This window comes from Rhipicephalus sanguineus, chromosome 1, assembly GCF_013339695.2.
Source record: "Rhipicephalus sanguineus isolate Rsan-2018 chromosome 1, BIME_Rsan_1.4, whole genome shotgun sequence".
Lineage (NCBI taxonomy): Eukaryota > Metazoa > Arthropoda > Arachnida > Ixodida > Ixodidae > Rhipicephalus > Rhipicephalus sanguineus.
The window spans coordinates 147,140,921-147,285,099 of NC_051176.1; the positions used below are offsets into that span (position 1 = coordinate 147,140,921).

At 45.7% G+C, this 144,179-nt stretch overlaps 2 protein-coding genes and 1 long non-coding RNA gene across 5 annotated transcripts; 2 read left to right on the forward strand and 1 right to left on the reverse strand.

Annotated features, from left to right (window-relative positions):
• The first annotated feature begins 2,026 nt into the window (after positions 1 to 2,026).
• LOC119399858 (uncharacterized) lies at positions 2,027 to 8,501 on the forward strand. 2 transcript variants are annotated; one of them, XR_007416597.1, is made up of 3 exons: positions 2,027 to 2,156; positions 5,639 to 6,404; positions 6,596 to 8,501. It is a non-coding gene; the product is annotated as an uncharacterized LOC119399858 (long non-coding RNA). The 2 variants fall into 2 exon arrangements; XR_007416595.1 differs by lacking the exon at positions 2,027 to 2,156 and adding an exon at positions 2,290 to 3,627.
• Positions 8,286 to 77,910, reverse strand: LOC119399847 (general vesicular transport factor p115). 2 transcript variants are annotated; one of them, XM_037666715.1, is made up of 20 exons: positions 77,804 to 77,910; positions 77,212 to 77,298; positions 76,980 to 77,118; positions 76,455 to 76,558; positions 75,295 to 75,453; positions 72,183 to 72,303; positions 68,819 to 69,183; positions 59,803 to 59,891; positions 53,159 to 53,313; positions 49,245 to 49,450; positions 39,403 to 39,513; positions 38,124 to 38,245; positions 36,363 to 36,544; positions 29,982 to 30,100; positions 22,963 to 23,101; positions 20,878 to 20,990; positions 18,088 to 18,270; positions 15,939 to 16,070; positions 14,602 to 14,616; positions 8,286 to 8,651 (listed from the first exon to the last, which is right to left on the reverse strand). In XM_037666715.1, exons 1-20 carry the CDS (start codon positions 77,879 to 77,881, stop codon positions 8,556 to 8,558), a joined length of 2,715 nt encoding a protein of 904 aa, XP_037522643.1. In that variant the 5' UTR covers positions 77,882 to 77,910; the 3' UTR covers positions 8,286 to 8,555. The 2 variants fall into 2 exon arrangements, with proteins under 2 accessions (XP_037522643.1, XP_037522653.1); XM_037666725.1 differs by lacking the exon at positions 14,602 to 14,616.
• Positions 77,911 to 78,266: 356 nt separating this feature from the next.
• LOC119399865 (palmitoyl-protein thioesterase 1) lies at positions 78,267 to 79,274 on the forward strand. Its single transcript, XM_037666742.2, has one exon. It carries the CDS (start codon positions 78,303 to 78,305, stop codon positions 79,245 to 79,247), a length of 945 nt encoding a protein of 314 aa, XP_037522670.1. The 5' UTR covers positions 78,267 to 78,302; the 3' UTR covers positions 79,248 to 79,274.
• Positions 79,275 to 144,179: the final 64,905 nt, after the last annotated feature.

The window sequence follows — 144,179 nt, forward strand, 5'->3', positions numbered from 1 at the left end:
GTGACTACAGTATTCAAGTTGACACTTTGTGAGCTTTTAAATAAAAGTGATATATAAATATTAAACAACATTCATGAGTCAACATTAACACGATGAAGATAGTGGATTGATCACTGTCCCTTCAGCGACACTGGAGGTTTAAGGAAAAATGCTTTCATTCTGTGATCAATATAGCATCGATATAGCCCCATAAAACCTTGGGCTGCATGCATTTAGGTAACTCGTTGATTAAAATAAGAACTGTTACCTCTCTCCGTTTCAACGTTTAGTTCCTTTGAGGTTTCTTCATCGGTGCAATTATTTAAAAAATTATGAGAAAAATATTCGGACCTTTCTAATATGTATATACTATTTGATTAGAGTACCGAATCGAATAGAACGCTATATTCAATTCTTTATTCGAAATTTCGGAATATTCGCACACCCCTACTGGCGATATGTATTATATAGTGACATATCAGTGAAAAAAAGACAGCCTGCAAGGAACAAAGGAGAAAATGAATTTTGGAAGAGCACCGTGTGCTTTTATTCATGCATGCACTTTCCAACCTTAAATTTGTCCTTCTCTCACTTAGGATACTAAGTGAATGCAGTCAAAATATTTCAGGCTGCAGAAATGATGCTATTTCTGCAGCCTTGAAAATTCTCACTTTTCCTAAAAGTCCACACATGGAGGCTGTCAGGGGCCGTAGCCAGAAATTTTTTCGGGGGGGGGGGGGGGTTCAACCATACTTTATGTATGTTCGTGCGTGTGTATGTATGTGTGCGTGCCTATATACGCAAGCAAAACTGAAAAATTTCGGGGTGGTTTAAACCTCCCCCCCCCCCCCCCCCCCCCCCCCCCTTGGCTACGCCCCTGGAGGCTGTGCACGTTTTAGAGGTCAAGACAAGCATGTTTAGGAAGTGAGTGCACAAAGCACCATGATCGCCAAGGGCAAAGGTCGAGGCTTGAAAATCCCAGATATCTGGCACAGAAACTAAACTGACGCATCAAACACACACACACACACACACACAGACACACACACACGCTCGTCAGTAGCCTGTGCAATCAGCAGAACAATTGCAGCTAGAAGTACTACGTGTACTACTTCACAGTGCCGCGCGTGAAAAATGTATGACGAAGAGGCTATATTGTACAGCTTTCATTTTATTTTTGTTAACGTAAGTTCGCGTGTACTTCTTGCATAGAACATGTTTTCATTGCGCGGTGAAACAAACTTCACCATGGACTCGCTGGCTTCGAGCTTCATTAGAGACGCACACAACCACTTCCGATTGTTAGCGTTACCATCATTACAGAAATAACTATTCATTTGTGGCATATCAGCATATATCCCCAAGAACCTATGCAAATGTGCCATATATGGCCAGATTCAAACCACATGTGCATGGTACCACCCACATGAGGTTTATAGAGGTTTTAAACGTTTTAAAGACGTTTCATAGATGTTTTGTGTTTCATGGGCAGGTTACTAAAACGGTGCTGAGGTGCTTTTAGCACCACAGAAAGTGAGTGAAAATCACTGCATGGTGAAACTTTTTTTAATACATTCCAACGTTTCCATGTCGTTTCGCGTATCGAAAACAGCGCTGGATCACGAACCAGCGTTTTACACCGGCTAAATTAACCTAGTGAAGGTGCTCCTAGATAACATTCTACACGAGCCCGCTTTTTTTTTTTTTTTCCAACATGCGATTGATTGAGGTGCATTGATCATCAGGCTACATCACCTAAGTTGGCACGTGGCGCATTTGAGGACTGATTAGAGTGTAGCACTGATTAACACTTCGCAAAATTTACGCCAAACTCTGGGAACATGCGCCGGTCACGCGTGCGTATTCGGCCTAGGGGAATCCGCGCCCAACAACAGGGAAAGGAAGGGATATTTTTCTGTGGGCCTCAACAGCAAAGGGACCGGCGGTGACTGGGTTTTCCGATGAAGCCGCTACTGGGGACACTTTCTCGTTGGCAAGGGCGAAATGGTCGCTTGCTGCCACAAGCTGAGGTTTGTCGGAAGTGTCTGTGGTACAATGGAAGCAGAGAAACATCTGCAACGGACTTTTAATGCTACGTATTTATCAACATCATCCCATTTCCCGAAGACTGTTCGGGCGCATTTCTCGTAACTGCAGGCACTTGCTCATCTTCGAAGGTCAGGAGTACAGTGATTTTCTCGCATTTTTCATTTACTCTGTGGTGTTGTCTCACTTGTACCCCCCGATACCCTGGGACGCATGACGCGAGTTCATGGTAGCTCGAGCGCTCGATTTGTTGCAAATGTCACGATATATTTGGCAACCTTCAGAAATGTAGCGCCAACCGAGCGGCTTTCGAAGAATGTTGCTGCGTGTATCCAAGCTTCGTTGCCTAAATATGTAAGAACTTTCAAGCAGCATTGTAAAACATATTGGTTTTGAATGTAGCGGGAATGCTTGCAAAAGCGGATATTAGCCCAGTTTAGGCAACGTTAAATAGGACGGAACATATTATGGCAACAATGCATGATACTAGGTGACAAAACATCTTTTAGCGTGAACAAAACGCCGAACGAAGTCGATTGGTTGGCGTGTACGATATACATGTCTACGCCAATAAGTGATAATGCGATAATCTTGTCATGTACTTTCAGTGAAATGAATGCCCAAAGTTCACGAATGGTGCTGTAAGTATGTAACAAGAACTGCGTTAAAGCGTGGCTAAGATCGTGGGGACGACGGCAAACGGATGTAAAAAAAAATGAAAGAAAATTCTCAGCGCAGTGTTAATCTTCGTTTCTGTCATCCTGTGCGCTTTGCACTGCTGGCTTGTGTACGTTTCAAATTTGGTTTTTGCATTATCCATTTGGTCTGGAATCGACGTATGTGCATGTTGTATGTAATTCAATGTGGTGTCTGTAGTGAGGCATGTTGCGAGGCAACATTTACGTTGGCGCGAATGGCTAGCGTAAATGTTGCTGGGCAACGCAGCACCACGACGACACACCGTGCATGGAATTATTTGTTTCATCAAACTTGATATGCAATCGATGTCCATATTACTGAAGTTTATAGCAATGTATTTAGTCCTCAAATACCTAGGGAATTTGTGAAATATTGAAGAAATTATAGACGTGAACGAAAATTTGGCAACATTGATATACACCAAAATCTGCCAACTTGTCTTTATCTAGGGAAAAAATGGCGTTAAATTTAGGCAACCTTGATAAAACGCAAAAATCTGCTAACTTTGGGACCGCATATATCATTGTTTCTAGATGAAAAGTTTGGAAACGCTAATGTTTTTGTAACGTTTTACAGATATAAACTAACAACTAAGAGGCACCCGGAAAATTTTTTGAAGTTTTTTTCTGCATCTGTGAGTGAAAAAAAATTAGTGTTTATATAATTTTGTGCTAGTTTTGTGTTCTGCTATATTGTTATCAAGTACCAAGCGAAAGTCTGCAATTTAGACATTTTCATTCGAAACATTTGCTTTTGTTCACAAACGCCAAGAAGCTGAAGCGTTTTCCAGCTAACCATTACGTGGTAACACCAATCTTCGTAATGGAGATTTGGTTTCACTTTTGATGCTTGTGAAGAAACATGTGGAAGAACGTGTGTTCGAAATGGAGGTTTCCACTCGCGGTGGGTATTGCGGCTACTTTGCGGGTGTTCTGTGGCAACACTTGTATTAACCAGATGCGCTTGGTTACAGCAAGATGAGTGTGATTGGCGTGTTGAGTGATGTACAGCAATCTGTTATAAGAGTGCAGCAGGAATTGCTAAGATGAAGGGCAATGCCAGAATTAAAGCCCCTCCATCGCGTCTACTAGCCGGCGGAAAACGCATGGAGGGGCTTTAGCCAGAATAACGTGCTACGAAGTTTATTGTAGTGGTGCTACTGCGTGAATCCGAGACGAAGTAAAACCAGTAAAACTTTGTCATGTATCGTGAAGTATTGTTAAAGTGAGCTCACTTTAGTATTGTAGTCTGTGTGGTAACGAAGGAAAACCTCCTTGGTTGTAATACGTGTTCGCAGTCGCCGTAAACGCTGAAAAACAAGCGCCGCTTTTTCCACGTACGTTCGTTCGTCAGGCATTCGTATCTTAATTCTTGAAATTGCAAACAATTCCTTAAAGTGAGATACTTGGTGCACACTTGAAGGAACTGCATCTGGATGCATCTTACTTGTAAGAGCGCTTTCATGTGGTATGTAATGATATTGTACCGTCTGGGATATTGGGGAAAAGTGCGTGCTAAAAGTTTTTCTGCTGTGTCCACTTGGTAAGGACCTAAAAGGACAAGACCTAAATGAGCGCAGCTAAGTTCTAGGGAATTATACTAGTAGTTTACTTCAATTGAGCAGAACAGAACCAATGCACTTTGTAGCAAGGCAAAATAATTGCCTAATAAATTCAGGTGATCCATTTTTTGTTTTGTTGCTGCACTGTGGACCATTCCATTCTCCAGGAATTGCTAGCTTGCTTCTTTATTCTTCACATACACACAACTTTTAGTTGTTACCAGATACACATTGCACCCGTGCATACTGTTCCCTGATGTCCTTGTAAAAAGGAGGGAAAAAAACGATGCAAAAGGGCTGCTGAATATCTGGAAACATTCAAAAGTATTTTTTAAAAAGCAGAAACCATATCTAGGATCTTTATAAATCTTTTAACTGGCATCCTTGTGCAGTTCAATGTTCTTGTTTACTTGTCCAAGTGAATGTTGTACGTTGCTTCCATTGCTTTTGTTAAGCCGAAGTTCGATATTGATAAATGCAGTTTGGTGCAAGTGCTGTGCTGATTAGTGAGCCTTGCATAGAAAAAGTTAAGCTAGTTGTGAACAGCTAGGTATATGCCAATCTGTGTTATTAAATGGTGTAAAAATTGGCTGCTTAAGTGTCCAGCTTATCATCCTTATTTAGATCTGTTGTTACCATAAGTGAACCTCCAGAAAAACTGAGCGCTATAATCACGTGTGCTTTGCTGTGGTAGAGGTGCAAAGTGTATCCACTATAAAATGTTACAAGTTTGCAACATAGTAGCCTTTCACATGCATTAAACATTGCATTGCCAATAGTGAAGCCAATCATTTCAGTGTTGACAGGGAGAAACCCAGTGGACAGTGTATTCCTGCATGCCTTTGTAAATATTGAAAATGCCTGAGAGCCATCAATGACATAATCGTTGAGGATAGCAGAACATCAGGCAAAAGTATTGCTACATACCTGGGAATATTGTGTGAGAGTTTGTGGAATTAGCCACAATGACTTGAAAATGATGATTGCAGCAAAGTTTTGACAGCTAAAAAGGCAGCTTGTGGAGATAAAATATTTTTTTTACACAGTGAGTCAGATTTTCAGAACTAGTATTTATGCGACAAGGATTTAGTGTTACAGTCCCACGACAAAAACGAATTCTTTGGAATGTGGGCACAGACTCAGACTAAAGGAGTTGTGTGTGCTAAAAGCAAATGACAAGTTTTTTTTTTTTTTTTTTTTGATAAGAAGGGAGTTCTGTTGGTGAATTTCCCCAAGAAGCTGCAACAATCTATTGAGAATATTACTGTGCTTTGTTGCTGATATCCCATTCATTAATTGATGGAAGGGCTTGCATGCCACTCCTAGAAACTAACTATAGTGCACTGACTGCAGGGCCAACCTTGTTAAAGGGCCGCACCAAACGAGACATCCCGACTGCATGCAGCAGAGTACTCCATACTGGTACCGGGTCCAGATGAGCAACATTGGTCAAACTGGTATTCAGATGCAGGTGTTGCTCTTGCAGCTGTGACATCACGAGGGAGAAAGTAGGCAAAGTACTCCCTTACTCTTTTCATGGAAAACATCACGAGTATAAACAAAGTAAAGAGAGCTGTGTTGCTGAAGGATGAGGCACCCATTTCTCAAGGCAACTAACCTGCAACTGGGGAAGTGCTCGGAGCTGTAGCAAGTAGGAATATTTACTTGACCACTCCAAGCTCGGGGTACATCCTAGGAAAATTGAAATTTCTAAACACTCTCATAATTCTAGAAAACTTGTACACGGGACAGGAAAGCTAATGTTAGACAAACATTGGCAGTGCAGATTCGCTTGAGGGTCAGAAAGTGTCGGGGCAGGGTTGTATTCTTTCGAAGGAATTCTTTCACGGGAAAGGTAAATTCTTTCATTTGGTCAAAAGGATCAATGTCGCGGTTGTAAGCAAACAAATCTTGAATTTATTCCAAATGTCCTGGAGCTAAAACTTCATTTCGGTCATGTCATGCGTGCTGCCTATTATTGTTCAGGCCACAGGGAAATGTCGGGGCAGGGTTGTATTCTTTCGAAGGAATTCTTTCACGGGCAGGGTAAATTCTTTCATTTGGTCAAAAGGATCAATGTCGCGGTTGTAAGCAAACAAATCTTGAATTTATTTCAAATGTCCTGGAGCTAAAACTTCATTTCGGTCATGTCATGCGTGCTGCCTATTATTGTTCAGGCCACAGGGAAATGTCAGGGCAGGGTTGTATTCTTTCGAAGGAATTCTTTCACGGGCAGGGTAAATTCTTTCATTTGGACAAAAGTATCAATGTCGCGGTTGTAAGCAAACAAATCTTGAATTTATTTCAAAGGTCCTGGAGCTAAAACTTCACTTCGGTCATGTCATGCGTGCTGCCTATTATTGTTCAGGCCACAGGGAAATGTCGGGGCAGGGTTGTATTCTTTCGAAGGAATTCTTTCAAGGGCAGGGTAAATTCTTTCATTTGGTCAAAAGGATCAATGTCGCGGTTGTAAGCAAACAAATCTTGAATTTATTTCAAAGGTCCTGGAGCTAAAACTTAATTTCGGTCATGTCATGCGTGCCGCCCATTATTGTTCAGGCTACAGGGAAATGTCGGGGTGCTCTTTAGACTTCTATGAAATAGGTCTCGCTGCAATAACGCACATTGTCGTGCTAGTTATCATATGATTGGGAATCTGGCTGGTGTTCATACACTCATCACCAAGAGTCAACAGTGAACCTTGATTGGGCAAGTTGGTTCATCTTGACATGTGGCATAAACAGCACTGGAAAAAAGGAGGAAAGGAATACAACAGAAGGGACACTAGTCCTGTGATGTGTGTGTTACATTTGTCCCAATTTTCAGCACTGCTTTTAGTACACTGTCAACAGTGACTCGACAGTACTTAACATTGCTGAAGTACAAGTGTGTGTGTGCACGCAAGAATGAGCCCAGATTGTCACAATGGGTCGGAACAACACAAGCGGTGGGATTGTGCAATGTTAATCCACAGAAAGAGCAGGTATCTAAGTTTACTTCTTAATAAGCTGCACAGCTGGGCTTTTTTTTTTTTTTCGCCGTAAAATATGCACACAAAAACTATAACTCGCGACAACTTTTCTTGGCAGCACTGTGGTAGCTACAGAACTATTTCCTGGCACGCGCAGGCAATAGTACATATTTTTATTTTCCAATCTTCAGAGTTTCCTAGCTCAAATAAATAAAGCTTTCTTCATTATAAAAATAAAACAAGTGTGGGAAGCCGTTGGTGAAAAGATTATTGTACACTTTAGGTTGTTGTTATTTTTTTCATTTCTTTGACACCACTACGTTTCCGCGCGCCTGTTCTCATAGTAAACATAGCATCCCCAATGCCGGCTGGACCATGTGTGGCTGCGAACTCACAGTTTCATTCTCCGAGAAAGATATACTTGAAATGTGACAGAAAGTGGCTGTAAAAACAGACCAAGCAAGTTATCTGCAACGTCTGTGCTGGGGCAAGGTGCCTAAATTGTCGACGAACGCTGCGAGCAAGCAAAACCGAAACTGGAACTGAAATCTGCTGTGAGCTGTCGAACTACTTGCGTAGTAACCCACATATGTGGATGCCCCGCCTCCATAGTCTTCGCTCCACTGCCAAGATAAGTTGTCGCTGAGTATAGCTTGTATAACATGTGGGATGCCTTGGATGTACAAGGAAGTTTCATAGCTATGAGCTAATGCTCCAGTATGCTTAGCATTCATTGCCACCCTTGCTGAAAAGCTGCAGCAGCTCTCTAAGACACCACAGCCAATGAAAAAAACCTCACAGGGTCCTTTCCCACGAAACACGAAACCTCTATAAAATGTTTTATAAAATGTGTTATAGAGCTTTATATAGAGGTTTTGCGTTTCATGGGTTATGCATTTGACGTTATCGTGTGATGATTTTTTGCATCACTTGTGTTGACGCCGCTGACGGTCAATTTTTGCATTTGATGAGACGTCTAAGGCTTTCGCCTTAAAATATTGTACTCTTGTATGAAGCTACAGACCAATGCAACATGTACAAATATTTCTTTATTAACCAAGAAGACCTTGTCGCTCATAGCTCAGGGCCATCACCACAAGCATTTGATGTAGCAGCAGGTCAGTCTTGCAAAATGTGGAAAAAAAAAAAACTTATTATAATGTGTATCTATTTCCTCACAGCCCAACCTCCCACCCTTTTTTCAGTGAAGAGAAAAAAGTAAATAAAGCAATTTTGTACAAGCAACAGCTGTTTTGTTTACAGTCTATGCAACTTTCAGTGCCATTACTGGTGCAGTAGTCACACTTCCTCATTTGGCTCGCCAACCACAACAAGATCCTCTGCCTCTCCAAGGTCGCTGCCCAAATCTTCGTCACTTTCACCAAGATCGGGAACCTGCAAAGGTTGCATGCAAAATGGGACAAGTGCAAGAGCACTCCAAGGACTGCTTCGGTGTATTCAGGAACGAACAGCAATGCCTTTCCACTTACCTCAATTTCCAGATCATTACCTTAGACACTGCACTAATCCTCACCCCACCTTATTAAACAAAAACCAGAGGAAAAGTGCAATCTGTAATATCACGAACACACATAACTTTTCAGGTATGGCAGTGCAGTTGGATATGGCCCCATTAATCTGTCTAATGATACACTGCCCAATATGTGCCATCTACTATATTTTTGTGTTATGCTAGTAATAACCTTCTTCACTAGGCATGCGTACACTAACACAAAGGGCTGTCTTGAGTGCCTATGCAGAGGATGAACACTATCGACAGCAAAGTGGCTGTCCTCAAATTTTGGGTGTACAAAGCAAACAGATGTGCCCCAAGGAAGCCAGCAGGCCTCTCCCACAGTGATCACAAAATAAAGCAGTTGAACCAGCATTAAATTTTAAAAATCCATTCGCATTTAAGAGGTGCCGAAGCACCCTGCTTCAAGACTTTAGAAACACTGAAGTGAGTGCAGTGCTTTTAGAAAACTATAAATGTGAACAAAAGTGCAATGTATTTCTTCCATTCCTCGTCAGCACATCCTTATTGTCAGCACATCCACTAGCAGCAATACTCCACCTGTTGAGCTTAGCTGACTTTTTCATATTTCTTCATGCCATGCTTATTACAATCTTTACTTAATGGCATCACAAGCGACACCAACAGTAACCTAGAGGTGATATACATCCTGTTGTCACTGTCGCCCACACATTTCTAAAGAATTGAAAAGATCATGCCTGGAACCCTCCACTGAGAATTGACAAGCACATTTTGAGATGGCTGCACTAAAAAGCTGCCCAAATGCAACAAAGAAGCAGTGACTTTGATGGACAAGATGTTTTGACTACTATTTCGCCATTTCTGAGGAATTCCTAATAGTTATGAGAGGGCACACACACACACACACACACACATGCAAAATTATGTGCACAGGTAATTCATGGTCAGAATGGTGGATCAATGGCTGGTATATGATCTGGTGTTGCCTGATGTCTGCCAGTAGCGCCACAGCTGGCAAAGCCCTCTGAATAGAGGAGCAGCAGTGCCCTTTCTGTGTCAGTGGGGTGCGGCCACGTGTCCAGTGTGCCAACCCCTGGCTATGCACTTGGGAATTCCACACTTTGCAAACAAGAAACTTGACTGAGGTGCTATACTTGCACACCTATTGCAGGGCTGTGCGAAAAGAACACGGACAAACAAATGCAAGTGCACAGGACGGGCACAAACTTCAACTGTAATTCAGAAAGCCACAGCACCCCAATATGAATACACATCATCTTGACACGTGCCTTTAAAAAAGATACAGTATCAAAAGGCTTACAAGAATTGTCAGAGACACTGCCATGATAAGCTTTATTATTATTATTATTTTATTTTTTTGCCTACCAGCCAAATGACTGAAAAGGCAAGCACAGGAAACCCTCCAGATCGAAAGCCAAACGACAATCTTTACGATAGGGTTATACGGAACAAGAATAATGGGCATCTGTAAAATACCAAACCTAACTCGGCATTGGCATGCACAGATACTGGAAGCTGATAAAATGCGTTGTCAAACAGGAGCACTTGGCGCGATTATACAAAACGACTTAAACATTGCAGCTCCTTGGGAAGCGAAGTCAGAGAAGGCATGCTTATGTGCTGTTTGTCCTGTGGCAAACAGCACGTTGATCCCTCCATCTAGTGTGTAACAGGTGTGGTGTACAAAATACCCCTGTCCTGTGGCGGCTGCTACATAGGACAGGCAGGACACTGCTTCAATGAGATGCTTCAATGAGAGGGCGTAAGAGCATAGACTAGCTGTTCCTTCCAACACGGGTGGCCACCTAGATGTACACTGCAGGCGATGCGGGTGTCAGTCGAATTTTAAGGAGACAGTCATCTTGTACAGATCTAAGGACAGACTTCAAAGGGTATTTAGAAGCCTTCTTCATTGCTAGCACTAACAAATGCGTAAGCATGCCTTCTCTGACTTTGTTTCCTAAGGAGCTGCAGTTTTCAGACGGTTCTGTATAATCACACCCAGTGTTCCTGCTTGACAGCGCGTTTTACAGGCTTTCAGTATCTGCACATGCCAATGCCAAGTTAGGTATGTAAAAAAGCACATTATTGTTCTTCCATATATCCCAATCGTAAAGGTTGTTGTTTGGCTTTCGATCTGGAGTGTTTCCAGCGCTTGCCTTTTCTATCATGCAACTGTAAGGCAAAAAAAAAAAATAATAATAATGTTTATCATGGCAGTATGACAATTCTCGTAAATGCTTTGATAATGTATCTTTTTTATAAGCACGTGTCGAGAGGATGGGTATTCATATTGGGCTGCTTTGGATTTCTCAATTGCAGTTGAAGTTTGCACCCGTCCTGTGCACTTGGCTTTCTTTGTCCATATTTTTTTCACGAAGCCCTGCTATATGTGTTCAAGACTGCATCAGCTAAACCAAACAAGAGCTTTGGTGCTTTACTTGCAGAAAGCTTTTGCTCACCTAACTGAAGTGGTGGTTCAGGGCTGTTTTAAAAAGTGCTTGACCACGTTAGCGTGCTAAGCAAGGCATAGCTGTCAAGTGTGCTACAGATGGCAAGCCCAGTTTCGAGAAAGAGGACTGCACTTATGAAAGCAGCATACTATTGCAGGCAAACATTTTTAAATCAGCTTATATCATTTGATGATATAACTTAACATTCTTGAAAAAGTATGACAAACAAGCCATCATATATCAAGCCCTTCCTTACCACAGAAATAGAATTGCTGCTGCTCAGCTGTTATAGAACCAAAAAGTTCTTTTAACTGTTAGCATTTAGTTGGTATTTTGAATTAGGGACTGCAGAAATAGTCCATCACGTATTTCCAACTTATTTGCAAAGTTTGAAACAAAAAGCTGAATCGGGTACTGATTAGATAAGTCTCCCAATACTAGTAGTCCTAAAAAAATGAACAGCTATACTTTACATATCGTTGTAGTACAGCATTCTTTTACATTTGTTCTGCACTTGTGCTTATGATGCTATGACTATGACAGACAAAACATGCACACACTTTTCTTGTGACTGCAGATATGCAGTGTGTAGATTCTGATATGCCTAGCGGTATGATTTTTCCAGGTAGATAATTCTTATGCAAGGAAAAAATGCAACCACCCCCTCGCCTTCCAGGTCCATTCCTTGTGCTCATGCTGCGGGTACATGTTGCACATGCACATAAACCAAGCATATATGTACAGGAACATGCTGCTGGAGCTGTGTTGTGTCATCATGAATTAGTTTGTCGTATTCATGGCCTGCCACTGTCTTCCACTAATCTATAGACAAAAAGCAGCTAGGCTTTACTCATAATGGGCCGGGCTGAAGAGGGCTTTCCCTGGTGACAATATACCATATGTATTGCATGTAATGTTTGTTTACAAGACTGTAAATGGGGACCACAAATTACAGCAGCACTCAATGCCTGTAAAACAAGAGCCATAACAATGCTCAAACAAATACCAAAATCCAAGGAATTGGAAAGAAAGCATATGGGATTAGTACCCAGATACCTCCGGATACAGTGAACTGTGTCTTTGCTGTTGGAGAAAATCGGCAGCTAAATTACTAAAGAGTGCAATTTGCAACCTTGGGATTTGCAAAGGAGATGAATACTTGTGGTGGTTTTGTGATGGAACTTCAGTATATACAAACAAGAAAAAAAAGATTGTAATGAAATAATGAGCATAATAAATGAAAGAAAATCTCCCTTGGAAACTTATATAAATACCCGTGTTAGCTACCTATTTGTACAATGCAGTACTGCCATATTAAAAGATATGATGAATTAAAAAATATGAAAACAAAAAATAACCAGCCTCCGTGTTCTGTGCAAACACCATGCACTTGCTTCACTATTGTATTGGCATTTAATGCGCACTTTTCTTAATAGGCATATCACCCAGTCCCATTGAAACCCTTGTTTGCACAAAGGGTTCCACCTAGGGTCTGTTTCACAGAAATAACTTTTACATAGGGTTTTGTACTATTGCAGATTGAAACAAAGTGAATGCTACGACACCATGGTATGAGGCTACTTTCCCAATGCAGAGTCTCTCTCCCATGGTCTTTACCACAAGCAATGTCACAGTGCTGTCTTACATGTAGGAGCTAAGGGCTAGCAGATTGTTTCCTTCACATCCCTTATTTCCTTTTCTTTTTTCCCGTTTCCCTCCTTGCCGAGTGCTACATTTCCACTGGTGGCTTTACATGTCCAGCATTCGAAGGAATTTCCTATTTTTTCACATTCCTGATATGTGCACTGCTGGTAGTATGTGTGATGCACAGGTGACAGCTGTGGACAGCCTGGTGGCAGGGAGAGTGGCTCTTCCAAGAAGGAACACACTGACTTTTCATTCATTTTCAGCTGTTTTCAGCTGTTGTGGTATCTATAAATGATGCTTATTTATTCTCAATGCCCAGATCTGGTAAAAGGCCTTTAAGGTTCTGTAATATTTGGCAGAAGTGCCACAAATCTGTCAACTTATCATTGCACACAAGATGCTGCAGTGCACAGAGCACATAGTTAACATCCCTAATCTGTACAAGGCACTAGTTATTAACATGTACGTGCTACTTGCATTGATTGCTGCACAGTGCATGTTGTCCTGCTGGCTGATAGTGGACCTCTGACAACATGACAACAGTCTAACAGTGCTACCACAGGGTGAGTGAATGTAGCAGACATGGTGACGACAAAACAGGATTAATGACAATTTTCACTGGAACGCTTCAAGTGTGTGACAAAGAAAGAGCCAAAGGCTGCAAAACACTATGTGCATTCATGTTGAACATGCCAGTGTGACTGCAAGGCCTGAGCCGTCAGTCAACCCCTGCACTAGCTTGGAGCACAAAAATTTAAGTGACAGTTTTAAGAAAGTGGCAGCAACAGAGAATGTTCTTTTTTGGTTTGCAAAATGCATAAGAGGGTACTGTTGATATGTTGTAACAAGAGCCAACACAAACACTGCTATTAATTATGTTCTCATGTTACAGAAGGAATTTTCTTTTGCCTTTGTATTTCGCTCTGAGCACAGAGTCAATGAACAGATATTCGAAAAAGTGCCTTGACCTACCAAAGCAAAGTAACCAAAACTTAAAATATGTACATGCTCCTATAGCTACACAATGCACACAGTGTGTCTTGTTCAATGGCACTGATAATGTATGACAGCACGCCGAAGAATACTGGTAGAATTGATTTCCTGTGCTTTGTAAGGAAATAGCTGCCTGCTACACACACAAGATGCATGTTTTGTAATAAGCCTTAATAAATTTAGCAAAAGGTCCCTCTTAACGAGAAGCAAGGACAGAAGGTGCAACCAACCAGCAACAGCGCAAATTAATTCTTTGTCTTTCACTACACCTGCCTGCACATTGAATTGTAGCACAGCCATTTATGTGAGTTATGTAGGTGAGAGATCATGGCTTAAAAAATGTGAATGAGGATGACGGATAGCAACACTCATCAAGCCATCGTTACGACACAAACAAAGAAGACCTCGCATTGCAGTTTTACCACAAAGAGAGCCACACAATGGACTGAAAGAGACTAACAACAAATTTGTTACTCCACCATCTTGTACGAATCCACCACAGATGTGTGCTACAAGAAGAGTGCTTTCATAAAAGAACTGTAGCAGTGCAAAGTTTGCTAAACATTAGAACTATTTCACCAATACACTTCTGCAGAAACATGGTAGCTTTGAAGACATTTTTTTGCTGCCACCCTCTTGTCTAAGAGAAAAAGCAGCTCACTGCACCACATGCCTCCCTACATCATGCCTTCCCTTCACCACTGTTACCATCTTGTTAAACAAGCACAGCACTCACCGCATCTGGTTCTGCCTGAAAATTTCAAGAAGCAGGAAACAAAGGGTCATTGCAAAATGAGGCAGTAAATGTAGCATGCTGTTCAGAAATTTGCAACAAGCTCCCAATTTAACAGCAACACAGAATAAATGCAGATATTACAAAATAAAATGCCTAAGCAGCTAAGCATGTCATGCCACTAATGATGCTATTATGAGGCAAGCTTGTATACCCAACCTTAGCCTAAAAGCAGTGCACAAGTGTAAATTCAGCAGCAAAGGTTATTTCCTAACAAAAGAAGACATGCCAAGGAAAAGAAAGAAAAAAGAATTCTGTAATGAAAGTCGTAAAGTCTGTCGCTACTAAAACTAGTAAATGTTATGGACAAATTGAAAATGAATATACAAAACTAAACTAGTATTGCAAAAAATTACAACTACAACTATGGCACATGGGCAATGAAAGCGAATTAAAATAAAGAGGGGGACAAGGAATGAAGGTTCAAGGTAGCCTATTTTGTCCCATTAAATGCTCCACTTAAATTATTCTAAAAAGGGCTGATGAAATGTGCAACCAAGAAAAACCTTAAAAATGTTCATGCGCATCAATTTCAGTCCTTTTCTTAACACTTTGCTAACAAAAAGTTTTTTTGCTAGCACATAGACATTCATAGTGAGCACTGTTCCAGTGCATGTTCAATTAATAACTGCAAAAAAGCTAGACGCATACACAAACCTCTTATTCCCCATTCAATCTTCATCAGTGGCGTACGTAGCCAGGTGCTGGGAGGGTTCAAAACATCCCCCCCTCTCCCCAAAAATTTTGAAATTTTTGCATTGGTATATATAGGTACATGCATAGATACAAATGCACACACAAACATACATAAAGTGTGGTTGAACCCCCCACCCGCCAAAAAAAATTTCTGGCTATGTTACTGTTCTTCATACATAAATATGCAACAATTTGATGGAAGGTAAGAAAAAGTGAACATATTACTGCAGCCACGCTGTGCCAGAAGCTGTATTAGCACATTAAAGCCCAAATTAACCCATCCACAATTGCCAAGTACTTGGTTGTTTCTGTGTTATTGCATCAGGTACAATATAGCAGTGTGAGCTGTTGCATAAATGTCAGGCACAAAATCAAGATTCTGCCACAGCCACCATGCAACCAACACATGACACAAGACAAAGGAAGCAGTATATTTGGTAGGGAAGAAAACAAGGAACAAACAAACAGTTAGTTGCAACAGAGGAAGGATGCAGAAGAATGTGCAAAGCAGAGGTCTTGAAGTGAGGTTTATGCATCAAGTTCCACGTCACTATAGCAATCTATGTAGGAAGAGTCCAGTGTACCTCCACCCCGAGCTCTTTGAACTTGGATTTGAGTTTGACGATTTTTGTGTCCTGCTCCGTGAGCATCACAAGAAGATCCTCTTGCTCTTTCCGCAGAGTCTGCAGCTCTTCCTCTGACACCTCCTTCTCTTTCTGCACGGCGCACACACACACACACACACACACACACACATATTACAAACCACTAATACATACACCAATATATCATGGCTAAATCTTGTGCATGCAAACATCTCCGTAAACTTTTCCATTAGGTTAACAGACGTTTCATGGGAATATAATGCACACATGCTGTTGCTGTACATATGACTTTGAGCAGGTGCTCACTAGGATTTGCAACAGTAGAGGAGGCACTCTAGTCCAGAGAGCTTCTTTTAGAAAGGCCCGTGGGGCCTTTGCCTTTAAGTCAACTTTTCTTCCAAGGCACATTTACTACTATGCTGAACGAAGTCAAAAAAAAAGAAAAAGCTGTGGAACACTGCACTTATGGTATGAGTAAGCTGTGCAACTGGTTCCCACATGCAACTGGCAAGGAACAGCGTGCTCGCCGCTGCCCTGCTGCCCTTGACCAGTGAAGCCTCAACCCCAAAGACAAAGGTGTACGTTTCCAATCATTTGTCACGGGAAGGGGGCTAACTAATTGTGCACGGTGCATCGAGAGTGATGTACACAAAATAAATAGTAAATCTGTTATCATCATTCTCTGTTTATTTCACACTCCTTGTTCTGGGCCCGTGTTAATTACTACAAAAGACAAGTGCTCTTTGGATTAACAGGTATTGGGACTTGTGATCAAAATTTGCATGTTTGTTAGTCAAAAGTTCATTACAGCATTTTAATGCATGTCTACAACAAAAAACGGCTGTTAATTAGGGTTGTATAAGGGGGCATGACACAGAAATTAGCATCCTTCCTAACCTTAAACCACCTCTATCTGCTATATATAGGGTTCTGTGGATATGTAGCAAGGGTCTACAAGCTGGCAGCTCGTAAAGTTCCGATACGATGTGATGCCACTGGGCAAAAAAGAATCTTCCACACTTGTCACCGTGGCCATGAGAGGTGTTGGCCAACAGTCCCAGGGTTACACATACAGAAATAGCCAACAAAGTGGAATAGGGCACAGCTACTACTGTAGTACAATTGCTACTGCACCACACGTGCATGCTATGCAAAACTTGTGGGTTCATATCCCACCGACAACAAGTTGCTTTAGTGTCCACTTTAATTTACCTTTATCTTACAATTACTACATTTTGATTAAAAACTAGACAGAATACTTTCCTTGGCTTCATTATCTGTGTGCTTTATTGGGCTATGTCTGCCAAAGGCTGCCCTAACGTAGACATGCCCCCTTGTTGAAACATTGGCTACAGCAACATTCCCTATTAGACTCTAAACCTCCACATAACTCTGCACTTCTGTCTTGTATGGATTTTATTTGCTTTCCCAAACTAAGGTAAAGAACTAAGAAACTATTAAAGTAACTTTGTTAATTACACATTAAACTGTACAAATTACTACAGGCTGCCAATCTGGGCACTCAAATGGTGACATTCATGACAGAATGTTTTACATAGTAGTAATATTTCTTTAATGTGCTACAGGCAAAAAGAAAAAAGAAAGAAAGAGTATGTGTTTTACGGCAGTACTGTTTCATGGCACATTCAGCCAAAGGTTGTTACATATATTACAACAAAAAGTTCTAACCTAGCATCTTAGAATTAAGGTGAGGGGTAGGTAAAACTGAGCAAAATTGGCTTACCAAGAAGTTACAGGAAGAACAAGCACTACCAAACCAGCTAGAGCAAGATTTGCAATGCCGACTGCGGCCGTAAGATTCCTGTTTACAACAGCAGCCTCAAGATGACACAAGCAAGCAGTCCACAATGAATCATTCTTTTTTCACTATAATATCCTCATATAATATCCTCATTTGTATAAGTGACCTGCTCAATTGTGCCAATTATATCAAGTACAGAAAGAGCAAAAAAATGGGGAAACAGAGACTGCAATGTGTCTGTCTACCTTTGCACTGTACTTGGCACTGTTTCATTCTTACCAATAAGTGCTAGCCCGACAGCGAACTCTCCAGAAAGGCTGCAAATATTTAACTAAATTAAGCACGCTTACAAAAAAAAGGGCCCACCTTGAGAAGTTCACTAGCCTCACGAAGTGAAGACACCTCTGATTCGAGAGCTGCAATTCGCTCCTTGGCAGAATCAAGCTCGGCCTTCAGTGATGGGTCAGCTGCAGTAGCCGCAACTGCTTCGGAAGATGGTGCGCTGGCAGCCTCCTTTGCCTGGCTCACCTTTTCTGCCTTCAAGGTTTCCTGCAATGTGGAGTGGGATTAGCACACTCAAGGCATATAATATGAAGGAGGGCAGTGTTAAATGTTAAGTGTTAAATGTTAAAGGTAAGAGGTTAAGAAATAGCCAGAGGTTAAGAGAGTCAAGAGACCAATAGTAGAGGAAAAAGTTCCAGTTAAAGGGATCCTGAAGGACCCCTCGGGCTTGGTGAATAAACACATTCTATCAACAGCAAACACTGCTATGAACAGCTCAGCCAAATTTTTGTAGTCATGTGCGGCATGTAGAGTTTACAAGCGGAATGCGAAGCTGCCACTTTCTCAAGTGCCCTCTCTTCATACAGAGTCCTGTCCTCACTCTCTTCAAAGCTAGCAGCTGCTGCTATATCCCCTTCAGGCGCAACGTCCACATATGTGGACGCTACTTGTTTTTGCCAGTTTTTTGGACTAGTCGGGAAGAAAGGGCAAGATACATTGCGCATAGCATCAAGTGAACCTTCTGCATAGTCAACGTGTCTTGACTTAACCTCAATGTGCTAAGTATGACCGTAACTGATCATTTTGGTGAAGGCACTAACGTGATCAATGAGTCGCTCAACATGCCACGTTCCAGGACCAACGTCATAAGTATTACTTTTCTCCACACGAAATGAACACAACCAAAAACCAATTGCGCATGCATTTTGAGCCAACAATTTCCTTATTCTTATATAAAAATGGAACATCACTGACTGCAGAGTAATTAAATACATATTCAGTTATCCTCTAATTAACATTAATTAGCAAAACTCACACACAACAGCATACTGCTTTTTACTTTCTTTCTTGGAATGTAATATTGCGTGCCTTAGAATTACGTTGTGCAAATTTGTGACATTTGCAAACAGTGCATCATAATTCGTGCCTGAAGGGGATAGTATTTTGTCATTTAGCAGATTTCTGCTAAATGGCCAAGAGCTGACATAAATCAAGAGCAGTGCCTGGAACAGATAGGCTGGTTGCTATTATCATAGTTTATAATATATAGTTGTTGTAGTTACTTAAATACACAGGCTGAAGTTGATGCACTTCCAGAAACTGCTGTCTGCTGAACTCAGGTGTGCACGTTCGAGTGCATATTCCGCCTTTGTGCCTCGCTTGTATCGATTAGTGTGCAATGCCAACCTGTGTGCAATGCCAAGTTCCAACACCGCAGATCTTGTGCAAACTAGGCCCATGCCGTTTCAAACACTTCATGCCTCAGTTGGTCACTCGTCTTGCACTACGGCCGCTAAAGCAATACTCACCAATGTATATTGTTCTTTCCAAAACCACCGGTACGCATGCTTTGTCTCTTTTACGTACATGCCTCACAAGCAAGATATCTTCCCAGATATCACTTGGTGTACAGCTCATTGGATTCGCTTGACAATGCACTATCTAGATTTGGCTACTATCGCCCGGTGAAGCTGATGCAGGACAATGCCAGTGTGCACCGTGTGCTCGCAGAGCCCAGCCAATATCGCACGATCAAGCATTCTTGTGCTGCATAATTACCGCAGTCACCACAGAGTGCCACCACATTCTGGCGCAGCGCTCTATAGTATGCTAATTTACACAGTGGCAATACTAGTGTGCAACGCAATTCCACCAAAAGTGAGCGAACACCTTTACAGAAAAAAAAGAAGAGAAGAGCAAGTTCATGACACGTGCCGACATAACGTCTTGCCCCTTCACCATCCCCACCTACATAGCTTCCGGCATGCTTATAGGGACAAAAGAAGAGACAAAGCGCTCTAAGCATGCGACAAATCCCTGTAACGCACCCGTATTTCGACGGATTAAAAAAGCTTTTGTGGTTATCCATTTGTGAGGCAATAAACTCTGATACTGAGGTCATTTGATGATTACTTAGAAAACTGGAAAAGTGTTTCAGGAGCAGACTTTGAAATAAATGTACAGAAAGCAATAATAATAATAATAATAATAATAATAATAATAATAATAATAATAATAATAATAATAATAATAATAATAATAATAATAATAATAATAATAATAAAACATACTCATAACATATGGCATGGCAAGTTTTGTTAGTTTAGAAAGTGCTTGAAGAAAAAAAGAAGCCCAGAAGGGTACTGTATTAAGCAAAAGCCAGCAGCACAGATGCCACGAAATTATGGTGCTAAACAAAAACCCAGTTGAAAATTTGAGAATTACTAAAACTCTGCTTATCTACCTTGTCAATGAATAAAATGGCATGAGAGGCCATGATATGGCCAACCTTTGGACATTACGAAGCGTTTAAAATGACTTCGTATTATACTGAAAACATTTCATGGCTTGAATTGAAGGTTGTAAAATTTAGTTAGCCTTTGTTATGACAACATATGTGGACTGCATTTATTAGAAAGCTGCAAGAACATTACTCAGTGCAGGTTCACCACATAAAGTTAAAGCTAACTACACAACTTTAAGGCATGTAGACAAATGCAGGACATTTTTTCAAAGGGACTTTTGCTTATGCACTTTGCCTCCGTAGTTTACCTTTAGTGCCACAGAAAGTTGTCCTCAAATGTAACAATTTCCGAGGGAGAGTGTCACAGATTATATCAGATACTAAATCGCTAGGAGACATAAAAGCCTCACCAGTTCCTGCAACACCCGCTCGTGCTGTTTTCGAAGGTCTTCAAGCTCTCTCTTGGTCTGGTCTAGTTCAGGACTGGGGCTCTTGCTATCCCCTTGGCCACCACCAGCCGCCACTGAAAAAAATGTTTAAATCTTGAGGCCTCAACTTGAGCTGCCTAGCCAGCTCGTCCATATCATTATTAAACTTCATGGCCATATTAGCAGCAGCATCTTGTTTGGTCGATAACAGTGGCTTACGATTAAATAATAAACATGCACGCAAGCTATCCACCATTACCAGAAGAGCGCGCCTCCAGAATATAACCAAATGCTGTAGCAATGATTTAGAATTGGTGGAAATGCATCAAACTGAAACCTGCTGCAAACCTTACTGCTTTACACAACTCTTCTTGATTGAACATTGACAAAAGTAGCTGTGTTAACACCTTATGAGCACTTTTTTTTTAACCAATGGTGAAATATATTGGCTGAAATTTTTTTTACGATGCAAATTGTTTTAATAACTTAGAGTAGCACTGACAAAAAATTGTGCATCTTATTATTTCTATTGCATCAATTAACCAATGACCCACTTATCATGGCTCAAGTCCTCGTTTGCTCAAGCAAACAATGATTAATTATTATGAGACTTTTCTAGCACCCAGTCGTAGTTTGGGTTTCAGAGAGCACGGAGAAAGGCGGTACCAGGGAGGTTTTACTGTAAACAGAGCTGGCCATGTCATCACATAACACAGTGACACACATATGCCGCACACACAGCAGAGAGCACACACAGTGATCATGGCAGCCAATACAAATTCTTAACGTAAGCTGTTGTAGGTAGTTCACATTAAATTTAAGCTAGCCATGCTGCGAGGTGCTTCATCTTGTGCTCAGTTGCTCAAGTATTAGTTATTAGTGTTGTCCTTTAGGCAGATGCCCACGAAATAAAAAAATACCACGTGATATGCCCGCTTGCGCGCCGTGTATGCAGTGTTCCCTAACTTTCCACGTGCAAACGATATGCTTCCCTCGCGGTGGTTCATGACAGTGATAAGCAGACACAGCAGTTATCGCTTGTGCTGCTGCAAGCAACATGTTCGTCATCGCACAGCCACCACCATCGTCACTGTCCTGCCGCCTTTAAGCGGCAGCGCATTCAGCCAAATACTACGGTCGTTTGCACACGAAACATTAGGGAGAACTGCAACCATGGCATGCAAGTGGGCATGTCGCATGGTGTTTTTTTTGTATTTTGCGGGGATCTGCAGGAAGCAGAAAAACACTAATACCTAATAGATGGAAAGTTAGAAACTGTCTAATCACTAATTGGATGTTATGCAAACCTATCTTAAACTTTCTAATGGGAATTTCTTGCCCAGCTTCTTTGCTTCAGAAGTTGGTTAATTAAGCTTGCATATAAAGTGATAAAGCTGAACACAATAAATAAATAGTGCGACTTATTCTTTGTAATAGTCAGCAAAATGCAATTGTTCGCATTGTGATAAAGTGCATCGGCATATTTTAAACCCTGGCTATAGTTAGCTGAGGTACCCGGTATATATTAATAATGTAAGAAATTATCTTATGCCTGCAGCGAATGGCTAGTGCAAGGCAACAAGAGAGTAACTAGGGAAGAGACAGACAGAGCACCAGCACCCTGTGCATCCAGGATATATTATGAGTGCATAACTGCCTCAATGGTACCATCGCAGAGCCGCACCTATCAACATATATGGCAACATTACCAAATGGGGGCCTGTTCCAAATACTTATGTTACATGAATGTACTCGTTTCAGCTGCTTTTGGCAGCTGAAAACTCTGTGCTGGTATGCAATGTGAATTAGCCAAGAGCCACAGTTGAACTACTAAGTGGTTTCAAAATTGAAACCATGAAGCCAGTCACCACAATTTTTAGACTGGTAGCTGAGAAGTGCTTACCAACTCTAATACACATATGCTGTTCGCTCATTTTAACTTGGTAGTTTTAATAGTGCAAAGGGTACAGCATCCATAGAATCAATCAGCTCAATGGTTGCTAAAAGTACAGTATGTGTCCACTCCAAACCATAGATGAACAACATGGCGGCTATGTGCGCCCTAACCTCTTTGTGCTTTGAGGAGAGCGTTTTGGTCCTTCAGTTGTTGCACTGTTTCCACCATTTCCCTGAGCTCACGTGTACTTTCCTGATGATCCCGCCGCAGCGTCTCCAGCTCTGAGGTCATGGATTTGATTCTTTCATCCTGAAAACAACATGGCCATGGTGAATGATGTAGGAAAAATAGCACGCAACTATTGCGCATTAAAGTGAGGGGGTAAAAAGCATTTAATAAGCAGATTTCATGTGGTCACGTGACTGAACAGCTCATGTGACCCAGCAGACGTGTCAGATTCGGAAGGAAGGATTGACAAACGTACGTCTTGAGTATTTGGCACAAGGGCCAGATATGGCCGAACAGTGCCATGATATTTGGCAATGAGTTTTCAACGAACCGTTTTTCTAATGGGAAAGAAGATTCCAAATAGTGGACGTAAACATGACACTGTACAATGGTCTAATATATATGCTGTAAATGGCATAATATGCATACAGTGAAACCCCACTATATTGAACTGGGGTAAATCGAATTATCCTTTATATCGAATTATTTTTTATTACGGCAATGCTTTAACGTCAATGCATAGGGCAATCTGCAGCCACATTGAACAAAAATAGCAGGAGCACTTGATATATTGAACATTGGGTAGCGGGAATCACCCGAAGAAGTTCGCTTTCTCTCACAAACATTTAGCATTTTCTCATGGAAGGGGACTTTCGCACATTCACTTGGGAGACTGAGCGTTGTGATTAGGAAGACGCTGCGCGGAGCGAGCAGAAACTACCGTATGTCACCACATGCTTTCACCCATGATTCCTCATCATTGGGTACCCGGCCCACCGTACGGGTACGGGGTCACCGTTCACTTGTCCGCTCCCTTTGTTAACACGATGGATGCTGTAAATGAGGAGAATCTGCTGTTTTTCGCAAAGCTGGTGATAATCAACACAGTCAAACTTGGGGAAAAGAAGCCTTATGTTGCCGCTGCATACAGAATCCCAAGAAGCACGCTTAGTATGATACTGAAAAACAAGGCCAACATTAGGGCTAACGCAGACTTGACGCTTCCGGAGCCCGACGAGTACGCACCTCTGCATATGAAGATTTTGAGGAGCAATTTATATTGATACCGTATTTTCTCACGTACAACCGTGCTCTTGCATATAACCCCACATCTCCAACTAGAAACCACGGAAAAATACAAAATTTCAAGAATAACAACTGTGTATTGCCTTGAAAATGTCTTCCTTACATTATCATGAGGCAGTGCCGTGAAGCCAACTTATGCCCCGAAATTTGCATTGTATGTACAATAATTTTCTTAAAAGTTGCATATCGAATTATCCGGTATATTGAACTAATTCCAGTCTTTTTTTGTGAGTTCGATATATGCGGTTTTGATTGTATAAATATATGATTCTGCCTGTGTCACAGCCTCCTAGTAGCAATGGAAATGAAACACCTTCAGGTTCATACCCAGCAGTACTAGTCATGTCACAATACGATTTCAAACAAATTTTGTGACTGTCGACTATATTACTCTGTTCAAGGAAAATTAAGGAAGCCACTGTCTCAAGCATGCAACAAGCTGAATATGTAGTTGTGGCACCTCCTTCATGAAAATAAAGCAGGGTTCGTACAGGTTTCCAAAGGAAAAATTCAAGGACTTTCCAGGACCTCTCACAAGTTTTTCAAGGACTCAAAGCGGCATGCAAAGTTACAATTTTTGTACTGGAAAATTTCCAAAATCAAAAATTTTATTGCACTTACAATAAATAAATGCGTATCACAAGAACAACAAAAATGCCTAGTCCTGATAACTTCTCAAGATCACGACATGCAATGGACGCTTACAATGTAAAAGAGGTCGAGGTTTTTGCAGTATAATCTTCAAGTTCACCAGACATACTCAAAATGTCCAGTGTAGCATTATTTCACTGATATAAAGATAAATAAATGTATGTTATAATGGTGCTAATAATGACTAACCTGCATTGCTTGGAAAGCCCAGAAGAATAAAAAGAACAGTTCACAATACACAACGAGCACTACCAACGGCCGCACTGACCTGAACAGTGTTATCTAAGCTTGTTTACCAACATCTCCAAACCATTCAGCTTAGTCTTGCTGCACTTCCGTTAAATTAATGTATGTAGGAATTGTGTAAAACATGTTTAATCCTGATCACTTCTCAAGTACAAGATGATAAAGTTCCCACAATGAACACATAACAGCTGCAGAGACTACGTCAGTATTCGCTGGATTGGTTGACCAAGCATTTCCAAATCATTTAGCACAGTGTTATTGCACTTATACCATATTATAATAAACAAAGTTATACCACAAATATATTTAAAATGTCCAGTCATCATCACTTGTCAAGTCCACAACACTGAAAACTTCACACCACACACAGAAAAGTCTAGAACAGCTGCTGACAGTTTTGTACTACATGTATTAACTGGGTAATATTCATTAAGCATCTCATAAACACTCTTCCCAGTTTGATTGCACTCAGTTACCCATAAAATGTACATCACAACTACATTATAACACTGCTTGATCACTTGTCAGGTTCAAAATATTGAGAAACAAAGTTTATGACTAATGTTCACAACTTCTGCAAGGACTTGTATAAGCTCAGTATTGTGCACCAATAATTTCCAGCTCGGAACACTTCTGCAGTCACAACAAAATACAAATGTTCACAACAAACTATAGCAGGTTCACAACAGCTGCTGGGACTTCTCTTGTATTAGCTGTATGATCTTTTCAGCTCTTCCGCTTTAGTTTTTGCAGTCCTGCGCAAGCTGTTGGACTTCACTACAAAGGTAATATCATTTGACTGTTCTGCTTTTTCTGAATAGCGATCAGCTGAACCAGTCAAATCCGCTACGACAGCTTCCAGTTCCTTTTTTTTCTTCTTCATGCTGTCGATCTCATCATTGATCAGACGCCTTTTTGAGTGCCTAGCGTCATCAAGTTTCTCCTGCTTTTGAGCCTCTGTGTGCAATGTACCGATTCCTTGCTGCTGATACTGACATCCGTAGTTCCTTCGTGATGGGGACACTTGAAATACCACCAGCTTTCTCTGCAGCGCCGCATATGATGCGTTGTGACACATAGGACAAGTCTGTGAGGTTCTCTACAACAACTTGACGGTTTATGCTAAACCCACGCTCAACTGTTGCTTGGCCATGGCTGAGAACAAGTAGCAATTTGACAACATTCCAAAGCTCACCATATGAGAAATTTAGGCCGATCAGCTCATGGAAAAATTCATCTAGCCTATTTGAGCCTTTCTGAAAGAGTCGAAGCTGATTCTTTTCCTGTTGCAACAACTCCGTGTATTCAGCTAAAACAGAATCTCGTTGCTTTTCGTCAAATCTGTGAGCTGCGGCGAGAGCATCAACCACTTTCCTTAGGCTTGAAAGACATTCATCTGGCTTGCAGCACATAAGCTGTGGGTCCAGGCAGGACAGGCCTCTGACAAGGGTCAACTTCAAAGGGCTTTTGTCGAGAATTTTTTTTTGTCATGGCCAGGGGCGTAGCCAGAAATTTTTTTCGGGGGGGGGGGGGTTCAACCATACTTTGTATGTTCGTGCGTGCATTTGTATGTGTGCATGCCTATATACGCAAGCAAAACTGAAAAATTTGGGGGGGGGGGGGGGTTGAACCCCCCAACCCCCCCCTTGGCTACGCCCCTGGTCATGGCTATCAGAAACTTTTTGCATTCCATTTTGAACTGGAACACATCTTTTGCACTTGCTTTGCAGTCCTTTATAATCTGCTGGCATGTGTGGCCGACGTCCACTTTTTCCAGCGAAACATGTTTGCTCAAATCTTCAATGTCTAGCCTCAAAAGGCCACTGATCCCCGTTGCAGACAAAATTGAGCATTTCATGAACTTCATGAGCAGCTTTCTTACAACTGTCTTGAGGTATCTTGCCAAAAAGAAAACCATAGGTTTGTCTACTTGTTATTCAACCAAGAAGGATCTGACAGCTGAAGCAACAATTAGGGCAAAGTTCAGCTTTGCCAACACAAGAGGGTCACGGAAGAACAGACACAAGTTCTCAAAAGAAGCGCACTTTGGTAGGGCGACATTCTTGTTCCTTGCTGCTTCTATGTATTTTCTGATGTCGCTCCAGAGAAGCAGGGCCCTTTCTATTACCCTGACGTTCTCCACCCAGCGATGCGCTACATACTTCAGTGGAAATGTGCTCTGCCCAGTTATGGCTGTAAAATCTTCTCTTCGTGCCGGGGAGTTGTCAAAGAGCATGCTCAGACTTGACAGTAGGACATCAAGTCCCCATATAAGGCGGGTGTCCCCCACGACACCCGCCTTATAGGCATTGTGGACTACGTGCAGGCCACATGTGCCGACATCAATGCACTGCATGGTAGTTTTCATGCAAGTCTGCTTGCAGGGACCTGAATAATTTCAAGTTAACATTGGGTCCATCCATAGAAATTTGGGCAATATTTCTAAGTGGTAAAGGTTAGAGGGCCTTCAACAACTTTTCCTGGATGTCGTCAGCAGTCGTATGCCCCATGAAGATAGATTTGGGATATTTTGTTGTCACGTTATGCGAGGAGTTCCAGTATCTCACGTGTACATCCATTTGTTTCTGGCGAATAAATTCATTAGTAGATTCATCAAAAAGGACGACGTAGCAGTCTGAGTTTTCAACCTCCCTCTGCAAAGCTGATTGAAAAAAAGGTCTAAGCCCGTGGCACGCTATATAGGAGCATTTTTTTCTCTCCACAGGAAAAACCTTTCGCAAGATCGTTATCAGGGAACATGCGCCTAAAGAGATCGGCAGCTTGTGAGGAAGACGTGTAAGAATAATGGCTAGTGACCACCTTCATGGTCCACAAAATTTCAGCGTCTGTGACCATGTCATGGGTCTGACAAGCACGATCTAAATTCATAGCCTGCGATGACACAGCGCGGGTGGGTCCTTCACTTGCACTAGCGCACTGTTCTGTCCTCGGGACGAGGTAGTTGAGTACTGCGCTTGCTCCCGCCGCCTTCATTGCACTAATGTGCTTGGCACTCTTCATATGGCTCTTCAGAGCCGACTCACCCATCGTCGCAATGTCGAAAGTTTTCCGGCATCGTTTACACGAGGCTAGGTGAGTGTGTCGGGTCCGGCGAAATCCATTTGTTATAGTAGTCGTGGCTAAGCCACCCGCTTTGAAACTTGCACTTTCCCGGCATAATTCCAGAGTTTCACAATTGATGCCGCTCACATTAAAAGATGGAAGCTGACCATGAAACTCCCGTTCTATGCGAGCGTTGATCACAACACAACGCACGTGCACCACAAATCAGATATCACACACAAAGCGCCATGCATGATGCGATGAAGCATAGTGTAGAGACTAGTTTAGACACGCACAGCACAAACACCTCGCGCTGAAATACTGTTTCCGAAAAGGGGAGTTTGTCAGGTCGGAGCCAATCTACCCCATTACGGAGGTCGCATTGCTCAGGAAATTCAAGTACTTTCAAGGACCGGAAAAAATTCCAGGTCTTTCAAGGGCCTTCAAAACGGATTTTTCAAATTCAAGGGTTTTCAAGGATTTCAAGGACCCGTACGCACCCTGTAAAGGAGCAGAGCATGCTCGAAACAAAACTTATGTAATCTAGGCTCATAAGTCAGGGGAAAAGACATGATTAGCAACTTGCGCACATGCCATGATTAGCCATCTTGATTGTACACAGTTTGGAGCTCACAGGTGATTGCTGCTAGACAGTCGACAGCCAGTACCGATTTAGTGTTCATTCACATACTAGTAGTATTAAAAAGAAAAGGGGACAGTAGAGAGAAGAGAAAAACAGGTGTGGCTGCAGGCACCATACCTGCCTCACTGTTCTGTAGGGACTCAAACAAGGTTACAGTGAAGCATGAGAAATCAAGAACAAATCACATTCAACACGAGTGGTAATGTGCCAGCTGCAGCCAAGCAACACTCTCAAGGAAGAAGCGGGGAGGGTTTGACCATTTCAGTTATGCACATACCCCCGGATCTCTGTTTGCTTTCTTTGCGAAGTGATAAAGCAATCGTCATTTCATGCAACATCATGGCACACCACTGTCCGTAGCTTTGTAAAGATTCTCAGTTTTAACAGCGAAGCTGTTCTTAATTGAAGCTTCCCCATCCGTTGGTGTAGCGGTGATCACATGGCCTCACAGTGTGGCAAGAGTGAGGCTCGGTAGGAAGGGGAGGGCTGCGCTGTGCTACGAGAGGCGAGGGCGAGGGTGAGGGCAGATGATGTCGAGGCTTGGAGGAGGGGCGAACCTTCGAGAAACGTGCCAAGATGGGGTGAGGGTGAGACTCAGTGGAGTATAAAAGAGCGTGTCAGTGCCAGTGCTCAGAAGTTTGCGCTTTCAAAATGGTGAACAATTCTCATTCTCTGGATGAAGAAGCCGCCCGACATGAGCGTCAGCGAGAGCTGACACAAGAATGGGCATGTCGTTGACGAGCCAACCGCGATGCTCGCACAAGAAAGGCTGAAGCTAAGCGTCAACGAAGGGAAGACTTGAAAAACATAGAAGTGCGATATAGCCTGATGAAGGAGGGGCATCAGCTTCGCTGTTTCAACAGTGTTCGCAAAGTGGAGCGGGCTGGATTTTTCCCTCTGTTTTCTTTTATCTTTTTTTAATCCAGCGAGAGCTGCTAGGCAGCACAGAGTATTATTGCTACATAAAGAAAACAAGAGAATTGAAAGCAGAGGGTACGTGCACTTCTCAAATGGCAGAACCCTCATCACTTTGTTGTTAATAGCATTGCACCAGCTAATGTGCACATGCGGCAGCTCACAGTGAGCGCAACAGTGCACATTTGAAGTGAATAACAATATGGGTCAAGTAGTGGAAGGGGTGAGGTTACATGCTAAAAGAAGAATGCCAAGAAATGAGATGGAAGAGAAAGTTGTGCACGGGCCCGATGGCCCCTTTACAAGCCAGACTCCGCGTGCAGTCACACACAAGCTTAAGTTCCCGTCTCGGCTTACCTGATCTCTGATAACTGTCTTGTATTGCAGCAGCAATGAATGCTGCTGTGCTGTCATGTTGGACTCGGGCCCATTCTGCAAATCTTTTGGCCTCGGTTGCACTGCCTTTATAATTGTTCCTGAAATGGAAAGAGATTTTTATTCCTTATCTTACAGTCTGCATTGCTGCACCAACAGTTATAGAAGTATGGCTGCATGAGTCAGCCACTGTAAAAATAGCCACTTCAAATGGAACTGAATTACTGTCACAGAAACCTTGCACTGAATGCCACTGAGTGCAAGTTGCCATTCTAGAAACCTTTTTGAATTCATCTCCATGAGCTTTAAAAATACATTCCTGTATTGAATATAAGGTACGCTGGCAATTAGAATAATTTAAAATTTAACATTACATTGTCAGCAATTAATGACAATTTGCAAAATTTTACTAGCAGTGCAACTGCAGCATAAGCAGGTGACACTCCACTTTGTGTGGCAAGAATGCAGAATTACCAAGATGATGTCAGTGTGAATGAACACATATTAAGTGACATAAATCCATAACAATTTATGTTAACCATCAGTCAGTACATCTGAAAAGTAACAATCCCCTTAAATATTATCCTTCAGTTAATCGGCTTCTGGACAAGTCATTCATTGAACTAACAGAAGTCTTTCCGTAAGGGCACATTTTAAAAAGGCCCTGCAGCACTTTCTGAACATAATCAGAAAACGTTGCCAGTCTCTTGTGAAGGCTACTACGAACATGCAAACCAGATATTATTGCATTTACAATTTCGTGTCAAAAGCAGCCAAAAATCGCTTGCTCTTTACTTCGCTATGTTGTCCAAACTACAAGGGCGGTCCGATAAGTACTTAGCCTCACCGCGACAGCGCGACGCTGTCGCATAAAACATATACTGACATTGAGTACTCTCTCTTAGAAGGACACATGGAAAGGTCCAGTCGAATTGGGCTCGCGGTTTACTTTTGGCCGCTTGAGGAAGCAGGTGATGTTCGTGTGTCCGTTAAAAATGGAAAAAGAGCAATATCGGTCGGTGATTCGATTCTTGTTTTTGGAAGGGAAATCGTGCAGCGAAATCAAAGAGCGACTGGATGCCATCTACGTGAGTCTTCTCCTTCGATAGCAACCGTAAAAAATTGGTTCAACGAGTTTAAACATGGTCGCACGTCGGTTTTTGATGAGCCTCGCCCAGGGGCCCCGCAAATGGTTACCACGACCGATAACGTGACAAAAATCCACGACCTCCTATTGGCAGACCGCCGACTGAAGGTGCGCGAGATAGCTGAGACAGTAAGCATCTGAAAAGACCGCGTGGGTCATATCCTGCATGAAATTTTGGGCATGAGAAAGCTGTCGGCGCAATGGGTGCCGCGTTTGCTCACTCCGGACAACAAGCGCATCCGTGAGACCATTTCAGAGCAGTGTTTGAAGCTGTTTAAGCGTAATCCGAAGGAGTTCCTGCGTCGTTTTGTGACCATCGACGAAAAATGGATCCACTGGTACACACCAGAGACCAAAGAACAGTCGAAACAGTGGACTGCACCCGGAGAACCTGCTCCGAAGAAGGCAAAGACTGTCGCATCAGCCGGAAAGGTGATGGCCACCATTTTCTGGGATTCTCAAGGTGTGATCGTCGACTACCTTGACAAGGGCAAAACGGTGACAGGACCCTACTACGCTGAATTACTGGGCCGATTCGACGCCGAATTGCAAAAAAAAAAAAACGGCCACATTTGGTGAAGAAAAAGGTGCTCTTCCACCATGACAACACGCCAGCTCACACCTGCACTGTCGCCACGGCCAAGTTGGTCGAACTGGGCTACGAAGTGGTGCCCCATTCACCCTATTCTCCAGACTTGGCTCCGAGTGATTCCGTATTGTTTCCCAACATGAAAAAGTCACTCGCCGGACAAAAATTTGAGTCGAATGAAAAAGTTATCGCCGCCACAGAAGCCTACTTTGCAGCTCAGGCGAAAACACATTTTTCTGACTGGATCAAGACGTTGGAGGATCGCTGGGTCAAGTGTATAGAGTTGAAAGGGGACTATGTTGAGAAATAAATTGACCCCATTCCAAAATTCTCGTTTTTCTTTTGAAGGCTAAGTACTTATCGGACCGCCCTCGTATGCAGCAAGCAGGCACATGCTGACGGATTTTCTCAGAGGCCACATGCCACGGCCACCCACAGGGTGCCGCTGTGTCCCGGCGCCTCACATGTCTGAACCATAAGTAGTGGCCAATGTGGTCAAAAGAAAAAAAATTGACTGGCACTTCACTTATCCAAGCTGACATGATTGCTCAGCAAAGGTGTTGAACACCATGGCAGATAGCATCACAAAATCAACTGAGCATCATGGCGGCCTTGACTCTAGTGCTCTCCTTCCTGGGCAACGACAGCTGGATCTTGCCCGGCCTGACACTTGCACTTGGCTTCCTGGACACAAACTGCTGGGCTCTGCCTAGTTTGGCATATGCGCTCGACTTCCCGGCTGAATGCGACTAATCCAAGATATGGATACTGTAATGGTCAAGGCAGCAAAAGGAGAGAGAAAGCGCATGGCTTGTGCGATAACTTCGCTCATACTTGATAAATTTTTGCAGCAGAAGATTCGTAAGGCAGCACAGTCCAATAATAAGGCCATGCTATGAATAATTTACAAAGGTGTTGCAGGGCCCCTTTAAGCTTAAAATCAAAGTTTAATGAATTACGGATCCAAAAACTGCTGCCAGTTTCAATACATTCGTTACAAGAATGTGCTGCAATATACATTTTGCTCAATGTAGTACAGGAAAAATTATTTCAGCTATTGCTAATTTGAAAATACAGATTTGGTCACATGAAATGACAGCGTCAAACATATATAAAAGTGTATAGGAATGTCAAATAGTTTTGTATGTCAACTTTATACTCATCAGTTAATACAAGAGGCTTATTCATGGTGTATGCCACCACTAGAATGCTTAAAGGGACACTAAAGGCAAATAACAATTTATGTCAGAGTGAAAGCTCAATGTATGACAACTTCTAAAACGGCAATATTATCAACAGCAGTGCCCCACTTACCGAGAAATTAAGCTAAATGTATCACATGATGAGCGCCACGAGTGGGACATTTTCGAAGTGATCCCGATGACGTATGAGAGTCTGCCTACAATTAATCGCTAGTAATCAAACTAGCTGCAATAAAAAAAAGAACCTTCTGTGCATCAAAAGACGTAATAAAATGCTGTTTGTTCGTTTCCGTTTGAGTCATGGAAAAAGGAACCTCTGTGGCGTTGCCATGGGGAACGGCGCGCGTGGTTCAAAGGTTCCGGTTTCGCCGAACTGCGCTTCTCCCGGCGCCCTGCTTCGCTCACGCGGTCGCGTCTCAGTGGTAGTTTCGGGATCGCGTACTGCCACGTGTGTTTTGCGCGCTCGGGAAAGTCGCTCTGATAGAAAGTTCGACAAAATGCCGCATGCAGCGACGCCGGCACTACGATCCCTCAGCAGCATACCGCGTTCATCGGGGCTCAAGTCGCTGAATTGGAGCCCAGCGTCGCGAGCCAATGTCTCATTGTCAAGTTCTCCGTCCACATCCATTGCGGCGATTGCGGCAAGCTTCGATGGCTTCGATGGCCGTTGTTGCTGCTGTGGGTCCCGCTACTTTCGCTCTGCTGCTACTAGTGTCGGCAGCCGCGCAGTAAAGGTGGGCAACGTTGGGCACGGCAGCAGTGACGTATGAAAGTCGGATTTCAGGCGGGTGATTTGAAGTGCGCTAACGCGATGCGGACCACTAGAACGTGATTTTATTTCAAAATAAGCACTTCCTTGGCATAAAAGTAGCACTACGAGTTTTCTGTACCGCTATTTCAACAATCAACGTCGACTTAATATTTGCCTTTAGTGTCCCTTTAAGTGCACCAGAGATAAGAGCACAGGAGGGATGCAAAGTACGCATTGATAAAGTGGTTGGAATAGCTTACACTGATATATGTAGTTCAATCTAAACAAAAAGCTCTAACTTCTGCATGCATTTTCCATATGCTTCTAGCAGGCTTGCAATCTGGCCCTATGCAGGTCCCATAAGGGACAAACTGATGGGTCTTTAGTATGCTTGTGCGAATAGTAAACTTTAGGCTCAAAGCAAATTCGAAGAGAATAGTGATTTGGTCAAATAATTTCGAAGCAAATTCAAATAGTATATATCACATATTATAAAGAAAAAAATTTGCATATTTGTAATGACCCAACTAACCTGCACAATATTCTTTTTAATTGAAACAAGGCACGTGCGAATGTCATTCTTTTTGGTTCAAAGGGAAGCGGAAGCAACTTTGAATAGAAGCAGGATTTGACTTTCGGTAGAATGCAAGTGATAACCTGTAAAATACGTTAAGTATTAAAATTTGCTATACTTAGAGCATATAAGCCGGTATAGCAAGCTTTTAAACTTAAAGAATGATGAATCGATGCAAGGGTACTGATTTGTTCATTTAACCTTGAAGTGGGGCTTCGCGGCAGTGCGGATTTCCCCTGGAAAGGTGTATTCACCGTATAGCACCTCTCCACTGCAGTGAAACTACCTTTACAGGGAGTTAAATGCAGGTTATACACGTGACGTGCAGCTTGCACGTGACGTCACAGACAGGTTCTCTGCGCTGGTTCACAAACATGGCAGCCACCATGACCTTTTTATCTCATTAGAGTGTGATTTCAGCGGAGGACACCCAGTGGTTCCCTCCCCGCGCATTCTTTTGTGCTCTCCCCGCTTTCTTCTGTTCGCCATCTGCACCAAGGGGGAACACAAAGGATTGGAGGGGGCACCGGAACTAATCTGATGTCACCCTTTCTTGCTACGCGCATTCGAGCAAGAGTTCACCCTGCGTCTCAACCAGTTGGTTCGCAAACATGGTGGCCACAATGACGTCAATGCAAGCTATGTATATATGTCTATTCGTTGATTTCGAATACTTCGAAATTTAAAATAATTTAAATTCGTTTCGAAGCGAATTCAAATACTGTAATATTCGTTTGAATATTCAAACTGCTCAAATATTCGCACAAGCCTAGTCGTTAGCATAGGTTGGCAAAAAAACTGGAGCTCACTCAGACTCAATCAAGAAATATATTTTGCTCTGAGGGCTCACTCGGACTCAGATTCCTCAAAAATTTCCTCAACTGGACCCACTCGGACTCAGGTTCACTAAATGTTTTCTCAACCGGACTCACTCGGACTCAAACTCACCACCATATTACTCAGCCAAACTCGCTCACACTCAAACTCACGGCTTGACCCGAGTCTTGGAAAGCCTGAGTGAGTCGACTCATGAGTACGTTGGCGTAAAATTAGCTATTTCGATCATGGTGCCAATGCTCTTTAATGAGAATATCACACATAATTGGTGCTCTACAATACGCCTTTTGATCTTGTACCTTCAAATACGAGTTATCAATGGTTTCAATCCAGTAAGGACCTTTTTATGAAATATGCAACTCACACAAGATATTTTATCAAGACCTTCCTGTGAAATAGTTCGCGGGGGAGGTCAAGGCACCCCCCCCCCTAAATCATGCCTCTGATCAATAAATATTGAGGTGGCGCGTGAACGCTAGTGCGTTGAGATATGCGTGAATAGAGCTTAGTATAAACGTAAGCTGATATAAAGCTGATAGTAATGCTGAAGATGAGTAGGTAGGACCATAGGTCGGCTACAATAGGTGGAACTCACTCAGACTACTTATGAAATGTATTTTGCGCTTGGGGCTCACTCGGACTCAGGCTCACCAATATTTTCCTCAACCAGACTCACTTGGACTCAGACTCACTAAAATTTTCGTCAACCGGACTCACTCGAACTCAAACTCACCAAGATATTACTCACTCGGACTCACTCACACTCAGACTTGCGGACCTATCCGAGTCGGAATGAGTCGACTCATGAGTAAGTTTGCCGACCTATGGTCTTTACTGCATAATACTAAATAAATATTTTTGTCATACATTGTGAAACATTTCAGAAACACTTAAATCAAGACTGGCTATGTTCATTGTATTCCATAGAAGTGGGCACAGTTTGAAGACTGGACAGCTTCAATTGTAAAATCTGCCAATAGACACCAACTAAAACTTAGCATAACTGCTTTAACTAGGCTCTCACTGTACATAAATATGTACCTACTCTTGACCATGTGGTGCTAAGAAGAAAATTCTTTGCCCTTTTACACCTTCATATTGACCAAAATGGGCAGCATAGTATACGAAGTTTCAGCAGATATACAAGCAATGGACAGATGGAACCAGTGTGTTTGCGTGTGCTCTTTCTTTACCACCCCCCGCATTTTTTGTTGTCCCTGAGGCAATATCTCCACACCTTCTAAAAAAGCACTGTTCCATTACCTTCAAGAGATTTGAAGAGGCGACAAAACTCATAGTCAAAAAACACTTCTGAAGGGTGCTTGTATTTGAGCTGCGGCTTCTGGGCTGCTTGACTGTAGCACTCCTGCTTTGGTATGGCCGCCAGCTTATCCACGAATGTGTCCAAGCCCACACGCTTCATCAGCAGCTGGCAGAGGGACTCCCTGTACACCAGCAAGAAATACACGAATGAACAAAATGCTACAGCCAAGATGAAAGGCACCTGATCAGCCTGTAACAGTATCAAAGAAGCGGTCTAAAAGTGAGCATTTATGACAGTCAGTAATAGATATGGTATTTCTGGAGTCCTCAAGATCACTGCTTTTAAAGAGACCCTACATCAAAATTGATAATTGATAACACAACAAAATTTAATGTCCTCTAATGAATGCATTCTGTAAAAATGTTTTTAAAAGGACATAAAAATAACGAAGATGTAACGGGCACAACGCTTACTTTCCCCATTCCTCCCCAACATGTTTCCTCACAGTGGGTGTAATGCCAATAGCAATGCTCTACATACTGCTCCCTGCACGCTTTTTTTCTTTTGGCTGTGTACTTATGCTAAGCACTCAGAGATGGAGTTCCAACAAAGGTGACGGAGAACAGTTGGAGTTTCAACAAAGCTGCCGGAGAACAACACAACAGCAAGGACAGGCAAGTGTGACGCATTAACCACAGCTTCCCTCATCTGCTAGACAGGTGTTCTTGTAAGCAAAGGCTTTCACTTGAGAGTAAATCAGAGTCAAACAATTGCCCAATATTTGTGTTGAGCTGCCGTGCCAGTCTATCATGTCATAAGTAAGACATAGTAATAGAGAGAGCCTCTAAAGCCAAAGGAGAGAGAGAGAGGGCAACCTCTTACCCGAGTTTTTTCTGCTGAGCACTCCATCACAACAGGAGAAATGCTCACAAGCATGCAAGGAGTTCATTAAATAGGACCTTTGTTCCGTGACTCCTTATTCCTGCGCTCAATCGACCCTTACCTGGTTAGGATATCCCTTTAGCAATAGGCATACATACTTCTATCTGTCTTGTGGTGAGCCTCTGCCCACAAGCCATGACTGTCACAATGTGTTGCACCCCAGGTTAGCAAACACACAGTTGTTCCATAATAATAATAATTTTTTGGGGGGGGGAGGGTGGAAAGGTAAATGTGCCAAAACCTCGATATTATGAGGGACGCCGTCATCGTGGGCTCCAGAAATTTTTATCACCTGGGGTTCTTTAATGTGCACCTAAATCTAAGTACACGGGCCTCTAGCATTTTTGCCTCTATCGAAATTGCAGCCGCCGCGGCCAGGATTCGATCCTACGACCTTCACCGTTGTTCCAAGATATGTATGTGGTGCCTTTTCTGCACCATGTCAAAAAGTTGTCAAACCCAGCCTTAGTGCCCTTTGTGTTTCGCAGAGTGGAGGAATCTATCACACACATGAACAGCTCTTCCATATCTTTTTTTTTTTTTCTTTAAGTAGCAACAAAAAATTTTAAAAAATTAAACTAAGGATAAACTTGTTAACTTTCAGTCTTGTATGATGACCACAGCCTCAATGATGTCGGTGTAATGTCACAGAATTCAAGGTCCTTTCACTGTGCTACAATGTCAAATTTCACAACATTTCCACCGTGAAATGGATAGAAAAGTCACTGTGTTTTTGCTCATATTTCCAAATGTTGAACTTTTGGCTACAGCTAGTATATATGTGTCCACAAGAATCATCAATCATTACATGTACTCACCTTGTAAAGCTTGGTACAGAATCATCGTTGAATTCTATGCAAATTCCTAGAAGAAATGCGCACAGGCCTTGAACTAAATCTTCATGCTCATCGCCTTCTGCAAGGCCAACTTGTGAAGTAAGCTGTGAAAAATATAAGGAAAATATACAATCCCATTCTTCACCCCAATTTTTCCACATCTATCCTTCCAATGTTGTGGCACACTTCCAAGCAATATGGTGCATGGTATCACCTAGTGATAGATACATCTTTCCATTTCTGGTTACAAATCCTTTTGAATGCATGGCTTATGAGTTGAGCAGGTATAAGCCTCAGTGAATAAAGGAATATGCTAGTGAGCAGTTTGTGACTGGCATGGCAAGGTAAAATCTTGTTTTTAAATGTGATAATTCTTCAATCAGGCACATATAACTTGGCAGATGGGCAAGTCATTATTAATTCATACTCGGGAAGACCTGGGTACGCTCCAAAGTGCACTAAGGTTGATCTCTTTATTTCTCTTAAAGCATTTTTTACTGCCAGGATTTGGTGCAAACTGGTGCAAATAACAGCTGTTCTTATATCTGTGGTTTCAATATTTATGCAGCCTTCAAAGCTTCGAAAACAATAGCGATGCATAACAAAAATTTGTTTCACATAGTTATGGATGTGAGGTATTGTAAAATTGTTTCAATGTGTGTAGAAGCTGGCACCTTACATCACTTGCAAAGAATACTGCAGTCTGTTTTCCCTGTTAATGAGCAGCAAAGTTTACCACAATGTAGAGACTATAGTGATCAGTACGAGTTTAAAAAGGGCTCACATATTATGAGCATGATAGCACACATGAAAGTGGGAAGTTGAAGTTATGAACAGTACTTCAAACAAGGGTTGTCTTGCTGTGCGTCTTTAAATGAGGGGACTTGTTTTCATTAGGCAAACAGTTCCTTTGTTGTGAAAACTGTTGTCGTCCTGCAAATACAAGTAACCTAGTCAAAATGTTGAGTACAGAGAGATTAAAAAGCAGTTATTTCTTCGACAAATACAAGTAGCCTTGTTCAAGTATTAGTTCCAGAGATACTCAAAAGCAGTTGCCGCATTGACTAAGACAAGTTGCCTTATATTGGATCCAAAGACTTCCAAAAGCAGTTGTAGCCTTAACGAAGACATGTCCAAATGTTGGATCTAAAGGCATCCTTTGTTTAACAGCTGCTGATTGACACGCAGATTCGGATACAGAAGTTCTCTTGGATGCCATCATCAAGGTTTAAGCGCTTATTTTCTGAAAACAAAAGGATACATAGGGGATGTTTGTTGGGATGTTGAGAAAACTTGTCACAGCAAGTGTGCAGTTGGCCAGCCATGTACTCATAAGCATCAGCAGACCCAACCGTGTTTGCAGTTTTCCACCCTGCAAGGAAAAATAGGATGAAATGGAGACATTTAGCATTTCCAATATGCCCAAGACATGCAAGAAGGAAACAAACAAGAAAAAATGAAATCGGCCATCCACCCAGAAAAAATAAAGAGTAGCTCCAGCAACACAGTTTTATCACCGACAACACGACACTATCATAATGTGATGGCTGCTCTCTTAGCTATAGGTTACTTATTTCCTTCACTTTCATTTCACTGTAGCACACCATAAACCTACCACACTTGTTTAACTGTTACGTGCAGTGCAATCTTTTAGCATATGCATGTAACGGTGTACCAATGTCTACTGCACTGGGGCAGGGGTCAACACTTGTGCACTTTTTTCTTTTTTATTCAGCTGCAGTGTGCCTCAACTATTGCGAACTTATCACATATCTGGCACACTGCACAAAAGAGAAATTTCAATTAGCTACATGACAGCATAACCATTTGACTGCATTCTGAAGAGCAGAAAGTACAAATGTTGCTGTACTTATACTCTATCTCAGTAGTTCCTTGTGGCAATGTGGAAGCTGCAGGACTCTTTAGCTAATAGAAAGGTGGAAGGCTCCTCCCCAAAATTTGTTCATCCGCGCCACGTTATCTGCTCAGCATCTGCTCACCATCTTGTCGATACACTTCCCTGGTGGATTAATGCAACAACTTCTTTGGCACCGTAGCCATAAGCTACATTTATACGACTGTGACGACATGGCCGGCAAGTCTGTACGGGTGCCATCACATTACAATGTAAGCATGGTTACTGGCGGTAACCACTAAGATATTTCACAGTATACAATGTGTATGCACAAAGCACATAATGCATCACGCATCGTTGTCATGTATAAGGTACCAAGCAAAGCTAAAGCTCTCTAATCTTGCCAATAAATCAACAGGCAAATCTGAGTTATATTGTACTGCACAAGGATACTGCCTATGTAAACCTCTCCACTTCAGTAGTGCTGCAAGTTGTGGAGATAGGTTTAGCGCAAAGCTTACCCTACGAGGCGACTGTGAAGAGACGCGACGTTCTCCACTGCCGCAGCGAACAAAGACGCTACGGCCGGGTTCGTCGATTCTCCGGCACGGCGCAGAAAAGGCACTCGAGGCAGGAGGTCAACAAACAACACGGGTTTATTAACCCAATATGCAGCACAGTACGACAGTCACGGCTTGCAGGCCGTAAAGGGAACTCCGCAAGACCGATCGAGTACGCTTGCCAGCGGTGCTACGACTATCACACAAAGGGCAGCAGTCGAGCACACGAACGAGAAGCCGCCTGCTAGAGCAGCGCGTCAACCTCTCATGCTAGCCTGGGAGCATCTGACGCGGGCAAGCCCGCGCCAGACAGAAGCGAGCTAATGGGGAAAGGGGGTTGTCACTACGGCCAATGAGGACAGGCGTTGCGCAGTGACGTAAGCTAGCCTGGTGACTTGTCCAGACATGTCCGGACGCGTGCCCGCGCGCCGGGAATCCGATACGTGGCTCGCGCCAGACAAAGAGGCCTGGCACCGCCGCCGTTGTTGCCGTACTGCCAATTAACGGCTGTTCCCGGCGCTCGAGCCGCGCGGGGCCAACACACGCGCTATGTGGGAACGAATCGCTAAAAGGGAGGGCGTGCTCGATTCCCTCATTCCCCCCTTCTAAAGACCGAGGCCAGCCTGAGAAAGAGGCTGCCTGAGAACAAGTGGCAAGGTCAGCTCAGCTGCAAGGGTGCTGGCCAATGGGGCAATGTCCAAAAGGGCGGTGTCGTCTTCTCGAAGATACGAGTCCATAGGTCGGCCATGGTCACACCAACGTCCCACCAAAACTTTCACCACCAGGGAGAGTTGACTGCCGGGAGAAGGTCCGCAGCCCAGGAGGAACAGGGAAGACTGCACAAGGGCGGACAGCCAGCCCGCTTGAAGTTCGCCGGTCGGGAGAGGTTGGCAGTCTGGAACGTACGAGGGGTGGCTGCAAGTTACGTGGGGCAGCCAACCGCCGAAAGTCGCTGGGACGGGGGCCACACAGAAACGGCAGGCCGGAAGAGCAGGCAGCCAGGGACGGAAGCCGGAGCGACCACGCTCGGGCCTAGGCCAAAGCTTGAGTGGGCGGACCAGCCGCCGACACCGCCAGGTGGGTAAGGCAGGGTGAATGTGGCTGCAGGGCAGAAGGTAGGAACCAGGGAAGGGCAGGTCACAGGTTCAGCCACAGGCTGGCGGCACGGTACAACCAGGTGCAGGGAGACGAATGGGCAATACAGAAATAGGCAGGAGTGTCCCCGGCATAGCCGGCTTGCCAAAAGTGGTGCCTGTCTGGACAGTGCTGCCCAACAAAGGGGGCGCTTGCCAGGTTATGGCTTGGACAACACGTCAGAGGGTATTTTCGGCCAAGAGGGCCTTCTACTACTTCTGGACGTGTGCCGCCGCAACTTAGCGGTTATTCTCCATTCACTGTCATGGTATGGAATAAAGTCCAGCTACCTGTCAGTGGGAGAAAGGTTGCTTAAGTGCGCTTCCGCAGGTTGTACCGATAGCGTGGCTTGGAGCCAGCCTTCTCACGGTTTTCCTGCGGTTGCGTGACCGCTTCCCCCTCTCCCAAATCGCTGCTGCGGGCAGCGAAAGGGTTTGGGGGCGGCTGCGTGAGCCCGGGGGACTTGCCCGCACGAGACTTCACGCCTTGCCACACGGGGAGTGAAGAGCGTCACGTTTAATGCCTGGCCGGGTAGCAGAGCGGCACAACTTTTAGAAAGTCTTACGGCCCCTCGCATGTCCGGCCAACCGCGAGTCGTGGAAATAGCCGAGGGTGGCTTTCCTTAGACTGCGGGGTACCCCCACCTTAAAAGACTCCTTGGGAGCTTCCTCTGGTGGGATGTGGAGCGCAGGAGAACTCCGCCGGCGACAAACAGATGCGAATCCAACGTGCCCGCAGCAATACCAGACTGCGTAAACGGCACACGGCGCCGACAGCAATACCAGACTGTCAATACGCGCCCGCTCCTTGGGAGCACGGCTCTTGGAGCCCACAACGGATCGCACTGCTGTGCCTTTGGTAGCTCTTCTCTGCTTAAGAGGATACCGGCTGAAGTGACGTGCTCACCCGAGGCGATCGACTCGAAAGTCAAGTCGCCGCCGGGGTTCGCTCCTTTCGACGCATTGGAGCCAGAGGTCCCGCCGTCTACTCGATGCGATTGCTCTCGGGAGTGGCGAACACAAGTGTCACACCGAAACGGGGGCACGCAGCAAGGCTTGAGCCACGACGTTTGAACTCCCTTTCCGGTAGCGCACAACGAAGTTGTACCGCTGCAAAGTCAACGCCCAGTGCGCGAGGCGGCCCGAGGGCTCGCGCAAGCGCTTAAGCCAGACTAGCGCCATGGGCTTCGTTTCCTCCACCAATGGCACTCCATCGACATTGCAGACAAGCTTCCGGCGAGCGAAATCTCGAGTGGCGTCACGAACTTAAAAGGCAGCTGTAGCCACTACGAGGGTTGCAAGCGGTTGTAGGGCGCCGAAAGGGACGACCCCGTAGCCACCGCTTGGGAAGTCATTCACGATACCCGTGCGCGCGAGAAAGACGCGACCGAGAATCACGGGCCGCGAAAGACAGGGAGATGCACAAAGCGCTGTCGGCGCGCGCGATTCTCCCAGTGCACAACCAACCGCGAAGCACCGCACGAAACAACGGTGCTGCTCTCGAGATGGAAGGCAATGTTTTGCCTGGAGCCGTGCCGCAGTTGTGTACAGCGGCTCCGAGGCAGGCGCCGCCGTTGTAGGGTCGTGCGCCTGTTCTCCGCCATGCACGCCAGGCCCAAGGGGTCAATAAACGGCACAGCGAAGAGTAGGGTTTCCGCACCGACGGATGCATGATGCCTCATGCGACAGGCAAACAAATCGACAACGGAGCACGGTGGCTCACATTTGCCGAAGGCGTCGCCAAGGCGCGCATGAGGAAAATGATCGTCGGAAAACGCGGACGACAGTGTCGCCTATGCGAGCTGGCTCGCGGACGACACTGTCAACCCTTCACGCTCGTGACAACGATGGGCCAGCGAGCGTGTGAATGCCAGCACCATGTGGCCTAGGAAGGGACGCTCCGGTGCGGCGGTTTGGTCACTCAGCTGCGCTGCTAATAAAGGAAGGCCAGCGAGCGGAGACAACGCGTTGGAGGGGCCCGAAAGCAGGTGCTCCGCGTGTGTCTCGACCAGCTGAGAAAACCCGAAACTGGCTAGGCTAGGGCTGCAGTCCACATTCGAGCGGTCATCACCAAAGGAGGCCCAAAACGGTATCTCTCCCGGTGGCCGAAAGCCGAGGGCCGCTAAGGCGAGCTTACCTCGTGCTGCCGGCGTCGTCCGCATCGAACGAGATCAAGTCCGTCGCCAAGGGATCGAGCAGGAACGAGCGCCTCGAGGGGGACTGCTCTGATGCCATGCCGAAACCAAGTTGGGCGCCAGTTATGTGGAGATAGGTTTAGCGCAAAGCTTACCCTACGAGGCGACTGTGAAGAGACGCGACGTTCTCCACTGCCGCAGCGAACAAAGACGCTACGGCCGGGTTCGTCGATTCTCCGGCACGGCGCAGAAAAGGCACTCGAGGCAGGAGGTCAACAAACAACACGGGTTTATTAACCCAATATGCAGCACAGTACGACAGTCACGGCTTGCAGGCCGTAAAGGGAACTCCGCAAGACCGATCGAGTACGCTTGCCAGCGGTGCTACGACTATCACACAAAGGGCAGCAGTCGAGCACACGAACGAGAAGCCGCCTGCTAGAGCAGCGCGTCAACCTCTCATGCTAGCCTGGGAGCATCTGACGCGGGCAAGCCCGCGCCAGACAGAAGCGAGCTAATGGGGAAAGGGGGTTGTCACTACGGCCAATGAGGACAGGCGTTGCGCAGTGACGTAAGCTAGCCTGGTGACTTGTCCAGACATGTCCGGACGCGTGCCCGCGCGCCGGGAATCGATACGTGGCTCGCGCCAGACAAAGAGGCCTGGCACCGCCGCCGTTGTTGCCGTACTGCCAATTAACGGCTGTTCCAGGCGCTCGAGCCGCGCGGGGCCAACACACGCGCTATGTGGGAACGAATCGCTAAAAGGGAGGGCGTGCTCGATTCCCTCAAAGTTACTTGCCTGATAAAATAAAAATTTACACTAAATAAACACTGGTGCAGTCAATCAAGAACCCCCTGCTATGGCATCTTTCATAGACGTGGAATTGCTCCAAGTAATAATAGGTGTGCACACTAGAGCCCCCCCCCCTGGTAATAATGGTTTGGAAAGGTAGTGAGGGGAGATGCAAACATGCCACAATGCAGGATGTACCATAGGTGGACAGTTTTCATTTTTCCAGAGTTCAGGGACAAGGGGGAAGATGGGGGTGCTGAGGTTTGGAGAAAGGCCTGGCAAACTTGCCTCTCTCACTTTTTCGGAATAACTCCTAAGAGAGTGCGCACTGCATGCAGTCAATGAATAAAGCATCATGCACACACAATAAAGAGTTATTTGGAAGGTGCAGAAGTCAACTGCTTCAACAACAGAAATAAATTGCACTACTTTTAGTACAACTGTAAATAATAGAAGTGGAAGCATTGAAGAAAAGAATACAGAAGCTCCATGTGCTGCTAATGATTAGGTTAGAAGGGCACTACAGATGAAATACTGACAATGCGGAAAAGTACTCGTAAACCTGCTAACACTATTTCTAATGCCTCAAGACCAGTGTAAGAAAAAAAAAAGCAATCCAAATCCATACAAAATGAAACACCAATGAATTGAAGAATTACATGCCCACTGTCTTGCTTTCGGTACTGTGCAAAGTATTTGCCAATCTAATTTAATTTCGAGTGAGTCGGTACAATGATTGGATTCAGTCAACCCAGGTCCCAGAGAACGCGGTGGCTCCCCCCAGGAAGGGGTATTCTATAAATGATAACCAATGGTCTATTCGAGTTACAGAATGGGTGTCAAGAGAGAGCAAGCAGCACACTACAAGGAAATAGATGTGATGAAATCAGGAAATTGGCACTAGATGGAGTCTAGATGCCCCAAGATGCTCCTCACATTAGTGCCCAATATGGTTCTTATCAACTGAATAGTATGTTATGTCAAATTTAGGTCAAACTTGTATGAAAAGGAAGACCGATTTCAGGGTACTGGTGCCAGTCGAAAAAAAGGTGCACAACAGGTCCACACTGTTTCTTTTGATAAAGACATATGTTACAAAGTTCATGAAAGATTAGGCATGAGTTAGAAAGAGAGCAAATCCTTTTGAATCAAACACTGCATACATGAGAGGTGCAAGGCAGCTGTATATGACAAATCTACACACTTTTCACATATTATTAAGATAGCTCAAAACAGATTAAAGCATCATGACAATACACTTCAAATTGTCCTCTTGCCGATGGCACTTACTGTGGGAGTTAAGGCATGAAAACAAGTACTTCTCCGAAAATTTGAATTTCTCTGTCCCAATCATTCAGAGGACATTGCTGCAGAACTCGCTGCAGTGGCTTAGCGAATGCGGTGCTTCACTGCTGAGCACAAGCTTGCAAGACCAAATCCCAGCAAGATTTAATGCTACCAGAGCAACTCCTCTGAGGTAAACACAAGGAGAGTAAGCACAAGGAGAGAAAGACAGTGAAGCATAACATGCTTGTCAAGTCACAACCATCATCTCCCTTGTCACCTTGTTTGCATAAAAAAGTGAGCCAAGCTGAGCCTGAGTCCAAGTGACTGTCACCTGGCAAGTCCATGAGAGCTTGACTAAGTCTTAGTTTGTGTACCTGAAAGTTCAAGTCAGCCCTGCTTAGTCCAATGTTGGTCAGCACAATCCTGAGTTAGTTCGGCCGACATTTCAACAAACAACAGTCTGTAGGCAATTCTGTCGAAATTTCCGGACTAATGGCTTTGTTACAACACAGACAGGCTTGCTTCAGATATTAATGGCTCCCTTCTTAGTAGTCTAGATCTGAGGCCTGATGGCAGTTCCAAAAGTGGTGCATATTGTTGAAGCATTCATGAAATCCTTTTTTTATTCACATTGTTTTATAGCTGTCTCTGACTCTGCTTGCCTGTTTGAGAAGATGTGTGCCAACGTCTCAAATCTTTGCCTTTATAGCTTCGTTCTCAGTTTGATAGATGCGAAGAAAATAAAAAGGGCAGAGAAGACATGGCAACAAATTGTGTTACTGAAGGAAAAAAATCACCCAATCATGAAGGTTTTACTAACTGGTGCTCTGTCACATTTAAGCAGCAATTTCTTTTTCTAACACTAACAAGGTAACTTCCACCTGACTTCTTATAACTTCAATGAAGAATAAGGCATAAATAAAGCATACTTGAACACCTGCGTTGCTTCTTGCCTTTCTTTGATTGATGAAAGCTTGGACTTTCAGTGACTAAATTTCCTTTTGTTTACCAGGTCATAGGTGTGAACTCAGATTTACCAGCCAATTTTGACATTTCAAAGAAAGCTTCAGTAATTACCAGCCACACTTTGGTATCTCAAGAATATTAAGTTGCTGCTGCTCTTTCTGTCAGCACTCGGGGGTCTCAAGCCCAAGAAATGTTGATGCAGCTCACCTATCCTCTAAATCCCATGCTAAAATGTAGTGAAAGCACACACGATTAAACCCTACTAGAATTCTTACAGCATAGGTGGTGTGATTGCAGCCCTTGGAGATAGTGACACATTTCCGCAATCATTTCAGTGCTGAACTAGTTCTTTGTCAACCAGAGCACTTGTAAAGATTCATCACATTTATATCTTAATGAAATAAACCGAGTAAACAGCTCAAAAGTTTGGCGACAATCCATAGCTTCTTTGCCAAAGTGAAAAGTTGGAGCTATTCCACTCCGTGAAGGTGGTGACAGGGGCACTCCCATCTCTACTCCCATCTCGCTCTCGTCAGCATTCTTCATAACCACGCTGCTCCTCGGGCCACACACGACCACACCAATAATAATAATAATATCTGGGGTTTAACGTCCCAAAACCAAGATATGATTATGAGAGACGCCATAGTGGAGGGCTCCGGAAATTTCGACCACCTGGGGTTCTTTAACGTGCACCTAAATCTAAGTACACGGGCCTCAAACATTTTCGCCTCCATCGAATACGCAGCCGCCGCGGGCGGGATTTGATCCTGCGACCTTCGGATCAGCAGTCGAGCGCCATAACCACTAGACCACCGTGGCGGGGACCACACCGATGCAGTGCCTAGACTTGAGTAACATGGCGAAACACAAAAGAAAGGCGTACCGCTCCAGTGAAGCTTTCTGCACCTCATGTGGTGTTTCACTGCTTCCGCGATTGGCCCACCTTTGACGAATTGATGATGTCCTGATGACGTGATGATGATTGCTGGAGTATTACACGCCAAAACCACGATATGATTATGAGGCACGCTATATTGGGGCACTCTGGTTAACTTTGAGAACCTGGGGTTCTTTTACGTGCACCTAAATCTAACCACACGGGTGTTCCTTGCATTTCGCCCACATCGAAATGCAGCTGCCGTGACCAAGAATCGAACCTGTGCGCTCTACTTTAGTGACACAACACATTCTGATGGTGTCACAAATTTTAGTGATCTGTGACGTTATGATGATGTCATTATGTGACATCATCGCTCGCTCAGAGGAAGTCACGTGGTTTCTCAATTTGAGGATAGACGCGGACAGACGTCACAAAATCGAGCAAGAGTGCCATTTACAGCTTCGCTGTAACAACATTACACAAGATTCTCTAGCTTATCACTGACTGAAAACAAAATTTGATGCATACATATTGTTACAGAAAATCCCATATGACAATATTTGCCAAAAAGCATGTTGCACCTTTAAAAGCGGCAATGGTGCCACACACAGTGCCAACTCAACATTGCATTTTATGACACCACGAGCCTAGTACCCTTATGAGTTGGTGTTATTCCAAAAGATTTCTGGTACCCAATCTGCAAATTTTTTGCCAGGCATATATTGCACAGTCATTTCTGGGGTTTTACGTGATGTAGTGTAGAGGAATGCCCAGTGCTGCAGCCCCATTGCCAGCCCTGCATGAGGCACGAGCTGGACCAGCATAGGCTGTGTTTGCTGCAACGCTGCCTGCACCCGTACATCTCTTGCTGATACTGTTGAGATGCAACCACCGCTCTCAGCCCAGTGCTTGCATTATAGTGCCAAAACCATGATATGGCTCTGAGCCACGCGTAGTGGCGGGCTCTGGATAATTTCGACCACCTGGGGTTCTTTAATGTGCACTGACATTGCACAGTACACAGACCTCTAACATTTCGCCTCCATCGAAATACAACCTTCACAACCGGGATCGAACTCGCGTCTTTTGGGTCGACACCCGAGCTGCTCTTTCTGCGTTGGGTTGTCAACAAGTGCATGTGACAAGGCCATGGCTGCAAACCCATTGCTCAGTGGGTCTGTGCTGAACAGATCCCTACACAGCAGCTGACCCGCTGTCATACTCGTCACTGGCAAACAGGCAAGAGGCAGCTGTGGCAACACTGCAGCTGACTATGACATGTGTGCACAAAATTCTCATGCCTCAAGGATAGCCTGACCTGCTATAATTGATGCTGTGCAAGCGAAGTCAGCATGTAGCTTTTCCTCTGAACAACTTCTTACAGTAACTACAGTACAAGAAAAAAAGCACTTTTTACTAAAATTAAGATTACGATCCAAGTGCACTGTGCGAGCCCATCACCAGTTTCATTTCCCTGCATAAGGTTCTCACCTGCTGCAGTATGGCGGTGCACTGCCGCATGAGGGAGACTGGTGGGTTGCCAACACTGGTGGCAAGCTGCACACGGAGGAGCTGCTCTTTCTGCGTTGGGTTGTCAACAAGTGCATGCGACAAGGCCACGGCCGCAAACCAATTGCTCAGTGGGTCTGTGCTGAACAGACCCCCACACAGAAGCTGACCCGCTGTCACACTTGTCACTGGCAGACAGGAAGGAGGATGGGGAAGCAAGGGGCATCAGAAGATAATACAATGGCAGTAAACACAAACCACTGTAGCTTGGAATTCATTACCTGCGAATGCGATGTACCATAACAATGTGAATGTGTTCTACCACAATCTACTCCTGCAATAATGCCTTAACGGCACTGCGGGTCATGTATGAGTAAAGAACCAAGGATATAGCAGTGCCACAGGAGCAGGCAACCACGAAAGGGCAACTCTTCAAGAATGATACAAAAAAAAAAGAGTGTTTCATTGCTCAAGACTATGCCGTCAGTGCTGGATGCTAATGCTGTTGGGCATGAAGATGCATGAAAGCAGCAGGCTATGCTCCTGTCACTCGCACTATAGCAAACCCGTTGAACTCCCAACTTGCGCACCTCAAAACATCAGTTTGGTTGAAGCAATTTTCATGGCACAATGTAAGCTTACATAGCACTATGTATTTCTCACCCCCTTATATCAAGGGCTTTACCTGAGAAGCAACGATTTATTGAAACATTAGACACTACTATGGGTAGCAGATGCTGAGCAGGCCTTAACACTCAAGAATGGAAAATGTATACGGTATGAAAGAAAGTAAAAAAGAAAGAAAAGTTTTGGTTGTGGTGATTTTACATAAACGGCAACTTCCATCTTCCCTCCATTTAGAGAGCAAAGCGAAATAAGTAGACCTGTGCGAATAGCAAAATTTTGGATGCGAAGCGAATTTGAATATTGAAGCGTGAGTGCGAATCAAATAGAATATTTTTCGAATATTTCTCGAATATTTTTCTAATACTTCGAAGCGAAATTGCAGAAGAAAAAGTTGTAGAGGATTCCTAAGCATATTCTTATGAAATAGCAACATGAAAGTGTTTCTTTTCACTAGGTTGATGAAGCGCTGATGGGGTGGTGTTTCATAGTTGTCAAGAATGAGGCAATGTAGAGGCCGAATTGTATTTATGTACATGATTTGGTGCAACCAAAGTGTTGCCGACAACACTTTACACGTGATAGGCAAAGATGCCATTTCCTCAGCCTCTCCTCCTCTTTCAACTTCTGTGGAAGCCCAACTGATGTGGTGGACAAAGGTCTGCTCCCTTCAAGTCCGGAGTTCCAAATCTGCCTCGTAGACGTCGATATATAAGAACATCTGAAATTCTGGATGCCAAAAAGGTTTGGCGTCCAATTTTTCAGCCTTCCTGTCCAAATTTTAGGTCCAAAACAGCATTAATTGAGCCCCCACCTCTGCCACATCTTTCATTTCCATGTTGGAACCAACGTTTTCTTGAGTTAATACATTTGCGACCGTAGCGCAGCTTGAAAGGCAGCTTTGCCGCAATACGAGGGTGTGATGAGGTGAAGCATATTGAAAATCTAGGAACCACTTCCAAGTGGACGTTGACTGTATTTGTCTTTGGGAAGTTCGAATTGTTCGAAGAGTGAAATTCCAGTGCAAATCGAATTGCAAACACTATTTGAAAAATATTCGAAATTTCGAATATTCGCACACCCCTAGAAATAAGCTCATCAGACTCATGAAAAACAAGGGAGCACTGATGCCACTTGATGCAGATGCCAGTGAAAAAATTATATCAAGATGACTTCTGCGACCCTCTTGGTAATGTTTGTTGTCATCGTCAGTGGTGGCACTAGAAGCATTCTCTCTCTGCGGTGTCTTGATAAGCAATGATATGTGTGCACTCTGAGTGGTCCACAATAATTTATTAGTCAGCCAAGGCATACTCTGAATTCTGTTGCTGAAGTGTGTTCCATATAAGGGTGGTTCCAAAAAGGTCACTTCAGTATACAGTATCTGCAATATTTACATCATTCTCTTTCATGCATTTTTATGTGAAGACAGCAGCTGCACTACTGTGGTTTGTTATTTAAAGGGGCCTAGGAACACTTCCACAATTCATAGAATTGCCTCATTAGTAAAGTACGTTGCCTCATGAACCTCCTGCCACAAAAATTTTTTTAATCCTTTAAGTAAAAGTGGAGTTATACATGTACTAATTAGTGCACCCCTGGAAGCTTTCTCCTATAGTCCCCATTAGCATGCTGGAAGCTTTACACGAGGTTACGGCAAGGGTACAGACCCTACCCAGAAGTTAAATCACCTTGCGTTATAGCCTTAGGCATTTCCTCTTGTATATATATTTTTTTACGTGTTGGCCTCTACTTCTGTCTTGCGCGTGCACAATGCTCTTTAGGCACACTCAGGCTACTTGGGCTGCCTAGCCTCACCAAATATTTGAGGGTCTCTCAGTCAGAGACCAAGCCAAGTGTACTATTATAAGCCAGCAAGAGTGGTCATCAAGGCACAGCTGTACCCTGAGGCAGCTGCGGTATCTACACAATGCAGTGGACAGAGCACATAGGTACATAGCACAGCATTCGCTATGTGCTCGACATGGCTGTGATGCAGGCTCGCTCTCGTGCTCCCCAGTTCATCCGAGCCACAACAGTATGCAGTACAGAACGGTTTTGTTCTGCACCAGGTTGACTGACGTATACACTCAAACCTCATTATAATGAAGTTACATCTTACCCGAAAATAACTTCGTGATATCTGAAAATTCGTTATAAAAGAATATCCCTAACACTGTGTGTATTGCAAGACTGTTTTTAATTTACTTCGTTATAACCGATATTTCGTTATATCTGTGCTCGTTATATTGAGGATTCAGTGTAGTAGCCAAATTCAGAGTGTGTATTATGAAGCACTATCAATTCACTCAATATGAGGCGATGTCTACTAAGGTGTCTAACTCGTGAGGCACAGCAGGCACAAAGCACACAGAAGGGAGCTAGCATGCATTGGCAGAACACTCGTTGTTTGGGAAGCAACAAGATGCAACTGCAAGTACTGCCACAGTGGACTAGGAATAAGGCAAGTGACTGACACTGACAACAAATGTTTAAAAGAGCACTCATGTTGTACACCGGATACCACCTCATGTTTGTTGAAGAAAACAACATTAAGCAGTTGACCATCGACTATCAATGAAAAAATTAAAGATCAAATACTTATTTCATCTTTTTTAGACTGCGGACATATTTTTAATTTCTCTAATGCAAAACCAGCAACGAATGCATTAATAATGTTCTCTCGAAAAAGAAATGAGCCAACACTGGCTTGGCCAGCTTCCTGTGTAGCCAATGATGACATTGTAAAGCAAACAACATGCAATTTCTGGCCGTTTGTGACACAAGATAGCAAATTCCCCTCTGCATGCAGTGCAAAAATATTTCGCTCCCATGTTCAGATGAACCTTGCCTAAAAGTTGGTAATGCTTCCTAACATGGACAACAAGGGTTTCAGAATCGCTCCGAAATCCTGAATTTGCAATGCACACTTGGCACACTGACATTTTGTGTACACTGAAACTCTAGTTATCTCGAAATTTATTTCTCATTTGACGGCTTCAATTTACAGGAGGCTGGCATTTAAGCAGCTCTATAATTTGCCTAACATATATGTAACAAGCCATACAAGTTAAGAAATAATACAAGTGATAACATAAATGAATCAAATAAAAACACATTACTACCAAGGCACTCACAATGACTGGAGACCTACATAAGCTAATGTGAGAGTGGGTGCACAAAATGTTTTGCATAAGCTAGCTGTGATCAGCAATGTGACTGAAGTTAGTGAAGCAAAAAACACGGCCATCCAAAATACAGGTTCAACTTACTGTCTGCACACGTAGGTAGAAGAGTCTGGATGATTTGTGCCTGACCAAGCTCATTTTTGTAAAGGAAACACTGGAAACAGTACAGGACAGCACATCGCAAGACAAAAGGCTGCTTTTCATTGACCATGGACATTAGCAGGACGACTATGGCAGGTCTGTAAAATATAGTGTGAAGAAATAGTAGAGACAAATTCTCACAAAGAAAGCTAAATACAACTTACAAGAACACTAGTACACATTTAGGGCAGGTTTCTGAAAAGTCAGTACTAAATAAGTACTGCAACTCCTTTTTTTCTAGCAGGATAATATACAGTGGAGGAGATAACATAACATTTAAAAATTTTGGTGTTTTATGTTCCAAAACCACATTATGATTACGAGGCAAGTCATAGCAGGAGATTCTCGATTAAGTTTTAGCACCTGAGGTTCTTTAACATGCAACTAAACCTAAACGGCATATGGTTAGGTGGGTTGACGAAATTAAGTAATTCGCAGGCATAAAACAGAATGAGCTGGCACAAGACCGGATAAATTGGAAATCATTAGGAGAGGCCTTTGTCCTGCAGTGGACATAAAGATAGGCTGATGATGGTGATGGTTAAATCTAAGTGTGCAGTTGTGTTTGCATTTGCCCCTGTCAAAATGGAGCTGCCATAGCCATAAATTGAACCCAGGCCTCTGCGTTTAGCAGTGAAACCCCACCACCACTAAGCCCCACGGCAGGTAAATAAAAATTGCCAATTGGATATTTAATGAATATTAACTTCTTTATTTAGATGGGCCGTTTTTATATATTATGGACAACATTTTTAAATTGGCTTCTTCAACTTCACCACATTCACCTTCACCTCTTGGATTTTTTAAAAACCTTCTAGAATTGGCTGTAGCACATCTCTCATGGCTTAGGCCACTGTCTCTTGCCACCTTGCAAAGCAAAGCTTTTGCGACTAATCACAACACAACCAGATAATCTTTGAACATTTGCCAAAATATTTGCAACATAGGCTGTTCCTAGGATGTATAGTCATTTTTAATCCACACATCCACTTCAGCACCCTTATTTTAGTAGACTCTTGCAATTTTCGAACAGTTAACTACTGCACACATCACAATGACTATTTCTATATAACACTCATGATAATACTGCTATGCTTAGATCTAAGTCTGTCCATTAAACGTGGCCAATACTTCCTGCAGAGAGCACCATAAACTTCCTTTCAATTCTTAATTCTTTCATCCTGACTGAACTCTACAGGTTGCTTCTTTTTCATTACTGCCTTTCTCACAAAATAACTTTCAAATTAGTACAGATTTTACTTTACAATGCCACAAATTTTTATCATTACCTAAGATGATTACATAATATTTTCAAATACAGTTAGATGTGCAGGCGTCAAACTGTCCTTGAAAATACTATGCTTGAACATTGCTACACAGTATGATGGCACTGAGCCATATCATATAGCTGGGCACTATAAATGATTACACCTAATTAGTCTGCTACACACAAGAATGAAGGTACGCAGCCTGAGTGTCAGTCAAGATATTCAAAGGAATAGTCACTTTCAGAAATTTGAAATTCTACACGAGATATCTTAGCTATTGGCCTCGAGATCTTGGAGTGGCGCCCTCTCGCGTGTGACGTCAGAGCAAGGACTCCGCTCTCAACCGCGCTGCAGCAGCCGCTGCTCCTGTATGCGGATCGTCTGCTTCAGGCGGGAACATTGTCGAACGAACAGCCTCGCGACGGTCAACTAACGCCTACAACGAATGTTTTCGAGTGTAATCTTCAACTTGTTTTAGTTGCGGCCCAATCGGCAGGGCCAAGAAATCCCCCGGATGGCCGATGAGTGCGCCAATGCCACCGACCGCATTGCTGGTAAGAAAGTGAAACCATGTGTGAGTGTTCTTGCTCGTTATCGTGTTTCCGCCGTGCGATACTAATTAGTTTGGGTGTTTCTTTCGATATTTCAGTAAGCGTGCCGTTCTCCAGCATCTACAAGTATGTGGATAAAGCTTGTGAAAGGTCGCGGTGCCTCATCGAGGGCGAGGCAGTGTACGACGCAGGCCACGTTGTTGAATGCGCGGTCGAGGCCCTCAACGGAGATCGCATCACCGTCGGCTCTCGTCCTGCAAACAAGTGCGCAAGTGCCGGCTTGTTGCACACCCTCCTGCCAATGACCATGATCGCAGTTTGTCCCGTAATGTCGGTTCAGTGAGAACGATATTACGTCGTAGTTCATATTATCAATACCTCACAGGGCCGTCGCATGGGTATTATAATATAACAAATAGTTAATCACTGATTATACCACGCACAGGGCCACAGAGATTAACGTGGCAAAGGCAAGCTGGGTCCAGTTTTATGCCACGCAGCCTAACGAAAAGCTTAAAGAGCTCTGCTTTTAAAAAAAAGTGTCTGCACTGCCTCAGGTGAAAACTTTTGGAGAATGTGCACTACACAGCAGCAACAGGTTTCGCTTATGGCTATGATAAGCACTCTGCTAGGCGCACGCTTGCCTTTATAAGTAAAATACGTATGTAGAACATCCAAATGCAGCCGTAGTTTCAGATATCCTGCGCCGCTCAGCTGAGCTCACAAGGCGCGCTTACGTGCGAGGCGATTCGGAGGCCGCGTCGTCGGCTCCTTGTCTAGGGGCCTTCGCGGCAGGTTGTGGGACGGCACCGCACCTGGTGTAAGTCGCCTATGCTTATAGCTTGCGTGCAATAAACGGCTTAAGTATTGGCGAGGCGATTAAACGCGGTCACAAGCTTACCTAAGAGTGGCGCATACGGTGAGTAGCAGAAGTCACTGTCCGAGAAGTGATTGCTGCACACAGTCGATGAAGGTGTGGGGCGCATTCCCATTCTTAGCTTGACGATCCACTTCTTCAGCTTCGGGTCCTTAGAGCAGTTGTGAAAGCTAACGCCTTTTTCACGAGCGGACGAACTACACTGAGGCACAGAGCAGTACTTCACCATTGCGCAGCACTCGCCGCGGAGACAAGCGGCCGCAGTTCTAAGAAACAAAGAGCTGTAGTTCTAAATGAATGTTAAAAGCAGTCCCGTGGTTGTTCGAACAGCGTCAGTAGCCACCATATGCAAGATAACAATTGAACTGCTTTTTTGTTGAGATTTACCACAACGGTGGTTTCAACACGGCGGTGGGCCTACGTAGCAGACGAAAGCGCGCGAATCCCCGCTCTGACGTCATACAGGCGCCGTTCGCAGCGCCGCCATCGGTCGCACACCAGGCCAATAGGAACAAACATATGTAGCCTGTGCATTCCTTTGCCACAGACAAAAAGTTTGTCAGTCTCAAACTTAAAATTCAGAACAAGATAAGTAAAAGAAATTGCATTATATAATAGTTTTAATAGAATATGGCTCTGAAAAGTGGCATGCTTTATGTGTGTAATGCATGCCTAAAAGAATAATCGTAGTTTAATCAGCAAATACAGTGCCTTCTTAGTGCCTTCTTCCACAGATGACTTAAATCTGGCGCAATTAAAGTTAAGACCACATGTTATCCATCAAAAGAGCTGACAGTAGATAAAGGAGATAACTTATCATACAATTCTGGGTGTGTCCAGATAAGATCGAACACGAGGTCCCGGTCACCATTCCCGATTGTGATGAAATGTACTGTAGGCCTAGGCATTACACCCAGAACAATGGTTTCGCAGTTAGTTTTGCGAAAAAAAATTTTGTTCGCCTGAAAAAAGATATACAAATTTTGGCCGCAAAAAACGCTTTTCCGCAAATTTCGCGATTTCTGATTTTTGAGCGCACCTAGGGAAAAAACGGTGCACTCCTTCGTCACAATACTTATTCCTCCTAAAGAACAAGTGAAATACAATCTTATTAGTTCATTATTTCTCTTGCTTGTCGAAGCACTTTTGAAGAAAAAAATCACAAACTTGGCAAATCGCACAAAATACCTGAATTTCAGGAATTTATTGCTGCAAGCAAGTTAAAGTGAGGATAATAAAAATCGGTACATATTAACTTTGATACTTTCGCTCGCGTTTAAAATAACTTTCGTGCTTTTATCGCGCTCCGTTTTACTTGATAATTGGGCTGAAACGTAAGTGATTTACCAAAAACGCCGAACTTTGAAAATGATTTTCTCAAAAAGGCCATTTTTAATTTTTTTAAAAATCCCTCTGACTGAAGTCAAGGACGTCATCTACCATTGTGCAGAAAAAAACGTTGCATTATTTTTGTTGCTAACAAGTTATAGTGCGTCAAATGTGACCATGCCAGCCTAGCGGCCGCGTCGTTCGTTATGGGCTGAAACTCGGATGTAAGTTGCTAAAAATACTTGTACGTGTCATAATCACAAACCAGCAGCTCCACACCAACAAATGCGTAGCCCGGTGTCATGGTTTAGCAAGCTTTGTCTTGGGATCAGCCGCTTGACAAACCCGCAGCAGCGGCCGCTCAATGCTACGGGAACTCACATTACACGAGTGCCGCTTCGACTGCGGATGAGCTCCGCTTGAGCGCCAAACTACGCTCAGAGGACAAACGAGAGAATGAATGCATCACTGTTAAAGTTAAAGGCCGTTAAGTGCCAACAAATGACATAATATTCAACGAAAACTCTGCCGTCAATTTCCCAGTGAGCGCCTTCAATATAGCACGGATGTATTTTTTTCCCCCTGCTGTTATGCCCGAAGCCGCATAATATCGTGATAAACGCTCGACTTGCGTTGAATATTCTATCTGCGGAGGCACAACAATACAGTATTGTAAAAGCGGTTCTTTAATGAAGTAAAGGACTTGGACACACTCCTTTTCACAGCCGGCTGACACAAGTGTTCTGGCACGAGATGAACAACTGCAGTTCGAGTAGCTCAACCATCGGAAGCACGTATGACAGCTTTCTTTAGATGTCAATAGCTTTCTTTTGTGTTATATGTTGCTCATAGAATGAACCTAATTATCTTTAGGCCATCAGAAGAGAGAACGCAACACATGAGCGCACTACTGGAGGCGCCCACTGGGAAATTGCCGGCAGAGCTTTTGTTGCATACTATGACATTTGTTGGCACTTAACGGCCTTTAACTTTCACAATGATGCATTCCTTCTCTCGTTTGTCCTCTGAGCGTAGTTTGGCGCGCAAGCGGAGCTCATCCGCAGTCGAAGCGGCACTCGTGTAATGTGAGTGCCCGTAGCATCGAGCGGCCGCGGCTGCGGGTTTGTCAAGCGGCTGATCCCAAGACAAAACTTGCTGAACCATGACACCGGGCTACGCATTTGTTGGTGTGGAGCTGCTGATTTGTTATTATGACACGTACAAGTATTTTTAGCAACTTATATCCGAGTTTCAGCCCATAACGAACGACGCGGCCGCTAGGCTGGCATGGTCACATTTGACGCACTATAACTTGTTAGCAACAAAAATAATGCAACGTTTTTTTCTGCACAATGGTAGATGACGTCCTTGACTTCAATCAGAGGGATTTTTTAAAAAATTAAAAATGGCCTTTTTGAGAAAATCATTTTCAAAGTTCGGCGTTTTTGGTAAATCACTTACGTTTCAGCCCAATTATCAAGTAAAACGGAGCGCGATAAAAGCACGAAAGTTATTTTAAACGCGAGCGAAAGTATCAAAGTTAATATGTACCGATTTTTATTATCCTCACTTTAACTTGCTTGCAGCAATAAATTCCTGAAATTCAGGTATTTTGTGCGATTTGCCAAGTTTGTGATTTTTTTCTTCAAAAGTGCTTCGACAAGCAAGAGAAATAATGGGCTAATAAGATTGTATTTCACTTGTTCTTTAGGAGGAATAAATATTGTGACGAAGGAGTGCACCGTTTTTTCCCTAGGTGCGCTCAAAATTCAGAAATCGCGAAATTTGCGGAAAAGCGTTTTTTGCGGCCAAAATTTGTATATTTTTTTTTCAGGCGAACAAAATTTTTTTCGCAAAACTAACTGCGAAACCATTGTTCTGGGTGTAATGCCTGGGCCTACAGTAAATTTCATCACAATCGGGAATGGTGACCGGGACCTCGTGTTCGATCTTATCTGGACACACCCTTCTCATACTGTGTACAGTACAGTCCACTGTTAAAGAGAACACTCGAATGAGCACCTTTGATATTGCTGTCCCCCGAACGGCAAGAGGATGTGGAAACACTGTTTGCGCACGACACAGGTCTGTGAAAAGGAGTCAGAACTGTCAACCACCGATAGTGTTATGCAAATATAAGCCACTATGATTTTGCAAGAGAGCGAAATCTGGACATGCCCTGCGCGCTAGTGTTCCCTTTAACAGTGGACCCGTCTGTACATGCTAAACCAACATGCATCAAAACCCTTTTTCAACTGGAACAAGTATAAAATAAAAAAGAAATGTCTATCGTGCCTTCCACGCTGCTACAGAGGGGCTTTACAAAAATCTCTCTGCAGCAACATGATTTTACAGAAACCCCTCAAAAAATAAAATTCAGGAGCTTCACACGCCAAAACAACAATACGATTATGAAGTGCATTTCATAGTGGGGGGCTCCGTATTAGTTGCGACCATCTGGGAATAAATATCCTTGTATTCAAACTACGATTCCTTTCGCTTTAAAAAAAAGTTAGAAAAGAAAAGGTTGCAGTTCAAAAAATTATAAAAAAGCCGACTTACCTAGGGGGATTGGAAGGAGCATTTACGGAAGCAAAGTACTCTTGATTACTGTGATGCCCTCGTATGACTTCTGCCACCGTGTTTATTGTCTGAAAAGAGATTTCAATCCAACATTTTGTAACCCAAAGAGAAGAGAGAAGTGAATATTTTTCACACTTCAGTATAAATGTGTGCGCACAAAGGGGATGGAGTGTGTGGCAAGGGGCAACAACTACGGGTGGGCGAATATTTGGGCATTTCGAATATTCGAACGAATATTACAGTATTCGAATTCGCTTCGATATGGATTTAGATTATTCAAAATTTCAAAGTATTCAAAATGAACGAATATATGTATACATCTGACTGCGCATAACCCCCTGTAAAGGTAGTTTCACTGCAGCGCCTGGTTGCTGTGCCGTGAAACAACCCATCCAAGGGAAATCTGCACTGCCGCAAAGCCACACTTCAAGGTTAAATGTACATATATTTTTAAGATTAAAAGCGTTTTATATGGGCTTATATGCGTTAAGTATAGAAATTTTTAAATTGTAACGTATTGCACCACTTACAACTTGCACCCTACTGCTATTCAAATCTTGATACTATTCAAGACTGCTTCCACTTCATTTCAAGCCTAAAAAGTAACATTCACTCATACCTACTTCCAATCCTTAAAAACATTGTGCAAGGGTCATGACAAAAATGTTCATTTTTCTTAATAATGTGCGGTAAATACTACTCAAACTATTCGATTCAAAATTATTCGACCAAATCACTATTCGCTTCGGATTCGCTTCGAACCTCAAGTTCACTATTCGCCCACCCCTAGCAACGACCTTCCTAGGCCCACTAAAGAGAGGGTGCAGGTTTATTTCATGCAAAAATTACAATAAGAAAAGGTAATTCAGAAAAGCATTATATGCAGTGGAGACATTAGTGCAAGATCGCATACTTCATTATGATGAAATATTTCTGAAGAAATCATTCCGTTGAAGTGCTTGGCAACCATTAGTGCTGTTAAAAGATCGCATACTTCATTATTATGAAATATTTTTGAAGAAATCATACCGTTGAAGTGCTTGACAACCTCCCTAATTAGTAAGGAGCTAGGCAAGTCACTGAACGGAGGGCTGCTACCGCAAGCATGTCTCTGAATTCCTCACTCCAGCAGGTCCCTCCTTGCATGTAATGTTTGTGAAGACAGCTGTGGCTGCCAAAAGCAATATGTGTGATGCAAGCTACTCTAAGTATAGACACAGCCAAAAAATGAGTCCCAAAATATGCATTTCCCTGTGTACCCCTATTTTTTGTGCTCCCTAGTATTTTCATTTCCCTAGTAGGCCAAAATGTGCTTCCTTTAGTTCTGTGCAAACATGCGTGACCTGTAAGTGCCATAACCATCTAGTACAAGACTAGTCTCAGTCACAGGTTCACATGAAATGCATGCTCAACTATCGAATGTCTATGCCAACAAACACTAACACTATAAATAATGTAGCATGAAGAAATTTGACAGGAGAGCAACTCAACCTTTTCATATGCTGCCAAGGAAGCAGAGGTTTCCAATTTTACTGTGCTTACTGTCATGCATAAAATTTTTCAGCTCACATAAACAGCAGAAAAATTTTTTTTTTAATATGAACAGCACGGTAACTTTGAAACACGCTTGAGTGGCCAGCCCAGGAAGTTGATTTTCAAAACAGCAGTTGTAATGTTAGAAAAGGCATGCGCTAAGTACTGAACATTTAGTGGTGATATTTCGAACAGGTGTACTCCCCTGCAATGACTTATAAACGTTAAACATTCATTTGTAACACAACTCTTCTTCAAGGAAAAAAAAAATAGCTGCATTAAGGTTGCGTTGCCAGCATCTAAGAGCCCTGCACATTTAGTAAGAGCTTTATGAAATGTCGATGTTGGCATGGATGCTCCCTAGCCATAACCAGGAAGGTCAGGCAATCTAGTAGAAATCCAGAGTAGAAAACAAAACAAGATATCAACCAACAGTGACACACAAAATAATACAAAAGCGACAAGAAATAAAACTAGCATATGTGCACTTAATATCGATCAGTGCAAATGAAGTGTAATGAGCAATCAACAATGGGCATACAATTAGGGCAGGATGCAGATCAAATCTAACTAACAATTGCACAGGAACATGCGTAACAGTGCCAAACTAAAACAAGGTTCAAAAGGAAGCAAAAGATGGTGTTTGGATGATCGCACAGCAGCAGGTAGTCCATACACCATGCAGTCAATGGCAGAGCTTTCCCAAAGCACGCTCGTGAGTCTTCTTGATGGGCATGTGATTGCTGGTCTTTTTTCCTGGGAGTCCAGATGTAATGACTTCCCTTGAGCATGTTAAGCTAACTAGAGGAGAAAAACCACGGACTTCATTGCAGATAGTGGTTTGCTGCCTCTCGTGACAACAAGTCACTCTAAGTTCAGATGAAGTTAGGCGGCCCACACGATACTGGATGACACTTGACTTTTTGACGTCCTCGGCACGGAAAGCTTTGAAAGCGTTGTTGCGCTTTTTGCGCACAACTAGTCTCAAAGACAGATTTTAAGCAGTGTCGTTTATCGTATTATCGTTTTTTTTTTTTTCCTTTTTTTGTAACATCTCTTTTCTATCATCTTTCACTCCCCCTACCCCTTTCCCCAGCACAGGGTAGCCAGCCAGTCTGAGAACTGGCTAACCTCCCTGTCCTGTTTTTCTCCTCCTCCTCCTCCTCCTCTAGATAGAATTCTACATTCAGTTTCGAGGCAAGAGTGGCTGGCAGGACTCTAGCCTGCATTTATATACCCTTTGTTTTCCCTAGTGCTTTAAAACGGGGCATGCTCTGGTGGTGTTCAATCACGTTCACTTATCTTAAGGCTTCTCCTTAAAGGGGCCCTCCAACAGTTATGAAGCACCTATTTTTTATTTGTGGTTTGCGTAGACTGACGGTATGGGATAATTTTAGGATAGGTCTAAGCACTGATGTCAAATGATTTAGTATTTTAATCATGCAATAAAGTCATTACATCACTGCTGACCGCATCAGCGCGTAGTGGCGCTCGCCAGAACCATTGCGGGCAAAAATGATTGGATAAATGTAACGTTAGAAGCGATCGTGGCATGGCATCAAAACTGAGATTACTAATGTGTTTAGTGTTTCTTTTCTGTGCTTTTTCATTGAACCCCAAATAGACGCCATCACAACAAAAAAGATCACTACAATTACAAAGCACAACAGAGACGCTGGCTGCCATTTCACCTCCGGATTTTTTGCTTGCGTGGGTCAGATGTCCATACAAAAGGCTTCTCTCTATGTCCATACAAAAGGCTTCTCTCTCTTCCCTCTTCTTGCTTCTGTACGTTTTTGAGCTGACTTTTTGCTCACGTGGGTAGGCTCTTGATTGTTGTTGAAGCGGTGCAAGTAATCCCCTTCACTGAATTGATGTCGCTGCACCCTTGTAGTTTGTCGGGCGGCTCACCGAACAACCCGCGTAGGGACAACTGTGCTTCACCACCCTTTTCATTTAACAAATTCCCTTCTCAGAATGAGAGGAGGCAGTGACATGGAATGTCGTTGTAAGGAGCAGCAGACAAAGCCTTGCTTCGAAGCAGTAGTGCCTGCTCAATTTCTGACAAGTCAGGTGTCAGGCACCACGTTTGTTACTATGGCAACAACATCAAAAATACGTTGCAAAGGACAAGCAACAATGGTGTGCAAGCTTCCCCTATGTAGGAGCTTTCAGCTCATTGCATTGGAGCAGTCTCAAACGTCACAGGGCAAGTGAAATGTGGTCACGTGACACCACGAAAATCAAGTTCAGGGTAGGCTTTCTTTTTTTCTTGTATTTTGAATTTTCTAGACAGAATAACTTCAGACTGTATGCCACTATCGCAATCGTTCTTGCTGCACTATACTCCGTTTCATACATCAGGTGCAACGCTACGGAAGGTAGCAAGACTTCTTGCTGTAGGTGCGTTCGCACTAAGAAATAGTACAGTGAATTTACCACCCGTAATGTGGTTTTTTTTTCGTTCATGGGCTGTGTATTAAAAGAAGGTGATTTGTGTCTAAGAAATAAACAAACCCCGTTATTTACACTGTTGTCGATAGTTTGTTCTGGATCGCTCAGCGTCTCTTTTTTTGTGTCATGGCCTCCGCGATTAGCACTGGCAGTGCGCAGCCAGAACTGATCGCGGAGGCCAAGCAGAAGACACACGGATTTACACATTTTGCTGGCCAAACTTCTTGCATAGCTTCCACAGCGTTGCACCTGATGTGTGAAACGGAGTATAATCTGTCCATACTTCAGTCTACGCAACCCACGAGTAAAAAATGGGGGGTTGAATAGTGTTGGAGGGCTCCTATAAAGATCTTTGTTGGGCGCCTTCTAATGAAGGAAAGGGAAGCTGTTTCACACGCTACCATCCGACAGGATCACGCACATACTTAGCACCACACACACACACACCTGTGTGTGTATGTGGTGCGCTCTACTGTCCATCGGAAATCCCATATACAACAGCGGCAGAGGGCCACCCCGTGACTAACCCACTGATCCTTCAAATACACCACTCAAACGTAATATTGTTATTTGTGGTACACAGAAACTAATCCCTCTTTTCAGCGACCTTCGTGCGGGGTCACAAAATGCATTGGGGTTAATTTTACATGCGGCATATGTGTGCATCAAGGCAGCACCAGCAGATCTTTAATCCTTCCTTAGTCACCACCAGCCATTCAGGTGATAAACAATAGCAGTCTTCCTCAGTGCTCTCGCAGGACAGTGTGAGAGTGCAGCGCCTGTTAATCAGTGCATCGCAAACTCGAAGAATGCTGCCCCCCCCCCCCCAACATGACATACAGATTTAAAAATAACCAGACTTGCCTTCAAAGGACATTGAAGCAGTTTGAAATTCTCTAAATTAATTTAAAAAATCAGAACCAGTGACCTGTGCCATGCCCCCACCCCAATTTTTAATTTAACAAAGGCCCTGTAAGCAAACAAACTTGCGCCAAAGGAATGCATGGCTGTGCACAGGACATAGGAGAGGAGGACATCAGAAAGTGAATCAGAGAAGCAACATCATCGTGAAGAGTGAGCAAGATTGATGCATTTGCCCGTGCCTTTCCCTACTGCCCAGCGAAGCGTAAGTAGTGGAGGTTGCAATGACTTCTTGCCACTGCACCATTCTGTTTTCTTGCTTAATCTTATTTGTAGAGCTGTGCAAATAGCAAAATTTTGGGTGCGAAGCGAATTTGAATATTGAAGTGTGAGTGTGAATCGAATCGAATATTTCTCGAATACTTTTTTATAATTCTTCGAAGCGAAATTGCAGAAAAAAGAGTTGGAGAAGACTCCTAAGCATATTGTTATGAGATAGCAACATGAAAGTGTTTCTTTTTGCTAGGTTGATGAAGCGTTGGCGGGGTGGTGTTTCGTAGTTGTCTTATCAAGAATGAGGCAATGTAAAGGCCGAATTGTGTTTATGTACAGTACTCACGGATTGAAACAGGACAATTTAGGGCTAAGTATGCGTATACTTTCGTCTACATCGTCTTCAGTTCGGGTCATATCGGCGTAATTTCGACTCGAACGTGTAGATCAGAGCCAAGATTAACTGTAGAGACCAGATTCGTCGCGACATGACGTGGTTATCTCGAGCGATTGCACATACCAGTAGTTATACTAAAAAAATTGATGACGCGTTTGAATTTGTGAGTACTGTACATGATTTGGTGCAACCAAAGTGTTGCCGACAACACGTTACACGTGATAGGCAAAGATGCCATTTCCTCAGCCTCTCCTCCTCTTTCAACTTCTGTGGAAGCCCAACGGATGTGGCGGACAAGGGTCTGCTCCCTTCAAGTCCGGAGTTCCAAATCAGCCTCGTAGACGTCGATATATAAGAACATCTGAAATTTTGCATGCTAAAAACTTCGGCATTCGATTCTTCGGACTTCCTGCCCAAATTTTAGGTCCAAAACAGCATTAATTGAGCCCCCACCTTTGCCACATCTTTCATCTCCATGTTGGAACCAGCGTTTTCTTGAGTTAATACATTTGCGACTGTAGTGCAGCCTGAAAGGCAGCTTTGCCACAATACGGCGGTGTGATGAGGTGAAGCATGCTGAAACTCTAGGGACCACTTCCAATCGGACGTTGACTGTCTCTTGGCTAAGTTCAACCATAATGGAGCTTGAAAGGCGGCTTTGCCACAATACGAGAGTGCAATGAGGTGAAGCATATTAAAACTCTGAAGAGGTCACTTTCAATCGGACGTTGACTGTACTTGTCTTTGGTAATGTTCGAATTGTTCGAATAGTAAAATTTCAGTGCGAATCGCATTGAATAGCAAGCACTATTAGAAAAATATTCGAAATTTAGAATATTCGCACACCCCTCCTTATTTGGGATTCCTGAGATATCAATTTCACCAAATGTGTTTGTATGGCCTATTTGCCAAGTTGATGAACCAGAGTTGTCACAAAAAGGTTCTGCATGGCATTTCGCTGCAAAAGCACCTATGGTTACGATGAAGTTAAACTATAAAAATTTTCTCAAGATCAGAAGATGAGTACTGAGTGGGCCCACTGCTGTTAGGACAAAAAAAAACTTCAAACCAACCAAACCAAGTGTGTTGTGCTTTGAACATTTGTGAGACAGCAACTATGTGCAAAGGTTGTCTCTACTGCAGTCACTAGGCCTGTCAAAGGTTGCATGAGCAAATCGCAATGGAATGCCTTCTGTCTGCTCACACAAGAGGATTTTGCCATCACCAAGAAAGTGAGGCAGACATCTGACAATGGCTACCAAAAAGGCAGCGCTGTTGGCTGGCCAGTTCTCGCTGCTCTAATCCCCTCAGCCTGCTTTTGGCAGACACATTTGTTGGTATCGCCAGTACGGCAGCATTAAAAAATGGCTACAGTTTGTTTCTCAAGCTATCTAAATAGTTACCAATAGAAAAGAGTGACGTTGAACGTGTGCTTGTTCTGTGAAGCAGCATCTGCTAGTAAACCACTTGTGATATCGAGAGCTGCAATGCGAGGGCACAACAGTGACGCCAGCTATCTAAAGCAACTCACTTTGCCTCTATATGCTAGCTTGTCATAAGGAGGACACTGAGAAAGCTAACTCTAAATAAAAACGTGTCATATTAAAGTGCAAGTGTTCATCCTGTTAGCGAATACAAGCAGTGGCATAAATCATGGGGGGTCAGGGGGATCCTTACCCCCCTTGTGTGCGGGCTGGGGGGACACCCCTTGCAAGTGTCTCCGCTTGAGATTTATCTTTCAAACGTCATATTTGAATTTCTTTACAGTTAAGGATAGCACACTCTCCGTAAAACCAACCCTGAAGTCTGAAACCCTTCCAATGAACAGAAGCGAAGTACAAAAGTAAAAGCCGCTTGTCGTTTCATAAAGTATTCTAGAGCATGAGCTTTCTGGAATGCTACAGGTTACTTCTGACGTGCCGCAAATGTTTATTACACTGAGCTTTGAAATGCAAAATAAAGAATCCCCAATCATCTACCTTTATTTATGTCGACGATTTGTTGGAAGCCATTCACAGTGAGGTATAAATGCGATTGCTAGACTATGATTCTGTTATTTGAATAAAAATTGCCGGTGAACATAAAATTGTTTTACAAGAAAGTTTCCAGGGGCAAATCGCGGAAGGCTATTTCGAACAGGTTTACACAATTGGGAATGAAGAATGCAGAAAAAAAGCTGTAGCTTTACGCGTTATCAAAAAAAAAGAAGTGCTAGCATTTGTCTTTCATGGTTTAACCCGAATGACATCGCTGGAAGGAAGGAAGGAACATAAGAGGGAGGAAAGGCAGGAATCTTAACCAGTCTAGGAAAACTGGTATGCTACCATACACTCGGGAAAAGGATAGGAGAGTTTGAAAGAGGTAGAGAAAAAGACGGGGAGCTGGAAATATGCTAGAGTTACGCTTAGAAATAACATTTTTTTCACAATTTCATTTGGAAGTAGGATTTTAATTTTGATATAATAAAAATAAAACATTTTTATAAAAATAACATGGCCACCATAGCATGATGTGTGTCCCCCCTCGTGAATTTTCTGGACTTACGCCACTGAATACAAGCACTATATTACAAGCTCACACTGCATCATAAACAGGGCCTCAGTGTCTGCCTGACTAAGCCTACCATTACCTCCATGGCCATCAGCAGAGCCATGAAGACAGCGCATTGTTCTTGTGTGTTTGTTGCCCACAAAGGGATGCTTTTATCGACTATGTTTAGGTAAAAACAAAGTAGCGTTGAGCAAAATTGCTTGCGTTGAACTTCTTGAAGTGAATAAGAAGTTTTCTGAGTGTGAAAGCCAAGCACTGAATCTAGACACAGCCTACACACTGCTCACATTTGATCAGACATTCCGTAGCATGTGTGCTAGATCATTGACGCCGCTTACTGGAACATATAGCACCTCACGTCGGATCGGTCTGGGATCCAGTCGGTTGCAATCTGTGCATCACAATCCTGCTATTCGATCACAATCGTAAGCGGTCATCTGCACCGTATGAATGAAATCAACCTACTCGTATATAGGCGACTGGCTAAAACATGCATGGATGTGCAGAAAATGCACTGCGATTGCCACAATTAGCCTTAATAATAGTGATACGCTTATATCTAGCAAAAAAAAAAAAAAACTGACAGCACGCGCAGCAGATGTATCACCTGTTGTGAAGTGCAGTAAGCTGACTTGAGGACCCTCACGAAGCTCCTACCAATCATAGGTAGCGACGAGGTTCACGATATTGCCCAAGGCGCCCACTGCGCATTTTTACCGAAATAGAGTCATTTGATGTATTTACTCATTTTTTATATGCTTACACTTTTATGTTTTACACCATAACCCTTTCTTTTTTTTTTTAAGTGCTTCAATGGCAGTCGCACGACACACTGCTTAAATATCTGCACACATGTCACATTAGTGATATTAATATGCAAGGTACCAGCGTTCAAGTTCAATACAGTTGAAAGGGGTCTGTGCTCACCTCAGTAAGGATATCAGCAGGAACACCAATGGCCATAAGTATGTTGCATAGTTGTTCAAGCAGGCCAGACTGGTTCATTGCCTTTTGACATGATGAAGTGACATTGAGTGGAGCAGTGGGCGAAACCAAGGAACGCACCACCTGGAGCATGTGGAAGATGTTGGACACCTTCTGGGCTGACCATCCACTCCCACCACCAGACTGCTGTGCATCTGAGCCCTCCTGCTGCTGCTGCTGGCTGTGGTGGTAGTTGAAGAACGGGCTCAGCCGTTGTATGTAGCTGCCTTCCTTGAAGAAGTTCTGGTTTGAATTATTGTTCTTCAGTAGGTGCAGCAGAACCACCAGGCAGTCTTCGACGACCACACCTGTGTAGATAGCAATCCACACAGCTGAGTGCCCAGAATCAACAAGCAGAATAGGAATGAGCAGTCTTGTAACCTCATCTTGTGTGAAAACCCATTCTGAGCATCAAGATTTCAAGAAAAAACAATCGCAACAGTGTATAAAGGTGGAAGAAACAAGGACTTGCTTCTAGCAACGGTACTATATATGAAAGTTACCTTTCTCAAGGAGATCAAAATTTCATTATTTGGTGGTGACCAGGAAAAACTTTAGGGTGATGCCTTATTCACTTAGAGGCTACCTTTTAACTAATCAGACTGCATAAGAAACCAGGTATGCACACTGAATGCAAGAAAAACATGTACAGCTTAACCCCTTTAATGCACACAACAGAATGCATTATTTCTAAAGTATGATGAGTCTACTCTTGATCAGGTATTGTTCAAGAGGACTCAAACCTGAAAGCTAAGAAACATTTTAAATGAATAAAAAAATGTGGGACTTAGGTGCCCCACCATCCACCTAGGTCAATTTCATCATGCAAGGCACACATATCCTCAGTGCCGACTTCTACCTCCTCATGGCTGCCTGCAAAATCGCCAGTATCAGCCTAGGTAGGTTATTACACAATGCAAGCAGCATGTGCATGCTTTCAAGGTTGTCATTGAGTTTATTGAGCACCCTTTGTACTAACAGCATCTGTCGGGGTGGCCCAGTATTACATAAATTTTCATAAACCAAATGCCTTATGACCTCAAAAGGCTGGAATTTTTATACACAGTGCTGTAGTGTGTTTGTAAGGCTAGAAAATAGGATGTTTCCTATAGGTAGGAGTAGATATTGTGCATTGAGATCTCTGACGTCACCAAAACCAGAAAAGCACATAGCAGTGACAACTACATGCCCTCAAATACCGTATTTTCTCACATATAACCCGCCCCTGCATATAACCCGCAGTCCCACTTTTTAAGCCCATTTTTCCCTTTTTAGGTGCGGGCTATACACAAAAAATACGGTATGTTCAATGCACATATGGAGGAAAATGGGATTTTAATTTTTTGTGTATTTACCCTAGTGCAAGAAAGGAACTAGGCTCGAGAGTTTTCATTGTTGTGATGGCTTCAAGGAGGATGAACAAAATGCTAACTGAACATAGCTGGAAAAGAAGAGGAAGTAAACGGTCACTGTACCCATTCCAGCTTATTGATAAAAATGATATTAAATAAAGTGTATTCAAATAAGAACCAGAAGGATAGCCACACAAGAAATAGGAGGCCTGCACAGAACATGCAGTACAGTCCCAGTGAAAGCCAGAGCAGCAGCCTCCCAAAAGCTCATCGTATACTGAGTATGCTTACTGCAGGTGACGAGTACAGAATCAAGTGGTTCAATATGCTTACATTTATCAGTCAGGTGTTCTCTGCGATCCAAAAAGTATGTCGTGCAAGACGTGCAGTCTGACACTATGGAGATGTGATAGTTTAAAAACACAAAGTGTGAACAAGACCATGGCAAGATCACGGCTTGTGGGAGTCACGCCCATCGCGCAGCTGGTGACAGCGCAACACGTGCTGCGCACCAGCGATGCACCTGGCACAGCCATGCTGTTCAAAAGGAGCAGCCGATGCACCGGCCGAACAGTCGGCGATGGACTAGCGTGCACGTGTGCGGTGTGTGCCCCACCGGGGCAAAGGTTAGAAGGCGGTGTCGTGGCCCGTGAGTTTCGTGTTATTCCACTGTGTTTCTTTAGTGTTTCTCTATTAAGAAATCTTTTAGCTTTTCATCGGCTGCTTCGATTCCTTAGGATAGATGGCCCGAACCCTTCAAGCTACATTTGTGATTCTCAGCAATTTCTAGTGGCACGAATGATAAACATTCTTGCACAAGCAAAAAAAAAATGTCAGGCCTGCGCAGAACATGCAGCACAGTCACAGTGTAAGCTGGAGGAGCAGCCTTCAAGCCTGTTTTAAACTCTAAGGAAGCCCGGAAGACGTACAGTTGCGAAGTGCCCACTACGCATTAACTCATGATTATCCTGCGATGTAACGATGTGCCCATATGTGTCTGTAAAGCAATGTGTGCACCTATATAGTTGCACACATTCTTGCTGCTGTGTCTGATGATGATGATAATGAAATGTGGCTGAGCCCTTTGTAAGGTGTCGGCAGCCTTAAAACACCCATTCATTACGCGATCCACATGGTGTGACGCCTGGTGCGATTGTACACTTCACTCTGCCATGCAGTAACGTGACTTCCCGCCTGACATGACGCCTGTATAGGGCCTTTTTTCTAAGAACCTTCAAGCGTTGGTGTGCCTCTGCCATGTAGAATGCCACAAAGAGTGCCTCGTTTCGATTCAGGCTTGAACCCTGGTTTGTTTGTTTCTTTTGCTCATTATTTGTGATAGCTGTGACGGACATCGGAGGCAGTTGCGGCGGACAACATCGCCACTAAAATCGGCTGTTGTGAACTCATAAATCGGCTGTCGTGAACTCATAACAGCTTACGCTGTAAAACAATGTTGGATGCCCAGAGCAGAACACAGTAGCAGATGACATGGCAAGTCAAAACACCCTTCACACAATGCACATGTGCTAAGTAGTTCACTCGGTTGCCATGCTCATTCCTGGTGATGGACACTGGCAGCAGACATCGCCATCAAGAGTGGCTATTGAAATGAGCACATAACAGCAGATGCTGTAAGACCTTCTTCGTTGTGTTTTACCACTAGCCCGAGTGAAGTTGCCATGAAAAATGGGACCAAAGTGTCACAGTGTTCATCAAAGTAATAAATAAAGTAATAAGAGACACTTTTCCACCCATACATACATGGCATGACCATTATAAGTAAACTGGATGTCTGTTAAGCCAACAGCACACATGATACAACATGAAAGTTATGCTCTTTGTTTTCACAGCTGTCATAAAAACAATGAACATAACCTTGAAAAAAAAGTAACTGTTCTTCAAAGATTTCCCAGACGAGCTTGAAACCATGTTACTGCACAATGCAAGCTCACCTCCATCACTGCAGCCTTCATCAATGATGATGTCTAGAAGGCGATCAAAGGCATTCTCAAATGCAACAATCTTCTGAATGTTGGCATTAGCTTTCGTCAGGTGAGAGAGCAAAAGCAGCGCCTGGAAAGAGGAGAGTTACATTAACAGGTGGCAGTCAGTATACATTGCTTCCAAAGGCATTTGTATGGGCCACTCTTACAGGGATCACCAATTCAGTATTAAGTCATACATAACATAGTCTCCACATTCCAGAGGAACTAGGCAACTCTTGTGATGTGCTAGGTAGAGAGTAAGTGATAAAATACCACTGAAGAAGCCTTCTTGCCTAATCTGGACCGTTATCGCTGAAGGCCTTCTAATTACATGTTCCCTTTTACAATACATCATACTGTACATTATTACTTGACTTGAAAAGATATAGGTATACGTACATGAAAGGAAGGGAAGGAGCGTAAGTCATACGAATAAGGTCCCATACTTTTCACCAATTTTCATGGCAGTGATCAAACTAAATTATACTTGATACAATCTCTGGCTGCAGCCACTGAAGGCATCAGCAACCTACAAGGGCTTGTGACGAGACATCCCTTCAGCTCTCTTCACAAACTAATCAAGGGTTGTAGACCATGCCAAAGATCTTGCTTCTTAAACTGCATGGCAAGAATATGCAAGCTGTGCCTGCAACAAGTTATAATCTAAGTGTAAAAGGCACAATGATTTTTCCGTTTGCACCTGCCCCAAATCTTGCAAATTGGTCTTATTCATGAGATGTGAGTGAAAGTTCAGAAAAAGAGAAATAACAGCAAACATCCAAGTTCTGATCACATCCCAAGCAACCATAATATATTTAACATCTATGCAAGCTAAGCTGCAAAAATACAACAAAGCAAACTGTTTTCAATCCAGTGTGAGCAGCCAATTCAGATATGCATTACATGAGGTAGCACTAAAAAACAAAATAATTATAATTGAGAAAGCGCAAGTGTTCAGTAAGTGCCAGGTAGATTTGTTACTATGTGCAAAATGAAGTCGCTCTACGACAAAAGAAAAACAGAAAAACACGACAGAGACAACGAGGTCGTATTTGCTTGCAATTCAGTTATTTGATGCTGACAAATTTAAAAGCACAAATAGCTTGATTACAAATGAATTTCAAAATCACAACAAAATTTGAAACTTTCAAGAGACCATCACAAATTCCCATGCAAACTCAGATACATGGGCAGCACTGTCATTTTTATTATAGCTGAGGCTGTCCCGGCATCAAAGAACTGACATTTAAGATGGTCATAAATGTGCTTTATGGTCTTGTTTCAAGATTTAAAGGTACAAGATTTAAACTGTGATGTAATCAAACATGTCATAGTGGTGTGCTGAAACATATGAGGCAATTTAATAAATAATGGTTGGGGTTTAACGTCCCAAAACAACGATTTGATTATGAGAGACGCCGTAGTGGACGGCTTCGGAAATTTTGACCATCTGGTGTTCTTTAACATGCACCTAAATCTAAGTACACGGGTCTCAAGCATTTTCGCCTCCATCGAAAATGCGGCCGCCGCGGCCGGGATTCAATCCTGCGACCTGTGGGTCAGCAGTCGAGCACCATACCACTAGACCACCATGACGGGTTATATGAGGCAATTTAATGTGCATGTGCAAGTTTATGTTGCTGCTCTTGTGCTAGCAAATTTAACTCCATAAATAAGTGGAAAATGACAAGGGCACATTTTACACCTTCCCAGTAGCTCGGCACTCACCCTCTGGCATATTTCGTAGCACCTGCATTTCAGTGACACTAAGCTACCAAAAAAGAAGTCAGAGTGACAAAGACACATTAAACGTTTCTAGGATGTTGTAAACTGATTTAGCGATGGCTGTGCCCTCTCAGCTAAGGACACACATGAGGCCATCTCAAAGCTACAGCAAATGCCCCTACAATCAAAGAATTCTGCCGACATCGTGGCCTTTCCCACGATGTCGCCACAATCACCCGCCCATCAAGCTTCATGCATATCATTTCAAATATAACTTCACACTGATCATTGTGACAACGCTATTGATTGTATATTAACCCACCCCTTATGTAATACCCTCTCGGGGGTCTTTAAGGAAATAAAAATGATGAATGAATCTATGTAATGATGGATGTTGTATGTCTCCAATGCTCTGCTGCAATCCCACTGAATGCACGTGGAAGTCTATGGGTAGGTGCCACTCGAGTCAAAGGAGCATCCAAGAAAACACTACACCAGGGAATTGACTTTCGATGTTCTACTGTATGCACTCTCTAAAGCATGGTTAGTTGCTTTAGTATGAACTCACAACACAGGTTAATGTTGCAGATGAACTTTGTACTTTATTATTTTAATGCCCACAGTGCCTCAATGGAATATGCTACAGCCTTGTTACCCTTAGTCATAGAGCTTGAGTGCATGTCCAATGAATTACTAATACCCCTGTCACATGGCGCAACTTAAGGGCACTTTGAGGGAGTGCACTTTGCCGCTAGTGTCATTTGCACGCTGTCACATGGGAACATTTAGGGACACTCGCTGCAAAGCGCACTTGCCAGCGAGTGCGTTCGCCAAACTCACTTCACTGCGACGGAGTGTCTAGCCTCGTGGGCAGTGGCTCGAAAGTAAGTATGTTATTATCGAAAGCCGAGTTTATAGTATTTTTTAAGTATCGTTTTCGTTATTAGAAATATTTTTATGCATTAAAACATACTATACAACAAAAAAACTACTCTGCTATTCTCGCTCTCAGGCAGTTTACAGACACGACCGCTAGGGGCATGCCCAGAACACGCCATGCAATGGCGGCAGCCGCAGTGTTTGCACGTAAAGTTCATTTTAAGGGTTGCTTATAGCTGTAACACATTATTACCCAATAAACATGGCCTTAAATGACAAATATATGCTGTGCTACTGAATTACTCATCGCCATTACCATCATTTCCAAAGTACACTTCCCTTTCTCGTGTAGCAGCGCGCCGCCAAAGTGACATTCTGGAGGTGTAAGTGCACTCACTCAAAATGACACTAAATTGGCCAGTGTGACCGAGGTATAACTGTGCCACACTACAAGCAAATGTGGCGCAATACTCACATCATTGCGAATGACTTCTCGACTGTCTGAGAGGAGGTCCATAAGCCTGGACACACCCATTGGACTGGTGAGAACACACTCCTGAACTTCTTTAGCACGATGAACCAGCAAGCCAGTCAGTAGCCGTACAGCTGGCCATCTTACTCTGAAGTCGAATTCCTGTATTACAAATATAATTACACTCTGTTTAGTGACTTCGTCAGCGTTGTTTTTATTATAATAGGTACAGACGACCAATTTATCTGCTAGAGCAGCTCTTAGAGTTACTGTGCAAAACTTGAGAAACTTGAAGTGCATGGTTTCTGAGCCGCCCAACAAGATCAAAGGGCACAAAGATGCACGACCAACTCTGATACGAGTCACGTCTTCAGTAAACATTTTTGTGATCTCTGCTTTTAGCTAACACACACACACTCCGCTGTTCAAAGTTCTATCAGTTTGCATAACGCCTGCCAGTACACGTGTACAAATACAAGGCTTTTGCTTTAAAAAATTGAGGCACATAAATACTCCTTTGAGTGCAAGCCAAACGAGACAACACACAATATTTTGGCAAAGCAACCACAATGTTCACTTTTTGTCCTTTTGCAGAAAGTTACTTTCAGTAGTCAAGCAGTCACTGTGTGGGTCACTACTATCTAAATTGCCATGCATTGTACCAACCTGCTATGTGTACCCTCATGCTCTACTTCAGAATATCGTTAGGTAGCTTAAAATCTTGTTTAGCCCAAAGGACATTTGCATGCACAAAGCTCCACACACTGAGTCCTATTGTAAACCATTTTGGCTTCTTTTGCGTGCCCAGCAGTTTATGTCTCCTTAACTCAGAGACGCGAAGCCTAAAGCTCCCTAATGTGCAACACTTTCTGTGCTAGTATATGTTAACCAGTTAGCCCTTTGCCCTGTTACATCTTTGTGCCTGTCAATTATTTTATTATGACAAGAGTGTGTGCACACGTACCCTATTAGCCTTTATTTTTTTTTTTCAGGAGGTATAACGAATCATTTCAGTAGACACATGCATGGGCTTTCACTTTTCTGCTGTACCACGCATTGTCATTTTACACCTTCCCACTTATACCCCCATCTGCTATTTAGTGGGACACAGGTCCAATGTATTGAAGTGTCATCAGTACAATGGAACTTTTTAACTGGCTTACCTCCATCAAGTCCAACAGAAGCGTAACATTCTCGGGTTTCTTTATGTATATTTCTGTGAACTGCTCTCCCAATTCTCGACTTGCATTTTCATCCTGAGAGTCCTCTGCATTAAGAAAAAAAGAGAAAGAGAAAGTAGGCGATGAAGCTATCAGAATGCTGTTTTGCAAAGAACATTATTCACATCGTAATGGCCTGACAAAAAGAAAAAAATAGTGCAGGACTTTAAATACTTCCTTTCATTTGCCACTGATAAGAAATCAGAACTTCATAAAATATAACAAAACTTGCAGTATAACGTTGGCACGTGCCCTGTAAAAGCGACTGTTAGAAAGTATCCCAAAGCTAGCTTTCTGGTTCTATGCAAACAATGCCAAGCTAAAGTAACTGCCATGACTACTAATAGCACGGCCAAGTTGCATCGCCAGTTAAGAGTGAGTGCACAACATTTTTTCGCACAATCGCGTTAATTCGTGTTGCAAAACACAAGCTGAACAGGAAGTTGTGTGCCTTGGCAAACACGGTACCTTCGTTCTCCTCTGCACCCGATATGACATACGATAGGGCATCTAGGGCGTAGCCAATGATTTCGCCATCTCCTCGGTCAGTTTCCAGAATATGAATCAGGGCGTCCATGCCCTGAGCACCGACTTCCACTCTGAATTTCTGAAACCAGAAAGCATCACAGCAACGTTATCCACATGCCCAGTTTCGGTTCCGCACAGAAGAGTAGTAAAACAGGGACACAAAAGTGGTTACCTTTGCCAAAGCCTTGAGAGCGCGGCAGGCATCTCGCCGGTCTTCCAAAAGCGTCGACGTCTGAACTCTGTTGACTAGGCGCTCAACCTACAAGAAATATTTGACATTGCAATCTGAGTTTCGGTTTGTGACGTAGCATTTTGTCGAACAACAAATATGTTTTTCATCACCGTACATTGAAGCAGTCTTGCAGATGTTAATTCCTTATATTTACCGCAGCATTTAAAACGATTCTCCTTCTGAATCAAAGATTCTATCAGCTGTGAAGATAAAAATAAGTTCGGTGAAGAACGAATGTCTCATATCGTGTAAACGCGAACTCGGCGGCAGTCACTGTCTGCGCTGGCTGAGTTGCACGCATGCTAAAATGATACATTTAGTAGCAAAGCAAAAATAAAACAAAAACGAAGCTCACATAACGCAGCCACTACTTTCAGTTTAACAGAAATATTGTAAACACTGACACGAGCAAGACCCACGAGCACGCAAAGCCGGGAGCGTGGGCACGACACCTCAAGGGAACCACGCTAATTAAAAGGAGCTGCCATGCTTCCTGACGAACGCTTTGACAGCTGTAAAATAGTTACAGTACCGTTTCTGCCCCGGTTGGAGCATGAGCACCGGGCTGTCCGCCGAGAACAGTTTTCAATCCCGACTTGAACAGCTCCATCTTGCACCTATGGCGTGGCGCAGACGACTTCCGGCACACACTGCGCTCCCTCACGGATTGCTTTTCGATTTCGGTTTTTGTTTTAATGTAGTACGCACGCTGTACATTAAAACGTGCTAAACAAAAGACTGATATGAAATTGGTATTGATATATCCTCTGCACATGCCGTTTCTAGTCTTATAATTCCGATTGCTGATGTTGTTCTTTCTTTACTCTTTTACTGAATTTTTTTCCTCTGTCCTTGGTCGCCTTGGTTACGCCGCTTTGTCGCCACTCCGCCACTCTCCGCTTCTCTCTCAAATCTCAAATCGCGCGAGATACGCACGCACTCCAAAACTTGCTGGTGGGACTGTCGCGGAGTTCGTCTGTACGGCCCAGTCGCATCAGCCGCAAGTTGGAGGGCATTGCTGTGTAATCAGAATGAAGTTCGAATTGTTCTTACGGACTTTGCAGTTCTGCCTATGTATCGCTGTTGCGTTTTGCGGCGCGGACACAAGTGAAAGTATCCTCTCTCTGAACGGAGATGGCGAGAGCGCGTACCCCATCGTTATGTGGCACGGCCTGGGCGATTCCTGCTGCAATCCTCTGAGCTTGGGCGGATTCAAGAATTTCCTCGAACAGTCGATCCCCGGCGTGTATGTGAACTCGTTGCGGATCGGCACCAACATGATCAGCGAAATCGGTAACAGCTACTTCATGAACATCAACGAACAGGTCGAGGAGGCTTGCAAGATCATCGCGAACGACTCGAAACTTTCCGGGGGATACAACGGGCTCGGCTTTTCCCAGGGCGGCCAGTTCCTAAGGGCACTGGCGCAAAGGTGTCCCGAGCCGCCCATGCGGAACCTCGTCTCTCTCGGAGGGCAGCACCAGGGCGTCTTCGGGCTTCCGAGGTGTCCCGGAGAGAGTTCGGAGCTCTGCGAGTACGCCAGGAAGCTTCTGAACCTGGGCGCCTACTGGGACGTCGTTCAAGACCACCTGGTCCCTGCTCAGTACTGGCAGGACCCGTTCGACCGACAAACGTACATTGCCAAGAGTCTCTTCCTCGCTGACATCAACAACGAGCGCGTCAAGAATGAGACGTATAAGGACAACCTGCTCAAGTTGAAAAATCTCGTGCTCGTCATGTTTGAGAATGACACGGTGGTTGATCCCAAGGCAACCAGCTGGTTCGGCTACTACGCCGAGCGCGACGACAAGACGATAGTGCCTCTGCAAAACCAGAAGATCTACACGGAGGACTGGATTGGCCTCAAGGAGCTTGATCAAAGCGGCAGACTTCACTTCTTGTCCACGCTTGGCGACCACCTTCAGTTCAAGGAAGAGTGGTTCACAGAGAACATAATTAAGCAATACTTGCTGTGAGCTTGGACTTATTTTTTCTCTCTCTCATCTCGCGATACGTCAAGCGACACCTTATGACAGTTATTTTAGGTGTTGGAGTGAACGTTTGCTTCGCATCAGGGCATACTTAAATCCTACTGAACTGCAGTGGAAAATAAAGTTATGGTTTTTATTTATTTACTTTTCCCGTACGTGTAATTGTCACGTGTTTGATCGACACACGGCGCTGAACGCAGTGATTCCACTCCTGCGCCAACTGCGGCAAATTGTATTTACTGCGCCATCCAGATAATATCGACGGAAATTGCGCCAAAGTGCGCCAGAGTTTCGGGTTTGAGGGCGTGCATCACCGGCAGTCGCACCACCGGCGCGTCAAAACATGTTTGGCTTGATCTTGGGGCCCATAGCATAGGCGGAGAGTACGGGGGGGGGGGGGGGCTGAGGGGCTCGCCTCCCCCCCCCCCCCCCCGGACCGCTTCATGGGGGGCGCAGCTTCCCTGGCGCCGGCCCAGGATATTTTTTAAGAGCTTGGCTTAGGTCCCCTAGCCATTGACAATGGACTTTTGGCTGTCCTGTCTGGCAGCTAATTCACAGGGGGCTGTTTATGCCCACTTTTTTTTTTTCATTTCAGTATTTTAAAATTCGGATCATGGTCCATTGACAAGACAAACATTCACTGCAAAATGCCCCTCAAACGAATTTGTATGTGCAGTATAGTGTTGATGACCAACTGAAGGGATCATTTAAGCAATGACAAGTTAAAAAGTCTTGAACCACGTAGCGATCGAGAAAAGACGGCACGCATTTTTTTTTATTTATCAGCACAGGGTTTTACTACCAGATCGGTGACCGAAGAGCAGCTCAAATAATCGTCCAGAAAACAACCTTTGGTGGAAGAAGTAACCCCAGCTTCGGACAAGGTGTAATGGTAGTAAATTGTCCTTGCTATACCTTCTGAGAAATATTTTTGGTCATGAATTCAGTGGCATAGTTAAAGCTTCCTGTGTCAGCATTAGCCTACTCTCTCCTGTTTGGTGCATGTTTTAACAAAGTATAGCATGTCAATAAAAAAAATTCGGGAGATCCCATGCATTGTGGGAATCGATTTTATGCGACGCAGTCAGCGAGTAGCAGCCTATGCGGCCTTCTTCGCTATGAGCCAAGCGTTACGAGGTCGATCGATGTCTATGTGTAAATTGAAAAATATATCTGGAGCCTCCACTAGAGATCTTCATAATGACATCTCAGTGTCGGCACTTAAGCGACTAGTTATATTAAATTCTTTAATTTGAAAGTCGGTCTCTATCTCTATACCGGCTGAACTTGGACCAAGATTAAAAAAAAAAAAAAAGGGCTCTAGGAAAGTTCTACCTGTTGTATATTAACGGTAGTCGTGTGTACATACAACCTGTATTTTTTTTCATGACTAAGCGCTAATTAATTAATCAGCTTTAATTAGACAACCTTGTTATTCTTGCTCGAAGCGGTAATATATTAACTTACACCTCACCTCAAATAACCCCGGAATCAAGCATTTATTTTTGCTGAAATCTGCCTGGTTTGATTTTTCCGAGAAAAAAACAAAAGTGCGCGAAACACGCCAAATATGAAATAGACGCGCGCTCGAGCGGCGCTTTAGTTGATACACGGCTGTATTCGTTCACCACTGCATTGTACAGAGCTTCACGCTCGACGATGGACGCGTCCGCAGCATATTTTGATGCGCGTCCATCAAATAGCGTGAAACCCTGTACAATGAACGAACGCAGCCGTGTATCAATCAAAGAACGCTTTGGAACGGTTGAGTAGCGGTGCGTGAGTGCGCGTCTATTTCATATCTGGCGTGTTTCACTTGCTTTTATTTTTTCTCGTTAAAATCAACCCGGCAGATTTCAGCAAAAAATAAATTCTTGATTCTGGGATTATTTGAGGTGAGGTAGAACATAAAGTTAATATTTTTCCCATTCTAGCAAGAATAAAAGGGTTGGATAATTAAATCTAATTAATTAATCAGCACTTAGTCATGAAAAAATTACATGTATGTACACACGACTACCGCTAATATACAACAGGTAGAACTTTCCCAGAGCGCATGGTTTTTTAAAGTCTTGGTCCAACTTAGCTGGGATGCCCCCGCCCCTTCCGGGAAAATGAAAACTCTCCGCCTATGTTGGGGCCGACAAAGTCTCAACGCGGACCAAAAATTATTACGCTGCACTGTGTTCCGCTGAAGAAACAACTCTCGCGCGTGCGTCCTGAGTAAGCCACGATGCCCTGCACGGTGCCGACGCAGCCTCTGTTATGCAAGTCGGCTCGAGGCAAAACGCGCTCTCTGCAGAGGCTCGCGATACTCGCGACGTCTAGTGCTGCGGCGCTTCATCGGCAGACGTCATCTGTTCCAGAATCGCTGCTGATTGCCTGTTCAAGCGTCGCACGTCACGTAATTAAACCAATGTTTGGTAATAACTACACGCGTGCCGCCACAATGCTCGTCATTTCTGATTCTAGACGTCGCGGAATGGAATCTGGGAACGCTAGCAATAGATATATGAAACAGTATCAATTTTTCTATGCTTCGCCCATCCATGAAAGAGCACGTGTTGACAGTTTTCCTCAAATATACTTTATCCATGGATCTTCATCAAGAAGAGCTTTTTCTTAATTCCTTCCACCAGTACATCCTGGTTTGTTATCGCTCTTGCCCCTAAAAGGCCCTGCACTTTCGAGCTCGTGAGCGCTAGGGGTGGCTTTGGCTAGGGTCCCAATTCGAATATTTGCTTGCTTTTTTAACAATATCATCCCATTAATAAAAACATGCCTCCTGGTCAGAACAGCTGCAGTTCTGTTTTAATATGCGCAGCTGTATACGTATCGGGCCTGTCGCTGACGGCCCTGGCGAGGCCCACTGTGAAACGGCTACGCCATGTTACACGTCCGCCACCCCCCGCTTTCCAGGGTCATGAGGAGACGATTTAAAAAATCGCAGTTTCGCTTAACTAGTTCATGCACAGAACTGCATTTTTGGCAGGAAACAGAGTTTCATGCAAAAAAACGGTGAATTCTTTCTGAGAAAATTATTTTCGCACAAGCAAAAAAAAATTGGCACCTTCAGTTCAAAAGATATGAGGTGGTCACCTCAGCTGATCACCATGCAGTAAGGGCCTGCCAGTCAGTTTTGCTAGAAGGTTGCAAAACAGACACATCGTCAAAGTGACGTCGTCATGACGTCACTTTGACATCATGACGACGTCGACATCGTCACTTTGCACTGCCTCCGTGATCGGTGCGCCGATCATGGAAGCAGTGCAAATCCAGGTGAGGTGCAGAAAGCTTGCAATGCCTCTGATCCTGGAGGCGGTGCAAAACCACGTTAGGTGCAGAAAGCTTTCAGAGGAACGTGGGGCAGGATCAATACATATAGAGGGAGAAAAAAAAGAAGAACAAGATGGTTTTCGCCTTCGATACCTTCGAGTCGTCTTAGCTGAATGTGAGTCACTAGGGGGTTTTCGGCAGGGGCGTAGCCAGAAATTTTTTTTTTTTTTTTTTGGGGGGGGGGGTTCAACCATACTTTATGTACGTTCGTGCGTGCGTTTGCATGTGTGCGTGCATATATACGCAAGCAAAACTGAAAAATTTCGGGGGGGGGGGGGGGTGTTTGAACCCCCCCCCCCCCCACCCACCCCTTGGCTACGCCCCTGGTTTTCGGCGTACAAACGGAAATGTCCTAGCCATATACAGCTTCGCTGTGAAAGGAAAACGACGTTTGTTAAATCATGTAGTCCACTATTGAACGCACTTTCTGACACTTCCGCGGAAGCTCGACTTCAAGCGTATCTCCATCTTCCAGGCAACCCGGTGCATGCACAGATGATAGTCTGGAAGCGCTGCGAGAATGCTTACCACAGCACAGAGAGGCCTCAGAAAGATGAAAGGGAGTGTCGGAGGGGGTTGGCTTTTTGGGGCTAGCTATGTGACGTCATGTAGCGCCCAGCAATGATATCGATCCAGAAGAAAAAGAACCTGGCGTTCACCTTGGCGCCGTCTTAGGGGAATGCATTAGGTATGACTCTTTAGCATTGGGCATTGTTGTACGTCGGGGCGTTTGTCTACCACGTCTGCTGATAACCACATATTTAGAGTGTGATTTCATGAAGTATAATTTTATTGATCATAGTATTCTGTTTATTTGTTAGTGTCGAAAATAATCGCTGAAAAGGATATTCCAGAACACTCAGCTGCATGACGCCCTTATTTTTGCATTATCCATTGAAATATGGAGTGCTCCTGAGCTGATTTCTCCATGAGACTTGCAATGAGTCAAAATATTTCTAGCTCTTCATAAAAGCCCCATAATAATTATTCGGGTGCTGGAATGTAAATACAACTTGCTTTTCCATTGTATACTCCAGGATGTGAAATTATCTGCTCCAGAGTGCTCCCAGATGCAAAATTACCTGCTCCGAAGTGCTCCAACATGAAAACTTTTGCTGCTCCAAAGTGCTCCAAAATGAAATTTTTGCTGCTCCAAAAATTGCTCCAAATCAGAAGTCCTCGGTAGCATCACTGTGAACGTTCTCACTTTGCTATAAGACTTCACGGTCAAATGGAAATTGCGTGGTTCTTACAGGGGCCCTGCAACACTTCAGCATGGCCAAAAAACACTGCCGATCGGTAGTCAAGTTCCTGAAAACGCGTAAGCCGAATATTATAGCGCAGCTCGCTGCCTGGAATTTACAATTAATTCTCAAAGTCAGCTTCAAATCGCTCGCTCTTCTCTCGACAAATGACCGCGCCATAAACCCAAAGTACGTGGTCATTGGCTGTGGGAATCGAGCGCGCCCTCCCCTTTGGCGCCTCGTTCCCCAGCAAGCGTGTGCTGGCCCCGCGCGGCTCGAGCGCCGGGAACCGTCGTAAATCGGCGACATGGCTACCGAGGCTACCCACCAGGCCTTTTTGCCTGGTGCGAGCCAGGGGCGTAGCCAAGGGGGGGGGGTTGGGGGGTTCAACCCCCCCCGAAATTTTTCAATTTTGCTTGCGTATATAGGCACGCACACACACAAACGCACGCACGAACATACATAAAGTATGGTTGAACCCCCCCCCCCCGAAAAAAATTTCTGGCTACGCCCCTGGTGCGAGCCATGCGTCGGTCTTCCCCGCACGAAGCCACGCGTCCGGACATTGGCTGGATAATGCTCGCCACGCGAACGCTAGCCTACGTCACTGCGCTTCGCCGGTCTTCAGTGGCCGCGCCAGTGACAACCCCCCCCCCCCTCACAGGAGCTCGCTTCTGTCTGGCGCTGGCTTGGCAGGCTTGCCGCGGGAGATGCTCGCACGCCTGCAACGAGGTAGCCACGCGCTGCTATTCGCCGCGAGATCGGGCTACAGGTGGCAGCACCGTCGCCGCGCTAGTGTGGATAGGCGGTTGTCGGCGCGTATACCAACGTGCACAACAGCGCTTCGTTGTGAGCGATGAGACCCAATTTCCGGCAAACAAAATGCGTTGACTGCAGCTTTGTGGTAATATGTGCGATCTTCATTCCCGAATTAATGCACGAAGCGCGCCAAACGTTACAATTATTAGTGAGAGAAGCGCATTCTGCCAACGAACGGGTCGCTCGCCTTCGGCGACAGTCGGCGTTTTCGCAATGGGTGACGTTTTCTTGTTGTTTTATTTGTACATGTTTAGCTTGTGCTCCACCTACTACGCACTGCTGTAGCGCACGACTGAATTAACTATTTACTTCTTGTTCATTTGGATGCCCCTCAACAAAAAGAAAGCCCGTATTCCTGCACGATGAGTTGAAATAGCACTTTGTGCACTGCGTGCTCAAATATTCATTAGCATTTCTTATTCAGTTCTCCATGAAATGTAGGACAGTATATGGGTTCACTGAGGAAAGCTTCGTGGCTGACAGCGCTTTAGCGCTACGGAGACGTTTAACACGCACACGCTTGTTTTTATTCCAGTAACAATACATAAGGGTAACTGTACAGCACGGAAATTTCTTCGATTGATTACTTGCACGATAGTAATGGAACAAAGGTCCGGTTATTTCACTGGACCAAAGTACGTTTTTTCATACGAATAATGTCCGCTGTCTTCCGTCAATCTAAACAACGCAACACAAACGCTCAAGATAATGTAAAGAAAAAAAGATGTGGCTTCGCGTGAAATTACTACGACATAAATGTAAACTACGCCCTTTGGATTAATTTTGACCATTAGCGCTCTTTAACGCACACCTTAATCTAAGTACACCGGTGTTTTGTATTAATTTCGCGACAAGTTAAAATTGCGCAAGGCAACTCAGTTTTGCGATTTCCGTGCGATTTCATTTTCTGTTCTTTTTAGGGGACAATTTAGGTACCGAAGTGTCACACGTGACTTAGCAGAAATATTTCTCTCTAGTGAGACCATGACCGTACACAACTAAAGCTCGTCGCGTAACGTATAAACAACACCTAACCACAACGCTCAAGTACATGCGAGCCTTTTTTTTTTTTACCACCGCGCCGCTAAAAGGCTATATTCACATGAGATTTAATACTTCTCATCTTTAGGGCAACACCAAGTGCACTTTGCAATGCGCTTGAACCATAGAGTGGCACCTACACTGATATGACTCTCGTGAACGGATGGTACGACGGACGGTACACACAGCACTGTAGACAAGTGCACTCACCGATCTTATTACAGTATACATATACAGCCGATCAAGGCCAAATGCTTCTTTACATCGTGTTAGGCATACGTACGAGCGGTTAAAGTTGCACTAACGCAACGGAACAAACCGCCTTTTGAGGACCTGCGTGACGTACGCGCACATGCAAACACAACGGGGCTAGCAGACGACGCACGGAGCGATCCACACTCACGGCCACCTGGATCGGGGCGCGCGGCGGTGTTGCTCCGGCCGTCCCATTCGGCGCGCGCCCCTTTGAAAAGTTGTAATTGAGGTAGTTCAGACGCGCGCCGCGACGCGGCGCTCTCCTCCTACCCCCTCGCGAATGATGCCGCGCTGACCGCGCCGTAGACAGCCGCAGATGTGTTTGGAAAAATGCATACTGGACATCGTGCACGTGGTGACTGGAATCAAGGTACGCTATTATGTAATGTTAATCGGGCTTTACACAGTGAGTGTTGTTCTCTGTAGCATATGTTACAATCGAGATAGAGCCAAGCAGCGTGCTTAAGAGACTTCGTGTGGCGCGGCGCGTTCATGTGCCATGACCACGGCCGCTACATAAGTGCCATGACACATATATTGTGCCGAGTACGTGATTTTTCGTGCTTCTCATTCTTTGTTTTGGCAATCGTTTCTCCCACGGCCGCCTGGACCGGCGCGCGCCATGCTTCTTTCTAAAGGAAATACATTTTGTCGTCGTCGGCACTGCATAGCTATCTTCTGCGGTCGAGCGCTGTCTTAAGAGCATCACGTTGCTGGAAAACAATTGCGGTAATGATAATGCTGTAGTCGTTTTCTCCTTGCCGATGATAGGCAACATTTTTATATGGGCACGTCTCTTTGCATTCTGAAGTTCCCACGATACATCAGTGATGTGAATGCGACGTTCTTATTTAAGCGCAGGCCGCATGTAGGCGAATTTGAACGCGAAAGCGATGAGTGACGCTTGTCGCCTGCGAATTAGCTAAGGGTCGGTCGCGCAATGGCCACTTTCTCTCGTTTTGGTATCGAATTGTCGTTTTAACGCGACAGCATGAAAGAGCCCGTTTCCCAAGCAACATTTTATCCTTGGCAAAATGTCGGCCTGACGTCGCTGGCCAACTGCACTGTCGTTGGCTCAACCTTGGCAACCAATGTAGGGCCGGTCTTGGGGATTGACATTGGCCTCATGTGGGCCTGCGTCGGCACCCGATGTAGGCCCGTCCACCGTGGCCGACGATGCCGAGTGCATGCCGCTCGCGGGTTGACCAAGGCCCGACGTTACATAAGCGTCGATTTACCGACGGCCGTAGGTCGGTTGCGGACGTTTCCCGCTAGTATTGCTCTGCTTTTTTTTCTTATTTTTTGTGCGTGTTCTAACAAAACGCATCAATTGTTTTTCTGGTGTGTTGGTGCGTGTCGTATTTAATGTGAACGGGCAGTTTATAGAGGCGTTTAACTCTATCTGAATTAATTACGGGCAGAGTGCACATGTAAGACGGAAATAAACGCCTCTAACGGTCTGCACTAATTAACGTGTTAATACGTAACACACAATAAAAGAAAGACGTGAATATAAGTTTTCTCTTTTTAGATGTTTCACATTGTCATACCACATTGACTTCAGGCAAGTAATTTGTTTTTTAGTCTGCGTTCCACGAGGTTACGCCTGTTAGCTCTAGCTGCGAGTTTTTCACTCGCTTGCCTCATTTACCGTGTTTTTCAGAAACGTGCCGTACTGCTGCGTGCCTTACTGTAAGTCAACACCAAGAAAGATTACGTTGCCTCGACGCCAAAGTGGCATTCCTTCCAGCAGGTAAAGCTCGCGCACTCAAGGCCGCAGCATCCCAAGGGATATCCGCCAAACTCCTTTAAGCAGCGGAACCAACCTTCGGATCGCTTCCCCTATTCTGGAAGCACTCAGAAAAAAAGGGGTTTTTAATAAATCTCGTGCTTTCCTTCGCATGTATACTTTTTACTGATATGCTGCACTTAAGAACACCAAAACAATTTTCTTGAAATGTGATTCGCGGGTGTTTTCGCTTCGGCCACCATCATCACGACAAGGACTGGCGCACACACACAAAAAAATAAAGAATATAGCGATAGCCACCATTCATCATTTTATGTGCTTTTTGTGAGGGTGGGGGAAGTGCTATGCTAACTCACGGTTACTCTACAGCGATATCTTCAAGGCGCCGCAAACCTTCCCGCATAGAGCGCAAAGGAATGGAGGGGTAGTAGGCGCGCGCCGCGGTGCGGCGAAAGGAGCGGTCACACCCCTTTCTGCAATTACGCCTCCTCCGTCCGAATGGGACGGCCGGAGCAACACCGCCGCGCGCCCCGATCCAGGTGGCCGTGCCACACTAGGCACGGTTCAGCCAGAAGCCGCTAGGCGGCGACTGTGCTCGATCTCGCGGCCAATTGCAGGCGGCTTCTCGTTCGCGTGCTTCGGTGGTTGCTCCTTTGTGTGGTAACCGTAGCTCCGCAGGCTCAGAGATGCAACCGCTTCTGCGATTCAAAGAAATTCTAGCTCACTATTGCGAACGCCATCGGCTTTTCCCGGTCCCTGCTAAGGGCCGCGCCTGCAGACCAACACCTTGTTGTGTCCTGCAATTGTAAAACATTTTGACCCGAAAGTTGATGGGCGGTGCCCTCACTGTGGGGAAGTCTCCGATAACTTTCACATGGTTTGGGCATGTCAGCTGAATCCTTCCATTCCCCCTAACCCTTCCCCTACTAAAGAGGCATGGGAGCACAAGGCCGAAGCGCTCTCCGCATTCGAAGTGCTGACGTCACTGACGTCACCAAGTGGAGGCGGCGACGGCAGCGGGTATCCGGTTTCCCCCGTTCCCGGTGGCCCGCTCAAACGCGGATGGATACAACTGGAAACACGTGTCACTGGTCGTCATTCAGAAAGTCGCGCCATTTTTCTGAACAAACAAATACAATCGGCGGAAGAAACCTGCAATAACCCTATGAGAGTTATCTTTAAATGAAATATCAGCACCCAGCGAGATAACTTTCAACTCAAAAGCGCGCTATATTTAATGACGGAGGGCGAGTAGTGCGGCTGGTGCGGCGGCACACCGGCACATCAGTATGTTTCTTGTTGCAACACGTGGTACGTCGGTTCTGTCAGTGCAGTGTGCCGTTTTTTTTTCTAAAATGTGAGAACGTCGTGCGTGCTGAAGCGTGTGTGGGGCATTGAATTCGTCAAACCGAACAAGTGCTGTGTCCTTCAGTGCAGTAGCAATTACGACTTGAAGTGCAAGATGTGCGTTTTTCGATTTTCCAAGATGCGGAGCTGCGCTAAAAATGGCTGCGCGCGATTTCGTGCGACAACTTCACTCCTTCACAGAACCTCAGGGTGAGTTTTCCTGCAGAATATTCTACATATACTTCCAAGCGTGATTAGAAGTACGACGGTCGCCACTTCTAGAAACGCCAGTGACGAGGATGAGGAATGGCATGACCTTCAGAGGGAAGCAAACTGTTCACGCTTGCTGCAACGTAGTTGTCACCGAGGAAACGCTGTAAAACATGACGGACATTATCCCGGTATTCCCGGTATTGGTGTATATGGCAGGGTATGCTGTCGTATGCGACAGCATTTACGACAGTCCTGGAGCAATCGTCAAAACAAGAAGTGCTTTAAAGTTCTCGAAACAGCACCAACCTCACCGTGGAGCTCCTAACCAACGACGAGTCGTCATATTTTAATACCTGCGACGATGGACATGCTTGACAGCTGGTTCTGAAGCAAGAGTTGCAGTGCAGAACGAATCCTCTCATACAAGTCTTTAGCCGCAAGAAATGGTTTTAGAAGCTGAATCGAAATCAAAGAAGAAAAAGCTGGAAACGCTCAGCTAGAAATAGCTCTCGAAGTGCCTTTCGCCCCGCTGTAAATAAAGTTGTTCAGACAAAATGCCATTAGTCTCCCGTTCTCGCTTATAAAGCACGCTTGCGACCTGGTGTAAGATTTTCTCTGTTTCATTTATTACCTGCCCATAAGTTTCCCTATCACTGGCAAGCGCAACTCGAGAAGGCAAATGTATGGAGCCTACGTATTTTCGCACGAACAGTTAACCTTGCAGTTTTACTTAAGGTCAAAGGGTAGCTTGTTCCTATGAATCTTTTTTTTTTTATTCGAACTTTTCTGAATGCATTACGCGAAGATAATTTTCTTCGAGGTGTGACTACGTGTTCGGGCTCTTTTGTGGCCGATGTATCAATCAGTCGCAAGTTTGCGCTACCAGCCGGATGTATAACCAAGAACCGATGAACAAAATTATGCGAAGTTCCTGGACATTTGATATATCTATTTCTGTTTACTACCGAGGTGAAATACAGGGCATAAGCTCAGCAGAAGTCGGTTTAAGTGCTTGATACTCCTCAGAGCAAACACACGTCTTTTACTTATTCACAAGAGAAAGAAATATGTCAAAATTTGTGAGGCTCATTTGACCGTAAATATTTGCACGCAATTCCTTTACTCCTGAGGAGGGAATTCCTAAGCACCAAACAGGAACACTGACGAAAGAAAAGGCGAAGACAAGCGCACAGCAGACGTCCCTACGCAAGCCTTCGCTGTGTGGCGAGCAACAGCCGCCGCCGCTTCGTGACGTCACGGTGGCAGCCTTCAGGCCTTGTTGATGGGAGGCAGCCCTACTCAATTGCTCAGGCCTGGAGTCTCAACGGGCTCTAGTCCAACGGGCGCGGGTAGCGGCGTTGTCCAGCGGAGTCCCGGAATAAGGACTCCCCCTATGTAAAGGGTCCTTTTGGGCCTGCAAACTCTCATTTTATTGAATAAAAGTTTTTCACACACAGGCAAGTGTACTGTTGTGCCAGAGCACCTGACCGAACGGGGAAACGAATAAACATGTGCACTTCGTTGGAAGTTCACGGCATCGCGGTCAGCGTCTGCCCTGCGTCCAAGAAAAGGGCCAGCACCTGCCACCTGGAAGCAGGGATTAAGCCCTGCATGCATTGTCTGAAATCCGGGAAAACGGCGTCTTCGCCCAGCCGGCCCCTTCGACTGATGCCAGTCGTTCTTCCAAGCTACCCAGCTACGGAAAGCAGCATTCCTGAGGATGATGGAAAGGCTGCTCGACACCTGGGACCAAAGAGCCTCCCTGTCCACACCTGGGACCAAAGAGTCTCCCGGTCCACACCTGGGACCAAAGAGCCTCCCGGTCCACACCTGGGACCAAAGAGCCACCCTGTCAACAATGGACTGGTCCCTTATTTAAGACCGGGCTGGTCCGTTGTTAGGAGAGACGCCCCAGCCGACTTGGTCGTGCTGGCAGGCTCTGTCCTGCTATAACCTGCTATTACCTGCTATTACCTGCTATACCTGCTATAAACGTTGTTACTGTTTTGTAAATGTTTCGCCTCCTTGTCCTGCTCCTCAGCGATAAGTCCGATCTTCGGCTACCTCGGCTCGCAAACCTCCCGGCTTTCATCGTCACACGAAAACCCATTCGTAACAGTGGTGGCAGCGGTGGGATACGCTACCTTCATCTCATCGTTCGACACGCTGGGATACGCTACCCTCATCTCATCGTTGGACAAGCTGGGACACGCTACCCTGATCTCAACGGTTGGAAAGTTGGATCAGATCCCTGCAGGCCCGAGGCACGAGGACGACCACGACAACGCTCGACGGCAGCCACGAGTTCGACCGGAGTCAGCTGCTTTGGTTGGGTGAGTGCCCAACGTTTACTGGTCATTGCGCCAGACCTCTCTAGCACAGGCAGATGTTAGGAGAGAGTTTTGTGTATTGTTTGATTCATTTTACTCACTTTGAACCACGATATTAGTTTTAAAGTAAGAGTAAATTTTGTAAGAAAGCATCACGAGGGACAAGATCGCGATGGAGAAGTACCTAGTGCAGGACCTCCTCGAAATTTGTAACGACTTGGGCATTTCCGCCGGGTCCGCAAAAACAAAGCAAGCGATTCTCGAGGTGATGCGGGCGGAGAACGTGACCATCGAGGAAGCTGACGAGACTTGGGAGGAGATTTGCGAGAAAAAGCAGAAGGCGGAGGAACGCGAAATGCGCGGAAAACGGAAGGCAGAGGAACGCGAAAGGCGCGAAGAGAGGCAGGCTCAGAGGCGTCGCGAGGAGCATGAACATGCTCTCAATATGAAAACGCTTGATCGTGAAATTCAGGCGATTAAGTGACAGCGAGCACAATACCAACTCAAGATCTTCGAGATAGGCGGTGACATTATGTCTTTTCTCGTTAAATTTGAAAAGGTCTGCGAGGAGGTTGGTGTTAGCCGAGACCTTTTGGTGGAGAGGCTTCTCGAGTTGCTCCCGTGCCAGGTCGCATCTGTTTTGGAGCGCTTATCCGCTGAGGAAGCGCAAGACTTTGATAAGGCCAAAGAAGCCTTGTTGCGCCACTTCGCAGCTCCAGGTCCTGCTAACTGCGAAAGTCGAGACAGTAAAGACAGCGCTAAAGCGCGTCATAAAGCACCAGAGGTTGAAACCCATCGCGGAGCGCTGCAGGCTGAGGCGCGCCGCAGGGTGATAGAGAAGAAAGCACTTCGTGATGCGCTCGAGGATGACGCGCGTCGCGGGGCACTAGAGGCCGAGACCAGCCGAGACCAGCCGCGAAGCGCTAGAGGCCGAGGCCCGTCGCGAGGCGCGTGAGGACGAAGCGCGTCGAAAAGCGCAACAGGATGAGGCGCGCCGCAGAGACCAAGAGGTCGAGAAGCATCGCCAAGAGCGAGAGGCTGAGGCACTTCGAAGGGCGAAAGCGGACGTGGCGCGAGAGGCTAAGGCGCTCCGCGGGAAACGTGAGGATGACGCGCTCCGCGGGAAGCGTGAGGATGACGCGCGTCGCATGGCGCTAGAAGCTGAAACCCGTCGCGAGGCACTAGAGGCCAAAGCCCGTCGTGAGGCGCTTGAGGACGCCGAGGCGTGTCGCAAGGCGCTAGAGGACAAGGCAACTCGCAAGGCGAAGGAGAAAGAGGCGGTTCTTAAAGCGTTTGAGGATAACGCGAGCCGCAAGGCACTAGAGGCCGAAGCCCGTCGCGAAGCGCTAGAGGCCGAGGCCTGTCGCAAGGCGCTAGAGGAGGAAGCGCGTCAGAGAGAGCGTGAGGATGAGGCGCGTCGCGAAGACCAAGAGGTCGAGAAACGTCGCGACGTGCTAAAGCCTGAAACTCGTCGCGAGGCGCAGGACGCCGAAGTGCGTCATAGTGAGGAGAAGGCCGACTTCGAAGGCCAAAGAAAAGGTTGTACTCGTGACATTAGTACACCGCCACGAATTGAGACATCTCAAGGCGAGCCGGCGAGGTTAGAAACCGTCGGAATTATCGTTCTGCCAGAAGGGCAGACACCGATAAACGATCCCGAGGATCAGCTGGTTGAGCATTCTCAAGCTTTGGCAAAGCAAATCGAATGCGGCGTACTTGCGAGTACAAGCGCCGATGCCGCGAGCATTCCGAGCACTTCCGAAAAGAAAAGGCGTCGGCGAAAACGCGTGAAGGTGAACGCCAGAGCGACGAGTGGCGTTAAGCGCACTAAAGTGGCTAGGCGCGATGACGTCATCTCTCGAGACGCCAAGCTCCAGGTTGGGCCTAAGAAATCGAAAAGGCCCGCTAAGAAGAGATGTAAGTTGAGACAGCTGCGGAGAGTTGGCGTCAGGCACACTAAAGTGGCCAAGCGCGATGACGTCATCTCTCGAGACGCCAAGCTAAAGGCAAGGCCTCAGATCACGAAGAGGCCCAGCAAGAGAAAGGTCAGGCAGGGGATTCCGAAAATGCCTGCTAGAAAAAGTCTCAAGTTGAGACTCCTGCAGAAACCGAGATTAGGCGTGAAGCGCGTCACGAAGAAAAGAATTTCAGTGAAATTCAGACGTCGAAGTCTTCACCTGGTCTCATCCTTTTCACGGCCTAGTCGGGGCAGGAGCGCAGCGAGGTGTCGCGTACACCGGCAAAGGCTGTTCCCCGCAGTGGCAAAAGGGTAGCGGCTTAGCCCAGAGGGGTATAATGGGCAGACAAAACCACTGGTATGCCGGTTTGTCTGAGTTCGGCGACCACGGTACAAAGGTAGCCGCTACTAAGTGTTCCGGACAGGTTTGTTCCCTGTCCCTTTGTCGAGATCGGACCCCTCGAAAGGTGTGGAATGCTCGGCTCCCCAGAGTTCGTCAAGGGTGCGTTTGGAGACACCCCGGGATAACCGCAGCATAAAGATGGATTGACATCTTGAAAGAACTTAGTGTGTTAATGTTTGCTAACGAATTGAGGAGTGAAATTTTGTAATTTGTCACTTTCCTCCTCATTGTAGCGGACATTGAGAGATTTGTTTGGTTATTTGTTTCTTTTAATATTTAGAGCCATGACCGTCAGCGCTAGTGTAAAGAGCTGTGAATTTTTTTAACGGAGATGTAGGCTCAGTTAAAAGCCTCCGTTTTAGATACTTTGTTTGCCTTTTTTTTTATAGCTAGGAACATAGCTATTAGTGCTCGAGTAAAGCACAGCCTTTCGTAATGGTTACAGAGATGAAGGCTTAATGTTAAAAGCCTCTGTTTAACGTACTACTGATCTGTTTTGCGTTACGTGTTAGTATGCGCGTCAGTGTAATTTTAGTTTCTCCTTGTTTTGTGTTAAACGCGTGGGTTTGATTTTCAGTTTTACTTCGTATTGAGTTTGAAGCGCTTTGTTTTCTTAGTGTAATACTCATTTGCCAAGCGCAATGAGCCATAGCGTTTTAGCGAAAGGCTAGTGTTGTTTATCCTGAGATGTTTGTTCACAAACACTTGGAACGCATGTGAGCGGTGCCAAGGCGCACGATTTAGGGAGCACTTAGTGAAGTGATTGTAGTTTTGGGGCAAAATTGAGTCTTCCTCAGCTGCTTCGATCGTTCCCAATCTGCTGATGTCACCATTGAGAATCGCTGGCGAACAAATTCTGATTGATTTTAGCAGTGCCACGTACTGACACTTAGCTAGAGGCACGTCCTCACGTTGGTACTCTTCCTGAGATACGTTGCTCGTGATGTTTTAATTTTAGCTTAGCGTAATCTCTAGGAAATGTTTTGTTCTTTTTTTGCTGGTCTGGCGATTTGATCAGCATATGGAGGGCGCTTGCTTTGGCCGGAGTGGTTTGGCTTTGTGTTGCTTCTTGGCAGTTCCAGGAAACTGCTGCTGTGCCGTGGAGGTCACTCCTCGAGGAAAAGAGCTGTACGACCACAGCTGACAACGGTCAACCAGCATCGCATCATCCGAGCTGCGTCTGACAGCTCGAATTCTGGATGCATTGTCTTGTGGCGGGGGTGCTGTTGTGCCAGAGCACCTGACCGAACGGGGAAACGAATAAACACGTGCACTTCGTTGGAAGTTCACGGCATCGCGGTCAGCGTCTGCCCTGCGTCCAAGAAAAGGGCCAGCACCTGCCACCTGGAAGCAGGGATTAAGTCCTGCATGCATTGTCTGAAATCCGGGAAAACGGCGTCTTCGCCCAGCCGGCCCCGTCGACTGATGCCAGTCGTTCTTCCAAGCTACCCAGCTACGGAAAGCAGCATTCCTGAGGATGATGGAAAGGCTGCTCGACACCTGGGACCAAAGAGCCTCCCTGTCCACACCTGGGACCAAAGAGTCTCCCGGTCCACACCTGGGACCAAAGAGCCTCCCGGTCCACACCTGGGACCAAAGATCCACCCTGTCAACAATGGACTGGTCCCTTATTTAAGACCGGGCTGGTCCGTTGTTAGGAGAGACGCCCCAACCGACTTGGTCGTGCTGGCAGGCTCTGTCCTGCTATAACCTGCTATAACCTGCTATTACCTGCTATTACCTGCTATTACCTGCTATACCTGCTATAAATGTTGTTACTGTTTTGTAAACGTTTCGCCTCCTTGTCCTGCTCCTCAGCGATAAGTCCGTTCTTCGGCATCATCGGCTCCCGGCTTCTCCCGGCTTTCGTCGACACGCAACCCCCATTCATAACAGTACTCAATCGGTCTTGCGGAGTTACCCTGACGGCCCGCAAACCCGTGATTGTCGCGCAGTGCTGCATCTTGGGTTAATAAACCCGTGTTTGTTGACATCCTGCCTCGAGTGCCTTTTCTGCGCCGTGCCGGAGAATCGACGAACGCGGCCGTAGCGTCTTTGTTCGCTGCGGCAGTGGAGAACGTCGCGTTCCTTCCCGGTCGCCTCGTAGGGTAAGCTTCGAGCGATACCTATCTCAATATGGCTGATTTGAGCATCGTGAGTTGCATAGTTACCGCGGCCGCCGCGAGATGCCGCCACGTGCCCACGCGCGCGCGTGCGCGCTGGCTTTCACATTGAAATTAAGCCGCGAGAGAGGAAGCGCTTCAAGCGTGCGACAAATCCCTGCAACTCCGCTCGTACTTGACGGATTCTAAATATTTTTATGGCAGTCGATTCGTGAGGCAATAGCCCCTTTTGATGAAACCGTTCGATGATTACTCGGAAAAGTGTTACAGGGCCCCTTTAAAGAAAATGGTTGATTTTATATGCACTTCAATATTACACCACGATTTTTTGTCAGCTATGACAGGAACAAAATTTTTTAAAGGTTATTTTTGCACGTGTTATGCATTTGTGCACGAGCGAGCGCGTACAAACGAGGTATTTTCAGCTGTCACAATTCCAGTTTATATAGACTTGATAGACGTTGGGTGGAATGGTACCAGTGCTGGGCAGTATCGAAGATACATGTATCTTAGATACTATCTTAGATACTCTATGGGTATCTTGTATCTTGTATCGCGATACGTCTCGCAAGACGAGTATCTGTATCTGTATTTCCGATACATTCAATAATGTATCGTGTATCTTAAGATACAAGATACTGCTATAGAAACACCGCCGTGCGGAACGATGAACGGTTGGCTGAACTTCACTTCCAAAGTTAATGGCGCTGCCACTAAGCCATCTGAAGAAAACTAACGCCAGACACAATCGTTTATCTTTTTACCAGAGTCTTCCAGCGAGGGTAGGCGATGAGGTCTGCGCGTCTTAATTGGTGGAGAAGAGTCACGTGGTGGCGCGATCGTCTACGCTCAGCCGACCTTTTGTTTTCTCGATATTTTCTTTCTTTATAGTTGTGTGGGTGCCATGGCACTTCCTCGCAGCCACTGTACTCTCCGCGTACTGCAATGCGTGTGGCGTCTTTAGCGAAAATTCCTATGCCGCTATATGCCGTTATCGAAGTTTCTCTTGCGTGGTGCTTCGTTGCGAAGTGTGAAGAATGCAAAAATGGGGTTGCTTTGCGTCTCGCAGCTTTCACGCATCAGCAATTTGAAAGATCTCGTGCATGTAGGTTGGACTTGCTTGCAATGAGATTGACTTATAGGCAAATGAGATTCTAACAAGCGTCGCACCCTTTGGTGCCGATTGTAGATGTAATAGAATAAGCTTAAAAGACGATATTTTATTGTACTAGCTGTATTGTATTATTCCTGCTAAATTTCAAGGAGTTCTTTTAATCATAATTTCATTGTTAGCATAAGTGCTCTCATTGACATATCCTCCGTTTGCATCCTACCCGCCACGGTGATCTATTGGTTATGGTGCTCGACTGCTGACCCGAAGGTCGCGGGATGGAATCCCTGCCACGGCGGCCGCATTTACATGGAGGCTAAATGTTGAGGCCCGCACACTTATATTTAGGTGCGCAATAAGGAACCCTAGGTGGTCTAAATTTCCGGAGCCCTCCACTACGGTGTCCCTCATAATTCGTTTTGTGACGTTAATCCCAACAATTATTATTATTATCAGTTTGCATTCCATGCACTATCTAGGTCTCTGTTATTGGCCGTCTGCGCATTGCATTATATATTTTGTAACCTGCTTCCAAAAAACGTTCTGCTTTATTTTATTTTTTGACTGCCATCGTCATTTCTACTATTTAGATATGTACATTTTATATGAGTTTACTGTTATGTCCCGGCGATGTTGAGGACAAAGGTAAAATAATCTGGGCGTGCCTGGAGTATGCAGTAACAAAATTTCTGCTTACGTATGCAGCAACGAAAATTCTAAGCAAAATAGCGACGTTGAATTGACAAGGAAACATCTTAAAGATGTTAGGAAGGCGAGTTGAGAAACATAATACCATGTTTCTCTGTGTAAAATGATAGGTGTAACCTTAAGAGACAGGAAGAGTCAGGGAACAAACGGGGGTTAAGGATATCATAGTTGAAATCAAGAAGAAGAAATGGATATGGGCCGGGCACGTAGCACGTCGGCAGGATAACCGGTGGTCATTAAGGGTAACTGACTGGATTCCAAGAGATGGCGTACGCGTGAGGGGGAGACAGAAAATTAGGTGGGTAGATGAGATCAAGAAGTTTGTAGGTATAACGTGGCAGCAGAAAGCACAGGACCGGGTTGATTGCCGGAACATGGGAGAGGCCTTTGCCCTGCAGTGGGCGTAGACAGGCTGATGATGATGATAATACCATGTACTCTGTTTTTCTCATGAGCGTCTCGACGAGCCGTTTTATGCACCTTTCCATAGGTAGCGAATTTTCTATTCTAACCTTAACATCTAAGTTCACGATGGTCATGCTCAATTGTCACTGCTTTTTGAGGTGCCGTCCGTATCATGTTTATTCATTGTGGTTCACGTAACTGGAACCAAATATCTACAAAGAAGTGCTTAGCCTAATTTGAATAAAAATAAGGACATGGTTTGTCGTTATATGGAATATTGGGCTTAATTTGTTAATAACTAAGAACAATTATGCACATTTTTAATATTCCCTTGAGGGCGAAGTGCGCTTCGCGAGGTTGTAGACGGTATTTGGAAACGACTGATCCGATGTTTTGTAGCAACGTACATGCCGCGTAGTGATTTTTCCAGTGTTTAAAGAAATCCCGCGAAATATTACCACGTGACTGTCCTCATGCGCTACCGCTCTGCAGCGCTCTCAAACGTGCTTCGTGCGAAATAACCAGCGCCAGGACCATGGCGAAATGATCGGGCGCGGCTCTAGCATCGGCTTTGCAGTGTGTCAACATTTCTGACGGATGCACCTGGCAAGAAAACGCCATCGTCTATGAGATGCGTAGGCTGACGGTCCGCGCAACTGTCCTTTCGCTCGAAGCACGGTTGAGAGCGCTGCAGTACACTCTAAGAATAAAAAGAGTCAAAAGAGGGTCATGGAACCGTGACTCTCTTCGGACGTCCATGTGACCCCTTTTGGAAGGTACAGGCAGAGAAAAAGAGTTAGCAGTTTGGAAGGAGTCACTGGACGCTCCTGAAGCGCGTTTCGATAGGCTTCCGTCATGAAAGGGCCGCCGTACACGCCATACATATCGCGCGCTTGCCCTTTGGCGCCGTTGTGGCGCGTTGCTCACCGACGGAGACGGGGTTGGTGCCGGGGTGGCGCGCCGCTTCTGGCTTCTCTCTCAGTCGTCTCAGCGGTCTCAGTCAGTCTCAGTCTCCTCGTCTATTGGAATGCGTTGCGTGGTTGCGTTTATAGCGCGGGTTGCGTGTCTTGAAGTTTCATCAGTTTCATGTTTGTGCGCGTCTTCGGTGGTGTTGACGCCGGCTCCGTGCACTAAGTGACGCTTGGAGGGCGGAATATTCATGGAGCTGCGGATACGGACAACGGGCGCCAGTTAACGGTGAGTGTACTGCTTTCGTAGGTACTAATTATACAGCTTTAGCTGGGCGTCCGCAGCAGCTCCGCGGAAGTTATCTGCCAGCCATTTCCAACAGCAGCCTGTTTCCGCGGGTCTGTTGCGGATGCCCAACTAAAGCTGTCAGTTACGAGTTACCACCGTTATGCGCGTTGCTGTACAAGCTCCCATAAAGTGAGCGATGCAAACAATTATCGAGGGTCATTTCTTGCTGATCGCACGTTGTGTCTGCATTACTGAAGGTGCAAGATGTCGTTTTGAGATGCACTTTAGTCTACTTCATAATATTTCCATCGACCTTGAGTGTGCTGCGTGCTTTCGCGCGTGGGAACGTGAAAAAAAAAAAAAAGAAAGCCTGTGTACAGAACGCTCACACGCACTGTATATAATGGTTTTTGTTGTTAAAGACGGTAGTTTGAGGTGCAGATATAGTGCGGTGGCTTCCAGAACGTACGCGGTAGTCATTCAAGTTGGACACGCCTCGCCGGTAAGGCAGAAAAGCTAGAGACTTTCGACGGCGCCCGTTGTTGCGGCCGCCGCCATGCACTTTTTTCCTTCGTTACTGTTTGCTGTTTTCATGGTTTCCCAACATCTGCGATGACGCTATAACAGAATCAAGTGAGCGTACGTGATTGTGGGAGTTATGTGTGCTAATTCTAGCATATGACATGTCTGATCTCGACGTAGACGGCGTCCGCGCGCGCTGGGTGTCGTTCGGGCCCTCGTACTCGCATGTGTTTATCTGAGTATGGGTTACGTTTGTAAAACATGCGGTCAGTAACCGCTCACGGCGTGCCCCTGACTGCCGGAGGATGTGCTTGGGTGTCGGGGTAAGACGGCGCAAAATCGCGTTTATTCTGAAACCAAATTTTGAAGCGATTTCTCAGAAAAGAAGTGCTTTCATTCGTGTGCGTATTGTGACACGAGGTTCCCGCTGCCTTTTACGTGATAATTTGTTTTCGTTGAAAAATTTGAACTAAACACTCGTGGCAGATGTGTGTACAATAACGGTGTGTTGAACAAAGGGTGGTTTTAAATACAAATGATGTGTGTGTTTTGGTTATTCCCAGAATGCCGGATCACTTCTCCCGCCTCTTCACTCCAGTTGACAGCCACACTCGGGGAAACGAAGGTGCCGCTCTGGTCTGGCGCCTCACCGCTCGTGATGGGAAAATCAACAGCGGCGTTCGCCCTGTCAACGAGGCAGTCGGTCCTACATTTCTTTTGGTTGGACAAGACGACGTAGAAAAAGAGGCGAGTGGCACCCACGCAAAGGAGCCTAAACCAATTTCGTTTGTTGTTTAAAAGAGGCTCACATCATCTTGTGCTGCAAGTTTGTCGCCAAGTGGCGTGTTACAAAAGGTACCATTTGCAAGTTGTGTTTTACACGATAACGGCAAAAAACTTGGTTCCTTACCATACGTGTTTGCATTTGTTGTTGTGTTGTGAGCCTTCATTGTGTCTATGTGAACCACTTATTTTGTAGGTTTCGCAAACCTTTACTGCAATTTCATTTTCTCATCATAATATCACGTTCTGCTTTTCAGATACCGTTTTTCATGGTGCTCACGCTGAACAGGAGTGAGAACCTAGCAAGCCACAAGTCTGATGCCTTCAGCCGTCACCACTTTTTGATTTATTCTTAATCATAAGGAATAAAGATTGAAACATGATGCCGATTTCTGCAGTTTATTTTGCACTGTATGGCACTATGCACACCAGTCACACATTTTAGTTGGCCATACTAATAGAAGCATGTAAATGAGGAATACCCAAACTTCTTAATTGGAAATCAAAGCCATCTTTTCGCGCTTTCTATATAACTTTGCTGGAAAATATGTGTTGTTTTGACGAGTTTTATTAAAATAATGCTAAAACTGAACTATTCTTTTTTTGCAGTCGCTGGGCAGAACGGCAAGTATTATTGGACTTGCTTAAAATGAATACTCCACTATTTTCAACAGTAGTCGCGCAAAAGTAGAGCAAGGGTCCAATGAGTAGCTTGAAATACTTGTGGAGTCGCTTGACGCTTCGGTGTGGGTCACTTGACCCCCGTAGGAGTGTTACCGGCAAGAGTCGTCTGACTCCCTACAAGTGGTAACGTGATCCTTCGGATGAGAGTCTTTCCACTCTTCCTAGAGGGTCGGGGGACTCTCCTAGAGCGAGCCGATCCTGACCCACCAAGAGAGTCACCGTGACTATTTAAAGAGAGTCGTATACGTGGCAAGTCAGAACTCCCGGAAAAGAGTCACGCATACTCTTTTTTTTCTTAGAGTGTACGGTAGCCCATAAGCGCATGCTGTCTCGTGGATTTATACCATATTTCGCGGGTTTTCTTTAAAAAAATCACGCAGAATGTACCAACGCTTATACAACTTGTTGGAATGTACATCGCCAGAAAAAAAATGGATCGGTCGTTTTGGAATGATCTCTGCGACGTGACGAAACGCACTTGGCCCTAAAGTGAATATTTAATATGTTGCATAATTGACCTTAGTTAATGAACCAGTTAAGCGCAATATAAAAAACATAACGAGCGCCACATGATGGCAAGCCATATAACGTTGGTCTCATTCAGTCGTTCCAACCATTTCTTTATATGTGTTTCTAGTTATGTGAAACGCCCGGTATACTTATTCACTGATTCCTTATACGGGCACCTTTTGCTGTTTGGCTTAGATATATTCGTTTACCCTTTTTATGGCACCTTGAAGTTTCCTTTTACTGTTACAAATCAGCAGGTAGTCTGAAATATTATTGCCAATAGTGTGATTAAGTGCTATCTTGCGACGCTTTGTGCCACTACGATACGTCTGAAACTCTTCTTGGCAGCACAAGTTCTCTCTGAGAAGAAACCTTTCACGTTAGTGAATATGGTTCTAACGAACGCCAGTAGATAAGTCAAATATGAAAAATTATTCCAGTTTTATATCCTCAATACAAACATGATGTGTCCCTAAAAATGTCGCTACCAGCGTTATTGCAACTTTACACCTGTCGGGTGATCCGGTATTGCGAAAAAGGTAATACGCTCACAGACAAGGTAAGATGGCAGAGTGGTATTTAGGCCATCGTGCGTAGGCTTCTTACTGAAAATTTTGTAACTGGATGGCAATTCGCTAGGTCATCCGCAAACAGAGCAGCGACTCCCATCAGTTATAAAAGTGTCAAGCAAGAACCACTGAAAGCGCAGAGTATAAAGAGCTGTCATGTTAAGCAGCCAAACAAATCCTAATAGGTTGTTTGTGAATTAAACTAATGTACTTTGAGCAAGAAGCACAGAACTTTTGCGATACAAACAGATATTTCCTTAAAGTTAATCATAGTCGATCGCGGTTAAGAAAGTTTCAAGCAAACAGTTTTGTAGATATATGCGTTGGCTGCTTCATTATATGGATGTATAACAGCAAATTTTCGAATGTATCGAAGTATCTTAAGATACAGTTGGTAAGTATCGTATCGGATACAATAATTCTGGAAGTATTTTGTATCTGTATCTCAAATACTTCTTGCCCGAGTATCTTGTATCGTATCGCGATACAATTTCAAAGTATCTTTGCCCAGCCCTGAATGGTACCAATTAAAACGATTGCTGCACATCCCCCAACCCGGCAAATGGGTGCAACCGGGAAAATTTGATAAAGCTGCCCTTCGTCACTGACCAGTGCCACATGGTACCATCGCCCTCGATACCAACGGTGGTACCAATGTGCCGATGCCAACGGTGTCAATACCACGTGTACCGTGCCCCTGAAATACACGAAGCCACGGGCCCCTCCGCACGGAAGCATCGTGCAGTAAGGTACCACCGTGTGGTTTCTGCCCTTGTTTCAGATTGCTCTGTCTACGAGATCGGCCCACGAAAAACCGACGTTAGTCCTCAAAGAATGTTACACACGCTAATTTTATTTTCTCTCTTGGTTTTTTATAAAAACACTATAATCCGCCGTTTCTTCAGCAAAGGGCGTATATTTTAAATAATCTGTTAATGGGTGTGGTGTGAATTTCAAGGAGTGCATTAGCTGTGCGTGACTTCCAATTGCAAAGCGATAATTTATTTTTGAGTTTGTCGCAATACTGTTGGATGTATAGATCAGGAATTGAATAAGGATGGAAGGCAGTCAAGCTTCCGCTTTACATAAATAACGCATACCAGCTGTACTTCTTGTTTAGTTCAAATACATTTTTTAAAATAAAAATTGTCTGTGAATTTGTAACACTGGCATAGCACAGATCCTCCTGTTCAGATGCTTTTATGGAAGAGATGAAAATAACCTAGTTCCATGAGAAAAGTCACCATGTCTGAGTGGGTAATTTTAAAAGCTCACCAGTTACGTTTCTAATTATTCGCTTTAATTAGGACAAAAGTGCTACTGCGGAATTGAATCTGGGCAGTGCGTGCATGAAGCTATGTTTGTACAGAAAAAAAAAAATTACAGGATTGGCACAAATTTCAAGCTATCGAGCTTTGAAGTGCTTTTGAAGGGGCCACCCCCCCTCCCCCACCTTTTTTTTTAGTTTATGCGTTTCGATGGAGGCGAAAATGTTTGAGGCCCGTGTACTTATATTTAGGTGCACGTTAAATAACCCCAGGTGGTCGAAATTTCCGGAGTCCTCCACTACGGCGTCCCTCATAATCATATCGTGGTTTTGGGACGTTAAACCAAAGATATTATTATTAAGTTATGTGTTCGGATATCTCGAAAGTGGCGCTAGCCTCTGGATTTCTGCTAGACCGACATAAATGCACTTGCAATCCGCTCGGCTTAAATTTAACAATTAAAAAGTGTGCAATGTGAATACTTAAACAAGCTAAGTAGATTACCGATTTACTTTGCTACCTGGAGACCGCGATTTGTTGGGCGAGTAATGTCTGCCTATGCAGGTTATTAACGGGAACAGGCCAAATTGCCCTATATAAGCTCCATGCAATAAAAAAATAATAACCTTTGATCAGTTCTTGTATTTTTCTGTCTGAATATTCTATGGTAGTTCTAGCTTAGCGCAGTGTGTATACACACGGCGCTGAACGTTCGCGCAATAAATCAGCACGTCCTTTAAAATACAGTCATATCAGCCGACATATTTTCAGGTCCCTGCATGAAGAATGAAGGACTCTCCCAGCGAACCCCAAATAGACTCCTGTGTGTGTTGCGCTATAGCTGATTCTAAGTCAAGCCCTGCAAATTTTCCGATGCTCTGTCCTATCGACTACTCTCTATTTCACCATGGCAACCAGTCTGTAATTGAGTGGACAACAGATTACCTGGCCTATATGCAGAATGCTCGGGAGAATGGCGACTTTTCGAGTAATTCAAATCTGAGACGAACAAACAGCCGCTATTCGTGCAGATAGCGCGTTGACCACACGTGGACGATAGCGGGACAATGGGAGAGAGGACAGCGCTGATCGGGCCCAGGCAGCAGGCACGTGATGAAAGAGATGCCCGCTGGCGAATTCCCCGACGAAAAGGTTCTCTCTCGAGGGCTGTAACTGATACCTTTGTCTCTTTATGCATTTCAAAGCCTCTCACTAGCAGGCATTCGTAGAAAAAAAAAAATCGGCTGATACCACGCAATGTGGGAATCGGTTTCATGCGAAGCAGTCAGCGAGTACATCTATGCTGTACTTTATGGCTTTGAGCCAATCGTTACTAGGTGGATCGACGTGTTTTTGTCAGTGTAGTAGCGGTGTGCACATCGTGGGCTTACCAGGCACGTCGACAACACTGGCGTTTAAAGGGTAACTTATGGTGCGATGTAACGTCAGCCCTCACGTTAAGGTACATACGTCAGTATTAGCGAAACTAAATGCACTTTATGGCGCAATCATGTGAATATCACACGCAATTTTCGTTAATGTATTCCACCGGGGTCAAGCATTAATGCTTCAATATAGCTTGCTGAATCATAGGAATACAAATGTAATGCATATAAACTGCTGTAAAAGCGGAGGCCAACACTGGAACCACAGACGTTAATCTGATATGACGCCTGTATCGTAGGAGTACATATGTAGTGTTTATTGCTTTCTTGTAAAATTAGATAACCAGCACCACAAACGCAATTGACGTCGCACTGACATTACGCCTGCATAGGCTGTTTTTTTCCAAACCAGTTTACAGACCTGGCGTGGCTCTGTGGTAGAATACCCGATTGCCACGCAGAATGCTTGGGTTCGATTCCTGCTGGGACCCTGATTATTATTCTTTCCATTTGTCGGGTCAACGCTGCCGCTGTCGGTTTTTCTTAACGCTCTCTCATTTAAATTACCAATGTCTTTTCTCGCCGTTCCTGGGTATATAAGCTGTCAATCACCTGTGGCGCATACCCGTACACCGCGGCCTGTGGTAAACGGGTATGTGCCGCACGTGTCTGGAGGAAAGGGTTTGACGACGTACGCGACCGGATTTTCACGTTATTCATGTCATGACCAGACAGTCATATTCGTCAAACCCTCTTACCCTCCCATGCCAATTTTGGCCTACACCAAGTTAAGGAGGTGATCATGAGAGCACCCAGACGTAGGCGGCTAGATAGATAGACAGATAGATAGAAACGCTGAAGTGCCAAAGGTTCGATAAGAAATGCTTCGCATTTAAAAGAAGAATATAATGACACCGATGGCGTGGTGTATGCGCCTGTTCATTCGTATGCGTTGTGATGCTGACCATGATATGGAAGGTTTGTTATGTGGTTTAACCCTGCACGAACCCTTCTAAGGCTCGACCCGCTATCATATCTGTCAATTGTTCTTATAAGGTATCACAGGAGCGGGTGCACGCTTTAATATATATATATATATATATATATATATATATATATATATATGTGTGTGTGTGTGTGTGTGTGTGTGTGTGTGTGTGTGTAATATCAATATATATATAGATGGTAAAAGCTAACGGTTAACACTCAAGGAAATGGGAGATGGCGCAGTTGCTATCGTTAGAAAAACCGAAAAACACTCCCAGGTTTGCATGCACAGAAATACCCGGTAAATTGGATGGGTGGACGGCCGCCGCCGATAGTTCAGTAGCATCGGGCGCGTTATCCGAAGGTTGCAGGCTCGGTCCCTGCCGGCGGCAAGTTCTCTTCTCGTATACTTTAATTCCTTCACATTTATATGACAATTACTGCAAAACAGTTAAAAGACTACAAATAACGTCCCCTATGCCTTCCTTGGCTTCATTGTCGGTTTCAAGGTTGTGTGTAACAAAGAAAAACAAGCCATTCTCTTCTTTCTTTCATAATTGTTGGGGTTTTGCGTCCCAAAATTACGATATGACTTTGAGCGACGCCGTAGTGGAGGACTCCGGAAATTTCGACCACTAACGAGCACCTAAATCTTAGTACACGGGCCTCGAGCATTTCGTCTTCATCGAAATGCGGCCGCCGCGGCCGGTATTCGATCCCGCGACCTGTGGGTCAAGTTAGAAAGACTACACACCAAACGCAAAGAATAAGAAGACTATTTGGGTATTGGGACGACTTGCCGTTTTCCCTGACCATATTCTGCTGCGACGCGCCTTTTTTTTTTTTTAATTGTCACGTGAGCTTCCGGTGTAACGTAACATGGCTGGCGGTTTCCTGCGCGCACTGTGCGCTAAGTTTCGGTATCACTTCGATCGGGGCCTTGAGTTTCGGTGATTACTATCTCAAACTACGCGCGTTTTTACAGCGAAAGCTGTTATGAGATCATTTCAGCGGCCGTTTTTGGCGCCGTAGTTGTCCGCCGCCGCCGCCGCCGGTGTCCGTAACCAGTATCGCTCGAAATAAGAAAAAAAAAAAACGAAATAAGAAAAAAATTCCAGGATAGAACGAGGTTCGAACCTAGGCCCTCTGCGTGGGAGCCCAGTATTTAACCTCTGAGCCATGCCGGTGCTTGAAACTGCTTCGCAAAAAGGTCTTATACAGGCTTCATGTCGAGAAGGAACCACATTAGCATTTGCAATATAGCGTGGTAGAAGAGTAAAATAAGAACCAAGTGTCGCACAACGCGAATTCTGTAACCAGGCGTCACACAATGCGAATTGCGCAACGAGTATGTTGTTGAATGCTTCGAACCCATTACAAAGGGCTCTGCCATAATCCTTCATCGTCATCAGGCACAGCATCAACAAAGTGCGCATAATTCCTTACATGCGTTTAGCAGGTACCAACGCTCTCCGTAGATTGACGAAAACTGGCACAGTGCCTGCTGCCCTACTTCTCAAAAATTACAATGATTTATAGCGTATACCTCGCAAGTGCACTTGTATTGGTTGCCAAGGAAGCCCATAAGCGCATGATCCTTTTCCTCGGGGTCTCAGTAAAATTACAATGATTTATAGCGTAGTGGGTTCCTCGCAAGTGCACTTGTATTGGTTGCCAAGGAAGCCCATAAGCGCATGATCCATTTCCTCAAGGTCTCAGTAAACTTCTTCGCCCCCCCCCCCCCCCCCGTCTCTCTCCCACGTCAACGTATGTTATACAGCATGACGGGAGAGGGAAATAGTGACCGGGCGTCACCCAATGCAAATTACATAACTGGTGGGCCGTTTAAAGCTTCCAACCCATTACAAAGGGCTGAGCCATAATTCTTCATCGTCATCAGTCGTCGCATCAACAAAGTGCACATAATGCCTTACAGACGTGTAGCTGGTGCCTCGCTTCTCCGCAGAATGACGAATAATGGCTTCGTGGGTGCTTCCCAACTTCACAAAAATTGTGATTTATGGCGTAGTGGGTACCTTTCTAGTGTAGTACTTGTATTGTAGCCCCAAGAGAGCTTACAACGGGCTCTAGAAATGCCGCTCTTCCAGCTTTCGCTGTGACTGTGCTGCGGTTTCAGCGCAGGCCTGGCGTTTTTTTTAGATTAAAACAATTGGCACGTCATAAACTGTCACGTCCTACAACTCTTTGAGCAACGGCCCTCAAGCTAGTAATTAAAAAGCCGCCAGGCTAATTTTATCCCGGTATTCTCGAAATAACTCCGTTCCTGAAATGCTTCGGTTGCTTGAATTGCCGGAAACTTGATAGACTTAAGTGTATCTTTTTTATCAAAAGGACACCTTAATATTGAAACTAAGCCTTATCTTATTCCCAGGCAAACCAGCAACGTCAGATCAAGCAATCAATTTTTGTTTACGGTTCCAAAATGCTGTCTTGATGTGAACGCGTATTCTTTGTTTCCCCGAACGATAGAAGAGTGGAACGATTTGCTAGTGTCTGTATTGACTTCAACGAGCATTGGAAGTTTTGAAGAGCGCATCAAAAAGCTATTATAAACTTGATTAATAATGATATCTGGGGTTTAACGTCCCAAAACCACGATATGATTATGAGAGACGCCGTAGTGGAGGGCTCCGGAAATTTCGACCACCTGGGGTTCTTTTTAACGTGCACCTTAATATAGGTACACGGGCCTCAAACATTTTCGCCTCCATCGAAAATGCAGCCGCTGGGGCCGGGATTCGATCCTGCGACTTTCGGCTCAGTAGTCGAGCGCCATAACCACTAGACCACCGCGGCGGGGCTTACAAACTTGATTATTGCTATAGTGTTGTATGTACATTGTCATGACATTCGAAAATACATCCTGTAGGCAGTTCATATTGCATACTATGTCTGTCTGTATGTTTTTTTTTTCTACAGTTTCGTGTCTTGTTTTTGAAAAATATGCTTTTTTCCAGAGTATTGTTTTCATTATACTATGCTGTACTTGCTTTGTTCTGTGTTATCTGTAAATTCACTGTACCCACGCTGTCACGGTCACGACGGCCAACAGTATTTGGAAATAAAAAAAAAAAAGCAGCTCCGGCGGGCTCTGCATGGGTACCAAGAAACGACAGCACGGCTTGCGGACACTCTGTGCGATATATATCTCGGTCGCACGGAGGACTCGACCGGGTCCGCGTACACGTACTCTGGCAAGCCTAATCGACAACTCGATGCCCCTTTTGAGGTGCATGACCTAAAAGCTACCTTAGGTAAAATGAGCCGGGGTACGGCTCCAGGACGGGACCGCATAACAGCGAAACTGTTGGCTGACACAGCCTACCTCCATTTGTTAGAATTAAGGGTGTACGAATAGTGAAATTTCATCTCGAATCGAATTCGAATCGAATAGTGCCGAATAGTGGCCAGAAATATCGAATATCGAATCGAATATCGAATAGTGTATTTACACGAAACGTATACCGCCAGTCACGGCAAGAGAAAGGGAAATCAGGGAAGCTACGGCATATCACAGCTTTATTACGCGCTTGTTCGGGAGGGACTGTTTTTTTTTTTTCAGCCTTTATAGGCGCGCAGGCATGTTGATACAAGAGCCACCATTCCATTCACGGCTAACAGAGGGGCGTACTGTAACTATTCCCCCCCCCCCCCCCTTATAGTTGCGCAATACGGCTCATCTGACTACGGTAATGTGCTTCATTCTCATTCATGAGTGCTCCGGGCCCAAAAACCTTAGGGCGCCCAACCTGCGCGCCGGAACGATGGGAGTTTCTGAATGACTGGTGCGGTGCGGCAGTGGCGACTGCACAGCGTGAACAAATTTTCATGTGTGAAGCCAATCACCGAGGGTTTCGCGCAGGCCCGTAGCCAGGATTTTTTTTTTTTTTTTTTTGGGGGGGGGGGGGGCACTTGCTGAAAACCTTGACCATTTGAGAAAAACGCCTATTTTCACGACTTATTTTCAATAAAACACCATGTGTCATCAAAATTCCGAGGCTACGGGCCTCAGGGGCATTGCCAAGGGGGGGGGTTGGGGGGGTTCAACCCCCCCCCAGAAATTTTTCAGTTTTGCTTGCGTATATATACACGCACACATACAAACGCACGCACGAACATACATAAAGTATGGTTGAACCCCCCCCCCCCCGAAAAAAATTTCTGGCTACGCCCGTGACGGGCCTGGTTTCGCGGGCCAAAGTCGGGGCGTTTTACGGCGCTTGCGGCGTACGCGACCGAACTATGTAAGAAGTCCGTGCCTTCGTTTCGGAAGCGAAGTTGGGAAGGGCTTGACAGTTTTCTCTTGTGTGTTTTTTTTTACGTGCGGAAATGACACAATCTCCTTTAAAAGAAACATACAATCGGTTTTGAACCATGGATGTCGGTGGAAGTTTTAACGATGGGTGGGGTGGCTAAAACTAACGCTAACGACATTAGCGTGAGTTTTAGCCACCCCACCCTAACCAAATTGCACCATTGGCCTTTGTCGCGTTTTAGATATTCGTCCTGTCAAATTATTTGAAATTTCGAATACTAGTTATTCGAAAGTCGAATCGAATTATTCGATTAGGTATTTCTCGATTCAAATTCGAAACTCTAATATTCGCACTCCCCTAGCTTGTTAGAATACATGAACGAGATCTGGGACGGACGCGTCCGCTCCCTACCGAATGGAAAACATCACTTGTGTCTTTTATCCCCAAAGCAGTTAAGGCCGTGGATACGGAAAACCTGACGCCCATATCGCACCTCGTGTGCGGGCGAGCTTATGGAGACCATGGTACGGGATCGCCTCTCTCCATACCTAGCGGGCAAGGACTTCTTTGCAGACACCATGTTTGGTTTTCGCCCGCACATACCTGCACAGGACGTCCTCCTCCAGCTGCACAGGGACGCCATACGACCCACAACTATAATGAGAGCTAACAGACAATCAAACCAAGTAAAGTATAGGGGATGTTAATTGTGGCAATTGTGATATAAGTGTGAAGAAACTAAAGTGGACGAAAAGATTACTGTCTGTTTGTTCTCATTATTGTTGTCTCTAACAACGAAAAACGACCCTTTAGAACTCCCCTTCTTTCGTTGACGCACAACTATGCAACACAGTAGGTCGTTTTCGAATAGGGGCCCCAAACGTCTTGGGGCCCCAAAGAAATAACGTTGAGGCCACTACGCATGCGCGAGACCCAGACAGCGTTTGGGTTTGGCGTTTTGGACGCTTTCTCTCGAATTTAGCGGGAGCCCCAAAGCCTGCCCCAAAAGCTTTGCGGCAAATAAACATGACTGTACCCACTGAAGCGACAGCTCTTGGCCAAGACTAGATGACCTAGAATAGGGCATCTGCGGGCAAAGCGCCGCAGATCCTATTCGAAACGACGGCAGCGCCTGTCGTCGTCTGTCTCCCTTTTGTGTTCGTCCAAAAATTCGCGCTGTTTTCCCTTCTTAGCTCCTGTTTCACCTATAGTGAGCGCACGCAAAGGTCTTTGGGGTCCCAAACTTTTGGGGCCCCTATTCGAAAACTCCCTAATGACAAAGCCACCCTCGTCCTTGATCTGAAGGGGGCTTTTGGCTATGTGAAACACGGTTGCATCCTGGCCAACTTTAGTGCCACCGATTGCGCGGCTCCTTTGCATATGTAAGTAGTGGCGTAGGCAGAGATTTTTTCGAGGGGGAGGTGGGGCACCTCCTTGATCCGACATGGGGTCTGGGCAGATAAGTGTGCTCGAGTGTCATTTTGTGCTCTGTATCCCATGGGGGGAAAATTTTCGGGGGGGGGGGCACGGGTTCGGTGTGCCACCCCCTGGGTACGCCACTGTATGTAAGAGATGTCCGCCGGGCCCTTTTTCGGATCGAGGATGATGAATGAGGCCCTTACATGATGGGGCCCACGAAACACGAAACCTCTAAAAAACGTCTCGAAACGGCTACAAACGGCTATAGACGTCTTGGTCTACGAGAAGACCTAAAATAGTCATTTTTTTTAAATATAACGTTTGCGCCTCAAATGTGCTTGCATACTGTTGATAAGCATTTTCAATAGCTACGGCATAGCCAGAGTCTATTTTGCCAAACAAGTTCATAACGTCTACTTCGAGACATTTTTTAGACAGTTTGTCTGAAAGTGCAAGTGTACAACGACTAGCTCAATAATTCTTCGAGTGATTTGTCGAGAAGGGCCAATATGCCCAAACGGCATGTCAAAAGAGCGGTGACCGTCGGTTTTACTCAAACAAATGACGCAGACAACAAAACTGACAAAACCCCCAAAATAAATGGCTGCACACCGCAACGCGATGTATACCTGTAGATATTACTATCAACAAATAAAGATGCCTCTAGCAGCACGCTCGCACAGCAGCGACTGACAACAGGAGCAAAACTCAGACACGCACGCAGCGCACTGTGCAATCAGATTTGGCGGCACTCATGTTGAAAGGTCAAAACGTGCCCTTCACGATCGTGCGCCGGCGATTGCGGAGGCACCGTTGGCATCATTTTGCGCTGACAGCAGCTCGGCGGTCATCGTTTTGCGTTTTGTGTAGCGTTGCCAGCTTTCCTGTACGGTTCGCTGGCTGTTATCTGGCATCAAGACTGTGCTCACGCCGTTTGCGCATATTTTCCATCAGTGTCCCGTGAAAAAAACTCTACTGTGTGTTTTCGCGACGGTTCGTTACAACAACGACCGTATCTGCTCGCCATGCACCTTCGTTGCAGCTAAGAAGCAGCTATTCGGATAACGTACTTCTTTAGATAAGTGAAATTAAGTGCGCCTGACTTTTCGTCATTACTGCTGGAACGTTTTAGCTGTCTTGTAATTAAGGCGTTAAATATGACAGTTCTTTGCTGGTGGTTGAATCTTGGTCGAACGCGAAACTATATATGGAGGACGCACCGGTGCGACCTATTTCGGGTTATCTTGTTCTTCTGCGGGTTACAGCTCATGTGTGAGTGTGTGCCTACGAGCGATTGCTTACTTGCTTATAACCATGCATGTCGGTCTGTCGCTGACAAAAAAAAATTACACCATCTCCCACTAAAGGGAATCATGTGTGGATGCGAAGCAGCGCATGGGTCGACTTAAATTTCCGTTCATCACGTGCACCTTGCCCGATGTTAACGCGTCCTTGCCAGTGGAGCACACCATGAATTCACTGTAGTTGCTATTGCTGTTACTCGTCCCGAACTCTTGTTTGAGTACGCCACGCGGGCTCATCGCGCGTCTGCAGAATCTCGTTCCCCGAAGCCATCACGTGATTGCTGAGAGAGTGTAAGGGGGAGAGGCCACAGCGTCTTAGCAGCCCCTTACACAGGCCCGAACGTGCTAGCGCGTGCCAGCACGTTTTGACTAAGATACAACGCGTTGGTTCATCGCGTCTGCAGAATCTCGTTCCCGACACCATCACATGATTGCTGAGAGAGTGTCAGGGGGAGAGGCCACAGCGTCTTACATAGGCCCGAACGCGCTAGCGCATGCCAGCACACATGGTTTTGCCTGCGTTACGCCAAGCTAGGACAGCATACGGCAGCCCGGGTCCCTAAAGTGCTCTGCACGTATCATCATCAAGGCGGTCGAAGAACAAGAGGAAGAAAACTTCTTGGCGCGAGCGCGCGCTCAGATGGCTATGCTAGGTGGTAGAAAGCGGACGGTCGCCAATGGAACTACGGACACAGCCTAGCGCAAAAGCTGCTTCGCATCTAATAAAGTGCAACGCTTCTACAATAGGTGCGCCTCTCTTTGTGAGTGGTTATGATTTATTGCCGTTTATAAGTACATGAAAGCATTTTATCACATCTGTAAATGGGAATCTGTCTTTAGAATGACTTGATGCTCTGTTATGTGTTGTAAATCATACCTATGCTCGGGGACAACTTTCTGTGGCAATGAAGGGAAAGCTACAGAGTCACAATGCAAGTATACTACCGCTAATGAATTTAGTCCCACAATTGCGTCCGTATTTTCTGCGTGAAGTATTCGCAACTTTCACGGCCTATAGGTGGCGCGACTGTACATCCAACATGGCGGTCGTTGAGATTATCGGCCCACTGCAGACGATTTAGGAACGTACATGTTTGGCGAAGAGTTCAGTTCTTTGCGCTTCGGCTGCACTCCGATTTATGTTTTAGTGAAAGCAGGGTTGCGGTGACATATTATAATGAGTAAACGAATGTCGGGTACGTGATTGGAACCTCATTAGGAAGATAAATATGCACACAATTGTAAATAAAGCAAACACACTAGTCGCGTTGCTTGCGGCGCTTAATCGCGCGTTGCAAACCCCACTGCGTTGTTAGCACGATACGGTAGTAGGAGACTCAGTAAAGATGTCTCAGTTATATCAGAGACATTCTCGGAGACATGCTTTATCTCATTTTTGCTTGCATTGCATTCTGCCGCGTAGCTAGCTCAGCTCCATTCAAAGCACGAAGTAATGTAAGTAAACGAAAAAGAAAATGTGTTGCCCTTCGAGACCGAAGCACAAGAACCACTTAAGGCATGTGCGATTATCGGAAATACGATTTTATTGCGCTTTCTTGGTAAAAGAGAGAAAAAAACCCAGCGGAATGCCACAATAGGTCGACAAGCAGCGAATGAAACCAGCGCAAGACGCAATTTTCACGTTTAAGAAGGGACGTTTCTGTTATCATCCTACGCTTTCGGTGTTTATGAGAAGTGCAATAAGTAACATCGCACGGGACAGGGACGAAAAAACAGCGCCATCAGCAAGTAATACGGAACAAAAAGAGCTGGAGATGTGAAGGTCACGGAGGCACTTCACAGCCACTTCAGACGTGGAATGGTGCAATTGACGCTTTGAAAGCGGACTTTTCATTATATTCTAGAGGCAGAATGCATTCCTTATCAGTTCTGGTACTGTCTGCACAGCGACTGTGTCGAGTGGAGGAACGAAGCGCGAGAAAGGTGATATGAGGTAGTAGACATATACTCAAACACAAAATGGGATTCTGCATACATTCATGGGCCTTGGTTATTTGCTTGCGAAGTTTAACCCGCTTAACCACTCACGGCTTTTCGAGGCGCTAATCTGAAGTGGAGGCTTTTGCTTTGCCTCCCGCTGTACGCTGTGAACACCGAGGCCTGCAGTAAAATCAGTAGCCTTTTTCTTTTATGTTCCGTTCACATTGAGGAACCGAAAGTGTCACGTATCGAGACCGTGCACACCGTCGCAAAACGACCCCAAACGAGACAAAACAAGTGGCAACATTCGCTGACTCGAGCGGGTACATTTCAATAATCTCAACAGAGCTTCCGGCGGCCATCGCTCGGCGGCGCCACGGTACCTGGAAGTTGCGAATATAAAATACCCCTTCATTTTCTACATGTAGCTTTTTGAGACGGAACGCAGCGCACACAAGCGAGATATTTGTATTTCTTTTACTTTATACGTTGTCACTTTGCGTTTTTGCGTGCTTGAAAAAGTCACGCCTTTTACCTGTACCTTAGACGCTAAGCAGCGTTTGCGTCGAAATGCAACGCCAGTCATCACTTTCCACGGCGTTACGAGACGCGCGCCAAACCGGTACATGCGCAGACGCTCCGCCCCCGTAGCTTTCCCTTCATTGCCACAGAAAGTTGTCCCCGAGTATAGCTCACTTGCTTTTTCTTGTATGCAGATTTTCTTCACTGCTGTTTGTAGAAGACATTGGGCCATAGACCACGCCGGCTAGTGTGGAAGCCAGTGCAGTATCTTTGACGGGACCTGGAGTGCATTCATGCAGGACTTGAATTTGTGTTGCTGCCGCGGCAATCAGCTTCACCTTGTGCGGTCACCTTCTATCGTATTTTGTGCCACATTCTGTTGCTCATTATTCATTAATAAAGCCGCTTTTACAAATCATGGGATAATTTATTGCTTCTGATTAGCACGATTATTTGTGCATCATACACTAAACGTCATTTATGAAGTACGTGTTCATTCTCTGCATGTTCAGATTTATTATTTGTTCAATAGTAAACCGATGTGTTCTATATGAACAGTGGATATATGTGGTGTGCTGAAGTAGTTTTCCCGGCATATATATGGCACTGACACATGGCACGTCGAAAATTTATAGACGGTTTCAAGATTGCGATAGCAGGAGCACGTGGTGTACCCCAAGAAACCTCCGGTCACCTCATTTATTATTCTGCAACACCGAAGCGTAAAGCGTTTTTATTTAAGATTTGTCAGAGTAAGGGAATACTCTTTTTCCACTTTCACATAAAAGAAAGGCGCTTATAGTTAAAGACTAACTCTTTTAGTGTTGTGCGTAGCTTAGAAGAATATTTAATTCAAATATTTCGCTAGACACAGGGAGAAAAGTGTTGAAACTCTACGGGCTACTCGCCAAGGCTTTTGTTCCCCGCCAATCCTGCTAGCCTACGCCAGCGCAGGAAACCGGAAGCGGTCCAGGGCCTGTGTTAGTAAACAGTGAAACCCTCTATAAATGCCACAGTGAGGACATGGCTGGATGAACAGGTATGTTTGATGTTGCTTGATTGGTCACCTGCACGACGACTGACATAGGAAATGGGAGAAAAACAGGAAGGAGCTCCCGCGGGAGCTCTTTTCTGTCCCTGTATTATCTGAATTCCTATGGTAGCCGTCAGGCTGCCGATCAAACATGCTGCAAAGACAGATATAATAACTTGTTTTTATATTTCTAAAGCCATTACAACAAAATTCCGAAAACGTCTAAAGAACGTCTTGGCTTATCTTTTCAAGACGTTTTTTAAAGACAACTTTTAGCGTCACATTAGCACGGCTATCCGACGGTCGGATAGCCGTCTACGGCTACAGAATGTCTTGACCAAGACATCCATTAGCCCTTTCAGCTAGTCGTTCAAGAAGTTTTCAAAGAGGTGCAGTAGCTTCTTTTGTGTTTCATGGGGGGGGGGGGGGGTGCCCCTCAGGTGTTTTCACTGCTCCTGTTCAACGTAGTTATGATGCGCCTCCCAAGCCAATTGACCCGGGTGGAAGGCCCTCAACACGCAGTATATGCAAATGACACTACAATCTGGACTGCTGAAGGGAGCCTTGGGGAAATTGAGAAACGCCTTCAGCGGGCCGTATCTATAGTCGAGGCGTATACGTATGCTAACGATTGCGGGCTCTAATGAGCTCCAACCAAATCAGAGCTTCTTCGTGTTAGAGCGAAGCCAAAGGATAAGGCAGCAGTACACACTCTCTCTCTCTCTCTGGGGTTCCCATCGAAGAGGTGGAGGAGCTCCGGATTCTGGACCTGTTCATTCACCATGCACAGACTCGGACCAGACTCCATCATTGTGAAACTCAGGAGTAGGTGAACAGGTATAGGGCGCATGATCCCCTAGGTTTGCAACAAATGTGGGGCGGTCTGCGGGCCGGGGACGCTCTTCGGCTCGCCTATGCCTTCGTGACTAGCCGAATCCCCTACGCCGTGCCATACCTTCGCAGCTCATGCAAGAAGACGATAAGCAAGACACGGGCCCGGTGTGCCACCCCCTGGCTACGCCACAGTCTGCATGTAAAAGTGGGAAGTTCACAGTTCTTGGAATGCAACATCAGGGGTCCTCGGCCGCCATCATAGTCAAAAGCTTACATGACCATAACCCTGCACTTTGAACGATGGCGGGGTCCGCCGCGGTGGTGTAGCAGTTACGCTGCTCGGCTGCTGACCCGAAGGTCGCGGGTTCGATTCCGGCCGCGGCGGTCGCATTTCAATGAAGGCGAAATGCTAGAGGTCCGTGTACTTAGATTTAGGCGCACGTTAAAGCACCCCAGTGGTCAAAATTTCCGGAGCCCCCCACTACGGCGTGCCTCATAATGGTTTCGCAGTTTTGGCACGTTAAACCCCACATATTATTATAAACATTGACGGGGTAGCTCCTACTGAGTAGAGGTATGGGGCAAAGTTGGCGCCCCCCTTGGATGATTAGGCGGGGCGGCCGCCCCCTGCCCCCGCCTCCATGCACACGCCTATGCCGGGAGCCTTATGTATATTAAAGTTGCTTCTTTCTCTCTCTGATCGGACTGTACGCTAAGATATGCCTTCGCATGTAAATGAACTCTTGCGAAGCTTGTGCCAACGGCTTCACCGCGGCGCATCATTGGCGTGCAGGTACCCAAGTAGCACACATGGTCTAGAAACGTCAATTTTCGAGATAAATGGGATAAAACGGATTCTAAACCAATTTCGACGTTTTAAAAACGTCACAGAAGAGCCGTATTATATCCGTTTTTCGTTACGTCTAGAAAACGCACTTTTTAAGACCATTTGTGTCTGCAACGTCTTGTAAAGAGATATTTCAAGACGTTTGTTGGATTCTAAACCAATTTCGACGTTTTAAAAACGTCTTGTTTGTGACGTCTAGAAGACGCACTTTATAAGATGTTTTCTCGCCGAGCAGCGGATCACGCGCCATTTTGTCCATGCATGCACGGGCATGAATAAAACCACCGCGAATTGAAATTTGCACTCGAGTCTGCGCACGCCACCTCTCATTGCGATAAAGAAAGTAACGCGCAAAATGATAAAGGCGTGTGGTGTCGACATTGCATCAGCAATCATAAGACTTCAAAGTTCGCTAACCAGTAAACTTTACGTAATTTACTGTAATGTACTGGAAGCGATAATCGTCTAACTTCCTCATGAAGGTCTTAGCGCTGACTGTATCCATCCGCGCGGCTGTTGCTTCTGCAATGCCAGTTAAGCTCGCCGATTTCGCATGGGCGGTTGCGTTCGCCGGTCATGCCCTCTTTTGCTATATTTCTTGCTTGTGTCGTGATTCATGGAGGCTATAAATGCAGCTCTGAAGAAGCTATACTTCTCTGCGTGTTAAACTTGTGGACCCGAATGCAAGTATGTCTCTGTGGAGCGGCTGTTATGCTGACTGAAGGTTAGGCCTAGTTGTATGTCGTGTTTGTATTCACCAGTTTCGGTTTCACAATTGTTCGTGATGTGTATTCACCAGTTTCGCTTTCCCGATTGTTCTGTAAGAATGCCAGGGGGCGCCGCTCTGGCATTCCTGTTAAAGTCCCTGGATATTTTTGGGAAAGTACCGTCTTTCTTTTAACCGAGCCGCCACGTCGAGCACCCTCCTCTCCCGCCTTCCACCACCCCGCTTCACGGGCCGTCGCCCGGGAAACGCGCGCGTTATCAGCGTGACATAGCATTCTTGATAGGAAAGTGGCGCGAGCCGGGTTATAGACGATTTTCCGCAGCTGGTTTGTTCAATCAAAACTAGATGGCGCCACCGCACCGTGGCCGTCCCCCTACCGTGGTCGTCTCCATGGCCATCCCCCTGCCGCGGCCTTTGGCAGCGCTGCTCAATATGTCTCCATCCGCGTCGCGTCGTCTGCTCGGCGTTCCCATAGCGTCTGCGCGCACGCGAGTAAAAGCGAGCAGACGGCAGCGCCGGAAATGTAAACATGGCGGCACCTGTGGATGCAGTTTCCTTCCGCCTCTAATTTACCACGTCGTCGTCCTGCGCTGTGTGGCCCGTAAGTTCAAAACCTACGCATTTATTTGCTTTATATTCGCGTTCTGAAGCTTCGAGAGCAATGTACTCGTCGGTATTTTGCAGTGTTTACAAGATTCATTCTCATATTGTCGGAGACAAGGCTTAGCAGGCATGGCTAAATAAACATAGCTGATCGCAATAATAAAGACAAAGCATACCTGACGCTTTTTCTCCAGCGTGAGCTGACACAAAGCGATGACCGATTTTGCCATTTATTTATTGCTGTGAGGTCAGTGGGCGAGTAGCAAGCGCGAGTTCGGATCGAAGCGGGCTATCGCGTCTGCATGGGTGCTGCCATGTTGGTTTGTAACCCCAGCTACTGGCGGTTGCTAATACAACAATAAAAGGCATACACCATAAATGCGAAGTAGATTAAACATATCGCTTATCGTTGTGTCGTGGTACGTACCAAACAAACGCAAATGTCTCAACGTTTTCAACTTTGAGGCGATTGCATGTAGAACTATGTTTTGCTGCGCAAGCATGTGACTTGCTTAAACCCTGCTGCAACCAGCTTGTGTGGTACGGCCACGGCCGCTTCGCTGGCCCAATGCGTTGGCTGGGGCAAATGGCTGGGGGAAGGCCAGTTACGATCACGTGATCAAACATGGCAGCGCCCGTGCGCCGCTGCGGAAAATCGTCTATAGGGCCGGCGCCCGCACGGTGGCCGCTTGGGAGAGGATATAGATAAGGTTTGGACACTTGGGAGAGGAGGGTTGGACACTTTGGAGAGGATATGGAGGAGAGTGTCGCTACTTTCTATATATTAAGGAATTCCTGTTCAACAGGCGACGTGTAAATAATTTACGCAGTGTGTGAAGAGTATTCACTGGGTGCGGAAGTTTCTTCTTCGGCGCTTCGCGCCAAAACCGCGTGTTCGTGGCTGGTCGGCATCCCCGCCGGTCGCGTCGGTCACCGCCGGTCTTCCTCGACTGCTGCTGCGCCGGGACTACCACCACCAACACAGCAATGGCGACGAGGACTTGTAAGAACCACATTTCATTCTCGGTGTTCGTCTTTTTCTGCCTTGCAACGAACCCGCACTGCTAAGCGTACACGCTCTTTGTTCTCAGCATGGTGGCTGCGGCGTCTTGAGGAGATTCTACTGCCGTCCGTTTCTTCTTTCCGGCCTTCATCGCTTCGCTTTCTTCTTCGACATGGCGTCTTCCATTCCTCCGCCTTTATTTCTTTCTTCTCCCGGGGACCCTCCAATCCCGTGGTCTGACTGGAAATTAATTTTCCAGGCTTACGCCGACGCGGCCGGGCAGGACGCCACCAAGCCCGAGCGTCGCAAAGCCCTTCTCAATGCATTAGGCCATGCCGGACTAAAGGTCTTAACGCCGCCACCGCGTCTGCGTCTACGCCGGCGTTGGATGTGTTTCAGGACGCCGTCGCTCATTTCGACGAGCGTTTCAAACACGCCTCGTGCGAATATCGCAAGGCTGAAATTTCAAGAAAGGCGACAATTTCCGGGCGAGCCTGTCACCGATTTCATTACTCCTCTTCGAACGCTCGCCGCGCCGTGCGGTTTCGGCGCAATCGAGGACGACATGCTTAAGCATCAACTGTTCCCCGGCATAGCGTCGCAAAACGTGCACTGCCTACTTTTGCAGAAAGGCGCGTCCACTTCCTTTTCTGAAGCTTTTGCAATTGCCCGGGAAGACGAGCTCATTCGCTCGCAGTTGGAGCAGTTCGCTCCGCATTCGGTGCAGCAACTTTCTGCTGCGGGGCCACAAGGCGCCCATTCTTCGTTCCGCGGGACGCGCCAACATGGCGGCCCGTCTTCTTCGTCTCGGCGCAGCGGTCAACATGGCCGCCCGCCTGCACATTCCTTACGTGGCGGTCAACATGGCGGCCCCTCCGCTTCGCGGGGGCGAGGAAGCCGTCAAGATGGCGGCCCAAATTCGTCTTTTCAAAGGCAACAGGGAGCGTTTAGCTCATTTCAGCAATTTCCGTCGTCGGGTTCAACTCCACATTGCTTCCGATGCGGTTCTGTTCAGCATCTAGCGAACTTTCCACAGTGTCCCGCCAGGAACCGCACTTGTTTAGCTTGCGGAAAACTTGGACATTTTCAGTCAGTATGCAACTCCCGTCCTGAAAATTTTCCTGAAGCAGTTCCTTCTTCTGCTCCTTCGAGCACTGGCCAGACCAATACGGTCACGGTCTTAAATGTGGATGGTCTCCACTTAGCTCCGCAACCCCGCGTCGTGGCTTCTGTAGAACATGTGCCTTTGTCTTTCTTGGTTGATACCAGTGCTTCAGCATCTTTACTTAGCGTCGTGGTCGAGAACAGAGCACACGAACGAGCAGACGGATAACGACAACTGTTTAATGACTTAAGGATTAAAGCACGCGGGCTCGCGCGGCTACATGTCAGCTCAACAGACACGATCACACACCCAGGTCCCAGAGAACATCTTCCCGCCTGATACTCCACTCGTCACGTGATGCGGTACACATAGCGCCATCTCCTGTGGCTGCGCCCGCAACACCTCCTATTCTATGAAGTGGTCCTCCTGCTCTTGTCACAGGTCGAGCCGACTTGGAGCTCTCACGGTTCGTCCACTTCTTGTTGTCGCCACAGGTTGTAGCGGCTGGAGATGTTTGCTGGTGCGTCTTCTGAGACCTCCAGGTGTGCTCACAACGAACGAGGCGTGTGAGCTGGCCCAATGACGGTCCCTGTCCCTATTGTTGGAGCACCAGACAGAATGCGGACGGCTGTCTGCGGTTGAATGGGCTCTCTTGCCAAGGTCCTATGTCTATATTGTTGGCCCTGTTTGACCTTGTAGGCTTCGTTTCGTTTCGTAAACTCTACGGTGTTCCACCGTGGCCTCAGCACGTGTGGTGCCACGGGCACGTCAGTTCTTAGGCGCCTTCCCATGAGGAGTTCCGCTGGTGTGAATCCTTCTTTCCCTGGCGTGTCTCTATGCGCGAGCAGAGCCTTGTGGATGTTCGGCGATGTCTTGATCAGCTGTTTAGCAGTCTGAACCAGGGTGTCGGAACGGAACGAAAACCGAAAACGAAAAACGAAAAAACGATATTTTTGACCGGAACGAAAACGTAACCGAAACTTTTATATATTATTTCGTTTCGGAGTGAAACCGAAATTTTTTTCAATCGTTTTTCGGTTCACGAGAAAACTTCGCAAACCGGAGCAACTCAGCTCGTCCAGTGTGAGCATATCTCAGGGTACAGTATTAGCGCGTACCTCAGGCAGGAATTCCAAAGCAAAGATATGTTGAAATTGTGCGAGAAATGAAAACAGTGGCAACCGGAGATGTTTATATTAACGCATGTGGACTTTTGCGCGCCTGTCACGCAGGCCAAAGTGGAGAGGGCATTGTCGGCGCTGAAGTTTGTTACAGCGAAAGCTGTTATGAGATCACAACAGCTGATTTTGGCGCCATAGTTGTCCGCCGCTACCGGTGTCCGTGACCGCTATCGCGTGAAAAAAGAAAAAAAATTCATGACATACGAATTTCTAGGATCGGATGGGATTTTAACACGCGCCTTCTGCGTGGCAGTCGGGTCTTCCACCACAATGCCACGCTGGTGCTTGTAACTCTTTCGCAAAAATACTCGATACAGGCGTCATGTCGGGCAAGGAATCGTGTTAACATACGCAATATAGCGTGACAGAAGAGTAAAATAACAACCAGTCATCACACAATGGTAATAGCGCAAAGTGTGGTTTAATGCTTCCCACCAGTCTTGCGGAGTTGCCACTCCAGAATTGGAACGATTCCGAAATCATTCCACATTTTCGCGACCCCGGAATGGAATGGGGACAACGCTTGGAGAAATGGAATGAGAATGGAATTAAGCGCCTTTTGCACGGAATGGAATGGGAATGGAATTACGTCCATTTCCGAAAATTGAGCACGTTTTCGTCTACCTGCTGTTTTTCAAACTTCAAACATTAGTAAGTCAGAGCCTCGAATTTAACAATAAAGCAGTATTTTTTAAATGGCTTGGCTGATTACAAGCACGGTACATTTAAACCGAGGCAGAAGTTAGTGTACAAACAAGTGCATTATCGCAGCAGATACTGAAGGGAGAAACAAACTACCCCGGCGCGTTGGTTTGCATTGATACCCCCCCCCACGAAAGTGGCGAATACTCTATGCATAGCCTGATATTTTTCCAATTTTTCTCACGAGCAGTTTAGTGCCTGCCACATGTAAATAATCTTTGCGACAAGGAAGACACTGCACACCTGCGCATAGGCGAACACAGAAAGTTCTCCTCACCCCATTCATGCTTGCGAGGCGCGCTTGACAAGCGTCAGTGCTGACGAGCAGTGCGGCCCAGTGTTCCGTATTCGATGAAAAGGCACAAGGTGGCCTAGCGGTGCATTGTTCCAACTTGTACCAGCAGATCTAGAGGGTTTTAGATATAGAGGTGCTCAGCCATAATTCTCATCATCATCAGCCACAGCACAAAGTGCGCATGCCTTATGTATGAGTAGCGGGTACCACGATTTTCCGAAAAATGACGAAAATTTTCATAGTGGGAACTTCACTACTTCAGAAAAATTACGATGATTTATCGCGTAATGGGTAGCTTGCATGTGTACTTGTATTAGTTGCCCCAAGAGACTTTACAACGGGCTCTACGAAGTCCGCTCTTCCAGTTTTCTCTGTGACTGTGCTGCGTATTCCGCGCAGGCCTGGTGATCCTTCTATCAGAACAGCGGTCTCGGACATCAGAGAATACACTCAATGACGTGCTGCTTCTGAGATCGCGCTCACTCCCTTGACACAAAGCATCGAGCACACTAAAAGAAAGTCGTATTTGCCTTTTGCGAAAACAAATACTATGACTGAAAATAATGCTGGTTTGCGCTAGTTGGTAAGAATTCGTGGTACAGTTGCTTCCGCTCTTCAGCAGAACGTGTTTTACCCTTGTCCCGCTTTCCTAAGAGGAGGGCAAGTAACTACATCACAAATCCAATGTTTTTTATGATTACCTGAACTTCAAAATTTTGCATTAAAAAAACCGTTACGAACCGTTACGGAACATTTTTTTTTTCGTTCCGGAACAGAAACGAAACGGAACTTTTTGCGGTGGAACGAAACTAAAACCGAAACAAAAAACATTTCGTTCCGACACCCTGGTCTGAACTGTTCTTTATGCCGCGCCATTGTTCTGAGGGAAATAGGAGCTGCTGGTTACGTGACTTGATCCCCATTGCTTGACAAACGCGTTGAACTGTGCCGAAGCAAACTGAGGGCCATTGTCTGACCGTATGATAGCCGGTGCCCCAAAGCGCGTGAAGGTCTGACTCAGTGCTTGTGTTATGTTCTCTGTGGTGGTACGCTTCAACTTCTTGAGTTCAAAGAAACGTGAGTAGTAGTCCACAACTACGAGATAGTTTACATCCACACAGAAGAGATCGATTCCTATCGCTTCCCATGGGTGTTTAGGAAGTGGGGAGAATATCATAGGCTTGGCGTGTAGTTTGCGGTGTTGTTGACAGACACGGCATCTTGACACATAACTTTGGATGTGCTGGTTAATGCCTGGCCACCACACCGATTGAGTGGCTCGAGCCCTACATCTCCCAATGCCCTGATGACCGGCATGCGAGTGTTCTAGCACATCACTTTGCATGCTTGGTGGAATGACAATGCGGCTGCCTTTGAGTAAAATGACATCCACTTGTGTCAGTTCATGGGCAAATGCTGAATACCTCTGCACGTCCGGAGGTAGTGCCACTTCTTTGGGCCACGACGTCGTGCAGTAGTCCCTAACTCTTGCTAGAACAGGATCGTTCTCTTGTGCTGTCTTTATATTTTCAAGCATATCGCCGGAAGCAGGCAGAAGTTCCATTGTGAGAATTTCATGTTCTAAGATGGCCTTGCTGAGGCTCCTTGGGCTGCTGTTGTCCGTTTCCTTCTGCGGTTTCCTTGAGAGCACATCGGCTGTATGCATTTCCTTGCCTGGGATGTGAGCAATGGTGTAATCGAACTCGAGGAGTCTCATACGGAACTGTTGCAGACGGGGACTAAGTTCGTCCAGGCGGCTTGATGACAGCAATGGCACCAGTGGCTTGTGATCAGTTTCCACGTGAAACTGCAGACCAAGCAGATAGGAGCGGAAATGCTCGCAGGCTCATGTAACTGCCAGTGCTTCTTTCTCTATTTGCGCATATCGCGTCTCCGTGTCAGAGAGGGATCTTGTGGCATAGGCAACTGGAAGTCTCTGACCTGCTGTCTCTTGAAGGAGGACTGCTCCAAGACCGTACGACGATGCATCCACCGACACAGTGTGATGACCACAAGGGTCGTAGTGAGTAAGCACTGGAGTCGTCGTCAATGCTTTCTTGACGGCGTTGAAGATTTCTTGCTGTGGCTTGTCCCAGCACCATTCGGCGTCGCTGTGAAGCAGGTCACGTAACGGTTTTGTGAGCTTTGAGAGCCCCAGGAGAAACTTGGCCAAGTGGTTGGCCATTCCCAAGAAGGACCTTACTTCTGTTACATCTGTAGGCTCTGCTAGGTGACATAGTGTGCTGACCTTTTCAGGGTCGGCACTGATACCATTCGCCGACACAATGTGTCCCAGGAATCTCACTGACTGCTAGTGTAGTACACATTTTTCTGCGTTCAAGGTGATGCCAGCATCTTGCAGGCGCTGCAGTACTTTGTGCAGTCGTGCGTGATGTTCTTCCCTTGAAGGGCCAGACACTATAATGTCGTCTTGTAGACACGCTTGGCCTTCAATGCCTTCTAGAACTCTTAGCATTTCTCTCTGGAAAAACTCAGGTGCTGTCGAAATTCCAAAGGGCAATCGAAGGAACTGAAACCGGCCGAATGGCGTCAGAAAAGTGATGTACTTCTGGAACTCTGGTGCTAGCGGAGCTTGCCAATAACCAGCCCTTGCATCAAGCTTGCTGAACCATGTAGCTCCGGCAAGCCTGGCCAAACATTCGTCGACGGTGGGCATTACGACTCGTTCCCGCAGAATGTTCTGGTTTAACCCTCCGAAGTCTACGCAAGATTCGAAGCTCGCCTCCTCTCTTTTTCGCGACTACCATAGGTGCGCACCACTCTGTGGCCTCGTCGACCTTTCTGATGACGCCAAGGTTTTCAATTCTCTCCAACTCACGTTTGACACTGGGCAGCATGGGCAGGGGTACTCGCCGCGGATACGTAATAGCGCTTGGCTTGGCATCGGGGAGTAATATTATCCTGTATTCCGTCTTGAGAAGGCCCAGGCCTGTAGTCAAGTTGGAGTAGTGGCAGAGAATGTTAGCAGGGTCGCTGACCTTGCTTGCCGACGCTGTGACTTCGAGGAGGCTTGGAAGGATATCCAATGATCTGATTGCAGGACGTCCGAGAAGTGCATCGTGTAACTTGTCGATCACGTAAACTTCTTCTTGACACACTCGGCCATTCCAGCACAAGGTTGCGCTAAACAGACCTATTGTTGCGATTTTGGTCCGGCCGGGTCCCAGCAGCTGTTTCTTGGCCTGCTTCAGGTTGCCCATGACTTGTTCGTTGTAGAGGCTTGTAGGTATAGCGGTAACATCTGCACCGGTGTCTACTTTGAACTTCATTGGCAAGCCATTTACTGTGACGTCAGTCCTCCACGGCCCAGAGTCCTGTTGGTCTGTCAAATGACCCAAGTAAACCTCTTCCAAAACAGCTTGGTGGGTGCTCTTTTTCTTCCTCGGAGAGGCAGATAAGCACACGGCGGCAAATTGTGCCTTTTTGCCGCAGGCACTGCATATTTTCCCGTTCGCCGGGCACATAGCGCGTGATGGTGGGTGCGTTGTTGAGCCACACCACTAGCACGTCAGCGCCGTTTGATCGCGCTGTGTTTTTTGAGAGCGCTGATTTGGCTTCCCTTTGCTCTTCGAACATCCACGCATGGCGTCTACAGCCGCAGGCGTCTGTTGCTGCGGCCGTAGATCTTTTTGCTGCTGCTGCTTTATTGTCTCAGAGTTGCGTGCAGCGGTGACCGCGGCTTCAAGAGTCAGCTCGGCGTTAAGTTGCAGCTTCTCGCTTAGCTGCGTGTCTGCGAGACCGACTACGAGCCTATCGCGGATCAATTCTTCTTTCATATCTCCGTACTCGCAGGTTTCGGCCAGTCTGTAGAGTTCGGTTACGAACGCGTCGACTGACTCATGCGCTTCTTGCTTCCGGCTGTGGAACTTCGCCCGCTCATATATCTCGTTCTTCCGCGCGGCACGAAATGTTTCGCGAACGCTCGTGTTACCGCGTCGTAGTTGAGTTTCTCAGCGTCGGAAAGTTTGAGCGACGCCAGGACATCTCCTGCTTCACGGCTCATCGCGTAAATGAGTGTGTTCACCTGGGTTTCGTCGTCTTGTTTCTTCAAACCTGAGATGACGCGGTACCTTTTCCATCGTGTAAACCACCGCTTCCACTCCTCGGTCGAACTGCCGAAAGTCGAGCTTTTCCGGCAGTTCGACGACGAAAGGGTTGAGCGGCGTTGCAGGTTGAGCTGCGGGCACTGTAGGCGTTGCCATGGGTGCTGCAAGGTTCCGTTGCGATGCCGGCGTTTGTTAGGCCTATACTTGTCCGGTGCCCTCTTCACTGCGTTATCGTGACTTCTACGTATCCCACCGCTGCCACCATGTCGTGGTCGAGAACAGAGCACACGAACGAGCAGATGGATAACGACAACTGTTTAATCACTTAACGATTAAAGCACGCGGACTCGCGCGGCTACATGTCAGCTCAACAGACACGATCACACACCCAGGTCGCCCAGGTCCCAGAGAACATCTTCCCGCCTGATTCTCCGCTCGTCACGTGATGCGGTACACATAGCGCCATCTCCTAGTGGCTGCGCCCGCGACACTTAGTACCGAAGATTTTTCACATAATTTTCCTGGGATTTGATTGGCGAAATCGAAGTTTCGTCTTCAGAATTATTCTCGGCAGGTCATTCCCAACTGCGGACAGTTCGTTGCTAACATTTCGTACGGTGACACCAATGCTCCGGTCTTGTTCCACGTCACTCCGCGTGGTCCATCACTTCTTGGCCGTGACGCAATTCGTGCTTTGGGCATCAACATCTGCGGTGCCACGATGTCCTGCTTTCCCTCGGGAACCGGTGCGACTTTGCCCGCAACTACAGCAGTGACTCTTGGTTCTCCTTCCGAGCCGGCTGCTACTTCCCCTGCAGTTCCTTCTCCTGTGTATGCTCCGGCTGCACCTTCTGTGTGTGCACAGCGTTCTACAGCGCCTGCATCTTCTACATGTGCTCCGCCCGTGCGTGTGCTTCCATCGACGCTGCCAGTTTCGCCCCTGTGTGGTGAATCTGTGTCTCCGACGAATGCCACTGCCGTGTTTCCTGCCAGTGTTTCCTTTGTGCGTCCGACAGTTACACCTCCGCGAGTGCCTCCCTGTACCAGCAAAACTTTTCTTCAAGGGGGGGGGGGAGGCCTTCCCAGCTCATCGAGAAGGACCAAAGATGAAACAGCGTCCTGCAGTTCATGCTACGAATTCGTGTGAGGAGGCAAGGCCGTCATCACCACCTCCCACCATTCTGAGTGTTTCAACACAGATTCCGGGTGACCTAACCCGTTCACCTAGTTTTTCAAAAAAGCGCCGCTCTAAGCTGAAGCGTCAGAAGCCGCGTCGTTGTAAGGATTATGTCACGTAGTTTTCAGTGTCATAACAAGTTCTTATTCTGCAACCATGTTTCATTACTGTGCAGTGTTGCACAGTAATGCATTATAAACAATATGTGGACTGACTTTTCCGTGTGCATTTCGGCAATGTGGCTGTGTGCAGTGTTGAGTGCATTATAAACACTATTTGGACTGACTTCCGTGTGCATTATCATGTATCATTTCTGTGTGCAGTGTTTCAGTGCTTCATAAACTGACTTTCTTTTCGAGGAGGGGATGGTTGTTGTGTTGTGAGTGTATTCACCAGTTTCGGTTTCACAATTTTTCGTGATGTGTATTCACCAGTTTCGGTTTCTCAATTGTTTTGTAAGAATGCCAGGGGGCGCCGCTCTAGCATTCATGTTCAACAGACGACGTGTAAATAAACGCAGTGTGCGAGGAGTACTCATTGGGTGCGGACGTTTCTTCTTCGGCGCTTCGCGCCAACACTGCGTGTTCGTGGCTGGTCGGCGTCCCCGCCGGTCGCGTCGGTCATCGCCGCTCTTCCTCGACTGCTGCTGCGCCGGGACTACCAGCCGCAACACAGCACTAGTCCCATAAGACTCCCCGCGGAAAAATGCACTCATCAGCTTGCGCGCGGGATGCTCTCACAACTTCCTTTCTTCTGCGCTCGAGGGACGGACGTGGTTTCGTTCACGTGCGGTTAGTTTTCTTTGGATTTCCGGATTCTGTAAACCATGGGCTTCTGTCATTTTTGAAGGTTCATTCTTATTGCACTTGCGCTCGGTATTTGAGAACTATGACAAATAAAAAAGCGTGTTCCATTTCATCACGGGCTGCATGTGCGACATGTTTCAGCAGTACGTGACTGCGGAATTTATTCAGCATACATGATAAAACTGTCGAAACGTAAATACAGGTCATGGTTGCTGTTCATGTTCGAACGAACATGAGCGGAAACTGTATTTATATTTGTTAAACTTCAGTAAAATGACTATGTTTTTTTCTTGGTCGCTTGATGAGGTAGTTTCAAGATATACAATAGCGAGTTTTAGTATAGCGGATAACAGCAAACGCAAGGATTTAGCGTTAGCGTTAGCGTTGCGTGCTCCTAACTGCGCATGAGCAGAACGTAAACGTAGCCCGACCTCTTACGTACGAACGCTATTTCTGGAATATAGCGTTGAACGCTAACGCACGCAAGAGATCCCGTACGTAGGGCAAGATGGCGGTGGCTGTTGAAGCGAGAGCCGTCCACTTCGAATCTTTGTAGCCGTCGTGCATTACTAAACTCATTCATTCCCTAATAATGTTCGTATTTGATTTAGATTTGAGTATTGAGGCTTCGCCAACCGTGTACCGCCGATAAAATAGCTCCGTTTTTGAGATACAAAGTGTATTTGCGCTGCAGAAGGCTTAGCAAGATTTGTTTGCAAGGTTCGCTCATGTTTTCTGTAGCAGCGCAGAGATGGCGACGCTGTCTTTAGTCACCTCTTTCCAAAATACAGCCACAAGTCAAGCACATACATGTCCGGCGTCGCTTCCCTTCATGCCTTTCGCGGCAGTGCATGAATGTGACGCGTGATGCGTCCCAGCTTAAAAAGGCCAGGTAATAGGGGTCTTGAAGAATTCTCGAACGCGGCTTGTCGACAGAAACCAATGTGTCGGAACTCAGCACTTCTGCAAACGCGACATGGAGACGCAACAGTGGTGACTTTGGATCAGCTCGACTTGGTGGGGCTTTTGTGGATTCTACAGTCCATTTAGTGTTTTTATGTCTAGATGGCGCCGTATGTGCTTGCGTTAGCGTTAGCGGGAATGCCTTCCGCTGTACTAAAAGACCATCAGTTGACACGCAGCGCGTTCCGTTTTAGCGTTAGCGTGTGTCTAAACGCTAACGCTAACGTAAGCGTTTCCCGCTATACTAAAACTCGCTATTAGCTTAAGCTACGTGTGCCACGTAATAGGCAGTTTCAGAATAGGGTACGCAAAGAGCGTTCGTTGCACACGTGTACTATTTGCACCACTCAACGTGAGTACGCTAGATGATGGCGTACGATGCATGCGCAGTAACCAGTTTTACAATATGGTGCGCAAAGATAGCGTTTCTTGCGTACGTAGCGTATAAAGCACGGGCAGCAGCGACGAACGCTAACGCAAAGCTTTGCGCACCCAATTTTAAAACTACATAGTTGGAAGTTACGGCATGTGTCATCTGTTTTATATTGTGTTACTGAATTTTGTGGATGAGAGAATCTTTGCAGCGACAGTGTATTGGTTCATAGTTTTTTCCACAGTACTATCTGCATGTAACAAGAGCCCGGGCACGCTTTTCTGTTAGTTGCGAATTACTGAGGGCATGAGAGTCAAAGACGTGCATAATGGGGAGGAGTTCGGCATTTTTTATCAGTGCTACCTTAACTATCTCGATGCGCTTTCGGACTTGTTTCCTCTTCTCTGTTAACCTCCTCTTTTCTCTGTAAAGCCGGCAGCTCTTAGCAGAACCAAAAGGTCCTCTTGGGCGTCTCTTGTCCCTGGTTAAATATAGCATGCTCGCTCTCTCTCGCCGCACGGTGTTATCGAGTTTTCAACCTTTCGCGCCGTCCTATTTTAGGTATTATAGCATATAATGAAATGAATTTTTCTGCTATTTATTGCACGTGGTACTCTCTAGATGTTTAGAAACAAAAGCCACACCGGCTAAATTATGACTTTCTTTCTTTTGACGGGGGTGAGTGCAGGTTTTAGTATGAAAAAAAGAAGGATGTCAAGAGATTTGCATTTTTCTCTTTTTCTTGGGAATTTCAAAAGAACAAAAGGTAACAATTTATCAAGCAGTTAACTTTTTTTGGGCGTCTCTGTATGTCGGCATCTTCAAGAAATCACGGTATTGCTATTGTGCTAAAATATGTTTGACGTGGAAGTGGAACGCTGCCCCATGCTGCTAATGGCACAACTTTCAAGCCATTTGTTGTGTTCTTAGAAGACTTCCGGAGGTCCCTAGTGATTTCCATGAAGTGCCTCTCATCAAGCCTTGTGTTCAGACTGGAGCACTGCACGGGCCCGGGCCGTCCGAAGCGTTTTCTGACGGGCCCGGGCTGGGCTCGGGCTTGAAAGTGCGGGCCTGGGCCGGGCCCGGGCTTGAGGCTGCGGGCCGGGCCGGAATCGGGCCCGCTCATTAAAAGGCCTAAGTTGGGCCGTCAAGCGCACATGAACGTTATGGATTGCATGGTCTAACGCATTCTGTGCCAAGCTGAAGTGACACGTGCAAAGAGCTGGCTCTTAGTAAAGCTTAGCAAAGAAAATAGAAAAACAGTGGAAGTTCCAGTTATTGTATTTTTTTTCGCCAGGATAGCTATATCTATACTGGTGGATTTATTTTATGCTGTATGCTAATGAATTCACCTATATATATATTTGTATGCTAGATGACCTCCTGATAGGGCGAAATCGTACGATCACAGTAAATATATGCCCACCAGCATAAAAATAACACAACTAACAATGGACCAGATCACGGTTGTTCCCATGGGAGGAATAAAGATTTCGGTCTTCTATTTCACGTTGACACATACGGTAACCTTCATTTATATCCCTTGGTATTACGTGCCAAAACCACGATATGGTTACGTGGCACACCGTAGTGGGGACCGGATTAATTTCAACCACCAGGAGTTCTCTAACGTGCACCTAAGATAAGTACACGGGTGTTCTTGCATTTCGCCCCCATCAAAATGTGACCGCCGTGGCCGCGGGAATCGCACCCGCGTCCTACGACTTAACAGCGATACAGCTTAACCCGCTGAGCTACCACCGCGGGCAAAGCAACATTTCGATGCATGTACACACCGGATTTTCCATCCGATCGCCCGCTACAAAGCGCAAGGCATCATTAATAATCATCATCAGCAAGTAACATCCTCTAGCGGGATCGGGCCGGGCCTGGTCATGAACACACGCGGCCTGGATAAGTTTAGTAATGAACGCCTGGGCCGGGCCCGGGCTCGGGCTGGGTTCGGTCATGTACGCCCGCGCCCGGGCCGGGCCGTAAAATCAGGCCCGTGCAGTGCTCTAGTTCAGACTGCCACACATTGTGATATTTTGACACTGAGCAATATGATGTACGAAGCAATATGATACCCTGACCTGCCTCTGACAATCTTGAGTTTATAGTTGCGTGCTGAGTAAAAAAAAAAGGGAAGGGTCACAATTTCTTTAGCTAATGTGTCTTATTATTATATTTGTTCTTTTAGCCTGACATTTTTTAAATACTGGGCATCATAAAACAAAGTTGTTTTTTTTATCAGGCTGTTATTTTCATATTCCAAAGTTTTATTTGTTCATTTTAGTAAGTAGCCCATTCATTGTAATTTTTGTGGTCGTTTCCGTTAGTTTTTTGTTATATGCTGCTGTAATTTACAGTGTTCATATTTTCTGCTAGTCATGGCACATTAGGGAAAACTCTAGAGATGTCAAACCATAATTCCTGCGATAAGTTTTGTACGTTCCATTCTGAAGCCTGAAACCGTTAAGCCTGTTTCACATGCAGCGATTTTGCTCCAAGAGCGGAGCGGCTGCCGTCGCGGAAGCCCAAAAACAGGTTTTAAGGGCGACCAAAGGACGCTGCGATCTTGTTCGCTCCATTTGGAAAAATTCGCTCGCGGCAGCGCGTCTAGAGCGTCTGCCCAAGGTCAACCAATGGGGGAGCAGTGACGTGGGGGGCACGTGACTGTAGGGATGGAGACGAGAGCAGCCGCGCGCGCCGGGAGGAACTCGCTCCGACTCGGTTTCCTAGCAGACGACATTTGCTGTAACGAGCTGGCAGTGTAGAAAACGCCGTTCTTTTCCTTTTGTTCTTTACTGCGCTTCCATCAAAGCAGACAAATCGTTTGCACGTGCCATTTTGTTCTTTTGTATTTTTATCTAATCGTGACACCAACATAGGTCCGGACAGGGGGAACCTACGACACTCCGCACTTGTTCGCAGCAGATGTTTCAGTTTGTTTTTGTTTTTTACTACTCTGGTGCAGCACGTTCGAATAGTTTACTGCTTTCTTTTTCTTTTTTTTTTTTTTTAGTGGTCACGTACCCCGAAGACGACAAATGCCGCCGCCTCTTTACTGCAGAATGTCAATAGGCAAAAAAAAAAAAAGAGACGAGCTCCTTCACAAACCCACAATGTCGTTGACTGGGCCGCTTGCATCCGGTTGCCGGCCCATACGGCGCACCAACGCCTTGCGGCATTCGAGAGCAAAAGCCACCGAAAGCCCTGTGAAAGCTTAAAACCCCAAAGACAAATTCTTTCTTTTGCTTTTCCATGGCCAAGTGTATGGGCGTGCAACATGACTTGCGTGGTAAAAAAAGAAAGCTGGAACAGAAATAAACGTGACTACTGAAGTTGTTTAATTGCACTCTGATACACTGCACATTTTCATCATTCAAGGTTTAGGCGCGTGAAAATCGATCACCGAAGTAGAAGGCTCGTGAAACTTGCAACCCAAGCGCACCAAAACAAGCGAGCCCGGAGAAAGGAAACCCGCGGATAACGGGCGCTTCCCACAACCATCACTGCGCATCGCAGAGGCGCGCGCCGCGCAAAAGCGGTGCATGTGAAACGAAGCCGCGTCCGAGCGTCCTGCTGCCGCTCGATCGCTGCGGGCCCCGCCGCTCGGTCGCTCGCATGTGAAACAGGCTTTACTCCTTTAGTGGGCGTAGTTTGAAACATGGATCCTGCATCCACAAATATTTTTTAGCTAACGTCTAAGATGCCGCCTTTTGTTCCGAACGTCTAGTCTTACTTCTGCAATGATGCCAGAGTTCTTTGCCAACATTTTTTGAGTGAGAAATGTTCCAACAGAGGCATGTTGTAAGAAAGTTCCTAGATGTTTCATTTTGTGAGCAATACACTTCAGCAACAGTGATTTTGCAAGCCATTTTACGTTCTTTTTTTTATTACGTATTCTTGGCGGGATGGGCCAAATATTATTTCGCAGTTTTGCTTTGTTATTAGTGTTTTCAACACGTTGGAGTCGATTTCCATTAACTGTGGTCTTCAGTATCGCTACTGAACGACTGTTTTGAAATGAAGGGAGACACACACCAGGTGCTCGATGCATGCCTCCTTTCCTGATTACAATGCTGCGTTGGAGCAAGATGGCGAGTTTGGCTAGTTGGTTTACGTTCATGTTTAGAAAATTAGGTTGAAGCGCAGTGAAAAAAAAGTCACACTTTCACCGCAATGGTGAAGCAATGAATGCGATAGCAATTAACACATTGTAGTGTTACGCGAAGTGAGGCTGGCAGCTAACTGTTTTGTATCCGATCTCGCGTACCTACAAAACACTGGTGTAAGAGAATACGGCCGCTCCAGGGAGAGATGCTCTCCGCATAGACACTTCGCGTTGAGAACGCAGCACGTAGAAGGGTGTACGGGCCGCCCGCTGTGATGGCTTTCGAGATAGCGCGCGCGCCAGCGATCGCGACCGCGCCCTTATATTCAAAGTTCAAAGTTGCTCCTCGCACGACCCCCCCCCCCTCGCGTCTTCGCGTCTTTTAAGGCTCGTTAAACACTGGCGGGGCGTTTCCTGTCTGCTTCGACGGCAGGCTTCCCGAGCGGGGTGATGTTATCGCATGCACCCTCCGAGCGACGGAAATGGGCCGGCTCGTTTGAACTCTGCTTCGGCCGCGTTCGTCGCCCCCGCTCGCGCGCTTTTACCGGCGTTAGAACGTACAATGCGCGGGGGAAACTTATCAATTTGGTCCTAATACCGGAAGGACATGACGGCAACGGCGACGGCAAAAATCCGTCGAGACTGTCCATATAATTGCTATCGCAATAAAAACGTGGACAGTAGAGCAGGGCAGGACAGCGCTTACTCCTGTCCACTTCTACGGTCCACGTTTGTTTTGGCTGTGTTGCTCTGTTGGCTATGGCTCGGCGTAGTGTCTTCTAACTCATTCATCTGTCGGACATGGTATGGCAGCTTCATCAATGTGCGACAGCCGCAACTATGTAGATACTATCAATCATCTCTTGTGCCGCTGTCCCCAATTTCAACAGCATCGCCGGACTCTCCAGTGTGCGAGTAAGCCTTCAGGAGACTTGATGGTCGGCAACAGACTCTCTCTCTCTCTCTGTGTGTGTGTGTGTGTGTGTGTGTGTGTGTGTGTGTGTGTGTGTGTGTGTGTGTGTGTGTGTGTGCGTGCGTGCGTGCGTGCGTGCGCGCGTGTGTGTCTGTGTGTGTCTGTGTGTCCTCTCCATGATAGGGCAGCAACTGGACGCTAGTTAACCTCCCTGCCTATCCTCTATTCCTTCTCTCTCTCCTAACAAGAATAAAATTCAGCGGAAGATGGAGTATTGAGGAAACGTTTCAACATGGAGGCTTGTCTTCGTCATGGCCCTGACGGAAACTAGTCCCATTGTCGAGTCGTTGGCTTCAGCGACATTCCCTTTTCGACAATTTTTCTTCACGTCATCCTTGCGTTCCATTCTGTAGAGCTAATTGAGACGACGCTTACATATTGCAGAATGAACGTGCCAGATCCTAAGTTTTGTCATATTGCATTGTTAGTTGTTTGACAACAATTTTGCTAATGATGAATCGTGCAACAAAAAGTTGTATTCTTGAAGGTTGGATACTATATAGCTGCATTTTAACTACCGCGATATTTTGTGTTCTTTTGCCGCTTCTGTAACGTTATTTTGTCGCATGATATATATCTCATTTTGTGGTGTTGACATTTCTATGCTGTACAGGAATCTTTGCTTTTTTACATAATAAATTACGACATGACCACTTTTGTCTGTGAACCGAGCTCTCACTCTGTAATAGTAATTACAGAATAAAGTAACTGTAATTACTGTAATAAAGTAACTGTAACAGTAATTACAGAATAAAGGAACTGTAATAGTAATTACAGAATAAAGTAACTGTAATTACTATAACAGAGAAGGTTTCCTATAAACGTGCACTAATTGCATGCACAAAAACAAAACAGCAAAAAGAAAAGACGTATGACGTCTTAAAAATCTAGAAAACGTCTTTTCAAAGACAATGAAATGAGATATTTTAGGTATCCAGCAATCCCTTTCATAGAATGGGCTTTTTAGCGACGTTTTTAAAACATTTTCTAGATGATCTTAAAAACAGATTCTAGCCGGACATAAGACGAGGTATACGTTTTCTAGACCTTTACCTTCTATTCCGTGACGTCTTCTAGGTGTTTTTATCGTCTCGGATAAACGTTTACAAAACGTCAATTATCCGTTTTGTGCTGCCTGGGTATGGCGATAGTGCGCCGTCCGAGAACTTCGCCGACTGTGGCGGCATGGATGAGGGCCTTGCGCGAATTGGGCCCGCAGCCTGGCGTAACGCTGGGCGAGCACCGCTTTACGGCCCAGCAGGCATTCTTCGTCAGCAGCTGTTTCCAGTGGTGCGCCATGCACGTTCTGAGGTCCGCGAGCGGAGAGGAGCCCGACGAGATTACACAGCTCTACTGGTCCTTGAACATGCGCTGCAACGTTCCCATCATGAACGCACCGGCATTCGCCGACGCCTTCGGCTGCGCGCCGGACACGATCATGCGCCCGAAAGTGCGCTGCGATTCCTCCTAACCGAGCTCTTACAATTTAATTATTAGATGCGAAGCATCTTATGGCGGAGTTCAATCCGGTGGTGGTGGTGGTGGTGTGCGGCGTGACCACCCTTACTGAGCATGCGCAAACCCTCTCCACTCCTCCTCTCCACTCCTCCTCTCGCGCGCCTCACTCTCTCCTGCGACGAGTAGGCAGCAGCGACGCCTCCGGCGTCTTGACGTGGCACGGGCGGCCGATGGTCGCCTCTGCTTCTGTGGCTCTACACGCGGGGCGCTAGTGCTCTCCTTCCCTCGCTGAAGAGTCCCACGACGACACTAATGGCATGGACTGCAGAGAGGCAGACGCACATGATCTTGCGACTTTGCGGGAGTCGAATACCTCGGACGCCGGCAGTTCCACGCAGCGGGAGCTGGATGGAGACTGGAAGACAGTGCTGATTCTACGCCAGAGAAAGGCACAGGCTCCAGAACGCAAGAAAAAAAAATTACACCATCTCCCGCTCAAGCTAACTATCCTCCCGCTGTTTCGCATCCACACATGGTTCCCTTTAGCGGGAGATGGTGTAACTTTTTAGTGGCAACAATAAATATGAAGTGATAACGAGTAGCCTGGAAGGGAGTAGGCGCATACACTAGTGCTGTCATCATCAGCTGACTACGCCCACTGCAGGGCCAAGGCCGCTGGATGGAAAAGCGCACGGTGGCAGGGCAAAAGGCCTCTCCCATATTTTAACAGCGGAGCTATACTAAGTCGAGCCTGCGCCGTCTCAATATCTGTCCGGTGTCACGCAGGTCACATAACCAGAGGGGGTAGTGAATAAATAAAACAAATTTGTATTGATCAAAATTGTGATGATGATGATGCTGCTCGAGATGATGATGATGATTTTGCTAGATGATGCTGATGATGATCGAGATGAGACTAAGCTGTCTTAGACCGTAACATATACTCGCGCGCTTACAACTTCGCTGTGCGACGTTTTCGTGGCGTGGAACTGGCTGAGTTTTTCTCCAATTAACGCGGTCCTGTGCTTGCTGTGGCCATGTTATCCCCTCAAACTGCTTAATCTCATCTGCCCACCTAACTTTCTGTCTCCCCCTCGCGCGCTTGCCTTACCTTGGTAGCGAGTCTGTTGCTATTAATAACCTGCGGTTACTTTGGTCATTAAGAGTAACCTCCCATATGAACACTAGCTAATGCTATAGCGTTCGCGAACGCTATATTCCGCGATTAACGGCAAGAGGTATCGTACTGGACTTGAAACGTAACCGAAGTTCGGTGGGCCGATTGGCAGAGTTCACGATAAAGCCACGAATGGGGCAGTGCAGGGCGATATGCTTCGGGCTTTCTTTGATGTCGTAAAAGCGCAGAGCAAGATTATGATTATGAAGGAATACTTGAAAACAAGTGCGAGACTAAAGTTCACAGATGACTGTGGATGCGCAGTGGAGCAAGAGGTAAAACGTTAAAGTTATAGACAACCAGCATTCTTTAAGAAGAGATAACTCGCGGTAAATTGGATGCGAAGAATAGAAACTAAACGCCAGGGGCGTAGCCAGAAATTTTTTTTCGGGAAGGGGTGGGGGGTTCAAATATATTTCATGTATGTTCGTGCATGCGTTTGTATGTGTGCGTATATATATATATATATATATATATATATATATATACGCAAGCCAAACAGAAAAATTTCGAGGAGGGTTTGAACCCCCCCCCCCCAACCCTCCCCCCTGGCTACGCCCCTGCTAAACGCCATGGAGGTTTACAAATCGGGCCAAAAGGAAACCAGAACTGAAAATACAGCAAGGCGCGGTGCGGTTCTAAGAAGCCTGAGCTCGCGGCTTGAGGAGAAACGGAAGAATATGCATGAGGACAGAAATGGGAATGTTTGAGGATAAGAAACAGACTGAAAAGAAAAAGCGATGACCATCTTGATAGTTTATGGGATTTAACCTCTCAAAGCGACTCAGGCTACTAGAGACGCCATATATAGTAGAGGGCTTCGGGTAATTTAGATCACCTGAGGCTCTTTAACGTGTGCTTACATGGGCACCTAGCATTTCGCCTTTATCAAAATGTTACCGCCGCGGCCGAGGTTGAACCCGCTTCTTTTAGATCCGCAGCCGAGCACCGTAAATGAGCCACCGCGGCGGCCAGATCATATTCCTAGAACTGGAGTATTAACACGAAAGTGTTTTATGCCGGGGTCCACCAAGACTTAAGTGACGTATTTCCGTCACGGAAATGACGTCGAAAAAATATACACGATCAGATGACGAAGAAAAAAAGGTACCGTCAACGGGCATCGCCGCTCGGTCCGCAACACAGATGCCGGGCACGCTATCCACTGCGCCACGGTCACAGACTCTGGAGGCTTTACAAACACGCCTTTTATATCTACCACTCTCTAGGTCGGCTGGGTGGTGTTGACCTCTGGGAGTGGTAAGGTAGAGTAATTCATCATTGCTGCGGCCTCCGCGACTAGCACCTGCAACGCGTAAAGGCCCGAACACACGTACGCGTTGACGCGCTGAAACGCGTACGTGTGTTCGGGCCTTAACGCGTCCGTCCCGTTCGGCGCGTTTTCAATAGAAGTTGAATTTTCTCAATAGAGACGCAGAATAGAGACGCAGAAAACAAAGCCCTCAATATAATTGGTTTCGCTCCGCAACGCGGGTTTCTATCAGCAGTTTGGTAAGTATATTCTTTTCAAGCCAAGGTGGCTAAGGCCGCGCAACGCTCGCGCAACAACGAACGACAACAGTTTTGTTCCTTCCTCCCCCTTTTCCTTCTTCCTCCACTAGTTTTCGCCAGCCGCCAGGCGCCAGTTCGCGGCGGCTCGATCGGCAGCAGAGCTAGGCGACGGCCGGCGGTCATTTGCGTTTTGTGTAGCGTTGTCAGCTTTTGTTTGTGAACGGATTACGGGCTGTTTGACATCAAGTCGGTGATCATACTGTCTGTCGCATACTTTCCACCAGTGTTTGGTGAAACAAGCTTTACTGTGCTTTTTGCGACGGTACGTTCGTCGGTACGTTCGTTTCAAGAAGCGATTGTTCTGCTCACCACCTTCGTTGCAGCCAAACAGCTAAGAACGTGCGCACGTTCGGATAGAGTGCTGTTTTCGGTAAGTGCACCTGACTTTTCGTCGTTTTTACTGAAAGGCTTCAGAATTGTGATTAAAATGTGAACAGTTCTTTGCTAGGTTGAACCGCGTGGTCGAACGCGAAACTATACGCGCCGGTGCGACTCGCCCTATTTTGAGTAATTATGTTTTGCGCGTTACAGCTCGTGGCTCCACGCACGCACGCTAGTGACAGGCCCATATAGTTTAAGCAAGCATGCTTACAACTATGCCGGCATGTCGCTGACAAAAGTGCAAAGCTTCTACCTTAGGTGCCTCGCCTGTAGGTGCGGTTATGATTGATTGTCGTTACTTAATACATGACAGCATTTTATCATATCTGTAATTGGAAATGTTTCTTTAGAGTGACTTGATGATCTGTTATTTGTTGTAAATCCTGCGTAGTTTACTTTCTTTCTTTGTATGCAGCTTTTCTTCACTGCTGTTTGTGCAAGATATTGGGCCTGAGACCACGCCAGCTAATGCGGAAGCCAGTGCAGTTTCTTTGACGAGACTTGGAGTGCATTCATGCAGAATTTTATTTACGTTGCTGACGTGCCACTCAGCTTCACCTTGTGCGGTCACCTTCCGACGTGTTTTGTGCCACATTTGGTTGTGCTTTATTCATTAATAAAGCCGATTTGACAACATCATGGGATAATTTATTGTTGCTGAGAAGCGCGATTATTTATTTGCGCACCATTTGCTGAAGGTCATTTATGTAGTACAGTGTACGTGTTGATCCCCTGCGTACGTGTTCAAATTTATTATAAGCCGATGTCTTTTATATGAAAATTGGATATGTATGGTGTGCTGAAGTAGCCAATAATTCATGCGGCATATATGAGTGACCGCAACAACTTGATTCGGTCCGCAATAAACGCGAGTAAACTCAGCGTCGAAAATTTATATATGCAACAGTGAGGACATGCGTGGGTGAACAGGTATGTACGTATGTTAGTGATCTTGCTTGATTGTTTGGTCACTTGCTCGACGACTGACATAGGAAGTGGGAGAAAAACAGGAAAGTGCTTTCGCAGGAGCTCTTTCGGTCCCTTCAATCTCTATCCTCCTATGGTAGCCGTCAGGCTGCCGACCAAACATGCTGCAAAGACAGTTATATTAGTTTATTTTACATTTCGAAAGTCCAAAATTTCGAAAACGGCGAAAAAACAAGAACGTCTATAAAACGTCTTATCTTGGTATTTTCAAAACGTCTTCTAAAGACGTCAACTAGCGGGACATTAGCACAGCTATTAGACGTCGGATAGACGTCTACGGCTACGGGAATGTCTTGACCAAGACATTTATTAGCCCTTTTTGATAGCCGTTGAAGACGTCTTTTAGACGTCAAATAGCTAGTTTTGTGTTACGTGGGTCCTCTGTCGTGCCGCTGTCCAGGGTTTTAAGCGTAGCCGATACCGTTTAAAAGCCGACGCGCTTGACCGCTTGTCAGTTGATCGGCGGACGCCGCTTTGTTCGCCGCAATCCATGCTCATTGTGCATCGCTTGTAAAGTGACTATTTCGTTTCTTTGCACAAGTTCGCCAAATAAAAGACTCGTTCTTATCCTGCTGACTTCTGCCTTCGTCCACGTCACGACCACGTGACAATATGCTCATGTTTGTCTTATCCTAAACGAATGAATGTACTAGCTTAAAGGAGAGAAAAAAAAAAGCAAGAAGCGGGAAATTGCTCGCTGAGATAAACGTACAGTGCGACGCCCATTGAGTAATAATGATAATGAAACGTTCAAGAACTTACAACAACAACAACAACAACAACAAAAGAATCTTGCTGACGGCGCGCTCAAGTCACCGTAGGCGCCAATTTCCTTAAAGTTCTTAAGAAATAATGTTCGAAAAGCTTTGATATTGTGCACGCAACAACGGTTACTCGTGCATACAGTTAAAATGCTCATGTATGCTGCGGCAGCGTGATCGCTTAATTGAGGCTTCATTCTGGTATGCCTTATTTATTTATACAGAAGGACAAATGTAACAGTGTATGTCACATAGTTTGCCTTCACGAATTGCCTGCTTTTAACTCAAGGAGCTTGTTTGGGGATACCCCATCGCGGCGACCACGCGCAATGTGCGCCTACTGTACATATTCTGTAAACAGGTAGCTCCTGTAAGCAATTATGTGCTTTCTTTCTATCCAAGATTATTATTTTTACTGCAAGAACTTCTCTCGTTTCAAAAGCATTCACAGACATGCGCAGGAGAGCTTCCGCGTGGTGTTTTCGTAGAGTTCCGACAGCCAAATATAAGAGCGCGCCGGCTTTATCCTACCTAGCACGCAAGAGATACGCGCCCGATAGAGGGCGACTCCGTAACTCCTCGCCCCCAATATGTAACCTGTCTCTCATAACACACTGGCATCAAAAGCCTTGGATATTCGTACGAAAACGCACATGTTGGATGCGCTTGCGAAACCAAAACCGAAATCGCCCGCAACGGATTACTTGGCGTAGTAACACATGTGCAGAAGCTCCGCCCACGTAGCTTTGGCAGTGCTGGCAGTGCTGCCACAGAAACTTGTCGCTTGGTGGTAGACTCAACACCAGCGTATCAAGCGTTCGTACTAGGTAGCCACCCTATTCGTACAGCATAGAGTCACTGGAAAATTTCAGAGTACCGCCATAGTACCGCAAAGGTAGGCTACACGCGGGCAACAGTGAGCGGCGGCGGCCATTTCCCTTCCGGACCGTCCGGCGCATTGGTAGCGTGTGTTGAGAAGTGACCGATCTTTTCGCCTCGATGCCGTGTTACGCTCGGCGTAACTGCAATATGTGTGTGTGTGTTTCTTCGAAGGGATATCAGAAGTGATTTCGAGTCATCGACAGTCATGAATCAACTGCGCGGTAAGCGGTGTAGCTAATGAAACGTGGGGCGAATGTTGCCATGTGCTCGCGAACTCTCTTCGTGGCTTCATCGGTCTCTTTTCGTTTCACGGCCGGGTGTGTTCGCAAAGTCCGGAGCTGTATAGTTGCATTAGCGTAATGACCGTGCGAGTGCCATTTACTTCGACACTTGGTGAATGTTGACTATTTGCGCTAGCTTTGCAGTCGGTGTTCAGGTTCACTTCATAGCGCATTCGAGAACATTATCGAACACCGAGAACAT

Excerpts from the sequence above, each read along its gene's own strand:
- LOC119399847 (XM_037666715.1), bottom strand. The coding sequence starts at position 77,881 with ATGGAGCTGTTCAAGTCGGGATTGAAAACTGTTCTCGGCGGACAGCCC. Across the intron at positions 39,514-49,244 it reads GCACCGCCATACTGCAGCAG|GGTGGAAAACTGCAAACACG; the intron begins GTGAGAACCTTA and ends TTTTCCTTGCAG. Across the intron at positions 18,271-20,877 it reads AGCGGGTGTTGCAGGAACTG|GAAACCTTGAAGGCAGAAAA; the intron begins GTGAGGCTTTTA and ends TCCACATTGCAG.
- LOC119399865 (XM_037666742.2), top strand. The coding sequence starts at position 78,303 with ATGAAGTTCGAATTGTTCTTACGGACTTTGCAGTTCTGCCTATGTATC.